General features: G+C 39.4%; 5 protein-coding genes and 1 non-coding gene across 7 annotated transcripts; 1 reads left to right on the top strand and 5 right to left on the bottom strand.

Moving 5' to 3' along the window:
• Window positions 1-2,649: 2,649 nt before the first annotated feature.
• Window positions 2,650-4,957, bottom strand: LOC135274622 (nucleolus and neural progenitor protein-like). Its single transcript, XM_064375520.1, has one exon. It carries the CDS (start codon window positions 4,936-4,938, stop codon window positions 3,262-3,264), a length of 1,677 nt encoding a protein of 558 aa, XP_064231590.1. The 5' UTR covers window positions 4,939-4,957; the 3' UTR covers window positions 2,650-3,261.
• Window positions 4,958-11,023: 6,066 nt separating this feature from the next.
• Window positions 11,024-31,262, bottom strand: SPA17 (sperm autoantigenic protein 17). Its single transcript, XM_012470216.3, has 5 exons — window positions 31,186-31,262; window positions 29,683-29,863; window positions 23,929-23,999; window positions 13,647-13,733; window positions 11,024-11,352 (listed from the first exon to the last, which is right to left on the bottom strand). The coding sequence occupies exons 2-5, from the start codon at window positions 29,834-29,836 to the stop codon at window positions 11,215-11,217; spliced, it is 450 nt and encodes a 149-aa protein (XP_012325639.2). The 5' UTR covers window positions 29,837-29,863; window positions 31,186-31,262; the 3' UTR covers window positions 11,024-11,214.
• A 206-nt stretch (window positions 31,263-31,468) lies between these two features.
• SIAE (sialic acid acetylesterase) lies at window positions 31,469-71,514 on the top strand. 2 transcript variants are annotated; one of them, XM_012470218.3, is made up of 10 exons: window positions 31,469-31,548; window positions 35,521-35,682; window positions 43,768-43,943; window positions 49,423-49,561; window positions 53,954-54,131; window positions 55,879-55,988; window positions 56,555-56,688; window positions 63,883-63,992; window positions 64,939-65,134; window positions 66,499-71,514. In XM_012470218.3, the coding sequence occupies exons 1-10, from the start codon at window positions 31,482-31,484 to the stop codon at window positions 66,715-66,717; spliced, it is 1,491 nt and encodes a 496-aa protein (XP_012325641.1). In that variant the 5' UTR covers window positions 31,469-31,481; the 3' UTR covers window positions 66,718-71,514. The 2 variants fall into 2 exon arrangements, with proteins under 2 accessions (XP_012325641.1, XP_012325640.1); XM_012470217.3 differs by having other exon boundaries at window positions 63,838-63,992.
• LOC135274643 (5S ribosomal RNA) lies at window positions 50,330-50,448 on the bottom strand. Its single transcript, XR_010342434.1, has one exon. It is a non-coding gene; the product is annotated as a 5S ribosomal RNA (ribosomal RNA).
• On the bottom strand, window positions 71,483-80,970 carry TBRG1 (transforming growth factor beta regulator 1). Its single transcript, XM_012470219.2, has 9 exons — window positions 80,602-80,970; window positions 78,886-78,956; window positions 78,002-78,234; window positions 77,313-77,449; window positions 76,874-77,020; window positions 73,401-73,498; window positions 73,031-73,141; window positions 72,475-72,617; window positions 71,483-71,824 (listed from the first exon to the last, which is right to left on the bottom strand). The coding sequence occupies exons 1-9, from the start codon at window positions 80,749-80,751 to the stop codon at window positions 71,679-71,681; spliced, it is 1,236 nt and encodes a 411-aa protein (XP_012325642.2). The 5' UTR covers window positions 80,752-80,970; the 3' UTR covers window positions 71,483-71,678.
• A 3,828-nt stretch (window positions 80,971-84,798) lies between these two features.
• PANX3 (pannexin 3) lies at window positions 84,799-92,735 on the bottom strand. The gene is made up of 4 exons (XM_012470649.2): window positions 92,555-92,735; window positions 91,197-91,339; window positions 87,229-87,443; window positions 84,799-85,438 (listed from the first exon to the last, which is right to left on the bottom strand). The coding sequence occupies exons 1-4, from the start codon at window positions 92,733-92,735 to the stop codon at window positions 84,799-84,801; spliced, it is 1,179 nt and encodes a 392-aa protein (XP_012326072.2).
• Window positions 92,736-119,936: the final 27,201 nt, after the last annotated feature.

The following is a 119,936-nucleotide window of genomic DNA, read 5'->3' as shown; positions in this document are numbered from 1 at the left end:
GGATGGCTCTGCAAAAGTATCTAAATTTGAGGTAAGGGATCAGCCCTGGTACCAGATCACTGACTAGGCATTCGATGGGGGCTGCCCCCAGGGAGGGCACAACTTTAATGCTGAGGGCAATTCTTAGAAAAGAGAGAGCTTTAAGTCCTGAAAGAGTGGGGAGGAGGGGGCAGATCTGGGTAGCACATTACAGCATTGACTACATTACCCAAGCAATCTAAAGGCAAGTGACTCTAATCTCATTATTGGGACAACAGCACTGCAGTAATCATGCTTTCCTACCAACTGTTTATTAAGGGTCCAGATGAGCATATGTTCCGTTATTTCAAGGAATTAAAAAACAAGTTTTTCTGATAGCTTCCAAAATTGGGTTTAGTACTTAGTTTATTAAACGACCCTACTTCTTAGTAATATAGTTTCAGTGGCGTAAGATACTATACTTTTTGTCATGAAGTCTTTGCCCATGCCTGTGTCCTGAATAATATTGCCCAGGTTTTCTTCTAGGGTTTTTATGGTTTGGAGTTTTACATTTAAGTCTTTAATCCATCTTAGTTATTTTTGTATAAAATACTATACTTTTTGGTCAGAAGCCTTCTGAGATAAGGTGTGTCTTCAGGGGTAGAATAGTGGCAGATTCTCATACCTTCCCCGTTATATCTCGCCCCCTTAAGGTAGTAGTTCATACAGTTTCTGTGGTGATCTGATGGTCTTGCAGTGTCGATAGTCCTTTGTCAAAGTGTGCGGTGATGAGTGTGGTGGCTCCTGAGATTTTAGTTATAATAACATTACCCCCAGCAGGCTTTAATTTTTTGGCTCTACACAACAGAGGCTGCTTACTTTGAAGCATATTTCATTCATGAAAATAATTTCACATTCTGAAGTATTGTATTCTGCATGTACACTCTCTTCTGAGAGCATCACAGGCATAAATAATTGTCAATTGGAGTAGCTATATTTGTAAAAAGCACTTCAGATTGGAAAAATGAGTTTATCAACATCATAAATTGATACAAAATGGATTATATATTCATTACAGATAGCAAGAAAGGGAAAATAGGAATAAAAGTAGAGTCCTAGTGCTGTTTATAATGCACTCTAGAAATATCCTCAAGCAAAGAAACTTACAGGTAGGAAATTAGTACCTGGTTTCTGGATTCTCAACCGCATCCCCCTGCTGCCCACCCAATAAAACAAGAACATTGGAATAATTTTACAGGGGAAAATCCAAATTTGAAGATAATATGTTATCTGCTGAAATAAATCCAAATGTTAGAAAGCTCAAGTGGAATACCTACGAATTCATCTAACTAAGGAGATCAGAGGTCTCTAGAACTACAAAACACTGGTGAAAGTAATCAGAGATGAGGCCAGGTGCAGTGGCTCATGGCTGTAATCCCAGCACTTTGGGAGGCTGAGGCAGGAGGATTGCTTGAGCCCAGTAGTTTGAGACCAGCCTAGGCAACATAGGAAGATCCTGTCTCTACAAAAATAAAAATAAAAAAAATTAGCCAGATGTGGTGGCATGAGCCTGTGGTCCCAGGTACTTGGGAGGCTGAGGTGGGAGTATGGCTGCAGTGAGCCATGATAGTGCCATTGTACTCTAACCAGGGCAACAGACCAAGATGCTGTCTCAAAAAAAAAAAAAAAAAAGAAAAAAGAAAGAAAAAGAAAAAGAAAAAGAAGACCCCAAACAAACCAAAAACAAATCAAGTAAATAAGCCATTTAAAAATGGGCAAAGGATATGAACAGACACTTCTCAAAAGATGATGTACAAGCAGTCAATAAACATATGAAAAAGATTTTCAACATCACTAATCATCAGAAAAATGCAAATCAAAACCACAGTGAGACAGATCTCACACCAGCTAGAATAGCAATGATTAAAAAGTAAAAAAAGAACAGATGCTGGTGAGGCTGAGAAGAAAAGAAAATGCTTATACACTCTTGGTGGGAATGCAAACTAGTTCATCACTGTGGAAAGCACTGGAGATTTCTCAAAGAACTTAAAACAGAACTACCATTCACCCAGCAATTCCACTACTGGATATGTACTAAAAGGAAAATTATTCATTCTATCAAAAAGACATGCACTCATATATTCATTGCAGTGCTGTTCCCAATAGCAAAGACATGAATCAACCTGGGTGCCCTTCAACAGTGGATTAGATAAAGAAAATGTGGTACATATATACCATGGAATACTACATAGCCACAAAAAGGAATGCAATAATGTCCTTTGTAGCAAAATGGATGAAGCTGGAGGCCATTTTCCTAAGCAAATTAACATAAGAACAGAAAACCAAATAGTGCGTGTTTTCACTTATAAGTGAGAGCTAACACATAGACATAAAAAGGAGCAACAATAGACACTGGGGGCTACTAGACCAGGAGGAAAAGAGTGGGGAGTGAGCTGAAAAATCAACTATTGGGTACTATGCTCACTACTTGGGTGACAGGATCAAACCTCAGTGTCACACAATATACCCATGTAACAAACCTGCACATGTACTCCCTAATCTATAATAAAAGTTGAAAGCATATAAAAAGGGAAAGCTCAAGTTGTTTTGAGATATAGAAACTGTTGAGTTAATTTTTTTTTTTTTTTTTTTTTTTTTTTTTTTTTTTTTTTTTTTTTTTTTTTTTTTTTTTTTTGGAGAACTCCAAACTCACTTTAATATAAGATGAACAAAAGAACAGAAATAATGGTTGTAACCAGACCCTGGTAATACAAGCAGTGGCAAAGCCTGATGATCAATTCCAATATATAAACAAGACAGCAAGTGTCAGGAGCTACAGACTTTATAGAGAGGCAGACCTATCTACGATGGAGCCAATAAGGCCAAAGTGACCTTTCAGGTGTTTCCTTGCTATTCCTCATCCTCCCTCCTCATCTACCTCAAGGCACAATGGTTTTTGCAAATGGTTATTAAGCTGCCTGGTAAATCATAAAATTACTCAATTTCTAGAGACTTACTAGCCTCACTCAAGGAATTACATCTGGTTCTCAAAGGCAGGCTGTGGCAGACTATTCATCTTAACACCTGGCATGTGGTTGAAGCAAAAAAGAAGTACTTGTTGATGAATGGCACAGTGCTACTTTAAATGTAAACCTAAATGAAATGGAATGAACTCCTTTGCAATGCTGCACTACGGCAGCTCCTCTATGAGTCCAGGTGGTATTTCCAGATCTCAGCAGTTCCACTTAAAACAGAAAACTGAACTAGCCTTGTTAATCACTTATAAGTCTCATGTATGAACATCTAAACTCCCATTAAAGCAAAAATATCATCAATGTCATCTGTCTCCTTAATGGTTCCTGATGTAATGTTTTTATTTATTTGCATCACTGTGTACGAATCAGTTTCATTTCCATGGATGCCTCTAGGATTTTTATGAATCATTTTCTCCTTAGTTTGCATGACAGTCATTGAAACTCCACTACTCAAGAATTGCTTACTGTTAGGGTAGAGATCAGTTCTATGCACAGTATAGTGTGCGAGTCTCCACTTAGCACCAGTATCTGCCGCAACATTGTGAGTCCCTTGAGAGAACTTCTGAATTTCCCTTAAATGAGTTGACTGCAGCTTTCTCTGTGGTTTCCTTTGTCTCCGCAAAAATTTATTCTGTGATCTTCTCTGTCTCAGATGATGCTTCGAAGTTTTAATACCTGAGCCACGAAGAAGGCAGTTGCAAATAGACGTTTTTATGCAGTCTAGTTTCTTCGGCAAACTAGTACCTTGAGCTTCCAGATGTTTAAGCCGGTTGCTTTTAAGAAGTTTGTTGCCCAGAAAAATGGCCTGAGCTTTGAGTTTTTTGCTCCTGCACCATACCACTGCCATTTGGATTTCTTCAGAAAGTTGTGTGAAAGACTCAGCCTCTCGGAATCTTTGTATGAAACTTCTGACTTGAGGAGTTGCTATCGCTTTCTGAGAAGAATGCTTGGTTGTCTTTAGTTTAAAATCAAAGCTGATCTTAGTAGCTTTGTGTTTCAGCTTGTTGCAGAAAGCCCTCACATCAAATTCTGATGACTTTTCTCTGAAGATTTTCTTTTTCTTTACTGGCTGTCCAAGATCCTCATTATTCTGTGTATTTATCTTCATTTGTTCAGCATTTTTGGAAATTCCAAGTAAGGTTTCTTCGATGGCCTTTGGTGACTGCTCACTTATTAAAAACAGTTTATTTAGCCATTTAGTTATTCCTCTAGCTGCAAAAGCTGTAGGTATTTCTTTCTCAAAGACTTCAAAAAATGGCTGTCCTAAAAATTCAATGATATCAGAAGGAAAGGTAAAATCTTTGAAGTAAGGCATTGGTTGAATCCTAGAGACCTCCTGAAGGAATCCAAACAAAGTCTCGTAGAACAAAATCAACCTTTTTAAAACACCTTTATAGAGAACCCATAACCTGCTCACCAACCCTACTATCACAAGGTTTAAAATAATGAACTCCTGCAAACCTAGATGTTTCACAGTCCAGAGAAATGTTTTGCAGCAGCAGTCCAACAAGCGAAGCAACAACTTGCAGGCTCCCAAAACCTTCATCAACACCAACTCCACCACTGGCTGACCAGGGACGACAGTGGTACTTATGGGCTGATTTTTACTGGGAAAAAACAACTCAAACAGGTCTTGAATTGAACCTGCCAAATTCATGTTTTTCAAACGTTTTAAACATTGCTCAACCTGTTTGAGGGCCAAATGGGATTTGTGGTGGCCCATTCTGTTGTGATTGCTGTAAAGGAGTGTACATAACACATCTGTTTCTGCATCTAAGGCTCGGCTCTTCAGTGATTCTGTGACGAGATGGCATTCTTTAATTAAACCTGCAATCCAAAGGTGAAGGTTCGCGCTGGGGTTCTCCACCATCACTGCGCTGCGGCTCCCCGCCTTAGGAATCCTCACGCGGTTCCACGACTCCGAGCCCAGCTGCATCGCAGCCATCTTGCGAGGCAGGAGACTTAGAAAAGCGAGTTAATTTTATTGAGGAATTGGGGAAATTACGGTTTAGTTTGCTTTAGAACAAAGAAAGTGAATGATGTAATAGCTTAGAGACAGAATGACAGTGACAATTCGAGACCTTATCCTGGGTTCATCTCGGATCACAGAGACATTGTTTGACTGAGCTTCATATCACCATGGAACAGAGAAAAATTCCCTCCAAATTATGCTGGGTTTGTGTCTATTAAAAAGAACTGCTTGATGATCTCGACAGAAGACTCCTTCTCCATAGGTACAGTGTTCATAAGAATGTTTTATGAAAAATTCATGTTGACAAACTCTCACACTTAGCTTCCCACAGAGAAAAATTTTGCATATATTTCTAAAACAGTTCAAGTTCTCCCTCTCTTTCTCTCATGATTTTTCATATTATCCTAGACCCAGAACTCTTTCTATATAGTCTATAGTCCTCTGCTCTACCAGTTGAGCTATTGAAGGGTACACCCAAAGCTCTTTCTTTTGCTCCTTTTTGCATTGCATAATTCCAGGAAGCACCATTAGCATTGCAATTTAAGTGGCAGGCTACCCAAATTTCTACATTCCCATGTCATGTTAACCTCTCACATGCTGTTTCATTTTTCTTCCTCTTAGTCTTGATACTTCTCTCATCTTTGGTTTTGATGAATAATTCACAAATGCAGTGTAGTGAGAAGCCATGTGGTGATTAAAGCATTGTGGTGGATATTTGTTGGTTGACAACATTCCTCTATTCCATTTCCTATAGGAGACTTCAAATTTCCTCTACTTTCAGCCAAATATTTTTGGGCATAACTGACCTACTCCAGGGACAGGTTCTGTTAGTCACATGCATAAACTTATGAGCACATTCCTTTCCCTTGGCCTCAATAATTGATTCAAGGAGAGATGTATTACCCAATCAAAGCTAATTAGATAGAAAGAGATTTGCTAGGGCTCCTTCAACTTCTGTATGAGCCACTAGAAGTGATTCACTCCTTCCCACTGCATGTAAAAAAGGCACTAGGCAGTGAACAGAATAACAAATCTCTATCTTCATGGCATAGATTTTACTGAGGGAAGCAGGCTGTGAACAAGATATATTAGATGGTGTCCAGAACTAAGGAGATAAATAAAAAGCAGAAAGAGGAGTGCTTTTTTAAAAAAGCTATTTTAGATAGGGGGAGTGGTTCATGGAAGGTCTCACTGACTTGCTCATTGACTAAAGATGTGAAGGAATGGGGCAATGCTTGGGGAAAAGCATTCCAGGCAGAGAGAACAACATATGCAAAATCCCTGAGACAGGAGCATGCCTGGAAAGACTTTCTCTGAGTGAAATGAGGAGCCATTGAGGGTTTTAAGCAGAGGAGTGACATGATGTGACTTAAATAATAATAGGATACTCTGGCTGATGTATTGAAAAGGGGAAAAAGCGTGTGAAGGTTCATTTGTTGTGACAACTTGACTGAATAAGGGATGCTCAGATAGCGAATAAAATGTTTCTGGAAGAGATTAGCATTTGAATTGGTGGACTAAGAAGGTCTGCCCTCATCAATGTGGGCACACTGACATTGAGGACCTGGGTAGAACAAAAAGGCAGAGGAAGGGTAACTTCTCTTGGGAAGGGTGCACCACACCTTTTGGCACATGGGGTTGACTATAGTCAAATTCATAGGATGTCCACAAAGTTTAAAAAAGAACTTTATTGGCAAAAGTACCAGTACCTACTAAAAGGCAGAGGAAGGGCAAATTCTCTTTTGGAGCTAGGACATCTATTTTTCTCTGCCCTTGGACACCAGAGGTGCTGGTTCTTGGGCCTTGAGACTTCAGGACTCACAGCAGCAGCCCCCTCTCCCTGGTTATTAGGGCTTTTGCCTTGGACTGAGAGCTACACCATTGGCTTCCACGGTTCTCAGGCCTTCAGACTCAGACTGAATCACACCACTGGCTTCTCTGGTTCTCTGCATGCACATAGCATATTGTTGGCCTTCTGAGCTTCCATAAGTGCATGAGCCAATTCCCATAATAAATTCCTAGTCATATATCTATATATATCCTATTGGCTCTGTTTCTCTGGAGATCCTGAGTAATATAAGGTAGAAGCTGGGAGAAGAAGGGATAGTGAATGCTCAGCAGTTATGATAGAAGTCTTTATATATTGAAATATTGGTTCCAGTTTTTCACTCTTAATAGTATTGGAGGGAGAGAGAGAGAGAGAGAGACAAAAGGAGATATATCTTGAAAGAAATTGTGAGTGCACCACATCTTTTGGCACACGGAGTTGACTACAGTCAAATTCATAGGAAATCCACAAAGTTTAAAAAAGAACTTTATTGGCAAAAGTACCAGTACCAGCTAAAAGAGATTGACACTCTAGAGGATATAAACAGATTATTGGGCTCTAATTTTCTACAGGCAAAAAGTAGGTTGAAGAACCCATTTATCCACCAAAAAGGGCATATTCTCTAATGTCCTTTGCAAGTGACTAAGGAAGATGAGGGAAAAAGAATGATTCCCTAGAGTGTAGAACCAAGAGCTATGAAGGATAGACTGGAAAATCATTCTTAGGGAGCAGAACCAGTGCCTAATCATGAAACGTAATTCCCTCCAATAGAGAAACCTGACAACCATTGTCCAGTGAGATTTCCTAATTGTTATGGACCAGTGGCTATGATCTGCCTCATTTTCTCCTTGTGAATAATAATTCCCTCCAATAGAGAAACCTGACAACCATTGTCCAGTGAGATTTCCTAATTGTTATGGACCAGTGGCTATGATCTGCCTCATTTTCTCCTTTGTGAATAAGGGTATTTTTTTGTGGTTATTATCATCACTAATCCATCATTTGTTGTATGTTTGGTATGTGAGAAAAAGATACTTGCTCTTTTAATTCATAGGTCTCTATGTCAAGAAGAGCTATATCTGAACCTGATGTAGATCATGAGATCCTGGACTTCAAAGATATGATGGAACTTTCAGGGGTTTTGGAATAGAAGTGGGTCTAGTTTGCATGTGGGAAAGATATAATTATAATCAAGAAAGCAGATTAAATTACTGGTCCCAATTCTTCACTACTCTGTAGTAGTATTATGCATACATGGTGAACAGTGTATTTCCTCAACCTCTCTGGGCTTCATTCAATGACTCTTTTTTTTTTTTTTAAGTATGGGATGTCAGTGGAAGTGATATTATTAGCAAAAGCTTGAAGTACTCTTGAATGCTGGGTTTTCCTGTTTGTCTTCTGTGACCAGCATGAGAAGAGCTTGTCTTGGATAACATCTTTCGGCATGGGCTCAGAATAGGACACATCAAGCAGAGGTGCTGTGCTGCAGTTGACCCATGGGCCCACAGCCTGAAGCAGACCTCCCTCTTGTCAGCCCACAAACCCAAAGAGAACCTTGAGGTTGTAGTCTAGCCTAGCTCAGCTACATTACCACTGACCTACAGACCCAGGAGAAAAGATAATTATCTTAAAGCACTGACTTTGGAATGGGTTGTGCAGCGGTAGTGAGACAATCACTGATGGTCAGTGATCGCAATAATTCACAAGGACATCATAGGAACTAGGACCAAGGTGGTAACAATGGAAGTGGTGAGAAGTAGGCAGATTTTGAATTTATTTTCTAGGTACAACCCACAGGTTTTGCTGATAGATTGTATATGGGGTGTGAAAGAAAGTGAAGCATTAAAGATGAATTCAAGGTTTTGGGCCCAAGGAAATGGAAGAATGGAGCAGCCATTTTTGAATGGAAAAACTTGGGTGTGGGGAAGTTTCAGATTTGGGGACAACATCAGGAGTTGTTTTTGATATGTTACTTTTGAGATGCCTATAGACATCCAAATGGGGATGTTATATAGGCAGTTGAATATAGATATAGAAGTTCTCAGGCAGAGGAGAGAAATGTCTGGGAGTAATCATTAAGAACAAGGATTTTAAAGCTATGAGACTGCAGGAAATCAAGTGAGTATAGAAATGGGGTCAAAAGACTGAGTCTAAGGGCACTTAATATTCAGTAGTTGGGGAGGTGAAGAGTTACTAGGAAAGGGAATTGAGAAGGAACAGCCAGAGAGATAAGAGGAAAACCAGATAAGTTCTAATAAAGTGTCATTCATATGTGTTGTTGTCATAATATCACATCCATTGCTCAAATTTTCCTTTTTCTCCTTCACTACAAATATCACCACCACTAGATGTATGCGTGTGTGCATGTGTATGTGTATGGAACACAGAGTGTTAGTTACTTTATGTGTATAACAAGAGAATTACTGAAAAAGCTAACTCATTTCTTTTTTTTTTCCTGCTATATATTCACTATGGAAAAAAAAATCTCTTTTTCTCTCTGGTCTCCTCTCCAGGTCAGGGAATCTAAATCTTTGCATAAATTCTGGGTCCCCCTTGATAATCCTCTAAGCAGGATGGCTTTGTTCGGGAGGGAAAGGTGTTGGAAGCTGGTGCTTTCAGTGGAATAGGAGGGATGAGCAGCTGGAATCCTGGAGGATTGATATCTTTTCCTCTCTAAGCCAGGAGGAGAGGGGTTAAGGAGGGGAGGAAGGGGGATATTAGAGACTTGTATTTAGCTAGCATGAAATTCTCCATAGTGGCAGCAAGACTTTAGAAGGAGAAAGACCACCTGTATGAGTGGACATTAGAGAATGAATGCCATAAGTTTAAAAGGGTTGGTGTGAATCAACTGCATTTGAGTGGAGATCACTTGGGTGAACCTCTGTTGCAGTGCCTGATAAAGGCACAGTGCCTGATAGAGGCTCAGTGCCAGGAATGGGCAGTGAGGCACCTGAAATAAAACTGCTTTGGAGAAAGAGTACGTCTAAGCCTATGACAATGATCAAAGGGTTTGTAGAAGATTATTTGTTATGACATAACATATACCTGGTTTTAGAAACTCCTCAGGAGTGGGCCATCCCGCCTTGTTTTTGAGCTTTGGGAACAATGGCTGTGTAACTATGAACGAAGAGAGATGTAATCCTGGAACTAAATCACGGACCATCCACTATGGTGCAGGCAGGAATTGGAACCAGCCAGAGAATCACCTCAGTCTGCTGGACTATTTACAACATTATGGTAGAAGGCAACAGCATTAACTAAATGGTAAGACTGTATTTTCTACCTTTTGTATTGGGAAGAGAACTGCACCCTTTGGTCTAAGACACGAACCCTCGGTTTCTTGGACAATCAAGGGTGGAGGGGCCTCCAAAAGGAGAGACTGAACTTTCGAAAAATAAGGCACTGGGGATTTGAGTGGTTCAGTGAACCATTCAAATAAGATATAAAGCCTCTGAGTTTGTAAAATAGGCATTACCATTTGTATATTTTTTAATATACCATTGTATATTAAAAAAAAACTTGGGAAGTTTTAACTGAAGAAGACAGCATGATATGATAGCTTTTGCTTTTTCCAATGTGATGTTCTGGAGAGCAAAACAATAAAAAATTGTAAGTTGCATGAGTGTAAGAACAGTATTCATTACTAATTCCCAGCACATGAATAGTGCTCAATACATTTTCAATAAATAATCGAATGCATGTATGATAAATGAAAACAAGTGGGTTAAATTTACAAGTGGGTAGATTTTTTTTTTCTTTTGAGACAGAGTCTTGCTCTGTCGTCCAGGCTGGAGTACAGTGGCACAATCTCAGCTCACTGCAACCTCTGCCTCCTGGATTCAAGCGATTCTTCTGCCTCAGCCTCCTGAGTAGCTGGGATTACAGGTGCATGTCACCACGTCTGGCTATTTTTTGTATTTTTAGTAGAGATGAAGTTTCATCATGTTGGCCAGGCTAAAGGAGGCAGAGTTTTGACCCAGCTTATCTTTCTAAAAATTCTAAATTTAAATAGACTATCCTTAAAAAGCAGTGAAATTTTTTATCACTAGGAGTGAAACAGGAGCTAAAGAACATCTTTGGGGGATGTGATAGAGAGGATTTATTTTTTTGATAATGGTTAGACCACATAACCTCTAAGATCTCTGTAATCTCAGACACTTTAGTTCTATAACTCTAAATCCAAGGGTCTCTATAGATAGGCTTGAGACAAGTGTAAACAAACTCATGATCTCAGAGAAATCTTCAAGTGGCATGTTTCAATGGTATTCTTATTAAACAAATGCTCATGACAGATTTTCACAACAGCAACAAATGTTATTTCACAACATAAATCTTCCTTACTCAGGAAAAAATGACAATTAACAAGAAGATTAATGGAGTTGAATTACTTTTCATGTTTCCTGGAGGTAAAAACAGTGTCCTCACTTGTTTTCCTCATTTTCCTCATTTCGAAGACTATCTGTTTTCATTTTCTTTACCTCCTCTCTGGCTACATGTCCCCGGAAGGCAGCTTGGATTTTGACAGCAGCAACCTCTTCTTTATCTTCCTCAGAAGAGTCCTTCATTGAAAGGAGAAAAAGTAACAGACTCTTTAAACATGCCGTGTTTTTGATGCCATAAAAATAAATTCATAAAATTTAATCAATTTAGGGATGCAACTATCTGAGATCTGTTGCTTCCTGAGGGAGTTTTATATATTGTCACATTGTATATGCACCGAATGGCAAATACCAAAATAGCAGGCATTTTGTTTTGTCACTCTTTAATATGTCTTAGCAACAAAAGATCATTGCCAACTTTCCTTCCCCCAAAATAGTGCCTATTTCAGTTTCCTTAAATAGGTATTATTTTGGGGGGTTGGGGGGGGACAAAAAAGAATCCTTGAGGCATGGTAAAAATGTTAAGAATAATAGTAAATGTTATGTCTAAAAGTAATCATAATTACACACAATAAATTAGAATAACTCCTCAATTTCTAAATGATTAGCTAATCAAAGTCATACATTTAAAGTGAAGTGCCAAAGAGAAATCCATTTAGTCCAATAAAGTCAGTTTTAACATGGTTCGTTGAACTTTGGCACATACCATCTTTTTTTAAAAAAAAATGGGTATAAATTTTTAGGTATAAATTTACAGACAGTAAAATGCATGAATCGTTAGTGTATAACTGAATAAATATATAGCTTTTAATATATCTTTAAATATTATAGAAATGCTATGTATACACTTTAAAAACTCAAATGTCATTGGCAGTGAAAGCTTTCTCCCCCTATTAAAATCCTGCTCCTGGGAGATACCCATTATTATGAGTTGAGTATTTATATCCTTCCAAAATTTCTCTATATGCAAATATATTCATATGGGTATATATATGCGTTTTTATTTTAAAAATGAGATCATACTAATCACAGAGTTCTGCAGCTACTTTTTCCATGTAACAATATATCTTGGTTCTCTTTTTCTGTGTTATTAGTCAGTGTATAACTCTGCCCATTCTTCTTTTTTATGACATCATTGTATTATACTGATGTACTTTTATTTAATATTTACTCAATCTCATATTAATGGGCCTTTGGGTTGCTCAAGCTCCCAGCCCCCCATTATAAACAATGAGACAAATCTAGCTCAAACTTTTAAATACAAACAGAATGGCACTAAATTCTTTCAGATGACATCCTAATATAGGCAAACGAAAACACTCAAGTTGGAAATCAATGAGATCCCTATTCAAACTCACGAAAACCTGTGTAAGAGGACCTATGAAAGATGTAAGGAAATAAAACTCCCTTCTTCCTTGACTTCCTGTTACATCTTAATGTTAGGCTTATTGGGTTGTATTGATATAATTCTGGAATAACCTGTACATCTTACAGGGAAAAGTCACGCATTACTAGGTAGGAAGTAGGGTATTCCTTGAGGGGATATCCATTCTAGGTGCCAGTTACTGGGCAACTACCTGGGACCTGAGACATAAAAAGGAACTCAGAAGTTTGAACTTTGACATTGTAGAGAGTGAGTTCTTCTTTCTTATGAGGCCTAGTCTACAAGAGTCTGGACTATAAAGAATATAAACAATCACGTACTGATAAGTGTTTTAACAACTGGCTCTACAGAAAAAAACAAAGCCCAGATTTGCAGTGTTTGCCATGGTCTCAAAATTCTCATTGTGGATGATTCAAGTTATTAAAAGTGACATTACTGAACATGAGCCTGGGTAGAAATGTGCACAATTGTCTCTTGAGAGCGGGCTCTAGCACACCACTGAATATAGGTGTCTTTGAGGGTGGACTTCTCTATGTCTTGACTGCTTGGATGTAGTACATCAGGCACAGAGGCGTTTTTGTAGAGGGTTATGCATGGAAGATGAATAAGCCACATTGTTGTAAAGCCATTATTTTGGCTGTATGTAATTCCCTGTGATTTTTCTTTTGTTATCTCTGAATGTTTGCTACTGTGTAGTGGTGACAGCATCAATTAGTGAAAAATTCCCAAAGTGGAAGATGAATCTGAAGGATCACAACTGGGGCTGTGAGTTCTGTCTGCCCTTCCCCATAGGGAGATATTCCATCCATTAACAATCTTGAAAAATAAGATTTTATTTTTAAGGGAAAAATGAGTTTTTGATCATAAGAGGCATGGCTGAAAATGATCTACCAGTTATTTTATCTGGATATTATCTTGATGTTAATCTTTATCTGGAGTTTATCTTGATGTTAATTATCTGGAAGGTAAAATCATAATTTTGACAATAAAGATAACAGACATTCATTGGAGTTCAATTTTAAATTGGGCAATATCATTCTTCGTACGTGAAAATATCATTCTTCAGTAGTATATGAAAAATATTACATACTAAGATGGTGACTGGTGTTTCTTCCTCCTTCCCAAATATCTGAGACTCTTCTTGTTTAGGATCACATTTCTCAGCTGGTTCTTGCTTCTGGACAGATAGAGAGAGCCAAATTAGCAATGTTTCCAAAATAGCAAAGTCTTATATAAAACTGTTAGAAGTAATTAAATATTACTTTATATTACTGAGAAATGGAATTAAATACTACATATTTATCTTTAATAAGGAAAATACATTAAAATAAGAATAAGTAATTAAAGCTCTTAAGGGAATATGTATAAACAAATATTAAAGACCAAATAATTGGCAAAACATTTGATCTGTGGCTTTTGGAATGTGTGTACCACTGTTTTATGTTAAAAGTAAACCACTGTCCTATACTAAAAGTTGATAAGATGCTATAATGAATCCTGAACAAAGTATAAAAGAGAGATTCCAATAGTTTCTAAAATAAGAATAAAATAAATGGTATTGTGTTCTATAGTGTGACGTCAAGTTGACTTTTGAGTGAGGTTTATGAATTAAAACTAGTAAAAGAAGCAAGTTTTGCTGTGGAGTTTTGCTTTATGATTTAAATATAAAAGGAGAAACCACCTCTGCCTAGTTTGACATGGTTATTTAAGTCTTCCTCCCCAAACTAAAGGCATTGCTAATTCACACCTATTGAAAGAGCTTATTTAACCCATGAAACTGAAATTTAAGAATATATAATCTAATCAAATAAAACCTTTAGGATTAAAAATAAGAAATACCCCAGAATTGCTATGTGATACAAGGATTTAAAATTTTCAACATTATTACTTTATTTCAATAAAACATGAATACAAATAAAACATGAACACAGAGAACATAGTAAAATAGAAATAAGCAGAACACACCTATACCTGCAGGCACAAATGGATGGAACTTCACTTTCAAACTCATGTAATAAGTGACAGCTACTTCTTCAGGAAATCCCTCGAATCTACTGGAGAACACCACCAAAACCTGAACTTTGTTAATTCTTTTCAATTCTAATATCCGCTGGTGCTTTGTGGCTAACAGTATTAACTCAGTTGTCTAGAGCAGTGTTCTCAAATTTTAATGTACCTACGAATTATTCCGGTGATCTTTTAAAAATGTAACTTCTGATTTGTAGACCTGGGGAAGACAATACTTTGAATTTCTTCTTTTTTTAAAATATTTATACAAATTTATAGAGTACATGTACAAATTTGTTATAGGCATGGATTGGTGATCAAGTCAGGGTTTTTAGGATGTCCATTACCTAAATAATGTACATTTTACCCATTAACCAATTTCTCATTATTCTCCCCTCTCCCACCTCTCCTCACTTTTTTGAGTCTCCATTATCTATCATTTCATTCTCTATGTCCATTTGAACACATTTTTTTTTAGCACCCACTTATGAGTGTAAACATCTACTACATGTCTTCCTGTGCCTGGCTTGTTTTACTTAAGATAATGGCATCCTGTTTTATCCATGTTGCTGGAAAAGACATAACTTCTTTCTTTATTATGGCTGAATTATATTTCATTGTGTATATATCCCATATTTTCTTCATTCATCTATTGGACTGATATGTAGGTTGATTCCATAATTTTGCTGTTGTGAACGGTGCTGCAAAACAACATAAAAATGAAGGTATCTTTTCATGTATTAATTTATTTTCCTTTGGGTAGATACCTAATAGTGAGATTGTTGGACTGAATGGTAGTTCTATTTTTAGTTATTTGTGAAATCTCCGTACTGTTTTCCTTAAAGGCTGTACTAATTTACGTTCCTGCCAACAGTGTATAAGAGTTCTCCTTTCTCTATATCCTTGCCAGTACGTTATTTTTTTTGTCTTTTTCATAATAGCCATTCTGAGTGGGGTAAGATGATACCTTATTGTAGTTTTGATTTGAACTTCTCTGATGATTAGTGATATTGAGCATTTAAAAATATACCTGTTGGACTTGTATGTCTTCTTCTAAAATATCTCTATTCATATCCTTTTCCAAGTTCTTTTTACTTTTTCCTTTCCTTTTCTTTTCTTTCTTTCTTTCTTTTTTTTTTTTTTTTGAGACAGGGTCTCACTCTGTTGCCCAGGCTGGAGTGCAATGGCATGATTATGGCTCACTACAGCCTTGACTTGTGGGCTCAAGTGGTCCTTTCACCTTAGCCTCCCAAGTAGCTGGGGACTACAGGTGCACACCACCACGTCTGGCTAATTTTTTGTAGGGATGGGTTTCACTATGTTGCCCATGCTAATGTCAAACTCCTGGGCTCAAACAATCTTCCTGCCTTGTCTCTCAAAGTGCTGGGATTACAGGCATGAGCCACCATGCCCAGCCATTTGCCTATTTTTAATGGGATTATTTATTTGTTGTTGTTGTTGAATTGTTTGACTCCCTTGTGTATTTTGGATATTAGTCCCCTGGTGGATGAATAGTTTACAAATACTTTCTCCCATTCAACAGCTTGTCTTTTCACTCTGTTGATTATTTCTTTCACTGTGCAGAAGTTTTTTAGCTTAATTAAGGCCCATTTGTCTATTTTTGGTTTTGTGGCCTGTGCTTTTGTTGTCTTAGTCATATGTTCTTTGCCTAGACCAATATCCAGAAAAGTTTCCCCTAGGTTTTCTTCTAGCATTTTTATACTTTTAGGTCTTATGTTTAAATCTTTAATTGATGATAAGTTGATTTTTGTATATGATGGGACATAGGGATCTAGTTTCAGTTTTCTATATATGGGTCTCCAATTTTGCCAGCGCTATTTATTGAAAAGGATGTTCTTTCCACAATGTATGTTCTTATCATCTTTGCTAAAGATCAGTTGGTTATATGTATATGGGTTTATTTCTGACTCCTCTGTATTCTGTTGATTTATGTGTCTGTTTTTATACCAGTTCTATGCTGTTTTGGTTACTATAGCCTTCTATTCATTTGGTGCAAAAGTAATTGCGGTATTTTTCTACTGAAATAGCGAAAACCACAATTACTTTTGCACCAACCTATAATATCATTTGAATATCGTTTAATAATGTGATATCTCCAGCTTTGTATTTCCTGCTCAGGATTGCTTTGGCTATTTGGACTCGTTTTTGGTTCCATATGAATTTTAGGATTGTTTTTCCCAATTCTGTGAAAAGTGAGCTGGTACTCTGATAGGGATAGCATTGACTCTGTAGATTGTTTTGAGAAAAAGTATGGTCATTTTAAAGATATTAATTCTTCTGATCCATGAGCCTGGGATGTTTTTCCATTTTTTTGTGTCATCTTCAATTGCTTTCATCAGTGTTTTATCGTTTTTCTTGTACAGATTTTTCACCACCTTGGTTGCATTTACTCCTTGTTTTTTGAAGCTATTATAAATGGGATTGCCTTCTTGATTCCTTTCTCAGTCACCTTGTTATTAGTGTATAGAAATGCTACTCATTTTTGTGCATTGATTTTGTATCCTGCAACTTTAATGAATTCATTTAACAAATCTAAGAGTTTTCTGGTGGAGTCTTTAGATTTTTCTAGATATAAGATTATATTGGGAGTCAGGCATGGTGGTTCATGCCTGAAATCCCAGCATTTTAGGAGGCCAAGGCAGGATGATCACTTGAGGCCAGGAGCTGGAGACCTGTCTGGACAACATGGCAAAAACCCATCTTTACAAAAGACAAAAACATTATTCAGTGTGGTGGCACATGTTTGTAGTTCTAGCAACTTGGGAGGCTAAGATGGGAAGATCCCTTGAGTCTAAGAGGCCAAGGCTACAATGAACTATAATCACACCATGGCACTCCAGCCTGGATGACAGAGTGAGACCTCATTTCTGAATATATATTCATCTATATATAATATAATACATCTATATCTATATATATCAGCAAACAGAGATAAGTGACTTACTCTTTTCCAATATGGATGCTTTTTATTTCTTTCCCTTGCCTCATTGCTCTGGCTAGGACTTCCAGTACTACATTGAATAGGAGTGGTGAAAATCCTTGTCTTGTTCCTGTTCTTTGGGGAACTGCTTTCATTTTTTTCCTATTCGGTATAGTATTAGCTGTGGGATTTTTGTATATGGCATTCATTGTTTTGAAGTATGTTCCTTCTATGCCTAATTTGTTGACGATTTTTATCATGAAGTGATGTTGAATTTTATCAAATGCTTTTTCTGCATATGGTTTTTGTCTTTCATTTTGTTGATGTATCACATTTATTGATTTACAGATGTTGAACCATCCTTGTATCCCTGGTTTAAAACTGATTTTATCATGGTGTATTACCTTTTGATGTGCTGTTGGATTCTCTTTGCTAGTATTCTGTTGAAGATTTTTGCATCTATTCATCAGGAATATTGGTCTGCAGTTTTCTGTTTTTGTTGGGTTCTCGTCTGGTTTTGGTATCAGGGTGATATTGGCCTCATAGAATGAGTTTAGGGAGAATCCATTCTTCTCAATTTTTTGGAATAGTTTCAGGATGTGTGGTATTAGTTCTTCTTTGTATGTAGAACTGGGTAGAATTTGGCTGTGAATCCATTAAGCCTGGCCTTTTATTTTGGTGGTGATGGTGGGGGCAGATTTTTATTACTGAATCAACCTTACTACTTGTTATTGGTCTGTTCAGGTTTTCTATTTCTTTCTGATTCAATCTTGGTAGGTTGTATGTTTCCAGGAATTTATCTATTTCCTCTATGTCTTCTAGTTTGTGAGTGTATAATTGTTCATCATAGTTTCTGATGACTGTTTATGTTTCTGTACCATCAGTTGTAATGTCTTCTTTTTCATTTCTAATTTTGTTTATTTGGGTCTTCTCCCTTCTTGGTTAGTCTAGCTAGCCATTTATCAATTTTATTTATCTTTTCAAAGAACCAATTTTTTTGTTTTGTTAATCTTTTGTGTTAATCTTTCGTATTGTTATTTTAGTCTCCATTTAGTTTTATTCTGATCTTTGTTCTCTCTTTTTTTCTGCTACGGTTTGGTTTGTTCTTGCTTTTCAAGTTGCTTGAGGTTCATCTTTCAATTGTTAATCTGTAATCTTTCTACATTTTTGATGTAGGCATTTATTGCTATCAACTTCTCTCTTAGCACTGCTTTTTCTGTATACCATAGGTATGTTGTTTCCAGTTTTAATTTGTTTCAAACTTTTTAAAAATTTCCTTCAAACTTTTTAAAAATTTCTGTCTTGATCCAGTAGACATTCAGAAATATGTTGTTTAATTTCCATGTATTTGTACCATTTCCAAAATTCCTCTCAGTATTGATTTTTAGTTTTATTCCACTGTGATCTGACAAGATACTTTACACTGACTTTTAAAAAATTAGTTGAGACTTGTTTTGTGCCCTAACATAATTTGGTCTATTTTTGAGAATGTTCCATGTGCTGATGAAAAGAATATATATTCTGCAGTTGCTGAATAGAATGTTCTGTCAATGTTGTTAGGTCCATTTGTTAAAAGTCAAATTTAAGTTCAATGTTATGGCATTAGTCCATTCTCAAACTGCTATGAAGAAATACCTGAGACTGGGTAATTTATAAAGAAAAGAGATTTAAATGACTCACAGCTCTGCATGGCTGGGGGAGGCCTCAGGAAATTTACAATCATGGTGGAAAGCACCTCTTCACAGGATGGCAGGAGAGAGAATGAGAGCAGGCAAAGGGGAAAAAGCCCCTCATAAAACCATCACACCCATGATTCAATTACCTCCACAAGGTCCCTCCCATGATATGTAGGAATTAGGAGAACAACAATTCAAGATGAGATTTGGGTGAGGACACAGCCAAAGCATATCATTTGGCCCCGGCCCCTCCAAAATCTCATGCTCTCACATTTCAAACACAATCATGCCTTTCCAACAGTCCCCCAAAGTCTTAACTCATTCCAGCATTAACCCAAAAGTCCAAGTTCAAAGTCTTATCTGAGACAAGGCAAGTTCCTTCTGCTTATAAGCCTGTAAAATCAAAAGCAAGCTAATTACTTCCTAGATACAATGTGGGTACAGGCATTGGGTAAATACATCTGGTCCAAGTGAGAGAAATTGGCCAAAACAAAGGGGGTACAGACCCTATGCAAGTCTGAAATCCAACAGAGCAGTCATTAAACCTTAAAGTTTCAAAATGATCTCCTTAATCTCCATGTCTCATATCCATGGTGTGCTGATGTAAGAGGTGGGCTCCCATGACCTTGTCAGCTCCACCCCCGTGACTTTGCAGGGTATAGCTCCCCTCCTGGCTGCTTTCATAGGCTGGCATTGAGTGTCTGCAGCTTTTCCATGTGCACAGTGCAAGCTGTTGGTGGATCCACCATTCTGAGGTCCGGAGGATAGTCACCCTCTTCTCACAGCTCCACCAGGCAGTTCCCCAGTGGGGACTCTGTGTGGCTGCTCCGACCTCACATTTCCCTTCTGCACTGCTCTAGCAGAGGTTCTCCATGGGGGCTCTGCACCTGCAGAAAACTTCTGCCTGGACATACAGGTGTTTCCATACATCCTCTGAAATCTAGGCGCGGGTTCCCAAACCTCAATTCTTGGCTTCTGTGGACCCACAGGCTCAACACCATGTGTAAGCTGCCAAGGTTTGGGGCTTGCACCCTCTGAAGCAATGGCCTGAACTGTACATTTGCCCCGTTTAACCACGGCTGGAGCTGAAGCAGCTGGGACACAGGATATCATGTCCCAAGGCTGCAAAGAGCAAAAGAGCCCTGGGTCTGGTCCAGGAAACCATTTTTTTCTCTCCTAGGCCTCCAGGCTTGTGATGGGAGGTTGCTGTGAAGGTCTCTCACATACCCTGGAGACATTTTCCCCATTGTCTTGATGATTAACATTTGGCTCCTCATTACTTACGCAAATTTCTGCAGCCAGCTTGAATTTTTCCCCAGAAAATGGGGTTTTCTTTTCTATTGTGTCATCAGGCTGCAAAATTTCTGAACTTTTATGTTCTGCTTCCTCTTGAATGCTTTGGTGCTTAGAAATTTCTTCCACCAGATACCATAAATTATCTCTCTCAAGTTCAAAGTTCCACAGATCTTTAGGGAAGGGGCAACATGCTGCCAGTCTCTTTGCATAGTAAGAGTGACCTTTACTCCAGTTCTCAATAAGTTCCCCATCTCCATCTTAGACCACCTCAGCCTGGACTTCATTGTCCATATCACTATTAGTATTTTGGTCAAACCCATTCAACAAGTCTCTAGGAAGTTCCAAACTTTCCAACATCTTCTTGTCTTCTGAGCCCTCCAAATGGTTCCAACCCCTGCCTGTTACACAGTTCCAAAGTTACTTCCACATTTTTGGGTATCTTTACAGTAGTGTCTCACTCTCTGCAGTACCAATTTTCTGTATTAGCTAGGCCATACTGGCTCATACCTGTAATCCCAGTAATTTGGGAAGCAGAGGTGGATGGATCACTTGAGGCCAGGAGTTTGCGACCAGTCTGGCCAGCATGGTGAAAATACAAAATACAAAAATTAGCTGGGTATGGTGGTATGTACCTATAATTCCAGCTACTTGGGAGCCTGAGGCAGGAGAATCGCTTGAACCTGGGAGGTGGAGGGTGCATTGAGCTGAGATTAAGCCACTGCACTCCAGCCTGGGTGAGAGAATGAGACTCTGCCTCAAAAAAAATTACACTGTTATGAAGAAATACCAAGACTGGGTAATTTATAAAGAAAAGAGATTTAATTGATTCACACTTCTGCATGGCTGAGGAAGCCTCAGAAAACTTACAATCATGGTGGAGGGCATCTCTTTACAGAGTGGCAGGAGACAGAATGAGAGTGAGCAAAGGAGGAAAAGCCCCTTATAAAACCATCACCCCCACAATTCAATTACCTCCCACTTCATCCCTCCCACAACATTTGGGGATTGTGAGAACTACAATTCAAGATGAGATTTGGGTAGGGACACAGCCAAACTATATCAGTTACTTTGTTGATTTTCTGTCTAGATAATCTGTCTAATATTATGAGTGGGGTGTTGAAGTCCCCCACTATTATTGTATTGCAGTCTACCTCTGTCTTTACACATAGTTATTTTTAAAAATGAACTGGTTGCTCCAGTGCTGAGTGTGTATATATTTATAATTGTTACATCCTCTTGCTGAACTGATCCCTTTTTCATTATAAAGTGAACTTGTTTGTTGTTGTTTTTTACTGTTTTTGACTTAAACTGTTTTACCGAATGTCACTATAGCTACTTCTGCTTGTTTTTGGTTTCTGTTGGCCTGGAATATCTTTTTCCACCTCTTTACTTGCAGTCTATATGTTTTTACAGGTAAGGTAAGTTTCTTATTAGAAGCATATAGTTGGATCATGTGTTTTTTTTTTTAAAGAAATCCATTCAGCCCATCTATAGTTTTTATGTTGAACATTTCATCCATATATGTTTAAAGTTATTATTGATATGTGAAGTTTTGTTCCTTTTGTCATATTGTTAATTGTTTTCTGGTTATTTTATATATTATTTATTTCTTTTTCTCTTACTGTTTGTCATTGTGGATTGGTGGAATTCTATTGTGGTGCCATTTGGTTCATTTATTTTCCTCCTTTGTGTGATTGCTTTAACAGTGAGTTTTATACTTTCATGTGTTTTCATGATGCTAAATGCCATCTTTTGGCTTCCAAGTTGAGGATTTTTTTGAACATTTCTTGCAGGACAAGGCTAGTTTGCTTGTTTGGGAAAGACTTTATTTTTCCTTCATTTATGAAGGTTAATTTTGCTGGATATAGAATTCTTGGCTGATAGTTGTTTTCTTCCAGCACTTTGAATCATCATCCCATTCTTCCTGGCCTGTCAGGTTTCTGCTGAGAAATACAGTTACTAGTCTGATGGGTTTTCCCTCAAAGTTGATGTTTTTCTCTTGCTGTTTTTAGAATTCACTCTTTGACTTTAGATAGTGCTGTGGTGAAAACTTTTATTTTTTTTGCGTTGTATTCGTTTGGGGAATCACTGTGCCTTTTATATCTGGATGTTTAAATCTCTTGATAGACTTGCAAAGTTTTCATCTATTATTGCATTAAATAGGTTTTCTAAACCTTCTGATCTTTATGTCCTTGGGGATACCAATAATTCAAATATTCAGTTGCTTTATGTTATCCCAAATGTCTTAAAGGCTTTGTTTATTCTTTTTTATTTTTGTCTGACTGGATTGTTTCAGACCTGTATTCAAGTTCTAAAATTTTTTTGTTCTACTTAGTCTAGTCTATTGTTAAAGCTTTTGAATATATTTTGCATTTCCTTCAATAAATTCTTCAATTCCAGAATTTATGTTAGGGTTTTTTAAAAATAAAAATCTATCTCCTTGAATAATTTTTCATTTATATCCTCAATTGTTTCACTGAGTTCTTTGTATTGGTTTTCAGATTTCTCTTGCACCTCACTGACCATATTTAAAAACCAATATTTTTAATTCCTCACCTGAGACCTCAAGAATTTCATTTTGGTTATGATCTATTGCTAAAGAATTGTTGTGTTCATTCTGGGGCGTCATATTTCCTTTTCATGTTTCCTGTGAGATTATGAATTTCTATCAAATTTCCAGTTGATGCCGATAATGCTGATACCACACAGCCTTTTTCAACCACAACTCATTATCTAAGTCATAGAGCACAGAGAATGTTTTGAGTGCCTCTTTTCTCAATTCTCCCAAGGATGGTACACAACCAGAACCATTCTAGATACAAAGCAGGACACTGATTCCTTATATTTAATTAGTGCCTTTGGTTTAGGGCTTAATTTTTTTTTTGAGGAGACTTGGTTGAGAAAGCTGTCTTTGTAAAGCTGCTAAAGAGAAATACAGGCTCAGATGCTGAAAAAACTAGCTTTATAGAGAAAACTATACCATTATCATCTTTAATTATAATTAGTCTTTTGTAATATATCAGCGATAATGAAATAATTGGACGAATAGTGTTTTACTCTATGAAATAGACTGTTAATATAGACTATTCATAATATAGACTATGAAATAGACTATTTACCTATTAATTCTGTAATTATTTGTTGAGTACCTGCTATTGTTAAGCACTGTGATGCTGAAAACATTTGAAGAATAAATAATGAAATAATTATTCATAACTTTCAAGCACCTTCTTCCTGTTGATTAATGTTAAACTTAAGTGAAATATCTGTATATGACTCAGATACTTTAGAAAAAAATTCTCATAAAAAATCCCAGACCAATTAAAAAGATTTAATAAGTTATTTGTGATGCCTCCTGACATAATTCTCACAATTCTGGGGATAGCCTAACAATTGCTAGCTGTTGACAGAGAGAAGAAATAGCCAAATCCAATAGCTTCAAAGGACCATACCTCAAATGCATGATTGTTATAGAAGCGGTCGTCTACCTTACTCCCCCATTCTGCTGGATCAAAGTTGGTTTCTAAATAATAAAAATATAGTAACTTCAGATTTATTTGAATGCATTAAGGTAAATGTAGAATAGTAACACAAATATAAGTTTCTTGTTTCAAATTACAAGTTCTTTACTGACTGTCCAAAATCTTGTTGATATTGTACATAGCCTAGCACTGCAGACATTACCAGTGATTACCATTCTGCTGGATCAAAGTTGGTTTCTAAATAATAAAAACATAATAACTTCAGATTTATTTGAATGCATTAAGGTAAATGTAGAATAGTAACACAAATATAAGTTTCTTGTTTCAAATTACAGGTTCTTTACTGACAGTCCAAAATTTTCTTGACATTGTACATAGCCTAGCACTGCAGACATTACCAGTGATTATTAAATATACAATTACCAATTGAACAATGGATGAGCCTTTGGGGATATTTAGAAAAGCACTAAAAACATAATTTCTGCCTTAATAGAATTTATAATAAAATGGGAGAAAGAACAAATGCCAGTACTTAAATATAAATGTTGACACTTAGAACATGCATTAGTAAACACAGAAAAATGTATAAAACTAAATGCTAAGTTGTCAGAAAGTTTGGAAAAGTGAAGGATGAAAGAAACTTCATAGACAAAGACAGGTATTTATTTTTAAACAATTTTTTCTTTAACTTTATAGTATGAAAAATTTCAAACTTAGAAAGTAAATAGGATAATAAACTCCTGTGTGCATATTGTCTAGATTCAATTATCAACCCGTGATTTACTTTGTTTTATCTATAACCCTTTCTTCTGATTATTTTTAAACCAACCCCTTGCATCCTGTTATTTTATCTACTATTACTTATTTCAGAATGCATCTCAATATATACTTTTAAAATATAACCACAACACCATTATCATACTTCAAAATACTAATAATATTAATAATTCCTCAATATTATCAATTATTCAGTCAACTATCCAAATTTCTTCCATTGTCTTATTTATTTGTTGGTTCAAATCAGGATCCCCAAAATGGGGATGCACAGCCCTTTGTTACATCTTTTAAATTTCTTTTAAAGATTCCCTCAGTCCCATTCTTTCCTTGCAATTTATTTGTTGATGAAATTTGGTCATTTTCCCTTTGGAGTTTTTCATAGTTCAGATGTTTCTGACTATCCCCATGGTGGCTTTTAACAAATTCTTCTGCCTTTCAATTTCCTGTAGACTGGTAGGTAGATGTATAGGTTTGATCTGATTTGGGTTTGATGGTTTGATTTTTTCAGCAAGTATACTTGATTGGTAGTGCTGTGTAATTCTGTCATATTTATAATATGTGGTTACTCTTTTATAATTTTTATGGGCTCCCTGATGATCCTCGCTTAGATCATTTTTTTAGGGGTTGTGAAATGGTAATGCTCTAATTTGATCAATACTTATTTATTTTCTGGAGTACTCATTAAGGAGAACTTTTCCTCATCAACTGTTTGGTTACTCTGAAGAACAGTTCTTACAGGAAAGAAAGGTTAAAGGTTTAGTTCTTTCCTTTTATTTACCAGTTTTTAGAATAATCAGTTGAATTCCTAGAATCCTTTCAAGATAACCAATGAATATTTTTTTTTAACAACCACAAATTCACAAATGTTTAAGAAAATGGATGCATTTCAATCCAATGCACGTATTATTCTTATTATTGATGCTCTAATTGTTAAACATTTGTCCAGTGGTAGCTTATTCAGGTGCTCAAATGTTCCTGAGTCCCTTGGAAACACCTCTAGTAATCTTTGATAGCATCCTTCTTTTCTGGTATGGCAAGATGTTCAGCCTAATCTTGTATATTTCCTGCCAAGTTCATGAAATTAGCTTGTTTTCCAAGAAGACTTCATTCCTGGGAATGGTATTTAGAGATGACAACCTAGAAGCTAGGTGCTCACTGGTACTGGGTTGGTCATTGTTTTGAGGCCTTTAAGTACAAAGCCAGAAAATACTTCTTTCATTTTTCAAAGAGAGAAAACATGAGGTCACACTGATGTTTTTCAACTCAAATTTAGGATTAGAGGATTTTATTAACCTCTTTCATTTTCTTACTTGAATGTCATTTTTCCTATACTAAAAATCTTATTCCTAATACCACTAGCTTAGTTGCTTACTTGCTTTGTTCTACAATATATAATTTCATTTTGTTTTTAGGATGTATGCACTAGGCATGCACAGTCAAATTATTGCATTTTAATATCACTTGAATATCGCTGTGTGTATGTCACTGAGTCAATACTAGTTAGGCTCATGTTTCACTTTGCTTTTACAGTTTAGAAATTGCTCAACAATTTTTAAATTAAAAATTATAACTATGCTAAACTTTTATGACTCCAAATTCAAGATATTTTATATCATGTTCCCTCTACCGTGTTCACTTTCTCCTAAAGGTAAATGTTAAGTTTTTAAAGATTTACTTTTCCATTTAAAAATATAATTGAAGCCGGGTGTGGTGGCTCACTCCTGTAATCCCAACACTTTAGGAGGCCAAGGCTGGCTGATTGCTTGAGTTCAGGAGTTCGAGACCAGCCTGGGCAACATGGTGAAACCCTATCTCTACAAACAAAACAAAACAAAAATTAGCCCAATGTGGCTGTGTATGCCTATAGCTGCAGCTACTTGGGAGGCTGAGGTGGGAGGATTGCTTGAGCCTGGGAGGTTGCAGTGGAGCCACAATTGTATCACTGCACTCCAGGAGTTTGAGAACAGTCTGGATAATATAGTGAGATCCCCGTCTCTATTAAAAAAAAAATAGTAGCACATTAAGCACACTTTTTCCCATCTTGCTGTTTTCACTGAATATATCCTGAAAGTTACTCCATAGTATCACCTATAGTATCATCAAGCGATCTTTCTCATTTTTGAAAACAGTAATATATATTATTCAGCTGTGTAGATGTACTATAGTTTGTTCACTCAACCTCCTATTATGGATATTTGGGTTGTTTCTACAAAGAGTAATGCACTGAAAAATGTAGAAGTGGAACTTCTGGGTCAAAGGTTAAATACATATATAATTTTGGTAGGTATTGCTAAGTTTCCCTCTTTGAAATTATGGCATTTTGCTTACCCACGAGCAACGTATATAAATGCTTATTATCCCACAGCACTGCCTACAGAGTATGTTGAGTTTTTGCTAATATAATGGAGGGATTGTTATTAGTAGCTCAGTGCAGTTTTGATTTGGACTTCTATTATTATGAATTATGAATTAGTTTGAATATATTTTTGTAAGTGCCATTTGCATTCATTTTTGTGTAAATTGTTTGCTCATATCTATTGCCAATTTTTTCTATTGGGTTCTATAAGCCTATAACACACTGTTTGTTTTTTTTTTTTCAAACTATTTATTAGGGCTATTAACCCACTGGGATATAAATTGCAAATATTTTTTCTGTTTGTCTTTTGTAGTTTTGTTTTCCTCACAGTGCTTTTTCTCATGTAAAAGTTTGCTTCTATGTTGTCAAATTATAACAATCTTTTCTCTAATTGCTTCCGAATTTTTGAAGCAATTAAAGCAATTTAGCTAGCAAAACTTTTTCTTCTCTTATAGAGAGATTCATCCATATTTATCTGTACAGTTTCTTTTAAAAAAAATTTATATACTCGACTAATTTGGAATTTGTCCTTGTATATAGTATAAGAAATTGATCCAATTTTATCTTTTTCCTTTTTTATCTCAAAATAATTTAATAAAAGAGTCCATCTTTTTTCTAGTGACCTGAAATACCACTTAAATCATATACTAATATGTTTCCTGTCACAAAAATAAAAATGAAGACTAGTAACCACCTATGATGAATGCTGGCAAGAGAATTCTTGCATTGTGTGGGAGACTGAGCTAGTGGTCTATAACGATTTTTTTTTTTTTCCTTTTTGAAGATACTGAATTCTGAAACTTATATCATCTAGATAATTTGCCCTTGGTTGACATGGGTGTAATTGGGTGTGGTGCTTACAATTTTTTCAAATGGTTTTACCCATTGTTTATTAGAGAGCTAGTGTCCTGAGACCATTAATCTGAATCATTTGCTATAATTACTGTGATCTGCTAACAATGATGCAAATGTTTTTATGATGGGATGTTTCTGAGTTCTAAAATTAAATAAATGATTAAAGACTTTTACTGCATGAATTTGTAGTTAATCTTATAATAAAACTAATGTTCATTACAATTCACCTCTTTTTCCAAAGAATTTTATTTTTTTCCCCTTCCAACTTTTATTTTAGGTTCAAGGGATGCACATGCAGATTTGTTACATGGGTAAACTCTATGTCGAGGGGCTTTGGTGTGAAGACAATTTTTGTCACCAGGGTAATCAGCATAATGATTGATAGGTAGTTTTTCAATCCTTACCCACCTCCTACCTTTACCCTCAAATAGGCCCCAGAGTCTATTGCCACATAATTTCTCTTAATAATGTTCCTCTTCTATATATAGTTTATCAAATGTTTTCAGTGGAAAATATTTAAAGTTTCAGATTGTGCAACAAATATTCACACTGACCGGATATGGAAAAGACCAGCAACATTCAGGAAATTGGCAGAGATTTTGAGCTCTGCGAGGGCAGGGCAAAAAAAGCAAGTGGGTGGAGCTATGAAGTGTGTATGGGAGTTGCTTTAATTCTTCCACTATAAAATGATTACAATAGAATGTTTGTTTGCTTGTGCCTATTTCTAGTCACCTTTACCACTCCACTGGAATACTGTAATAAAAAGTAATGATGACAAGAGTTTATACAAAATGGATGTTCTAATCAAGAATGGCTTTCTGGGGGTTGGGGCGGGGGTCATGGGAGTGGGGAAGGGGACTCACTTTGTTGCCCAGGATGGAGTGCAGTGGCTATTCGCAGGTGTAATCATAGCTTACTACTGTTCTGAACCCCTGGGCTCAAGTGATCCTCCTGCCTCAGCCCCTGAGTAGCTGGTACTAAAGGTGTGCACCACCATGCCTGGCTAAGGATAAGTTTTTAGTACAAAACTGGTCAAGTCCTGACAGTCGTAAACCTTCATGGTTGGGGATTTAGAAATTTTATTTATGGGAGTGAAGGGACTTTGCTTTGGCTTTCAACCAAAGAGTTATTGTTAGTGGGGATCTTGGCATCTGTGTAGGATGGGACTTAGCATAAAGAATAGAAATTACCTTTCCAGGCTGGCAGTCCAGCTTTCAAAGCAGTTTGTGCTTTTATTGCAGAACAGTTTCATATACCCCAGTGAATATCAGTTTATTTAAGGAGTGCCGAATTCTTTTTGCAGCACTTATAATACTTTCAAATGAAAGGAATCTAAATGGAAAGGAAACCACAGACAACCATCTCAGGAATAATAGTCAACTGCCAGGGAGACACAGGAACAGTGTGCTGAAATGTGGTGAGGGTAGACTGTATGATCCCCCCACTGATTTCTCCAAGAAATGTATGCTCTTTTGAAGTTACCTTCCACACTGTATGTCTGTGAGAAATACAATGAAGAAGGTCTGAATAATGAACTGGTAATCTTCCATAATGTGAAACTAATTTAAGAGAACATATCACAGAAGTACATATTGTTTCAAAGAGCAAGAACTGTTATCTGAAACTCCTTGCCTCATAAAGGCTTTCTGCAGAAAGGACATGGTCTTAAGCAAGTTTTACCATAAACAAAGGCTTAGTCTCCTATTTTAAAAAGTGACTACTTTTAGAAAGCTTACTCTCTCTTTTCTCTAGAAGGCTCTCAAAATATGCTGCTGCAAAAGCTGGTATATTGTCCGGTTGTTCTCTCAGAATCTCGCGTGTCAGCCCTTCAAGAAGATTCCCAAATCCTTGCGGAATTCGATAGTGGGTGTTGGAGAATGGAATCGACATCTTCTTGGTAAGAACTGCCTATGGAACCTAAAGATTCATTAAAGAGTACTGTCTTTAAATTTGTCTGATTTTACTTCTATAATCACAACTATGCCAATGGTCTCATTTCTGAGACCCACATTTTTTGGACTTGAATTCTTTTTTTCCCCAACACAATCCAAGTCCATTCATTTCTTCCAAAGAGTTTTGAATTCTCCATTATGAATTAGAATAATACAAACACAGACCCATTCACTAAAGCAAATTGTTTTTTTAAACACTACAAAAAAATCACAATTTCAATATGACTTTTTCTCTCTTTACTTTTGGTATTCTCAAAAGGTAAGGGTAAATTTTTACTATCACACAGGAATTTAGAGAGAATGATTGTTAAAAAGTTAAATTGAATTCATTATCAATTGCTGAGAATACCCTCTTGGAAGTATGTGTGTGTGTGTATATATATATATATATATATATATATATATATATACTTTTTTTTTTTTAAATTAAAGAGTAGAACTTAGTCCTGGTTCTAGAAATCAGTTTGTTGAATGAAGAAGTTGCACAATCTTTCCCTTTGTTGCCACTTCTGAAGCATGACCCCATAATGCTTTGAACACCTTTGTACTGTGGAATGGGGTTGTGGGTGCCTAGGTATGACGGAGGGATGGGATGGGATGGGGGTGTGTCATGATTTTGAAATCCCAGTCTCTAAAGTTTTGGGATTCTTATATTTTCCGGTTTCTTCTTGACCAGACTATCTCTTCCTGTCTTGGAATACAAGGGCTAAATTAAGGGTAGCTGCTAAGCAGAGGGCTGAGCTACTGAGTATGAAAAGAATCCTCAGGGACTTGGCCTGTTAATGTGAGTGTGTGTGTCAGTGAGGAATAGAGGCGGAGGCCATGGTAGGGGTCCAGACTGGGGGAACTAGACGGTTTAATGAGGCTCAGTCTATGGAGGGTTCTCGTTTCATCGTTTTTTTTTCTTTGAGACGGTGTCTCTGGCCTCGAACTCCTGGGCTCCAGCGGTGCTCCCGCCTCAGCCTGCCAAGCAACTGGGACTACAAACGCGCGCGACCACGCCGGGCTCCTCTCTTTTGCTTTTTCTGAGAGAGCAGGAGATGGGGGTACTGAATCATTCTAGGGCGGTGAAAAGGACTGGCGAAACCGTGAACCAATGTAGGCAGAGGAGGGAGGGCCGAGGGGGCAGACCCGTCTAGTCGAGGGCAAGACGTTGAGGACCCAGGATTTCAGACTCGCGCAGAATGGGCTGCCTCTAAGCTATGTCTGGGATGCTGAGAGAATACGAGAGACAAAGGGAAAAGACGAAATTTTGGTGTCAGAGAGGAAGTAGGGAAGCGGCCTCACCTCCTTTCTCTCCCAGCCGTTGCCGCTGGTTCCGGTTGTTTTTCTCGTTGCTAGGTAACCATTTTTTCTTTAAAAAAAAAAAAAAAAACACACACACAAAAACAAAAACTACGGCGGCCGGGAAGGGGCGAGCACGGCCCCACCTTGCGGTCGCTGGAGGCTAGGAGGACTGCAGGGCCTGAAAAGGGTGGAGCCGGCCTCGTCTCCGCCCAGGCCCCGCCCCCTCCCAGGCCCCGCCCCCGCCCCTCCAGGAGTACTCCTTCCCAGTCCCGGGAGGCGGGCAGATCCTCGCAAGTATGGTCACGCCGGGGCTTGTAGTCGGGCTGGTGCTGCCGTTAATCCTGTGGGCCGACAAAAGTGCAGGTGAGGCGGCCCGGCTCGGCCGGACCCCTGCCCCTCAGCCTGTGCGGGCTCTGAGACTCTGCGTCCCCTCCGGGATACGGACCAGTGCCCTTTTCTCAAAGGTCGACGAAGGAACCTAGCTTGGCTAGGAACTCTCATTTCCGACCTAGGCCTGGTCTGCAGGGATCCGCTGGGTTGGACCCCGGCCTCTCCGCTTTCTCCACTCCCACTCACCATCCCTAACATACGGCATGTGAGCAAGGAGAAAGTGCCGTTTATCTCAGTGGGGAGGCCCAAATGTGCCCAGAAAGAGACCTTCGGGGTCCTGGAGTAACTGCAGAGGAGCTCAGGGAAGGGGGCGAAGCTAGTTAGATAATATTTGGAAACAGGTGACTGAATCATCTAAAACATTTCAGTGCTGCCCCCTCAGTGGTGCCCTTGGGGAGAGTTTGCTTCAGGCGGGGTTCCGTGGGGGAATTAAATTTTACTAGTTTAAGTGGTTATTAGGGCTAAGAAATACAACCTCCTCACTAGCTCAGACTATTTAAGGCTCAGTTTTGATTTCTGGTGCAGCTTACAGATACTGGTGGTGGGATAATATGAGTGGCATAGAGGAGGAGGGTGGCTCGATTTGGCTATTGTGCAGGTTAGATCTTGCCATTTGAATACCCTAGGCTGGACACTGGGTCACGGTATGGAGGAAGCAGAAGATGGAATGTATCTGCTAATGCAAACTAAAGTGATAATGTTGATTTTCTTCCTTTCTTTTTCAAAACACTCAGAGTGGACCCTGGAGATGTTAAGAAATGAAAGTTGGGGCAGGAGAACAGCATGCAGAAAAATGTCTGCTGCTCTACCTGAGAGCCAGAAAAGTACCTAGATTCAGACAAACTGCAGCCCGTAAATGATTGTTCAGAGTTTAACAAAAGTGCAAACTTCTAGCACTCTGTATGCCATCTGCTGACTCTTATCTCCACTCAGTGACTTTTGAGATCCATCATATGAGGTGGGGAGGTTTTTAGTTAAAAGCTATTTATTTTAGTGTCAGTATTTTATCTCCTCCTTTGGGTCTTACTGTTATATCACCTTCATTAATTACATTTTTCATTCATTAGTACTCTACTTGGTTGCATATCCTGACATCTTTCCTTTAAGGCATTCCTCCTGTGCCCATGTTTACCATGTAATACTGGAGGTGCACAAAATTATATGTAACAATGACACAATAAAATAAACACCCATGAGAGCAGCACCCAACTTAAGAACTAGAACATTGTCAGTCTATTCAGCCTGCCATTGTGCCCCTTGCCAATGCATCCACAGTTCCTCACCAGAGGTAACCACTGTTCTAATTGTGTTATTCCACTTTTAATGATGGTCTCTTCCCCAAAATACTAATTCCTGTTTTTCTACTCCAGCCCTAAATAAAGGAAAAAACTGAAGACCTGAAAAATCCAAATGTTGGCTCATACCTGTAATCCCAGCACTTTGGGAGGCTGAGGTGGGTGGATCATCTGAGGTTAGGAGTTCAAGACCAGCCTGGCCAACATGGCGAAACCTTGTCTCTACTAAAAATTAAAAAAAAAAAAAAAAAATTAGTCAGGTGTGGTGGCGGGTGCCTTGTAATCCCAGCTACTCAGGAGGCTGAGGCAGGAGACTTGCTTGAACCCAGGAGGTGGAAGTTGCAGTGAGCTGAGATTGGGCCACTGCACTCCAGTCTGGGCAACAGAGCAAGACTGTCTCAAACAAACAAACAAAATCAAATGTTAAATGTATGTGTCTTGTGTTTGACACAAAGAACGATCAGCCTTGCTCTCTTTCTCATTCTCTCTCTTTTTGTTTTTTGTCCATTGCTCAATTCCTTGATGTTCCACTGTCTACTCTTATGAGCTTAAAATTTAAGCTTTACAAGGACAAGAAATACGACTTTTCTTTGATTTGCCACAAGTATCTAATTTTGGTAAAGTGGGAATTTCAAGTTTGGAATCAAGTGACTTATTTTCTAACCTTGTCATAAGCTATGTGATTTGAGACCAAAGGACATTAAGGTTTGTGGTGAGTTTAGCACCATGCCTGCCACAGGTAAAGTCTCCAGTAGAATGGAAGCTCCCTGTGGGCAAGGATTTTTGTCTGTTACTATTATTATTTTTTCACTGTTATATCCCCAATGCTTAAAATAGTAGGCATCAATAAATATTTGTTAAATTAACTGATGAACATGCAAGCTATTAAAAAAAATTTGCTTTGCTCTCAGTTTCTTGATCAGTAATATGATAATACTACTTGATCAGTAAGTAACATGTTTATACCACAACTATGAAGATCCTTTCCACCTCTAAAACTCTTTAGCCTCCACAGAGTCATCCACAAAGATGTTCACTAAGTGTATGTTGGTCAAAATAGACTGACTTGGAAAGGTATTTCCCCTAGCCTATGGGCTACTGACTGCATGCAATTGTGCAAGCTGCAACCGGTTTTCTTCACTCCATTCCCCTACCCCCACCCTCTCTCTGCTTAGCTCTTATTTATGTCTGTGGTTTTCCTTTTTTTGGTTCCATATGAAGCACCTACCCAAGACAAGGCCCTCCCACACATGTGCCTCCCCCTTCCCCCCAGCAGGCTGCCAACCTGCTTATGCAATTCTGGGGCGTTGTATTCTTTTCTTAGAGCATTTTGCTCATGGTAACTGTGCAACTCCAGCCCAGTAGGCCTTCTGGGTGATCTTTCATTGTCATATAGGTTTCATGATCACACTAGCTCATAAGAGAGAGCTGAGAATTTTTAGAGACTGGGCTGTTATTCCAAGAGCAGGATAAATAGGCCACAGAGCTGTGTAGGCGACTGCAGTAGCTGTGCTACCCTGTTAAGTGTAGCTGAAGGGGCCCTCATCATTTGTAGCTTCCAGGGAGGAAAATGTCAGCCTTGTTAATTCTGATTCTCTTTTCTGCCTATCATTTTTTTTTGTTTAAAATGGTTAAAAACATCTTAATTTTGTTAATTAATTTTCTTTTAGGTAGTTTGGGGTCTATTTAGACAAATTGGGATGTAACTTGTTTTTTTCCTTGTTAAGTTTTGATGAGGAATGTGCTGAGATAATTTGGATGGATGTTTGTTATTAATAAAATACTTCTATATAGGCTGGATGTTAAAAATAGGAATGATCTCGTTAAAGTGAGTTCTTATTCAGTCTTGTTAGTGACTCTCAAGAATAGAATCCAGTTTCTAGTGTGCTTTCTCTTGTCCTTTTTGTATAATTTAGGTTGTGGGATGGGTAAAATTGTGACAGAAGACCTTTGTTCAGACACATTGACCTTCTGTCTCTCACTGACCTTATTTTTGTGTCTTGATTTATCTGAATTTACCTGAGAAGGAAGCTGACATCATGAATATTTATAAAGGCTTATTTAGAATTTTCGGTGCAGTACAGTGGGTTGTCAGAAAACTGTGATAAGGGGCATTATTTGAAGGAAATTGGCATTAGTGGCATGGAAAGGGGGAGATAGAGAAGGGGAAAAAGATTAGGGAAGGCTGTTTAGAGAGAGGCATGCTGCTTTACTCCCAGCCATTAGGAGTGGGTATGGTAATGGAAAGTATGGAAAGGAAGTAGTTTATTTTTCTCATAAACACCATCTGTAGAGTGCATGAAAGGAGCATTTTAGTGGTTTAGAGGGAGAGAGCCCAACGTTAGGGCCAAGCCTGAGAGCAAAGAAAGATCAAGAGCTCTGAAAAGGAAAGAAGACTGTTGCCTTGGTTGCCTTGAGCTCTGGGAGTTTTCCTTAGTGGTCATTGTGTACTGTGATGCATACTGCTGGAGAGTGTTCTTGTTATGTTGCTTGCCTAATTAGGAGGAAGAAGATCTAGTTTTAGATGATCAAAAGGACTTAGCATGTTAAAATTCTCTTGCATAAAGACCGTATGTTCTTTGCTGTTTCACTCGATCTAGTTGGTGCTGAATCAGATGATGCTCCCCTCAGTGTTTGCTAAATTTTTTAGGTATTGGTTTTCGCTTTGCTTCATACATCAGTAATAACGTGGTGCTGCAGAAGGAGCCTGCTGGGGCAGTGATATGGGGCTTTGGTACTCCTGGAGCCACAGTGACTGTGACCCTGTGCCAAGGTCAGGAAACCATCATGAAGAAAGTGACCAGTGTGAAAGGTAAGGCAGCCTATTTCTCTTCAGCTATTGCCTTCTTCTGCCACCTGCTGGATTATCTGAAAATGAATGCTAATGCTTCAGCTCATGTTATCCATCCCTCCGTCTGTGCATCCATCCGTCTGTCCATTCATCAGTAAAAGTTATTTGAATATTTGCCATGTGCTAGGCACGGAGGATACAAAGAAAAATAAGACAGATTCAAAGTTCCCATTCTCAAGAAACTTATTGAATAATGGAAATAGATACCAAGTTATATAGGACAGTATGATGAATGCTATGATGAAGGTACATGTGGGATGTCCTGGGGTACAGAGGAGAAACATTGAACTCAGACTGAGTGGTAAGGGAAGGTTTCCACAGAAGGTGATATTTGAGCTGAATTGTATATAAAGGAGAGACAATGTGGAGGAAAGAGTAAGAATCTAGGCTCTGGAAGTGACTACATTCAGGTCCTGATTCTGTCATTTAAATGGCTATGTAATCTTGGACGTGTAATATAACATCTCCATGTCACAGTTTATATGTAAAGTGGAGGTCCTCATAATACCTACAGGATTGCTGTGAGAATTAAATGAACTAACAGGTATAAAGTACTTGTAACAGTGCCTGGCACTCAAGTGCAGAGTAAGTTTTAGCTGTCATGATTGTTACCACTACTATTATTAGTCAGTCATTCAAATATCTGTTGAGAGCCTACTATGTGCTCCATACTGTGCTAGGTACTGGTGATACAGTGATGAGTAAAACAGATATGGCCTCTCCCTTAATGAGGTGTGCAGGTTAGACGGGAAGACAATAAGCAGTTACAGTTAAGTGTGATAAGTGCCATAGTGAGGAAGAATAAGGTACGATGGGAGTACTTCATAGAGAGTAGGGATAATTACGTAGTCTGAGGCTCATCTCGAGAGGTGAGCAGGGCACACCGGTTAGTGAGAATAGCCTGGCAAAGCTGTGGAGGCCTGACTATACCTGGGCCATGAGAGAGATGCCAGGCAGGTTGGTTGGTCTGGAACACTGTGGGTGTGTGACTGGGCAGATGACAGGAGATAGGTTAGAAAGGCTCATTTGTCATTGTTAAGGAGTGTATGTTTTGTTCTAAACTGACAGATTTTTAAACGGCAAAATAATATGATTAGATATTTTAGAAAGCTTACTCTGGCAACCTGTGGAAGATGGATTGGAGATCAGTAAGATAGAGGTGGTGGGCCCTGTGGGCAGGCTGCTATGATATCCAAGCAGGAGATGATGAGGGCTTGACCTCATAGAGTGGCTGTGAGGATGTTCAGGAAGGTGAGAATTAGCAGTTTTCATGAGCAGGGAGATCTTACAAAGGAGTAAGTCTTTGTCTAGAAGAGATGAAGATGTAGAAGACAGTGTGGAGGAGGCGAAGCTAGAAGTTACGAGATGCAGGAAGGCATGCTCAGGGCTGGATGTTACAGAGAGCTCTACAGCTGTGTGAAGTGGAGGTGAGAATGAGACAGATGAGGAGGCTGCTCAGAGGTGGAGGTGGAGTTCAGGTACGAATTGGTGGTTTGAGCAATGGCTAGCATATATATGTGACAGGGCTGCCTGTGGGAATTGTACTGACCCCCGAAAGCAAGGATTGCCTGGTTAGTTTTATCAATATATAGAACTGATGATCCAATCCAGAGTGATTCATACCCTGATGCAATCTCTTCAAAATTCATTTCCATTCAGCAAACATTAAAAATACTATATGCCAGGCATAGATGTAAGGTAAGTGCTTCTAATTCTTGGGTTTTAAGACTTTTTAAGATAAGAATGTTGTTGGGTAAACTAAGAGACCTGAAAGTGAAGCTTCAGCTGATTGAGACGTGCTTCTCTGTTGAACTAAATGCTGTTGGTGACTTGCAGGATATCCTGAAAGTGAAAGATTCAAGGGACTCTCAGTGCTTTCTGTTTGTGCTGGGCCACTTTGGAAATGGAGCATTGTGTACAAATAATAGCACTCTCAGTAGATGATGCTGACTTAGAAATCCAAAGAACTGCTGTGATTTAAAAATAAGAAATGGGATTTACATGGTACTAACAATTAAGTTACCAATAAATATTTAGGCGACAGAGACAACATAGTGCTGTAGAGATACATACAGAAAGCACACAGTATCACATAGGGTTTCAGTTTAAAAAGTCCTCGTACATTATTTTTTGAGTTTTTCTCCCTTCATGCCTGTTTCAGACCTAATATTTGAGGTGGGCAGCGATGAAGCAGGAGGCTAGGTGGAATGAAAGGAGCCTCCCTTTTCCTTTACAGTGATTGTGAAGCTGGTCATTTGTCTTGAGCTCAATCTGATAAACACCGAGTGGGGGCTTACTATGCCTAAAACACTGAGCCAGAAACCCTAGGAAAGTATGAAGAAGAATACCTATCTTTCAAATGTGCCCATATTTCGAGAACTCACTCCTACATTCCATCCTTTCACATTTAGTAATTTAGGCTCAGGTAATGCTCCAGCAACTTCACTGCAAAGGGATGTATTATTTGTAGTTAAAATAACCAGCAGCAACTTAAGATAATTGAGTGATTCATGGATACTGATGATAATTTCACAGGAAAAGGGGTTGATGTTATTGGTGGTGGTGGGGGGGAACCTATTTATTAGACTTTCCTCATTTACTTGGTAGAAAAGGGCAAGGTATTTGAGTTTAGAGAGATCTGTAAACCTGCTTCAATGGGTATCCTACTTTGTTTTGCCCATGAAGCAAAACAGATGAAGTGTTAATTGGAATAAAGGAAGTAGACATGTAAGAAATTTCATAGGCAGAAAATATCTCTCAAAAGAGATACCACAGAGAATACTGGAGGGTGCATTTTTGGTTTAGATTTTAATGAGGACTCTGAGATTTTCAGCCACATTACCTCAATTTGCTGCTTTTTCTACCTCTGGTAATATTTAACTTATTACCCACAGTCCCCTAGGTACCCAGAACAAAGTAAGATATAACAGTATAAAGGTTTTTACTAGCAAAACTAGTAAGTGTTTTGACTGACACTTAGACATTGGGAAAATTAACACCTGGGGGATGATTGGGACCATGGTCAGGTACTGGGTTGGTTCACACGATGTTGTCAAATGATGCAAGATGATTCTTTCAGACACAAGGAATCCAATCAGGGAAAATAGGGCATATCCTCTCACTTTGACATAGTCAATAAAATGACAGTGTGTCTGTCTATATTTATGATCATGATTGAGGTAAATAGATATATTTTCTCTAACTTAAAATAATGCAAAAGCTTAAAGCCCTCCCTGCCCCTGGTTGTCATACATACCAATTTTCTTTTTTTTCCTTTTTTTTTTTTTTTTTAAGGATAGAGTCTTGCTCTGTCACCCAGGCTGGAGTGCAGAGGTGTGATCTCGGCTCACTGCAACCTCCACCTCCCAGGTTCAAGTGATCCTCGTGCCTCAGCCTCCTGAGTAGCTGGGGTTACAGGCACCTGCCACCATGCCTGGCTAATTTGCATACTAGGTTTCTATGCTACATAATAAATTGCCACACACTTAGGTGCTTAAAACAACATGCTTTTACACTCTCACAATTTCTGCAGGTCTGAATTCTGGTCATGGTTTAGCCGGATTCTCTATTCAGGGTCTCACAAGGCTGAAATCAAGGTGTAGGCCAGGCTGTGTTCCCATCTGGAGGAGTGAGTAGTGAGTTACCTGCTTCCAAGCTCCCTTGTGTTGCTGGCAGAATTCAGTTAGGTGTCAAGTTCATGGCAGCACCTCTGCTCTTTCAGATCTCTGACCTCTAGATCCTCTTGAAAGAGCTCACCTGATGAGATATGCCAACCTAGGAAAATCTCGATTTTTATTAAAGTCAAATGATTAGGGACTTTAATCACATCTGCAAAATCCCTTCACCTTTTCCATAGAACAGTATCTAATCACAAGAGTGACATCTCATTCCCTTTGCCATTTTCTGTTGATTAGAAGCCAGTCACAGATTCTGCCAGCCACACAACTGTGTGACTTTGGGGTGTCACCTTAGGATGTGTCTGCCACCACAGGCTATAGTGTAAGTAACTTGTATGAGCAGTTTTATTGATACAAAAGCATTTAAACCTTTTCCCTTTGCATTCATATTTTGTGGTGGAGATGAACTTCAGGTTACAACAGAATAAATGTAGATTGGTGAGGGGCAGTGTAGGTAGTAAGGCCTTCTTGACTTCCAAGCCAGTTCTACAAAACACTGAGCCGCTTTGCAGCTAGTGAAGAACTAGGGTTCTGTTGGGTGGTTTGGTTGGGGGTGGGGAATGAATAGGTCTGCTTTTTTCATTTCTACGTTATTCTTCTCAGGAAGGGAAAGGTCATGGATAATTTTCCTTTTTCTCTTCTTAGCATCTGAGATTTTGGCACAATAATAGAACAAAATAATTAACATCTGATATGAATGGCAAAAAGAAAAAGCAAGATAGCACTTTTTGACTATGTCTCTAGACAAATTATTTTTATTGTTTCTTTTGTTTGCTTGTTCTTCCCATTTGGAGGTGGGAGTTAATTGGGAGGTGGAGAGAAAGTGGAGACAGAGAGTTCTTCACTGCCCTTGGCTGGAATATGAGAAGAAGAGCAACAATAAGAAATAGGCCACCAGAGGCCGGGCATGTGGTTCACGCCTGTAATCCCAGCACTTTGGGAGGCCGAGGCGGGCAGATTGACTGAGCTCAGGAGTTTGCAACCAGCTTGGTCAACACGGTGAAACCCTGTCTCTACTAAAAATACAAAAATTTGTTGGACATGGTGGCGTGCGCCTGTAATCCCAGCTACTCGGGAGGCTGAGACAGGAGAATTGCTTGAACTTGGGAGGTGGAGGTTGCAGTGAGTCGAGATCATGCCACTGCACTCCAGCCTGGGAAACAGAGCAAGACTCTGTCTCAAAAGAAAGAAAGAAAGAAGGAAGGAGGGAGGAAGAGAGGGAGGGAGGAAGGAAGGAAGGAAGAAAGAAAGAAATAGGCTACCAGAAATGCTAACCTTTAGATATGAAAACATAAAGCCCTAGTCAATTTGCATGACTGTCTTTTCGGTGTAACCCAGGAATGGGGTTTACTTCCTACTATTTACTTGATGGAGTGCCTGGCACACTAAGCACTCTAAGTAGCTGTATAATGAAAAAAGGAAATTAATCTTCCTAGGTGGTACAAGAAAAAATGCAAGGAAGCAGAGATTTGAATGCACTGAAAATGAAAATTTACAGAAACCTGGGCCTGGCCTGGAATAGCTGATAGCAAGTGATTAGGGCCCAGAAGAAGGATGCAGAGTCACTTGTTCAGAAAGCTGATCTGGATCAGCAGAAAGCCAGCTGGATGGCAAACTCTTTGTGGTTAGTTGGTCATTTATTATTTGGACTCAAGCTTATGGACTTCATTGGTCAATACCGTTTCTAATACCTCTTAAATGGACTTCATTCGCCTGTGGTGAGCTCCATTTCAACCAACCAGTCCTGAACTGATAAGAAGCATAGTGGGTTTTCCCTTTTTAATTTCACCCTTGCTTTTGGTCTAAGAAACAGTCTTCACAGGTGCTGCTGTTCTTTGTATGTACCTACATAGGAGTAAATCCGTATTGTTTTAAATGAACTGTCTCTGAATGGGTTTAACCATTAGTAACCTCTCTGGAGTGCATCAAGTTTTCCCTGTTTTGTCTGGAAGTTAACTGTTCTTAATACTTATTATTGTCAGAGTTTATTTTCTTTTCTTTCTTTCTTTCTTTTTTTTTTTTGAGATGGAGTTTTGCTCTTGTTGCCCAGGCTGGACTGTAATGGTGTGATCTCAGCTCACTGCAACCTCTGCCTCCTGGGTTCAAGTGATTCTCCTGCCTCAGCCTCCCAAGTAGCTGGGATTACAGGCGCCCACCACCATGCCCAGCTAATTTCTGTATTTTTAGTAGAGATGGGGTTTCACCATGTTGTCCAGGCTAGTCTCAAACTCTTGACCTCAGGTGATACACCCACCTCGACCTCCCAAAGTGCTGGGATTACAGGCATGAGCCACAACGCCTGGCCTGAGGTTACTTTTCTTTTATCAAGTAGGAAAGGAAAACAAAGCTCGAAAGTAACATCTTGAGGACTAGCACAGAAGGAAGTTTTCCAAGGTCTTTGAGGAAGTTGGAAGGAGGTTTCCCTGGAAGGGCAATCTTGGGAATAAGGCTCAGGTCTTGATGCCTAGTTTTTTGACTCCTTAGGCCCTAGAGGGAGTGCATCCTATGGCTGTAGTAGGATGGTATTGCCATGTTTTGCCCAAATAGTTTGGGCATTGTCTTTTTATTACTGGGAAGCAAAATTTTTCAGAACCTCTGGTGAAGGTAGTTTTCTTCACCAGCTATGTCGCTGGATTGAGGCTAAGGGTAAATACCTAATTAATAGCAGTGAATAGGAATAAATAGTATAGCTATAGAATGCTAAGAAATAGTCCTTGGTTTTCTGGGGGTTGACCTCACCATCATAAGTGAGTAACGTTGGTGGCAGAAGGACAGAGCTCCAGTAAGATGTGTCAGTGCAGGAAGCCTGGAAAGACCTTGGCAAGCCTGGAGTTGGGACAGATTGGAGTGTCTGCCTGCTCAGAAGTGTGAGCCATATGGAACACATCACACCTGTGCGACACAATCTGTCCTAGCTGCCCACTGTTTCCAAAACAGTGATTTTTCTGGTTTAGGTGAATTATACATTTAATATGCTGACTTGTAGCTATTGATGGTATAAAAACAATACCGAACATTTGGTCCAGGATTTAATTAACCTCTTAGGCATGGGAGTAGCAAGCTCAATTGCTTATGCTTTTAAGAGGAGCAAACATGCACCCTTTCCCTGATGACTTGGGGCTTTTGGACATTTTCCCCAGAACTCTGAGCAATATTTTATGAATTGAGTTTTTGCTAGTCACCTGTTGTGCATTGGGACATCTCATGCTTCTGCTTAGCTCTTGCTGATTAGAGCTTTGCAGTGTCTAGCACATAGGAGGCACTTGGATGGTATATTTAGAATTATTGTTTCTCATATTGGATGTAATAATTTTAGGATGCTTCATTTCCAGTTCTTATCATTCTTTCCCTTTGAATTTACATTGATCTGATGGGTACAAATTATAAATCAGTTCATATTCTTTGGCATAATGCCAAGAATATTTATTTAAAAATGTTAATATCTCATTTTTTTTTTTCTATTTTCTAACTCTTGTTTCATCAACTTTGTTCATGTTGCTTGGTTCTCCTTGGCATAATTTTTGACATTTTGAAGATATTTTCCTGAAGCTTCTAAGTTTGTTGATGGCAGAGGTGGTCTGGTGAGTGATGAGAGGGAGCAGGGTGGTAGGGGTGGTTCTAGGGAATATGCTATGAATTTCTGAAATTGGGTCTTGGATAGCTTCTCATCTCCCTAATTGAGTCTCAAAGACTTAAGTCTTGTAGACAACTGTGTAAAAATAGTTAATTGGGCATATTGGAATATCTTTTTCACAGAGAGATTAATTTATATGCCTCCCACTACTTTTTGATATGTCAGTTTCTCCACTCAACAGTTTGCTGTTAGGAGAACCCAGACCGCTGGTAGTGTTAATCCTTGTTAGCAACACAGGAGGAGGTGGGGAGTGAAGACAAGGCTGATACTGTCAAGCCAGGGGAAGTTCCAGATTATCAGTGATTTTCTCTACCCTGTGGTCACATTTGATTGAGTAATTGCAAGTTAGTTTGGGACATTATGCTAATCTAAAAGATGAAATTATGTTAATTTTGACAGCTGGATAGTATAATAGAAATTTCTCTTTTATGTTTTCTATTAAACTCGAATTTTAATCTGTGCATATTTTTGTCTATCCTCATTTAGGATTGTAACTGGGTAACTTACTTTTTTTGTAAATGCTTCAGTTAAAAGTAAAGAGGGATTGGTACAGATTAAGGATAAAAATGTTGCTGCTCTTGTTAGTTTTATCCTCTTGTCTGCAATTTGGCCAGTCTTCATAGCTTTGAATTCAGTTTATTACAGAGGCTGGGAATAGCCACAAATGAGTATAATTGGGCTTTAATTTCATTTTAATTGATTGATTAATTCCTTGGAGTCCTGTTACTATTTCAGCTCACTCTAATACCTGGATGGTGGTACTGGATCCTATGAAGCCTGGAGGACCTTTCGAAGTGATGGCACAACAGACTTTGGAGAAAATAAACTTCACCATGAGAGTTCATGATGTCCTGTTTGGAGATGTCTGGCTCTGTAGTGGGCAGAGTAACATGCAGATGACTGTTTTACAGGTAATTTGCAGAGTCTCAGCAATAATACACAGTGTTGGTGATGAAGAAGGAAAAGAAGGAGGAATAAAGGGGCAATGAGGAGAAGCAGGACTGTTTCTATTTACTGAATACCATGAGCCAAGATCTGTTCTAAGTGTTTTGAATGAATTCACTAATTTGACTTAACAATCTTAAGAGATAAGTTATTGATTAAATTGGTAGTTATTGACTGGTGCTAATATATTCTACATAGGTTAAGAACTTAGAAGGTTAGGAACCTAGAAGGAGTATTGTTTTCTCTAGCACTTTTTTAAAAACTGAGAGTTTCTTCTCAAGTTGATTTTTATTGTCTTGCCTTTTTTGTTTTTTTTTGGAGATGGAGTTTCTCTCTTGTTGCCCAGGCTGGAGTTCAATGGCACAATCTCAGCTCACTGCAACCTCCGCCTCCTGGGTTCAAGTGATTCTCCTGTCTCAGCCTCCCGAGTAGCTGGGATTACAGACATGTGCCACCATGCCTGGCTAATTTTTGTATTTTTAGTAGAGACAAGGTTTTACTATGTTGGTCAGGCTGGTCTCGAGCTCTTGACCTCAGGTGATCCACCTGCCTCGGCCTCCCAAAGTGCTGGGATTACAGTTGTGAGCCACCATGCTGGGCCTATTTTCTTGCCTTTTAATCATTCCTTTAAGAAATATTAAATTTGAGATGTAAACCTCTGTACAACTAGACCATGATTTCAATTCATCTCTTTTTGAAAAATTTATGAAATTTGATACATTCATGTACTCTATGATTTGTTGTTTTGCTTCTATTTCTTAGTTTTTCTTTTTCTTGTAGCCTACTGCTAAATAATGATACCAAAATGATCTTACTCTGAACATATCTACTTCATTTCATCATTAGTTTTCTGATTTAGAGTTTAAATTCTTACATTGAAGTCTTCTTTATCAACATTTTATTTAAGCTTACTTTCTGTCTTATTTATATATATGGAAGCCCCCCCCAGTTTTTTTTTTTTTTTTAAAGAGATAAGGTCCTTCTCTGTCACCCAGGCTGGAGTGCAGTGGTGTGATCATAGCTCACTGCAGCCTAGAACTCCTGGGCTCCAGGGATCCTTCTGCCTCAGCCTCCTGAGTAGCTGGGATTACAGATGTGAGCCGCCATGCCCAGCTAATTTTTTATTTTTTATAGAGATAGGGTCTTGCTATGTTGCCCAAGCTGGGCTTTTTGAATTGAAATGTTTATTAAACTGAACTTTGACTGGACTATCTTTTGGCATAAGAGAGTGGAGGCAAAATTGAAGTTTTATTTCTTGATAGAAAAGATAGTTTTGTATAGAGTAGAATTGCCATTAACTCATTAAGGGAAACAGTACTTTTCTTAATGCTGTAATTGCAGTTCCCTGTTTGCACAGAAAGGCATGGACCAGATATGTTTGTATCTATATAGTCACTTTCTCAACAGCAGTCTATGCCAGGGGATCCCATCCCATTTTCTGTCAAGCTAAATCAGATTTTGATTGTTAAGAGTAAACATATTTTTCCTGCCTAGAATTTACCCCTAAGTATCTTCTGTGTAAAGCTAGGGCTCCAAACTCTGAGATATAGGGGAATAGGAAAAAAATTCCATCTGAAACATCAAAGTGTTAATTTTTATTTTTTATTTTTGTTTAAATCATACACTTTGTTTGCAAGATAACATTTTAGGTGCTGACAGTACCAAAAGCCAGGTTTTTCTAGTCTCTTAACAGCCTATGGAACCTTATATTTTGACTAAAAGGATGTTCTACATGGCTTCCCCTTTATTCCTTTTGCTCCTTTCCTCCTATAAACCCCCAACACACACACACACACACACACACACACACACACACACACATCTTTCTCCTTCCCTCCTTCCATGTGACTTTTCTGAGGAGGTAAGATTTCCACTATAACCTACCACTCTTCACATTCAAATCAAGGAAATGGCAGATTGCGTGCCCATCTTGTTGTTAGGGTAAAGTGGAATTTTAAAATTGAGTGTTATTTATAACACTGAGTGAGATGTTTATAAATGGAGAAAAGTCTAAATGTTCATCTGTCGCCTCCTAAGTCAGGGTAGGTCTTAAGACTTGGATATTTCTAGTTATGCTCAGAAAAAGATGGCCAATATCCATCAGGAAACCCATTTTCCATTATCTCCGAACTCCCTACATTCCTTCTTTACAAATAGAGAAATTAAGATCCAGAAGAGAAGGGCTGGTACCACATTCCAACAGAAGATTCACAGGACTTATGAGGGTGGCTTTTTTTATAGTTATCTCCTCAATTTTAGAACTGTGCCATAGTAGAAGGTAAAATAACATACAGAATTTCCAAATTCTTTTAAGTAAAGTTTCTGTCCTTCAGTGTGTGTGTATGCACACACAGACTCACACACATGCTTTACTCCCCTATGCAGACCCCATGCCAAGATCCTCTGAGGAAATAGATTCTTGACGTGTCTTCATTAATTCAAGAATGTGGTATAAAGGTTACAAAACGAACACCAGTGAGCAGCTGCTTTGATGGTGAACGGTCCAGTCCCTAGAGAGGCAGCGGTTCTCTCTCCCAGCCTCTGAGGCATTAATGACTTCAAATACCTTGGTATTCATTTACATCCTCATTTAAATACTTGGTAGAAAAATAATTACACTGAGGTGTTTGATGAGATGAAATCTGATCTCAGCAGATGGAGTAAGGCTTCCCCTTTCATCAGCAGGGAAACCAAGTGTCATTTAAATGAAAATCTTCCTGCAATCTCTTTATTCCTAAGTTTGCTGCCCATATCCCTGAGGAAATGCTTTCATCAAAAAGGCCTAGTTGTTGGGAAAGGATACCAATTTCTGAAGTAATTGTCATTACGTTGTCAGGTACAGAAGGAATGGTCCCCACCCCCATTTTTGCTGACACTCTCTGTGGCTTTCAAGTTTTGGCTTGAAATTACACGCAAATGTGTCTGAAAATGGAAGTTTTCCAGTTAATGTTTTGGATCCAGTTCCGTATGCTGGTATCAATATAGGAGAATGCCAACCACTCTGACTCTATTGGCCTCACAGCACTCTACAGTGTTAGCAACGGGTCTAAAAGACACATAGCATGTTCTCCCATACTGCCTCCCAAGCTGGCGTCTCACTGCGATGAGGCACTTGAGTTCCCAGTCAGTGCGGAAGCTAGTGTGGGTGGAGAGAATGAAAGCAGTTTCATCCACTGTTTCCATGGAAGCAACATACAATCCTGAGTGCTTAGTGCAGAACTGAATTCCAAAGGAGGCGGCTTTTTACAGGTGCTTGCTGCTGAAAAATAATTTCCCTGCCAGATACACTGTGAGTGCATTAGCCTGTTCTTACTCCTTCATGTTTACTTTACATTAAACCTGCCAGGTATGGATTTCCTGTGGAATTTTCCTGAGACCGCGTGTAATCTGTCTGGAAAATGGGAAGATCAGTAGCCCTGACACCCTAGAGCTGCCATTTCCAAGGGAGCATTTCAGGTTGTGGCTCCCACTGTGACGAAAAGAACCATTTCATTTCCATCTGGTCATCTTACTGGGTGCTGCAGGCTCATTGGCAAGTCCAAAGCGATTCAAGGGGCAGCATCTTTCAGTGAAATGCACCATGGGGGCACCTGGCTGCTTGAGAGTTTCTCTTACGCTGTGGCTGGAGGGCTAGCTGTGTTCTCTGTGGTGGGTAGGGGCAGAAAGCGAGCCAGCTGCACACTCTGTGACCAGCAGCCAATGGAACATGTCTGGCCTCCTGTGCTGGCCGCTGTGGCAGCCGTGACTCAGCTGGAGCGCCTGTTCCCTGAGGCAAGTGGTAACTGGGCTTCCTGATGCTCCTGTTAGTCCTTTGTTTTGGGAGAAGGTGGGCCAGTCCAGGGGGATAGAAAGGACTCGAGAAGAAACACACAAATTAAAAAGCAGAATAAAATATTTCTGATATATTTGTTTTAAAATAAAAAAATAACTAAAATGTCAGGATGAAAGGAAATAGCACTTATGCATAAGCTCACAGAGGAAGGATGCTTCACTGCACTAACAAAGAAGGTACTAGGTGTAGCACCCACATTTTTGTCCAGAAAAACTCTCAGTCACTCCTTTCATACTCCTGACAATTGATGAGGTGTAATAAAGTGATTTGGGAAAACATGATTTATCTCTGGATGGACCCTTTTCTTTGTTTAATTCCTTGGGACTGTTCCGAGCTGTTACCCTGAACACCATCTTTCTAATCTCCATGCCTCCCTTGCTTTTCTTTGGTGATTTACCAAGACCAAGATGAGGATACCGTCAGCCTTGAGTATCCACCAGTGCCACATGTGCAGACCTGACCTCAATATTTTCAGATGGAAAATATTTGAAGAATAAAAATTAAAAGTGACAATATAACAATAAATAATACACATTGAAAAAACAATACATACAGGTTGAGTATCCCTTATCTGAAGTTGCTTGAGATCAGAAGTGTTTCAGATTTCGGATTTTTTTGGATTTTGCAATATTTGCATAGACATAATGAGGTATCTTAGGGACAAGACCTGAGTCTAAACATGAAATTCATTTATGTTTCCTATATACCTTATGCACATAGCCTGAAGGTAATTTTATACCATATTTTAAAATAACTTTGTGCATGAAACAAAATTTGTGTTAAGTATTTATGTGTGGAATTTTCCACTTGTTGACATCATGTTGGCACACAAAAAATTTTGGATTTTGGGACATTTTGGATTTTGGATTTTCAGATTAGGGTTGCTCAACATGTAACTATTAAATAGCATTTACATTGCATTAGGTATAAGTAATCTAGAGATGATTGAAAGTATAGGAGGATGTTTGTAGGCTATAAACAAATATGGCATTTTACATAAGGGACATGAATCCTCAGATTTTGGCATGCTGGGGTTTGGTGGGTGGGCAGGGTGGGGGGTTCTTGGAACCAACACCCTGTAGATATGAAGGATGACTGAGACTTACTCCAGTATGTTTCAGTAGTTTAACGGTCATTTCTTAGGTGTTGAGCACGCTTCTCTTGTGTGGTATGGATTAGACAAATCTACCTTCCCATGGCCTTTTTGGTTCCACAGAGTATCCTAACCACTATTTTAAAAAGAAGTTAATTGGCATGGTTTTGTGTTATGAGTTACTTTTTCAGAGTAGAAATAGTTTCAAGGTATCAGAGTGTGCTGAGTGTGGGGCAATATTCTTTAGCCTAAGCTACTTCACGGCTCCTCATGTCTAACATAGACCTGCTCCTTAAGATCACTAATTTCATTATATTCCTATCCTTTTTGGGAATATGATTCATCATGGTCTCTTTTGGTAAAAGTGGATCAAGGTGATTCAGTCCACCCATTGCTTTTGGCTATTAATTTGATCTCAGTGTATTGAGGGCTCAGGAGCTCAGAGGATTGATGTTTACTAAGAGATGTCAGGCTAGTTCGCCATGCACTAGGTTAAATGATGTTTCAATTTCTTTTCCAGATATTAAATGCTACAAGGGAGTTGTCTAACACAGCTGCCTATCAGTCTGTCCGCATTTTCTCCGTCTCCCCTATTCAAGCAGAGCAGGAGCTGGAGGACCTTGTTGCCATTGACTTGCAGTGGTCTAAGCCCACTAAAGGTTTGTGACAGCTTGAACGTGCTGTCTCTTATATAATGGATTAGTGTCCTAAGTGGAATTTATAAGACTGAATTTGGTTCTTATCTGTCTGTTTATTATTATTCATGTCTTTTATTCCTTTTTTATTGATTCTTCATCCTTCCTGATGGTGATTATTTCAGATTTCATCCCAAGACTACCAACAAATCTTCCCTCTTGCTCTGGGAATGACTCTTCCATCGACACCTGCAGTGAAAATATCAAGGCCCCTCGGCATGGTCTCTGCCAGCATCTCTCACCAGTGCCTTCACTCCAAATCCTCTTCTCTTTCTTCCCTTGTTTCTGTGTCTCTAGACAACTGACTGATCTCTTTTCAGGGCTAACTCTGATTTGGGTTCTGCTTTCTCCAGAGCTTCTTTAATCCCGTAGGCGGTGTGGTTTCCCCCTCAGTCCAGTCAGCATTTCGTGACTGCTCTGTGTCAGGATCTGTGCCAGGCCCCAGGGACAAAGCAGTGACCAAACAGACACACAGTCCCTGCTTTCTGAGCTTAGCCTTTCTTTTATTCTCATGAAACAAAACAATAATAAACATCACAAACACCCTTCTCAGATGCTTCATCTTTCTCCTTTGCTTTGTTAAACCTTTCTAGAACATCTCCTGTTTTCATGCTTTTCACTGCCTTTCCCTGTGTTCACTCTTCAGCCCTTTGTCACCTGGCTTCCGCTTCCACCTCAACAATTTGTTCACCTGGAAGTTCCTACTGTTTTTCTTTTTTTTTATTTTTATTAAGCCTACAGCACCCGGTATTCCCAGGCAGTCTCCCATCCAAGTACTAACCAGGCCCAGCCCTGCTTAGCTTCCAAGATCAGATGAGATCGGGTGGGTTCAGGGTGGTATGGCCATAGACCCTACTGTTCTTCTACTGATAAACCTAGAGACCTCTGCCACATTCAGCACTGTGGACCACCCCCTTTAGAAACCGCATGTTCCTCCTCACTTGCCTGGTGCTTTCCTTTCCTAGTTCTCCTCCTCTGGCTTCTCTGTCCCTTTTTCTTTGCTTCTTCATTCCCTTCTTTCAGATGTGGTCCCTGTGTTCTCCCTGGACTTTTTCTTTTTTGCCTATGCATGCTTTCCTTGGTGCTCAGATGCTCCAACATTTTCAAGTATTAATTCACTTAACAAATATTTGAGTGCCTGCTGTGTGCTCGGCACTATTCCAAGTGCTTGGGATGTCGTAGTGAGTAAAACCGGTAAGAATGCCTGACCTCATGGAGCTTACAGTCTAGTGTGAGGAAATACTGAAAGTGAATCATAAAATTAGTAAATTATGGCAAAATATCTGATGCTATCCAGTCTCACACTATCTGAACTCTCCCCATAAAAGAGCTCAGGAACTGAATGGATTCAGGTAAATTTTTGGATGAATCCTTTGCTCTATGAACTCTTACTACATGATATCCAAAACTCAGGACTCAATCACATTTGGATAATGCATTATGCCTTGCTATCTGAATTTGTTTTCACTTTGTGAAATCAGAAATGGAATGAATAAATGTGGATGTCACAGGATAGGTTAATGGGTGATACGTACTAATGAGACAAAAATAAATAAATCAAATATATCAGGGAAGGGAGGCAATAGGGAGTGTTGATGCTGGAATGGGAGAGTGGTTTGCAATTTAGAGTAGCCAGGGAAGTCCCAACTGAGAAAGGCGACATTTCAGTAGCAGCCTGAAAGAGACGAGGCAAGGCAGATATCTAGGAAGGGCACAGAGGATCCATCTCTCCCACACTGAGATTCTCTCCTGCCTCTTCCTTTTTTTTTTTTTGAGACGGAATCTCACTTTGTCACCCAGGCTGGAGTGCAGTGGCATGATCTTGGTTCACTGCAACCTCCACCTTCCGGGTTCAAGTGATTCTTCTGCCTCAGCCTCCCAAGTAGCTGGGATTATAGGTGTGTGCCGTTGCACCTAGCTAATATTTGTATTTTTAGTAGTGACAGGGTTTCACCATGTTGGCCAGGATGGTCTTGAACTCCTGGCCTCAAGTGATCTGCCTGCCTAAGACTCCCAAAGTGCTGGGATTACAGGCATGAGCCGCCGTGCCAGGCCTCCCACCTCTTCTGTCATCACATCACTGCTGCTGGGAAAGGTTTTCTGATTTTAAGGGCTCTTGTAATTAGATTGGATCCACCTGGATAATCCAGGACATTCTCCACATCTCAGGTTTTTAACCTTTATCACATCTACAGAGTGCCTTTAGCCATGTGAGATAACACATCTATATGTTCCAGGGATGAGTGTGTGGATGTCTTTGGGGTCTGTTATTTTGCCTACCCCGACATTCTCATTCTCAAGCACTTCCAAGTGGCTTTCCATTTTCTTTACTCCAAGATGTGGCTCCAACCTCCCCTCCAGTCTTATCTTCCACTGTTCTCTTTTGTAATGTCTGCTCCAGCCAAATAGTTTCAGAATATTTCCTATTCTGTGTGCCTTTTTATGTATTTTTCCTTCTGCCTAAAGTGCCAGCTCTGTTTATTAAAATCCTGTTGGTGGTTTAAGGCCTCCCCACCTTTTCTCTTCCTTCCTGTTTACCAGTCCCCTCTATCTACTGCCAGTGAAACCACCTTTATACCAGATAGGCACAGCCACCCTCCACCAGTCAGCAAACACTGACTCTCCATTGTGTCCTGGACACTGGGGATACAGACGTGAATCAGGTGAAGTCCCTGCTAATAGTGTAGTGGGCTAAGGGAAACACTAAACAGAGGGTTATCGCAAAGTCTAGTGATGGAGCAATGCTCAGAAGCACAGTGTGGGGTGGGGAGGTCAGTCTTTAGCAGAACTTTTAGGATCTGCCTCTCATTTGATATTCTTTCTTGGTGTTAAAACTTTTTAATACTTGTTTGTACCTCTTGAGGCACTTACCATCTTTGGCCATATATTTTATTCAACTAAATACTTGTCTTATTCTATCAAGTATTAGAGTGCCAATGACTTAGCCATAGTCCGTCTTTAATAAACCTTGGGCTGAACTGATCCCATCCTTGTGTATATATGCATGTTCCCCTCTTCACCAGCTTTCCTCTAACATGAAATTGCTCACTCTTATCTCTGTTGGTTACTGGGCAGTGTAATTGGACGAATGAGTTAGACTGTGCTGAGAATTTAAACACTAGTTTTGGCTTCTGTTGCCTTTCTTTTTGGGCCAAATTTTCCATTACTTATCTGTTCATGTTTTCTTTACCATAGCTATTTATTTTTATTTTATTTATTATTTATTTATTTTTTGAGACCGACTTTTGCTCTTGTTGCCCAGGCTGGAGTACAGTGGCACAATCTTGGCTCACTGAAACCTCCACCTCCCGGGTTCAAGCAATTTTCCTGCCTCAGCCTCCCAAGTAGCTGGGATTACAGGTGCCTATCACCATGCCTAGCTAATTTTTGTATTTTTAGTAGAGACGGGGTTTCACCATGTTGGCCAGGCTGGTCTCAAACTCCTGACTTCAGATGATCCACCGCCTCATCCTCCCAAAGTGCTGGGATTACAGATGTGAGCCACCCTGCCACCCTCTTTACCATAGCTATAAAATTGGGTATAAAGCCACCCAGAAAAGCCACATTTCTTCTTAAGTTGCCCCCTGCTTGCTTTTTCCCTTCCACAGAGCTAAGTGGGAATGAGTGGCTGAGTAAGAGGGGAGACAGAAGAGAGTGAGTAGCATGGGGACGTGATGGCCTTCCCACCTCTCACCTATTTGAGGGAGATTATCCGAGAGTCTGCAGAGCCTGTAAGTGATGGGAAGCACGGGGAAGCCTATTGCCTAGCCAGAGAGCTTTAACTTTCATGTTATGTAAGTGAATTATTTATACTCAGGATGAGAGCAAAATCGCTATCATATCTGCCTCTCTTCCAGGCAGAGAGCGCTCTTTCCTTGTTATGAGAACAAGCATTTTGAGCAACTGAAAAAACATGAAGACATAAAAGGGAACTATCGCTAAGATTATGGTTTTATCCCTTGGAAAATATTCTCCTTAGGGAAGGTTTGGAAGAGATGATAGTGTCCAGACCGGCATATTGGTCTTGATGCTGTATCTTCTCTGTGCCTCTCAATCTTATCCTACTTTTAAAAGTCTTAGAAAAGAACAGAAGAATGACCTCGACTCACCCTTCTCACCTAGACCCACCTAGCAGCTGCAGTTTGTATCCATCCAACTTTTTTTTTTGAGATGGAGTCTTGCTCTTTTCCCCAGACTGGAGTGCAGTGGCACTATCTCGGCTCACTGCAACCTCCACCTCCTGGGTTCAAGTGATTCTCCTGCCTCAGCCTCCTGAGTAGCTTGGATTACAGGCACGCGCCACCACACCTGACTCTTTTTTTTTTTTTTTTTTTTTTTTACCGTTTCTCTGAACAGAAAACTTAGGCCATGGAAATTTCAAGTACATGTCAGCAGTGTGCTGGCTCTTTGGGCGTCACCTGTATGACACTCTGCAGTATCCCATCGGGCTGATCTCCTCCAGCTGGGGCGGTACACCCATTGAAGCCTGGTCATCTGGACGGTCACTGAAAGCCTGTGGGGTCCCTAAACAAGGGTAAGACAGCATTCTCCAGTCTGAGAAAGAGCCTACCAGGGAATTATGTAAGAGAAAGGTTCGTGTTTCTCTGTGGGGAGTTAAGTATATGTTGAATGTCCCAGTATGTGTTGAATGTATGTGATTTATTCAAGCACAGGGAAAGCATTATTTTCATGTCATGCCACCACAATCATTTGAGAACATGTAAAAAAAATTATCTTTTTCCCTAATAATAGTAATAGCTAATAGTTACTGAAAGCTTTTTATATGGCAGACACTGTGCTAAGCACTTTATATATATTAAGTATTAACATAATGAATATATATTATATATTGATATATTGAAGTATAGATACTATTAAAGACTATGGATGAAGACTCTAAGTTTCAGAGAGATTTAGTAACTCGTTCATGGGCATGACTAGTAAGTGGCAAGTCTGGCTTCAATGTCTGTGCACCTAACCATTGTGCTGTATTGCCTAGAAAAATAAACAGGCCAACAGGAAGAACAAATGCCATAAACATGTACTCAGAGAAATGTATCGGCATACTGACTATGAACACCCACTTAGGAAAGGCTGGATCAGGAAGAATACATGGGAGAGAAAGGGCTAGTTAATACAAATCCCGATACTAACATCAATGTAGAGATGAGCAGTATGTGACCTGCTTTCATGGACCATGTCTCATTCACACTGGGAAGGCCTGTGGGAAGAGGATGGGCTTGAGCTCTTGGTATAGTTTGGGTACAAGCTTGCCTGTGGGGGAGTGAAGATGTTCAACTTTGGAACAGGAAGAATGGCCTGCAGTAGAGTAGGAGGGAGCGTTAGACCAGATCTCTGGGGGTGGAAGGGATAATACTGAGGGTGTGGGGAAGTGGGCTTCTCAAACGCAGCAGCTACAGGATAAATTCATATAAATAATCTACAGAGAAATTTGAGAACATGTTCAGAGCCTTAAAAAAGTTACCCTTTGACACAGCAGTTTCATTTCTGGGAATTTACCTTATGGATATAGTTAAGCATGTATGCAATGACTTAGCTATGAGGAAGATAATCCTGGCATTGCTTATAAAAGCAAAAAGTTTAAAACAACCTAAATGTCCATTAAATAAAGGTTTATTTAATAAAAGTTAAATAAATATATTGCCTGTGTGAGATACTCAACAATAAAGCACTCCTTCCCTGTGACTTTAATTACTTTATCTGGAAACTGGGATGACCCATTCTGGACTCATGAAAAGCTGACTGATAACACTTATTTTGGGAATAACCTGGAGGTAAAATTCAGAGACTATTCACATGTTTTCAAGTGAAAGAGTTTCAATTCAATTTTTTTTTTTTTTTGAGACTGAGACTCGCTCTTTTCCCCAGGCCGGAGTGCAGTGGCATGATCTCGGCTCACTGCAACCCCCTCCTCCCTGGTTCAAGAGATTCTTCTGCCTCAGCCTCCTGAATAGCTTGGATTACAGGTGTGCACCACCACACCTGGCTAAATTTTTTGTATTTTTAATAGAGATGGGGTTTCACTATATTGGTCAGGCTGGTCTCGAACTCCTGACCTCATGATCCACCCCCTGCCTCAGCTTCCCAAAGTGCTGGGGTTACAGGCATGAGTCACCATGCCCCGCCTCGATTCAATTTTAATTCTGTGTTGCTTTTGTCAGAAGTTTGCCACAAGTGAAAGTGGATAGATGCCCAATTAGGGACCCTTATGTGATCAATTGCTGGCTCTCTGGTGACACTTGTGCATGATATGATTTCAGATCAGTTCCATCTGATACGGTAACTGGTCCCACAAAGCACTCTGTTCTCTGGAATGCCATGATCCATCCACTGTGCAATATGACTCTGAAAGGGGTGGTATGGTACCAGGGTAAGTGTTCAGTGTATTCTTTCTCCATTGTATCAGATAGTGTTTGCTGTATAACAGCACCCTAGAACTTAGTGGCTTAAAGCAACAATAATTTTGTAATTTTATTCAGCTCACTGTTCTGTGGGTTAGCAGGGTAGTTTTCCTGTCTGGGCAGCTTCAGCTAATTCTTGCTGGGACCTCTTATAAGTGTCTTTGGCCACCTGGCGGGTTGACTGGTGGCTGGATGACCTAGGATGGTCTCTTCCTCCCATGTGTTGTCTGGGGACTGTTGTAACACGGTTCTGAGGTGGCCTCTTATCCTTCAGCCAGCCAGTGTAGACTCATTTATTATTTATATAATAGTCTCAGGGTTCCAGGGTCATCAGGAGAGGGCAGAGCCCCAACCTGAAGTGCTCTTCAAGCCTCTGCTTGTACCACATTTGCCGATGCCCCATTGGTCAGAACAAGTCACAAGGTCAGTCTGGAGAGACCATGGGAAGACGACTAATTCAGGGCATGGATAGAGGGAGGAGTGTGGCCATTTGCAGTCTACTCCAAACTCCACTTACAATTTGGACTGTTTTTAGGGGAATCCAATATAAATTATAACATGGATCTGTACAATTGCACATTCCCTACACTCATTGAAGACTGGCGCCAGACCTTCCACCATGGTTCCCAGGGGCAGACGGAGCAGTTCTTCCCATTTGGATTTGTCCAGGTACGATGTGGGCAAAGGTTTCTCTGACCATGTCAGTACGTGTTGCTGTGTTGAGAGGAAGAGGTTTATGGGCATTGGTGTGGGGATGTGCTATTTAGATGTTTTTCCTGAGTTCATATTCTGTTTTTTTGTCCTCATAATGTACTGATCAGGAACTGAATGTAAGACTTACTTCATCTCAGTTCACTGATAGGACAATTAAATCTTCAAAAAGTGTTGATAAGTAACTAATATTATTAAAAAAGCATTACAGTTTCATTGAGGAAATATTAAAAAGATAAGCAAAAAAGAAGCTAAAAACATTGATAATTTTACAATCCAGAAATAAGCTCATTCATTTTTGAAATAGATCTTTACTATATCTTGCATTTTCTCTTAAAGTAGTATCTCAATTAGAGATAAGTAGTAAACATTTTTTATGTCAATAAATACTAATTTTCAATGCAGTTTCTAATGATTGCAGAGTCTGAAATATGGTTATATTGTAGTTTATTTGACTAGCTGTCTATAGATGGGCATTTATGTTGTTTTAAAAGTTTGCTTTAATAAGCTTTGGCATGTTTATTTTCCTTGTTGCTAAATCATTGCATATATGCTTGATTATTTCCCTAAGGTAAATTCCCAGAAATGAAATTGCTAGGTCAAAAGGTACACCTTTATAAGGCTTTGAACATGTCCCCCGATTTCTCTGTAGAAATTCATGAATTTGTATGAACTTGTACTCTTAGCAAGTGTCTGTAAGAATGTCCGCTTTCCCACCCCCTTGCCAACTTGGTGTTATCCCTTCCACTCCCTGGAATGCACCATGCTCTCTCACTCCCAGGCCGTTGCACATACTTTCCTAGTTAACTCTACTCATCTTCAAGTTTCAGCCTACATGTTATTTAGGAAGCCTTCTGTGACTATCCAGAGTCTGGGTTAGATGCCCCCTTTCTCTCTACTTCCCCTTTTTATTTGCATGAGGTTTCCTATGTGACTATATTTTCCTGGGTCACACTTATATCCCTGGTATGTATGTAGCTGGTTGGCACTCATTAAATAGTGGCTTAACACGTGAATGAAAGAAGATAGCAAGAGAAACCATACATTTATTTTATTTTATTTACTATTATTATTATACTTCTGGGGTACATGTGCAGAGTGTGCAGGTTTGTTACATAGGTATACACATGCCATGGTGGTTTGCTGCATCCATCACCCCATCATCTACATTAGGTATTTCTCCTAATGCTATCCCTCCCCTATCCCCCAACCCCCTGCTATCCCTCCCCTAGCCCCCCACCCTCCGACAGGCCCTGGTGTGTGATGTTCACTTCCCTGTGTCCATCTGAAACCATACATTTAATTAGAGATAACTAGTCAGAAACATTCCGCTTTCAGCCTTGCATAAAAAGAATAAACATTTGACCAAGTTCATAATTGCCTAGCCTCCATCTGTTCACATGACCTACACTTTTTAGCAGGGTGGTAGTTCTGGTTTTTCTAGAACATAGGAAATCAAACAAGTAAGGTGATATAAAAACAATGCCTATCTTACAACATGACAAGAGAGGCTTTACTGTGTAAACAGGACATACGTAGTTGCAGACACCTGCCTCCGCATGCCCCACAGATGCCTTCTTACCATCCTCCCATCTCCTCTACCTTGTCCTATTTCACTGCACCTTTTTTTTTAAATTTGTATAGACCTTCTTTTCACTTAAAATGTCTTTATGATTATTTTCTTCTTTCCTGCATTTGTTTTGACTTTGAAATAAGATTATTCTTCTCATTATTTTCAAAGTAGCACCTCCTGTCACCAGTTCTGCATCACTGTTGGTGGAAACTACACTTGGGCTTTGGAAGTACTTTTTTCCTCCTTGGCCTGTGCACGTGGTGATTTGAATATGACTTTAGTCAACTCAAATCAAAAGTATGTGTTGAATGCTTATTATATGCTGTGAATCTTGTGAGGTGCTAGAAATATAGCAACAGAGAGACCTAGTCCTTGTACTTACGCCTTACAGTTTAGTGAAAGTCCCTTAAGCTCCAGGCTTTAACTTTCTTATCACAGCACAAACATTCTGGTTACTTGTGGAAGACTGGAAATATAAACATATCCCTCCAAAGGGAAATACCCAACATGACAACATAATGGTTCAGACTGAGTTGGAGCTAGACTAACTGCATTCAAATGCTAGCTCGGACACTTCTTGAGCTATGTGATTTTGAACACGATATTGAACCTCTTTGTTATTTTAAATATTGAATGAGTTAATCCATCTAAAGCCCAGAAAATGCCAGATAATGTTAGTGTTGAATATTATTTATGAGAGAAATCAGAAAATCTGAAGGGATAGTTGGTCTGTAAGGAAAGAGGAACTGGCTTCGTAGAAGTGCTGAGTTTGAAATGATGGTTACAGTGACTAGAGTACAGCTAGAGATGGAGGACGTGAGCTCCGTGGAGAGACCAGGGCTAGACACGTGTATCTGAGTTATTATTAGAGAGGCCACCTGGAGCCTGGGAGAGAAAGAGCAGGAGGCTAGGGGCTGGAGTCCCAAGGAGTGTGCTTTTTAAAAAGGGATTTGGAAGAACAGTTGAACAGACCACAAACTGCAGCATGTTATTTGTGAAAACCTCTGAGCGTGGCCAGCTTTATATTCTTTGGCTGGTCTATGCCTTTATTAGCTGCAGTATTTCTACCAGCCACTGTGGGAGAGGGATTAGTGCCCCACTCTATCTCAGATTAGGAAAACAGGAATTTCATTGGGGTGTGGAGTACGCTGATGCCTCCATGTGGCGAGTATATAGTAGTGCAGTTAATGAAATAGAGTGAATTGCTGCAAGAATTCTCAGCAAACTGCCATTTTGAGAAAATTCGTTTGACTTGAGAGGCTGTTATTAGCTTGCTCCCTGTTGAGCTTCAGGCTGGTTTTTACCACAGGCTCTTTCCTGTGGCTTTGTTGCTGTGATCTTCATTATGACCCTGGCTGGTGCACATGGTTCTACTTTGTCTTCTGGGTGTTGTGTGGAAGAAGTAGGGTGATTTACTAGATCTTTTTATTTCCATCTTCTAGTCTTCATGAGATTCCACTGTGAAGCTCCAGAAGCATCTTTTTGCATTTCCTATGTTAAAGCTGATTTGCCTAAGAGAATTTTAATAAGAGAATTGGAAATGTCCTATTAGTTCCATATCATATCCAAGGCTCCTTTCTGTTACTATCGCAACCTCTCTGTGTTCTCCTGATGATTTTCTCATCTTTCTGGAGCAACTCAGAGAGCAGAAAATATCCTCGATTCAAAGTTGCATTTGGCCACATTTGTAGGGATGATGTCAGGTATTTTCTGGGCTGTGTGAGTAATAGGCTGGTGGAACAGTCTGTGTAAAATGCAGTCCTCTGATGGGGTCAGACATTTTGAAACAGAGTCAAAAACTGTTGTTGCTGGCCCAGACTACTTCCCAGTTTGTGGTTTTACTTACAGTAAGATCATCGCTTGTAAAAGAGAGATAACAGGTTGATGCCTCTCATTGGCTGGAACTGGGGCTAAGAATAAAATGCTATCTAAATCAAAGGACAGGGTGATGTAAACATCAGAAAAGGAAGGAAGGAAGAAATAGCTGGACTGCATGTATCATAGTAATAGTAAAGAATTTTTTCTGGGAGCCTCTGTGTTTTGCAGGAGTAGGAGTATATCAACTTTCCGTTTAGATGAAAACAAATCCTGTTAACTCACTCTGCATTCAGAATCTGACCACTTCTCACTACCTTTACTCCTCCTACGCTAGTCTCTGCCACCATCATCTCTCCCTTGAATTATTGCCTCCTAACTGGACTTCTTCCTGCTTCTATCTTTTCTTCTCCCTCTTTAGGATATTCTCAGTATATCGAAGTGATCCTTTGAAGTGTAAGTCACATTGGAAGACTCCAGTGGGTCCTCGTGTGCTGAGGTCAACAAGGCCATACCTGATGTGCCCCCTGCCTGCATTACCCGCCGACCTCACCTCCTAATTCTCTCTGCCTTGCATACGCCGCTCCAGCCACACTGGCTGCCTTACTTTTCATTAAGCATGCTAGGCATGCTCCCCTCCTAGGGCCTGCTATTTTTTCCATTCTGCTTGGGAAATTCTTTTTCTGCTGTTTTAGTTTTCTATTGCTGAGTAAGAAATGAATGCATAGTTAGCAACTTAAAACAATAGAACACACATTTATTATTTCAGTTTCTATGGGTGAGATGTCTGAGCCTTCTGCTTAGTGTGGAAGTGAAGGTGTCAGATAGAGCTGGGGTCTCATCTGAGGCTTGGAGTTCTTCTCCAAGCTCATGTGGTTGTTGGCAGAATTCACTTCCTTGAAGCTCTAGAACTCATGGCAGCTTACTTCTTGAAGGCCAGCAGGGGAGAGGGTTTGGCTTCTAGATTCTCTTTGAAAGGACTCACCTGACTAGGTCAGGCTCACCATGATACTCTCCCTTTTGATGAATGTGAAGTCAGCTGACTGAGGACTTTACTTGTAACATCTGCAAAAGCCCTTCACTTTTGCCATATACAGCATAATTACAGGATGATATCCCATTACCTTTGCCATAGCCAACTGGTTAGAATCAGGTATGAGTCCCCCCACCACCACAAAGAGGAGAGTATTGTATAAGAATGTGGGTCACTGTGGGTCATCTGTCTAACATACCCAGATATCCTCAGCTTCTTCATACATCTCCTTCTAGTTTTTATTCAACTCTGACACTCTCTCCTCTTCCCCCATCATATTTTCCTCCAGCACACTTATCACTTTCTCATAGGATATGTAGTTTACAGATCTATTGTGTTGTTGGTTATCTCTCCCCACTAGAATATAAGAATGGGAAGGGATTCTTGTGTTTTGTTCACTATCTCCTAGGCCAATATTAGTGCATGACACAGAGTCGGTGTTCGGTAAATATTTGTTAAAAGCATGAATAAATAAACGAGTTGACTGATATTACATGAGCTGTGGATCCTTCACAGGTCCTTTCCGGAACAATATTATTCCCCAAATATTCTGGTGCTGCTTGCACGCCTGAGACACCATACAGTTAATTCAGATGCCGTGGCTTCCGAATGATGGATTTTAGCCTTTCTCTTGTTGCCCCATATCCAGCTGGTTGCCCAGTTCTGTCGGTTTGTCTTATGTCTCATCATCTCATTCCACTACTATCTTTGTAGATTAGACCTTTGTTGTTTTGTGTCTAGAATATTGTAATAGCTACTTAACTAATCAGTCTCTGTGCGTTAAGTCCTTTATTTTGTTTTTTGCCACAGCCATTTGTATGTTTGTTAGAGCAATCTTTTGAAGTGGTCCTTTGATCATATCAATTATTTCAGTGGCTCTGTTAATTACTTAATTGAGATGAAATTCATGTCACGTACAATTGACCACTTCAAAGTGCTCAGTTCAGTTCAGTTGAGTTCAGTAGCATTTTAGCACATTCACAATGTTGTGCAGCTATCACCTCTACAGTTCTTTATTGCTTAATACAAAAGTATCAACTATGTAAACACTTGCCTTGCTGTCTTTCCAGGTTTGCCTTTCCTTCACAAATGCCCCAGTCCAGCTGGATTGCCCTTCTCTCAGAACGACCATTCTCTTCCCCACCTTTGCATCTTACATGGTCCTGATATGTGAAGTGTGAGCAGTACTGCTGGTAGTGATTTCTTATATTTTTGGTGCCCATTTAATTTTTTTTTTCTGAATTCTAAGGCCAGGTTTTCCTATAATAATATTTGCCTGTTCTAAATGTTTAGTACTTGCCATCTGTGCCACTGATTTAGCATTTAATCCATACTATTTTAGAGGTTTATGAACCATAAACCCATTAAACCCTTATGTTTATTTCTTGTGTGTAGGTCTGTCCACAACAAAGCTGTAAAGTACTTGTACCAGTTAGCTACTGCTATGTAACAAACTACCTCAAAACCCCCTGGCCTAAAATAGCCTTTCTTATATAGGTAGCTCTTGTCTAGGGAGCTGGGGTTTGGGGGATTTGGCTTAGCTGCAGATCTTTGGGCTCTTTCAGATCTCTGTGGGTCAGTGGGGAAGCTCTGCTCCGGTCTGGGCTGCTGGAGTGGATTAGATGCGGCAGCTCTATTCCATATCTCTTGTCCTTCTCCAGGGAGCATCAGGCTAGCCCAGGCTAGCTTCGTCCTTCTCGTGGCAATAGCAGCAGTGCAAATGAGCAAGTGAAGCCATGTGGGGTCTCTTGAGGCCTAGGCTAGGAAGTGACACATCATCATTTCTGCTTCTGTCTATTGGTCAAAGCAAACCACATGGCTGAGCTTAGAATCAAGGGGTTGGGAAACATACTTGTCTTGATAGCAGGAGGAACTGCAAAGCCACATGGCAAGAGGGTGTGGATATAGGAAGGAGTGAAGAATTGGGGTCTTCGATGCAATTTGGCACATGCTCAAGGGCAGATTCTTCTCTGCTTCCCCACAGTGCCTAGCGTATTGTATACAGATGTATCAGTTATCTATTGCTTTGTAACAAGCTACCCCAAAACTTAGTGGCTTAAACCATCAGCCATAGTTTTGCTCATGATTCCTTGGGTTGTGCATGTAGGGCTCACCTGGGATAGCTCATCTCTGCCTTACGTGATGCCAGCTGGGCTTGCTTATGTGGCTGCAATTTGAACTGGAGGATCTAGAAATCCACAGGACTGGTCTCTTATCTGGGATTCCTGGAACACTAGAGCCTCTCTTTCTATGGTCTTTCAACTTCCAAGGACCCTCTCTCTGCATAATCTCTCCAGCAGTAGCTGGGCAGCATGACCAGCTCAGGGTTTAAAGAGAATGAAATCAGAAGGCAAGGCCTCATAAGGCCAAGACTCAGTAGCTGTATAACATCATTTCTCCCGTCTTCTGTGGGTCAGAGCAAATCCCAGATTCAAAGAGAAGAGAAACAGACCCCGCTGCTTGATGAGAGGTGTGGCAAAGTTGCATTCCAAGAGGGCACAAGGGATTAGAGGGACTGCTGCAGCTGTCTTTGGAAAGACACTGCCACAGCGAGAAGAAGTTCAGTAAATACTTGTTGAATGAGCATTTGAATGCAATGAGAGAAGCAGAAGCAGAGTCCACCAGTGAAAAAAACTCCAGTGTGGGAATCAGATGCAATGAAATTAACAATGTCTCTGCTTTCTAGTTATCTTCATATTTGTCTAAGATACGCTCAGATGGTTTTCCCCAGATCCGTTGGCATCAAACAGCAGACTTCGGCTATGTCCCCAACCTAAAGATGCCCAATACTTTCATGGCCGTAGCTATGGATCTCTGTGATAGAGACTCGCCTTTTGGCAGGTATGATTGCTTCTTGGGCTTTGCATGAACAGTGTATGTTCTTTGTAGTCTTTCACTCTGATGTTCACCTGTGAGGGGCAAATTAGACTGAGGATTGGCACTTAGAATCACGTCTGCTGGGATGTGCTGCAGTAACAACAACAAACACCCTCAACATCTCAGTTCTTTGATGCAACGAAAATTTATTTCTTGCTCACACTCTATGTTAAAAGAAGGTCAACAGAGACTTTGCTCATTGTAATCATTCACAGACCCAGAGCAATAGAGGCGGCAAGTTGACCTGTGCTTCCACAGTCATCTTAAAGTCTCATCCTGGCAATTCAGTGCTTCCACACAAGTCATTTCTGCTCACATTGCACTGGCCAAACCAAGTCACAAGGCCGTGGTTAACTTCAGTGACAGCAGGAAATGGGATTCCAGCATTCCTCCAGCCTCAGAGGAGGAATACTGGAATATCTGTGATCAGCCCCAGTGAATACCACACACTAACTGTAGGATGTGAGAGGAGTCCAACACACATCTGGATTGTAGGAGGAACTTGACTGATTTATTGAATAAATGAATAAAAGCTCTAGGGGACCAAATAATTAACAGTTGATTCAGAAGAAACCTTTTAGTGGTTAGGAACAGTCTTATGAGTTAGCTCTCCTAGGTTAGTTCCAGTATCTTTCCTTCCTCCGTGTCTCCTTCCCTCCTCCTATCCCTCTTTTTATTCCTTCCTTCCAAGCCATCTATTGTTTCAAGGTTTCCAACCCATAGAAGACCCAGAGCCCCATCTATGGTTACCATTCACCATTTCTCTTAAGCTGACTAGCCACTGATCAGGGAGGTCAGTCAACTTCATTCTTACTTTCATAAAGGGTGCTTTGTATAATCCCCCTTTAAAAAATATGTGGTTATTGTTGAGCTTAAACCCAAAGTTCTCTACTTTTTCCTTATCCTGTAGCATCCACCCTCGAGATAAACAGACTGTGGCCTATCGGCTGCACTTGGGAGCCCGTGCTCTGGCTTATGGTGAGAAGAATTTGACCTTTCAAGGACCACTGCCTGAGAAGATAGAACTCTTGGCTCACAAGGGCCTGCTCAGTGTCACATATTACCAGGAAATCCAGGTGCAGAAAAGGGACAACAAGATATTTGAGGTGAGAACAACAGAAAAAACAGGGGTTCATCTTGTGGTGGAGTCAGGATTTCCTCCACGCTGAGGCCATCTCTTTCAGTATAACATTATGATGTGGCGGGTCTTGGTTGGTTGGGGGCTGAGCTCATCTCAGAGCCACACATAAACAGCTGTGAATTCATTAGATTAGAGGCAGTTTTGATAGAACAATCAAGGAAGGGAAGACAAGTCCATATTAAAATAGACTTTAAAAATTTGAAATTTCCTTTCAAATTTTCTCCCAGAGCAACTATTGTTGCTCAGGGCTGGACCTACAGCTTTATTTGTAGGTTACCTATTGAAAGATCCTTGCTCCAGAATATTTACCTCATCCTCAGGTGTATTTTTTTGTTACGCTATCATTCTCTGAGTTTAGGTTCTCCTTTGAGAGGCTTATTCTTAGTGATTTGTAACTTCATGTGATTTAATGTAATGAGACTCCTTTTGATACCTAGCAGGGGTCATTCTGCTGTGGAATTGGGGCCACTGATGAAGGAGGTTATTCAGGAGTCTTCTATAGTTGAGGGTGGGGGGTGGAGGCATTCCTACATGGAACATTTAAATGAGTGACTTTGGGAATCATGAGGTCTTAGGCTGGAAAGGGGTGTGTGAAAAGAATGCATTGGAGGAGAGAAAAGAATATTAAAGGCAAACTTTAACTACACAGGAGTTTAGGGCTGCTGTTTCTGGAATTCTAACTACAGTATCTACCTGCCTCAGATGCTTGGTTGGCACTTCTCCCACTTAGCATCTTTCCACACTGGGTTCTAGGTGAATTTAGAGAAGTCTGCATTCCAAGCTCTCCTCTTTAGTCAGTTGCTGGTGGTCTGCCCATCATCTGGTCCAGGACAGAATTTAACCTTTGGGTTCTAGATAATTTGTATTCCCTCTTCCAGATTGCCTTCTGGCTTGAGAAAGGCTTTGTATCTAGAGTTCCTTTGTGCCCCTTCTTCATTCTGCAGCTCCTTGGGAGTACCAGAGAGGAACAGCAGCAGCTGAGCCACTCTGTTCACTTAAATTCCCACCTGCCTTGCTGTTTAGCGGGAGGGATCACCCAAAGAATGTTCAGGGGAGCCCTTCCCTAAATGCCTCATGTGATCATGCTTCCTTGTGATCATGCCTCTCTCAGCAAATGTTTTATTTATTATTTATTTAACCACATGGAAATCTATTATCAACCTGTGACTGGTGACTAGATCGAAAGTGGGCTCAGGTTTGTTCTGGTTACTGTAGGAATAGGTCCTTGGTGAAGAGTGGCTCCTTTCTCCCATCCATTGTCTGAAAGAGCAGCGCCTAGTTTCTTAGAACACCCTTCTAATCATTCCTATTTTATGGCTCTCTTGTTAGATCTCCTGCTGCAGTGACCATCAATGCAAGTGGCTTCCAGCTTCCATGAACACCTTCTCTACCCAGACCTTGACCCTGACAATCAATTCTTGTCATGGCACTGTGGTTGCTCTCCGCTATGCCTGGACCACATGGCCTTGTGAATATAAGCAGTGTCCCCTGTATCACCCCAGCAGTGCCCTGCCAGCCCCTCCCTTCATCGCTTTCATTACAGACTAGGTTCCTGGTCATCAGAGCAATGTTGCCAAATGACCGTTTCAAGATGATCAGAACTTAGCTATAAGGATGGGCTTTTTAGATTTTAGCATTTAGGAGTTTCAGTAATAACCATTGCTTTTAAAGGAAATTAATAGAAAGCCTCATTGAATGGCTTCTAGCTAGCACATGGCTGTTTCTATATTCTGATGAGCCCAGGCTGGTAGGTAACTCGAAATGCTGGCTTTTTGTCCCTTTGTCTAAGGTCTATATTGGACAAATTCTGAACTACACACAAATTGGACCTCAATGTCATTCACTTCCCTCATATTAATGGGAGTGAAATGTCGATAATACTTTTGCCCCCTTTTATCCAGAGTTGTGGGATCTTAGGATTGGAAGAGATTTTAAAGGCCACATAGGCCAGCTAGTGTTCACATGTTCTTTACAAAATTTCTAACAGGTGGTTACTGAATCTCGGTATGAACTTTCCATTCAAAACTTTCCAAGTTTTTCCTTATGTGGAACTGAAGTCTTTCTCCTGTGAAACTTTATTACTATCAGAGTCTTTCAGATAATTTAAGACAGATCTATTTGTATTCTCTTCAAGCCAAAACCAGTTCTCTTCCTTCAATCTAAATAATGATAATGTGAATGTTTAAGAAATAAGAAACACATGCAGGCACTTTGGGAGGTGCTAAGGGACTGCCCTAAGGAATGAAAAGCAAGGGCCACGTGGTAGTAGCCCAGGGAAGGCACTTGGGCTGCCATAAACAGGAGAGCTGAGAAACTCTGGTTTATGAAAACATGAACATAGAGGAAACAGAGGCAAATGTGTCGTTCAAGTTAAATATATCTCAGACTCTTTAAAGATAAAAGGTTTAAGGATAATCCATTTGGAAGAAAAGAGTGAGGCTGAAAGTAAAGCCGCATAACAAGCATATAGAAAAATAATGCAGATGATACAAATGTGGAAGAGGCCTTTTGTGTTTATTATTAAGAATGTTAATGCAGTTTATTGACAGATTAAAAACAGCTAAGGATACTTGAAAATTATATTACCTATTAGAAATTAGAAATAAAAGAATAATCACTAGTGATGTGTATATATTTATATCCAGTCAAAACTTGCAAATTGTCCTTGAAGCATGTGAAAAGAAAGAAGAATGCTATCTATGGGTAGCTTTCCTCCCCTTAATGTGAAAAATGAGAACTAAAGCAAAAAGCATCACTCACTCTACATATATAATGTATTTTACACAGTGTAAAAAATATGGTTTAGGTAGTGAATGTATTAATGAAGTCATATGTAAATTTATTTTTAGTGGCTGAATAATTTAAAACCTTATGTAGGAATTCACTAAATTTCCCCCAATTTAGGAACTTTTATACTGTTTGAAAAGGAAATTTATAATCACTTTGTAGAGTGAGTGATGGTTTTTGCTTTAGTTCTACCCCTTTGTAGAGTTCCAAGGGGTTCTGGTGTAGCTCCAAACAGCAGGCATAGCTTTTGTCAGTGCCGAGATTTTATTTAGTTAAGAACCAAAAAATCTAGACTCTACAAGGAACTTTGGCTCCCCTGAGGACTTCCTAGCATTCAGTTCATTCAATTAACTCCTATTGCCCATGCTTTGACCTCTCATGCATCTGGTCCCATAGAAACCATGAACCTCGTAACAGATTGATGCCTATGAAAAAGTCAATATGCCTGTCCACTCCTCCACCCTCAATACACATACCCCCATGGGCTGTTCTAATTCGGAGGCAGCTAGAGGTAGCCAAGAACTCTAAGTTCAGGTTTCTTTCACCTCCAGGAACCTAGAATACATAGTGTGAAAAACTTGGTTTAGGTAGTGGATATGTTAATGAAGTCATGTACATTTATTTTTAGTGGCTGAATAATTTAAAACATTATGTGGTAATTCACTGTATTTAAGAAATATAAGAACTTTTTAGTTTTAAAATGGAATTTATAATCACTGTAGAAAATTTGGACATTAAAGTATAAGCAAGTAAAAATCACCCCCAAATTCATCATTCAGAGAAACACTATTTTGCTGAATCATTCATTTGTTATATAATTTTATATACTACATATTATTTTGTAATCTGTGTTTTTGACTTACTTTACCAAAATAATTTTCTTATGTAAACAGAATATAGATTTAGAGTGTTTCAGTTTGGGGAAGCCTCATACTTTAACCAATTTCCTATTAATGGACATAAAGATTTTTAACAATTTCTACTATTAAAATAATACTATAATGAATATCACATGCAAACATCATACCACACTTGTCCAATTATTTCTTAGGGTCCTTAATGTTGAATGGAATAAATATGTATTTAAAATTTTGATATCTACAGTTTGACCCTCCCAAAGGATTAAACAACTTACATTCTCACCAAGGTAGTCCTTTTTTCCTTCACCATCATTGACACTGGATATTGTCAAATTTAAAAAAATCATTGGCTGGGCACGGTGGCTCATGCCTGTATTCCTAGCACTTTGGGAGGCCAAGGTGGCTGGATCATGAAGTCAGGAGATGATTAAGACCATCCTGGCCAACATGGTGAAACCCCGTCTCTACTAAAAATACAAAAATTAGCCAGGCGTGGTAGAATGTGCCTGTAATCCCAGTTACTTGGGAGGCTGAGGCAGAGAATAGCTTGAACCAGGGAGTCAGAGTTTGCAGTGAGCCGAGATTGCGCCACTGCACTCCAGCCTGGTGACAGAATGAGAGAGACTCTGCCTCAAAATAAATAAATAAATAAATAAATATAAATAAATAAATAACATGAAATAATCTGATAGATGAAAAGGTAGTTTTAAGTATATTATGGCAGTGTTTTTCAGGTTTCGTAAATCAATCCATAGTAAAACATTTTACACATATATCCATACAGGTATATGTGGTATACATATACATTATAGTTGTATATGCACTGTAGTTGAAAAAACAGTTCCAACGTTTCTTTATGTGATACATTCCAAAAAATTTGAATGTCTTTCTAAAATGAGGCTCTTTTAATATGGGTATTGCTCAGGCTGTAATAGTGGGAAAATATTTGTTATATGAAAAAAGCATCTATCACTTCTGTGTAAGTGCCGGTATTCTCAATTTATGCAGAGAAAAAAAGAAAAACACATTAATATTTTAAGCAATCCCCTTCCTACCCGATTTGCCATTATACAAAATTTGTTTCTTTTACATTGTAAAATGTATACAACTTATAAAAAGACTATACTCAAAATCATAAAATACCAGTTAACTTAGCTTCTGAGTTTACAGTGGCCAGTGTGGTGTGCTCTAAATGGTGCTGTCTGATCCCTCCCCCGCTGGTCAGATTTATTACTATAAAATACCAGTCCCATTTGTGTTGTCCTCAATTGGCAATTATGAACGGTAGTGTATTAACCATTCAATTCTAACCATTCCTTCCCTATTCTTCTACCTCTGGGTCCTTTTGTTCCTCCCTTTCCAGACAGCCCTTGGTAACCTGGTGATGAGTAGCTAAGGCATCCCACAAGCAGTGATGAGTTGTTAGGTGACACAGGGAACCGCTACCTTAATGCTATTAACAGGGTCCAAAAATCCAGTTGCATGGAACACGGAGTTATATTATTACCTGGCTAATGAAAAGACAGGACTAAGTCTGTTATAGAGGATGGGACTAACCCCTAATTATGTTATATATGAATTTGTGTTATTATATGGTTTCAATGTATTGAGCTAAAAAGCACATTCTCTGAGGTATGAAACAAAGGCTTAAAGCTCCCCTTAAAGGATGTGCAAAATGTGAAGAAAAAGATGAACAGTGTACCTTGGACTAGACTTTCCATCCTGAGTTAATGCAGATTTGACTTTGATGATACATGAAAATAAAGCAGCGGCCTGGGTTGCAGGGGCTGAGACTTGATATTCCTTGAATTAGGATCAGAATCAAGAGTAGAAGTTTATCAGAATCTCCCCATCTCCCTCGTTAGTTAGCTGCTGCTATAGGCTTAGTGTTTTTATCTCCCCACAATTCATAAGTTAATTCTAACCCCCAGTGTGACGGTATTGGGAGTGGGGTCTTCTTTGGAAGGGCAAACCTCTCATCAACGGGTTTAGTGCTCTTATGAAAGGGACCCTGAGGCTGGGCGTGGTGGCTCATGCGTGTAATCCCAGCACTCTGGGAGGCCAAGGTGGGCAGATCACGAGGTCAGATCAAGACCATCCTGGCTAACATGGTGAAACCCTGTCTCTACTAAAAATACAAAAAATTAGCCAGGCGTGGTGGCACGTGCCTGTAATCCCAGCTACTTGGGAAGCTGAGGCAGGAGAATTGCTTGAACCTGGGAGGTAGAGGTTGCAGTGAGCCAAGATCACGCCATTGCACTCCAGCCTGGAAGACAGAGCAAGACCCTGTCTCAAAAAAAAAAAAAAAAAAAAAAAAGTGACCCCGGAGAGCTACCTTCCCCTTCTGCCATGTGAGGACACAGAGACTAAGAACTAGGAAGTTCTAAGACTAAGAACTAGTCTAAGAACTAGGAAGTGGGCTCTCACCAGACACTGAATTTGCCAGCACCTTGAACTTGGACTTCCCAGCATCCAGAACTGTGAGAAATAAATTCATGTTATTTATAAACCACCCAGTCTATAGTATTTGTTGTAGCAGTCTGAATAGACTAAGATAGCAGCTCTCTATCACTCTTGTTTATAAGGGGTTGAAGTTTACTCTACCTCAGGCAGAGCTAAGCAAAAAAGATTATATCCTGATTACAACAAGATGAAAATAAACAGAATTGACAAGAGAAATTTATTACTAAAAATAAAGCAGCTGAAGTTTTTCCCAGGGAAAACTATCACCACAGGATCCATGATGAAATATGTTAATATCTTCTTTGCTTCTGAATTGCTGCTTTCTTCCATATATCTGAAATCTTAGTTTAAGTTAAATTAATCATGATGAAAATGATGTGGCATCTGATCCCTTCCTGTTCAATCTGAAGACTGAATTGGGATACACTGTGATGGAGACTTCAAGTGCTGCAGGTGAGTATCTACCAAGGGTTCATGTGTCAGGAACACAGGCTGGTAAGAAGACACAAAGGCTGCAGGCTGAAGCTCTGGGAGGTCCAAGGATCCTGGAGAAAACAATTCCTTAAGTTCCACTGCTGCTTGGGAGTCTGAGGAGACTGTTTTGGTCAGACATATACATGTCCTTTCAATCAATTCCTCAACACCCTTGCATCTGTCAGCTCAATTTTGCCTTTGTTAGGATAGGAAAGATAACTTTTACAATGAAAACTGAAACACATTAAGTGGGTTATATAGCATATTAGGCAAAGAGTGAGGATTTCAATTCCATTTTTTTACCCAGAGTTTTCCCTATATGACCCCAAAGCCTGAACCCCTGATCATTCATTTGTAGGAGGAATTCATGGAACACAGGCAGGGCCAAGGCTTTGACTTTACTTGACTGTTATTCCCTGAACAGTAAACCTTCCCCTGGTGTTCTGCTCTGGTCTTGCTTAGGTTACAGAATGAGATACCTTAGTTTCTGGGGCACCCTGCCTTACTATGATTGCAGGTGCTCCCTGTGACATCTGTGAGTAACCTAGGAAGCTATGCAGGCCACAGTTTCCCCTCTGACTCAGCACTCTGCAAGGCTGATTCAGTGAAAGCTTTTATCACTCAATGCCTAGATATTTAGGGTAACTCAGCTATGTGTGAAGATGGGAAGGTAGCCTAAAGACAGTCAATTCTCAAACCAGAAGGGTAAAGTTAAAGATACCTGGCAGAAGGGGATCATTCTGATCTTCATTAAAGGTGTGTCTCTGAAAGGCTTCAAAGCTCATAGCTGCATCATTCTCTGGCAGCCCCTCGGGTAGCTGCCCATCTCCAGGTTTGCACACATCAAATTTCACCCACTGGTAACTGTGGAGTCAAAGGAAATCACTCTTGAAAGTTATCTGCTAGCCATAAATACCCATTTCTACCTCCAAAGGGATCAGGTGTTTTTTCTTTATATTCCTCCCATATATATCTAAAACAAATATTAGCTAACAAAAATCTAAAAGCAGGCCTCTTTAGTGACAAATTATTCAGCTAGATTTCCCACCTCTTTTGCTGTCATGGTATACACAGAAAATAGTAATAATCAAGAGAACAGTGGGATCCTGGCTCTTGGTCACCTGACCAGAGGGCTAAGAGGGCCAATACTGAGCCATACTGGTCAAGAAGCAAGCAGGCTCTGGACAAAGAAGCTCAGTGAACAAAGTAGTAACTGCCAGTCCCTGCCTGGCTGATCACTGAGCTTTCCTCAAGGGAATGAATTTGACCACACTTACTTCATGCATTTTCGAGCTCCTGGGCAACTCTGGATCAGGTTGTGGATGGCTGGATGAGAAAACCCAAAAAAGTCAGCTCCAGCTGGAAGCAGGTTAGGCATTAGTTTCCCCCTAAACAGGAGAGGGATAATTTTAGTTTGAGAGCTTAGAGGGAGATGAAGATGGGTTTAAGAACAGAATAGTGGTGTGAACACATAGGATAAGCTTTCTTGATTTTGATAATGTGGAGGCACTAGTTGGTATGATGTCAGGAGAATCCAGGATAGGTTTCTATAAAATAAGAGATCGCCACTCATTAAAAGCAAGAGTAAGGGTTTCACTGTACCAGCAGTGATCTTTTAGCCTGTTTTCAAGCTTTTGGTCAACTTACATAGTAGCGCTTATAGTCTTGAGCAGTTCTGCATGGCAAGCATCTGCAGAAGAGCTGACGATGGGATTCTGGGGGTCATCTTCCGGAACAATTTCAAACTGAGAAAGATAAACGAACAATGAGATCAATCCTCAAGAAGGAAGGAGAGAGAAGCATACTACTCCTGTAAATATTTCTTTACTCTGGAGCTTGAAGCTGATGTATACCATCCTCAAAAGGGACACAAATACTTTCCCTATAGGGCTGCTAAAAATTTAAAAAAAGCCAAGTCCATAGAGAAAGTCCTTTGACTGTTTCAGTTCTACCCTTCTTGGCTGACAGCTTTCCACAGATGAGCATTTAATTTGTTATATACCTTTCCAATCCACTTATATCCTTAAGTACAAATACAAATGGTATTTTAAAAACAAATGAGATTACTTTCCATGTAGTCTTGTCAGTTCTACGAGATCTAGAAAAACAGGCTGACTGCAAACTGGCAATTCATTTTATTTGCTTTGAGTGTTAAAAGATCTTGATTGTGTTTATAAAAAGAAACTGTTGCACTGAAATTATACTAATCCTGAGGAATTTCTGCCAAGAAAATATTTTTGTAACAACTGTAAAAGCTAACTAGCTGATTTAATTATGTGGCCAGTTTTCTATAAAGTTCAATGATATTTTTGCCAGGAAAATATTTCTGTAACAAGTTCTACCTAGCCAATTAAATTCCTTGACTAGTAATAAAGTTCAGTTAAACAGTTTCTAGTTCTTCAATGTATACTTCATTCAAATCATCCTGAGCGGTATTATTTTCTGTATAATTTTTTAGAATATTGAACATTACTGATTTCTAAAAAAGTCAAAGCAAATTTTACTGAATATAGATTCTATTACTGTTAGTTTTCTTCTGTGGTTATTATTTCACTGGATTAAATTTACTGTGTCAAATTTTAGAGATCTGTTAATTGTGTAAGTAACAAATTCTCCTGTAAGTAGTTTTAGTCAATGGTAGTTTTCTTATTTCAACCAATGGCATATCTTGCCAGGTTAAGATTCTAATTTTTTTTTTTTTTTGAGACAGAGTTTCGCTCTTGTTACCCAGGCTGGAGTGCAATGGCGCAATCTCGGCTCACCGCAACCTCCGCCTCCTGGGTTCAGGCAATTCTCCTGCCTCAGCCTCCTGAGTAGCTGGGATTACAGGCACGCGCCACCATGCCCAGCTAATTTTTTGTATTAGTAGAGACGGGGTTTCACCATGTTGACCAGGATGGTCTCGATCCCTTGACCTCGTGATCCACCCGCCTCGGCCTCCCAAAGTGCTGGGATTACAGGCTTGAGCCACTGCACCCGGCCAAGATTCTAATGTTTTATATTTATTTCTCAGCTAATTAATGAAAACACTGTAAGCAATTAATTTCAAGTAGTCCAGGACTGCTCTACTATTTAGTATCCATCATGTCCATTTCAATTACTTTTTTGTATTGAAATTTTTACCTTACTTGAGTAAGGAGCATTAAGGGTAGAAATGTTACACTTTAGTCTTAAAGATACTTCCTTGTTAGTACTTACGTGTAAATCTAGCTCATCCTTTCAACTGCTGTACATACAAGGATGGATATATTTTACTTAACCATTTTCTGGTTGATGGGTATTTAGGCTATTTCTGATTTCCTGCAACTGGAAATACTGCTACAATGCACATTGTTACATGTTACTTTGTTCACATTTGCACATTTCTCTAGGTGCAAATGTGTACCTAGTGCAGTCTAGATACCAGACTATCTAGACATATTCTGGGTCAAATGATATACATATTAAAATTGTTGATACTGCCAACCTGCCCTCCCAAAATTTTCACTCCTACTAACATATACTTGTTTTCCTCCACCCCAGCCAGCACTGGATATTATTAATCCCTCTGATAGGTGATTATTTGCCTATGAGCAAAATAAGATCAAATAAGATATCATTTTTGTTTTATTTGCATTTCCTCACTTACTGATGAGGCAGGCCCACTCTTTACCATCTGTACTACTTCCGTGAAATGCCTGTGGTTTTTTTTTTTTTTTTTTTTTTAAATATTGCTTTTTCTTACTCTACGGGAGCACTTTAGTAGTAATCCTTTGGCATATTTTTTTTTCTGTTTATTGCTTGTGTTTTAACTCTGATCATGGTGCCTTTTGCCATTCAGAAGTGTTTACATTTTTAATAGTTAAGTATGTTATTATTTTCCATTATGGCTTCTAAATTTCATGGCTTGCTAAAGAAAGCCTTTCATCTCACCCTAAGAGTATAAGAAATTCTTTTACATTTTCCTTTAACATATTTGTAGAATAAAATATTCAACAAAGCTAAAGTAATAAAAAGTCATATTGCCACTTATAGACAAATATATCAATAAAATGGAATCATCTGGAAACAGATACAAGTATTACATATATTTACTGTGTGTGTGTGTATACACACACACACACACACACACACCAGCCACTTGACGTTAGTTGGAACAAAATTTGAAGCTAGATTCCTAGCTCACAAACCTAAAAATAATGTCCAGTTAGGTTAATGAGCGAAAAAACTAAAAACACAACAGATTCTTCTTTTTCAAAAATGTTTTAGCATTTTGTTTTTCAGAGGAAATTAAGAATTGACTCATCAATTTCTATTAGGATTTTGATTAAATTTGCATTACATTTATAGATGTATTATAAATATGGTATACCATTGAAATAATGAGTCTTTCTAAAGAAACTGTTGCATAATTAAGGTCATATGAGCTCTCAACTATGCCTAACAGTGCTCTGATAGGCGTGATGCAGTATTATCTACAAGAGTCGAGCAGTCTCAGGTTTCTCCCAGCTTCTGCTGAAAGATTCCTTGCCTTGCCTCTACTTCCTTCCACCTTACTCTCTAGTGATCTGTAACTTCCTCGTGAAGTTTAGAACTCCGAAAATGGTCTATTTCCCCCCACCCCCCCAAATCAGGAGGTGATGGTTGGGGAAAATGAACTGTCTCAAATCTTAGTACTGAGAATGATGAAAAAGGTACTTAGTAAGAGTAGGATTTAAGACTTTCGGGTCTTTAAGAGTATGTACAGTCAGAAACTAATACGCAGTTTCTTTGCCAACTCCATTTTGGTCCAACTTGAATTGGCAGTATATCAAACCATACCTTCCCTGTATTTTGGCCTGTACTTCACATAAGTTGGCTTGATCAAGGCTTACATAGTCACAAAGTCAGCAGTTGAAGTAGCATGGTTCAAAAGAAAAGAGCCTCAGTTTGAGAATTAAGACAGATAACAGACTGACATCCAAGCTCAACCACTTACTAGCAGAGGTGTGACTTAGGGTCACTTACTTTTCTGCATCTTGGGATTACCCAAATGGTGATTATACGTATCTACCTTGTAAGGTATCAGAACAGGTAATACATATTAAGTGCCTAGCACAGAGAAGGTTCTAAAGACACACAGTGGTTATTAGAGGGAGTACCTGAGGCTGCACACCACCATCCTTTATCTGACAGGTATATAGACACTTCTGGTCTGGGCACTTCATGCTGGCATATATTCGAGTACTGCAGTAGCCCACAGGGTAGATGGCACTCTCATCATGAAAGCCAGGTCGGTCGGTGATGATCTATAAAAAACATTCCCCCAACCTAGGATTGAAGTCACTGAAGAATTTAGAAGTCCAGTTTCCTGTGGTAGCCTTTAGAACCACTTTGGGGCTGCAAAGAGTGACAAATCACAGAGACAGAGAGTAGGCTATGTAGCAGACAACACTGACCTGGTTTTGCAGGGACTGGAGATATTCTGGGGTTGGTATAAATCAGCAAGGGGCTGCTGCTAATGGGAACAAGGAGGGAAGGCTCAACCCCATTCCCACATTTCTCTGATTCTCCTCTCTGTATATCGCTGGTCTCACTCACCTCCCCCAGGCTATATACTGTTAGACCCCCTAGTCCGATGGGGAACACAGGCCGTCCTGAGGGATCCAGGGCAATGGGCTGAACCAGCTTGCGAGCACCTCCCTCCATTTTCTTTTTCTTGCATGTTTTCTTCAGAACTGAAACGCAAATCTGGGGTCACCCACTTTAGGCCCATCCCAAAGTTGAAGGGAAGGGAAAAATTTGCATGTGAATGGTAAGGGCAATAAGCCAATCCTGGTTTTACATACTTACTGAATGGGCATGTGGGGCATTCCCCGAAAGCCCTGAGTAGCTTTCTAACCTGCCCATATTAGAGTTTAGGAGCTAAAAGCCTTATACATTTTAAGGCCTCTTATTTCATTTGTAAGATCAGAGATTTCCCAAACCAGCAGTGTGCTCAAAAGGCCACCTAGCCCATTTCCCTGCCTCTAGGAAAGACTAAATGGAATGCAACCCAGAGAGCTGGGGGAAACAGGAAGTCCGTCTGCTCCCCTTGCATTTAAGGAAGTCTAGTCAGAATTTCTCCACCCAAAGTGGCTCTAATACATTTGGTTCTCAAGGGCTACTAGGGTTCCTTAACCGGATGAGACTCTAAGTATATCTGTAGCCATATGTGTCTGTCAGTTAGTACCAGGTCTGTCATTAGTAGGTGAGTCACTGGGGCAATTGATATCATCTCCCCAAAGTACCTTCCAGTTTGTTGTTCTCTTTGCCTTTTTCTTTTTTCTCCTTCTTGGATTTCTTCCCAAATGGTTCCTCAGCCCCAGGGCTGGGCCCAGAAATAGGCCCAGCTCCTTGTATAGTTCCCACAGAGCTGGCCACACTGTAAGTCAGGGGCAAACTGGAGCTGTGGGAGGGAGCTGCAGTCTGCACTTCCCCTTCAGTTAGAGCCTGAAGCTGGAGGAGCTTCTTTAGCAAGTACCTGAGGTCAGAAAGGAAAAGGAGCAGAGGAATGAACTTCTGTATCGTCTAAATTCAGTATTTTACTCAACTACTGGGAAAAGCCAGAATTGTATATAAGATTACTACAGTCATAAAAATAAGGTTCTTAATTGGACCCTGTGAATCAACCATAAAGCCCTAGAGGATAATGAATACTTCAAGAAGCCACAGATAGGGTAAGAACTGTAGCTTATCTCTTGCATCTGGACAGTTTCTCTAACTTGATGTTGGACGGTATTAGGCTTCTAAAAGGCACATGATTTACAGATGTATATATACACATTTTGCTTTGCACAGAATAGTATGTACAGAATAAATATTTGTAGAATGAGAGGCAGTTGCTTTTATCATTTAGCTTTTATAATTGGGGGGTTTAAATAAGATTATTTACTAGATGTCGCAAGATGGCTTTTTCAGAAAGATGAGTAGAGGTGTTGCATCACCATGGCCCAACATAACTTGGGTGTGCAGGAACCAATGCCACAGGTTGTGAGTTTCTCTGTATTTGATCAAGTGGCCAAGGGGCTATGCGGTGCATATAAATCCCAGTGGGAAGAAAAATCTCCAGAGCAGTAACACCATTATCAAGCTCCAAAAATGTGATGCTGAATACAAAATGAAGCCAGCTCACCTTCTTTCTTCTTTTGCTTTAAGAAATTTTTCCTCAAGACGAGCAATTTCATCACAAATAGCAGCATTTTCCTTTAAGTAAAATTTTGAAAACAATCATATAAAATGAATAAACAATCACATTAATATGCTGGGAAGAGAATCTATATTTCAAATCAAAAACCTTGTATTGCTGAGTGAGGAGGAAGAGCTATTCTACCTTGTGACAAGCTATAAATAGATCCATAGGTAAAGGTAGTCAGGTTCTACTATGGGCAGGGTAACTATGTAATTTATTATCCAATCTGGGACACCTTTGAGTGAAAAGGGGGTGCTATTAATGCTTATGCCAGAACAATATGGTAAACCAAGACTGTCCTGGGCAAGCCAAGATTAATGGTCACCCTAATTAGTATAGCGTTTGGTAGAGAAAAAGGCATACTGCTTAAATCCATAGATGCTTAAATTCAATACTATAAAAATGAAGACTGTCTATTCCCAAGTGCCTCGACTCTTGAGAAACTTAGAAAGCCTATCTAACCCAAATAGAAAAATACTTATATGTATTCAAGTATCATCTTTTTTTTTTTTTTTTTTTTTTTTTTTTACTGATGACTCAATCTACCTCCCAAGCACCAATCCTGAAGGGAATGCTGAATCTGAATGCTCCATAGGTGGAACCTCAAACTCTCAATGTTCAAAACAACATCCCTTTTCTTCACATAATCTTCTTCATGTATTTGATGGAACCAACATCCTGGAAATAACATAAATTCCAAGCTTTAGGTACCTTTGACGTATAGGGGATAAAAGAAAGGGAACAGTCTATCAGATGCCAAGTCCTCTTAGTTCTACGTTTCTTGTTCCTCTCCACTGCAAATAGCAAGCAATGCACATAGCAAGTGCTGAATAAGTGTTTTTGGAACGTGTATTCTAATTTCTGAACCCTTCCTTATACTTCCAAAAATGCTGAGAGACGTTTGAGCTTTTGGTAAAGAGAAGAGATAAACTGTTGACTTGGATGTGGGAGGACATTTGAGGACTTCACCTCTATTTCCAAGCACTGAGGCAAACCAAAATATTCTAATATAAAGTTATGGCTGGCAAGCTATATTAAGTTTATTCATTCAATAAACCCAGTGCTTCTACAATAAAAGGAAAAAACACTTGGAACATTCAAAGCTTAGAGGGGGGAAATTATTGAAAGTTTCATGTACGTGTTTGGGCAAAGGGTCAGTTATGGGGAAGTGAGGTGCTCAGAAAATATCAGAAAATAGGCTGTGTAGTGGAAGTTATAAAATAGAATCACGGCATCTAAGTTGGAGTCAGGGCTCTGACACACTACCCTTGGGCAAATCATCTCTCTGGGCTTCAGTGTTCTCATTTTAAAAATAATGCCTAATTCTCAGGGCTGTATCTCGAGAATCAAACACATTTCCTAGAGTTTTGCAATAATAACGATAACTAAAATTTATTGGCGTATCTTTTAAGCACCAAGCACTTTTCTTTGCTCATTTAATCTTCATTATTCTGCAAGGTAATTATTACCTCATTTACAGATTAGGACACAGAGAAATTAGGTAATTTGTCCAAGGACACAAGGCGAACAAGTAGTAATGTATACGGAAAAGCCAACACTATATTAATACTGTTACCCTGGGAAGAGGGGGAACGCTTGGGGAAAGACTTTGTGAGGGAGTCTCCAGTCGGAGACCGGCTGGACGCGGGTCAGACTCACAAACACCGTGGCCTTGGCCGCTTTGCGCAGCCGCAGGTACTTCAGCCGGTACTTCTCGTTCTGGCTTTTCTTCGGAAGCTTTTTCATCCTGGCCTTGGTGGACTGCAGCTGGGCCCGCGGCGAAGAGGCGAGGCCGTCCAGCAGGCTCATGGTCCAGCCCCGCTACGGGGGCCCCAGGACGTGGCCGGCATCGGATCCTAGGTCAGGGAGCAGGCAGGAGCGCTGGCTTCGTTTGTTCGGAGCTAGTGGAATCGGGCCTCTAGGAATCCAGCTCTCCGAGACGTTCCCAGGGCTGACCGCAGAGCCAGAGACCCTAGCAACCCACCCGGCTCCCGGATCCTCTCAGCACTTCCGTGTCTGTCTCGGAAGTAAGCCATTACCGGAACTTACGTCACGGTGCCGGCCGCGTGTAACTTCCGGGGCAGGGAGAGTAAGTGGTCTGGGCGGTGCAATCCCTGGCCAGCTTGGAGGAAAGAGAGGGCTGAGGGTGAGTTCGGGATGAGGAGAGAAGGGCTGGCCGACGGCCGGAATCGGAATCCGGGCGTCGGGCGTCTTTGTGCTTAGCTAAGGGGAATTTTGTTGAACTAACTCACGAACAAACAAAAAGCTTACCAATGCGAGCTCTCGTTCACGCTCCCCCGCAGGGCCAGTGCATTTCAACGCGTTTTTCATGCGTCTTGCAGACAGGCTTTCCCAGACTATAGAACAAACGGAACGCAAGTGCTGGGACTGCTTCCTTCCCTGCCTCGTTCCTTTATGCAGGTCACAGAAATGTGTTTGCAGGGCCATCTAATGCTATGATCTTCCTAAGAGCTGGGAACGCAGTAGTGAATAGGAAGAAAGGCCCTGGATCTTTCTAGTAGGGAAGATGAAAGATTTAACACGCAGTTTTAATACTAGCACTAAGTAGGCACTCAGTAGATGTTTGCCTACTGAAGCCAGAAGTATATTTCTGTATATAATATGTACATTTCTGTACATAACATGTACATTTATGTGGTTCTAACTTTATAACCAAGGTCTATTTAAAATTAAGGAGGATAGACAAATCTTTATGGTGCGGTATTGGTAAATGACCCAGGCCGGATGGCAGAAGGCTTGCATCTTCTTCCAGCGATGGCAATACCTAGTTTAGTAACTCTCGTTTTTTCTCTCTAAACTGAATATAGTCTTTGGATTCTGAAGTTTGTAATAGTGGAGGTGAATGGGATTTCTACATTGTAAAGTACTCTATTGATACATAATGACTGTTACATTTTCAAAACGTAGACTTCTTGTTTTTTTCTTTTTTTGAGACGGAGTCTGGCTCTGCTGCCCAGGCTGGAGTGCAGTGGTGCGATCTCGGCTCACTTCAGCCTCTGCCTTGTGGATTCAAGCGATTCTCCTGCCTCAGTCTCCCGAGTAGCTGGGATTACAGACGCCCGCCACCACGCCTCGCTACTTTTTGTATCTTTAGTAGAAATGTGGTTTTACCATGTTGGCCAGGCTGGTCTCAAACTCCTGACCTCAGATAATCTGCCTGCCTTGTATTACAGGGTGAGCCACCATAACCGGCTCAAAATGTAGACTTTTAGAAGTGTAGAAATTCAGGAAATATGTTACATAGTTAAAACAATAAGTTCACTACTGGAGAAAAATGTAACACTATAATACGTAGTGTATAGTCAGAATAAAAAACAGGTTTAGAACTGATGACCCAGGTATTTACTTAATTTCTGAAAATAGTAAAAGCAGTGACAGGGTCTTGGCAAAATCGGTTTAATACAGAGGAAAGCTTATGGAATTCTTTTTATGATCATCCATATTGTAAACTGCTCTTGTTGGACCTGAGTGAGTTTTTAATAGAGCAACTCTTCAAGGTGCCAGTGTTTCACAAACATACTTAAGGCAGCCATATCTATTCAGTTTTGGAAAATACCAGGATTATTTTTAGCTCATAAAATACCCACATTAATGCCTTTGATAATATGGACTGGTGCTTTACCTTGGAACCTAAAAATAATCCCAGTAATAGGAAGAGACTTTTCTTTCTTTTCCTTTTTTTTTTTTTTTTTTTTAAAAATCTTGTTTGTTAATTGCCTGATTTATTTGCTGTCATGCTGTATTTTGTCCTTGCATGCTTTGGGGTCTGACTTTATTTGTATTATTTGTGTTCATATACGTGTATCACATCTAGTGGGAAGAAAAATGCTATCCTTTGTCCTAGTTTGCAGGCTGTTCTGGCCAATGGACTTCAGTGGAATTTGCATGAAAATATTTTTTGTTTCTTCTTCATTGGAAGCATTTCCTAACACTTACAAAGCATTTCATTCGAACTTTAGAAATTTAGAAAATACAGTACAAGAAAGGTTTAAAAAATCCATAATGTTACCACTTGGAATGAACTACTTTTAACATGTTAGTATATGTGTCTAATATTTTGTGCATTTTTATATAGATTAGAGAATACTAAAAATAAAGTTTCCTTTTTGTTCATTTACCATTATGTCATTTCAATTTTCCAAGTGTTACTATAGCTTCTTTTTAAGCATAATTTAAAGTAGCTGGTTAATAGCCCAGCTATTATGGCTGTATTATATTTTGCATAATTACTTCCACGTTCTTTGGCTTTTTGATCAATTCCATTCAAAACATGTCTTTACGTACAAAGCTTTTTCCATGTAGGACTGTTTAGAGGCTGGATCTGTGTGCTCCAAAAAGGTGATGCCACTGAGAAACTCATTCCTTATATGTTTAGAAGAATATTTACTTAGTGCCGATTATGATACCACCTTTAAGAAACTTAGTTTAAGAAGGAAAGACAGAGAAGTAAATTGGCACTGTTAATATGGTGTAATAAGTTTATTTCATAGGTTTTATTTTATTTGGCAGCACCCAATCAGGGAAGAAGGGAGGAGATAGGAAAGGTTTCTTAAAGGAGATATATCTGGGCAGACTCTGAAGGAATGGTAGTAGTTGGCTGGCCCAGTGAAGAACAAAGGAGGGCATGCTGGGTGGTAGAGACAGCATATTCAAAGGCTCAGCATCGTGAGAAGCATGGGAACTGCAAGTAGTTGATCAGTGTGAAAGATGTGTGTAGAGAGAAGCAAGAGGGGAGACTGAAGCAGTAAGTAGGGTTTGGGTCATGGAAAGTCTTGTGTACCAACTGAAGAGTTGGACTTGAACCCAGTGACAATAGGAAACCATCGATGAATGTCTTTCAACTCTTTGCTTGTTTTAGGTAAACTTACCTGAATTTGTCAGAAGCAACATAACTTTTCTACTTAACTTTATGAAGAAGGGTGTAAATGGCCTACACAAAAATTCTCTAATGAAATGCATAATATGCAGCCCTAAAAAGAAATGTAAAATGACGGACAGCATGATATTGTGTCTGAGTGTATCTTTGAAGTCAGATCAAAGTTCCATTAACTACAGGTATAGGAATAGGAGTTAGAAGCTAAAAGGGGGTGATAAATCAGGAGAGAAAGAAGTTCAATAGCACTTTACTGTCTACCCATTTCTAAGTGCTTGCTATGCAGTGACTGGCTATAAGGGAAGGCATAGTATCCTCCAGAGTATTAAAAGCATACCTGGCCCCATTAACAGCTGAGAAGGAGTCCGTAGCCCATAATCACAGCCCCTTGTGAAATGAGTTCCTGGTTTAGATGGTGAAAGTGTATCTGGGTATCTGAAGGCTCCACTCATGGCTAAGACATGGCCCTGGCCTTTTTCTACTATGTCCTTACATCCCAAGAGCAGATTACAAATTGAAGCCATCATCTCCCAGTGCACTTTGGAGGCTACAGAGGACTTGGGCAAGGTTGATAACTTCCACGGAGTAAGCTGGGTAAATTCCTAGGACTTCAGGCCACACCAAAGGGTTTCCAGGGGTTTACATCTTTATTAATCTCTTGACAGCTTGCCTCACTTGCTCTCTGGGGTAAAGCGGAATGTACATCCTAGAAGGATTATGGAATTGCCTCCATAAATGGCCTTTAGAATCTTCTTTCCTTGCAGCATGTCTAGACCTTATTTCTTTTTATTTATACTATCGTCATAGAATGTTCTAGATTTAATTTTTTATCTCTTTGACTCTTCAGCTCCAGCTTTCACATTTATTTCCATGTCTTGATTATGTCTTCTTACTTTTAGGATAACATGATAAAAGATATTCAGTTAAATTTCCACAAAATTTCTTGCTCCATGGCTTTTTAACTATGGGTGTTCATCACATGCCGGGTGGGTGAGCTGTTTGGGTTTTGAGGGTTCTAAGCCAGCCAATAAAGTCATAAAATCAACTACTGTGTCAATATTGTGCTTCTGGGTGGTTGTTTCCTTTAACACACATAAGACACTCAGCCAGCTAAAAGAGATGAGCTCAGAGACGTTAGCTCGGAGGAAAAGAAGGATCACATTGAGGTCATTGATGGGACATCCTAGCATCTTTCTGCTGAGGAGATCAAAAGCTGGGAGCATCTCATAGACAGATAAGAGTCGTTTGTCCCACCGACATAGTCGTGTGAGGTTGTATATTATCACTGGAACCAATATGGTGTATATTGCTATACTGGAGAGGCTAACAATCTGGAAAACGGACAGCAATGTCAGCCTGCACGTGATTAAATTGGGGACATGGGTCTCATCACTTAGCAGCCCTGTCTTGATGGAGCAGCTGAATTCTTCCTGGAAGAAGATATCCAGATGGAAATGACCAAGGTATAGGTAAGTGGCGGAGGTGAAGAGGAGCAATAGGGAGTTCCTCAGAAGGTAGGTAGCCACTAGTGAATGTGAACGCTGCTTACATGCCAGGTACCGCTCTAGCAAAGGGAATTCAAAGTATCGTTCTTTCCGAGCCCTGGGCAGTGGAAGAAAGGAGGCAAGGTTAGTAGTGACCATTTAGAACCATACTCCAAGAGAGCCATGTGACAAAGCAACAGATCTGTGTTTTCAACATGGCATTCTTGGCTCCCATGAAAATCTGCCTTCCCCAAGCATAACCATACTTCTCCTCAAAACAGAGGCATGTGAGTATATCCTGATTCCCCAAGTACTAACTGCAATGTGATAAACTCAGTGAATGATCAGTGAGTAATGATTTGTTACACTGGATTTCTGCCTAGCAAGGCAGACTGAAATTCTAAGCTGAAGTAGGAGCTTTAGAATAGGCTTATGAAATTGGCAGTGGACTGGGAGTCTAGCTAAGTGTATTCTGGACCAGGCATGGTAGCTCATGCCTATAATCCCAGCATTTTGGGAGGCTGAGGTAGAAGGGTCCCTTAAACCCAAGAGTTTGAGACCACCCTGGGAAACATAGTGAGACCCCATCTCCATGAAAAAATACAAAAATTAACTGGGTGTGGTAGTGCACACCTATCATCCCAGCTACTTGGGAGACTGAGGAGGGAGGATTGCTTGTGCCCAGGAGACTGAGGCTGTAACGAGCCAACGTGCCACTGCATTCCAGCCTAGGCAACAGAGTAAGACCTTGTCTCAAAAAAAAAAAAAAAGTTCATTCTGGTTCTTGGCTTGTGTACTATGTGTATGATTTTTGGGCCAATTCATTCATTTTACATGAATAATTTGGCTCACAAATGTTTGTTGAGAGCTGTGGTGTTCAGGTACAAGTAAGCCAGTCTGTGCTCTGAAGAAGCTTAGAGCCTGGCTTGTGGGGAAGGGGCAGATAAAACGTGCAAATATGGAATAAAAATGACACTTGGTTTGTTGCTAAAATCATGGACACAAACCATAGTAGCTGCAAAATTTAGGAAATGGAGGTAGCAGTGTGGCCTTCAGTGTTCACAAACCCTTATGAAAAATATTGACTGAAATCTGGGCTTCAAAAGATAGAGACAAATATTTTTCAGAGGATAGAGTATGTGCATAAATACGGGACAACATGATTCAAATGTTAACGCAACTGTCCCCTTGCGTGGTCTAGCCTGGCCACTCTGTATAAAACTACGGCACTCTCTATCCCTCCAGCTTCCTCCTGCCCCTACTTTACTTTTTCTTTTCTTCATTCCACTTATTATCTCAGAACATATTTCACTCCTGCATTCTGTTTATTTGTCTGTTTTTCCTTAATAGAATGCAAGCCCCACATGGGTAGGTACAGCTTTGTCTCTCCTGCCCTCATCCCCAACACATACACACGAATGTATCAGAAGTACCCAGGACTGCCTGTATACAGGTGGAGGAATGATTAAACAGATAAATGATTTGTTCAGGGGAAAAGGAGGAGGCTGCCTAGGTGCAGTGGAAGGTTTTTGTCACCTGGTAGTTAGAATTTTGAAAAGGTAGTTGGTGACAGTGTGCTGAGGGCCTTGAACATATATTTGGGAAAGTTTGGGTATTTTTGGTGGGCATGAAGGGAGCTATTTAAGGTTTCTGAAGTGAGTAGTGTATGAAAGTGGAATTCCAGAGAGATGAATTTCTTTGTGGGCTCAGTGTGGTCACCTGTACACTAGAGAAAGAGTCCTTTCTCTCTTCCTTTACAGAAACACTAGAAAGCTAATGAGATGATGTGTTAAGGACTTTGTTTTCTTAAGAAGCATGGCATGGAAGATCATTTAAAGATGACTGTGCAAAGATACCATTTTAACGCTTGAGTGAATTTTTCAGATAAAGACAGAAGAGACAACTCACTTCTCCAGCTCATCCCAGAACACATAGGGGTCGGAGCTCTTCTGCCGGATCTTCAGCATGTGCTGCACCAGGCGGATGGAGCGATTATAGGATTTGTCCAGTTCGCTGATGATGAACAGCAGATCGGAGCTGAGGGCTGGCACAGCTGCATACTGCCACAGCAGCACTGGCAGGTACATGAGCAAGGCCAGGGCCAGCAGGGAGTAGGGGAGGGCCTGCAGGGTGAGAGCAGCTGAAGGGAGGCTGGAGCTGCTGAGACCCCCCGAGTGACAGCATTGAGTGAAGGGCTCTCCTTTTCTCAGTTCCTGCCTCAGCAGAGGAAGGCTGTGTGGGGAATGGGTTCGCCCAGGCCGAGGCCCTGAGGCTCCCTACTGACCTGACTGAGTATAGGGAAGGCTGCTTGAGAAGGGATGTACACATTCATGCTCCCCGGGTTCACTTTTCTGATCCAGCGTCTGTGCGGGGTGCCAGGAAGAAGAGAGAGAGAGGAGGGGAGGGGAAGGGGAAGAGAAAAGAGAAGGGGAAGAAGAAGGAGAACGGGGAGATACATATAGAGAGATAGGGAGGGAGAGAGAGAGCTATCTCCCTACCTCCCTCAAAGTAGTCTGGGCAGCTAGCTAGCTAGGGATCCTGGCCAGCAGAGGCCATGTTGTCTTAAGGGAGAGAAAATCCCATTTCTTCCCTGTCACCTTCCTGGACTTGTCTGATGCACAGTGGTCTTTTCTGATTTTTGGACTCTTGGTAATGCCAAACTACACCATCAGACACTGTCTTGGGACTCTTTGGGGGCTCTTTCAGGTATGTAAATCTATAAGCGTACTTTTAGGAATTGTCTCCTCAATGACTGTATCATTATCTACCTGCAATAAGGGACTGATATGGGTTGAATGGTGTCCATGTCCACCTCCCTCCATTCATACACTGAAGTCCTAATTCTTAGTACATCAGAAAGAAACCTTATTTGGAAATGGGTTTGTTGTGGATGCAGTTAGTTAATTTAAAATGAGATAATACTGGAATAGGGTGGGCCCCTAATTCATTATGACTGATGTGCTTTTTAAAAGAAAAAGCCAGGTAAAGAAGCAGACATGCACGCAGGGAGACTGCCCAGGGCACTGCATCCACAAGCTGAGGAGTGGGACCTAGCAGAGCCTTCCCTCACAGCCCTCAGAGGAGCCCATACTGATGACACTTCGATCTTGGACTTCAGTCTCCAGAACCGTGAGACAATAATTTTCTTTTTTTTTTTTTTTTTTTTTTGAGACGGAGTTTCGCTCTTGTTACCCAGGCTGGAGTGCAATGGCGCGATCTCGGCTCACCGCAACCTCCGCCTCCTGGGTTCAGGCAATTCTCCTGCCTCAGCTTCCTGAGTAGCTGGGATTACAGGCACGCGCCACCATGCCCAGCTAATTTTTTTGTATTAGTAGAGACGGGGTTTCACAATGTTGACCAGGATGGTCTCGATCTCTTGACCTCGTGATCCACCCGCCTCGGCCTCCCAAAGTGCTGGGATTACAGGCTTGAGCCACTGCGCCCGGCCGAGACAATAATTTTCATCGTTGAAGCCACCCAGCTGGTGGCGCTTTGTTTCGGCAGCCCTAGCAAATTAACATAGGGACTTTTCCTTAGGTTTCCTCATCATACTTACCACACCTAGCAGGGTTGGCCAACTGTTTTGGCTACAGTAAAAAAAAAGATTTTTTTTCTTTTTCTTTTTTTTTTTTTTTTGAGATGGAGTCTCATTTCTGTCACCCAGGCTGGAGTGCAGTGGCACGATTTTGGTTCACTGCAACCTCCACCTCTTGGGTTCAAGCAATTCTCCTGCCTCAGCCTCCTGAGTAGCTGGGATTACAGGCGCTTGCTACCACACCTGGCTAATTTTTGTGTTTTTAGTAGAGACGGGGTTTCACCATGTTGGCCAGGCTGGTCTTCATTTCTCAAGTAATCCACCTGCCTTAGCCTCCTAAAGTGTTGGATTACAGGCGTGAGCTACCGCGTCCAGCCTGTAAAGATTTTTTAAAGCTACATTTTTGCTAGGTGCTAAACATGGATTATTTTATTTGATTTTCGCATGGATGTCATCAGGTAGATATAGTTAGCATCTCTATTTTACAGATAAATAAACCGAAGCATGAAAAGATTAAGTAACCCATGCAGAGTTGTACATCAAGTAGGGAGGAGAGCCAGGATTTGGAACTATACGCTGTCTGATTTTGGAGCTTATTCCCTGAATGACTACCTCACTTATAGCTTCTCCTGAACCAGGGATGGTTTTCAGAGAGAGTTTGAAGAAAAAGGGAGAATACATAATTGATTGCATCTGGGTAGAAAAGAAAGGTGTGTGTTTGTGTTTTCTGAATTAAACGATAAAGACATGTTAAGAAAGGCACACCAGGCTCTAGAGAAAATTAGAACCTTTTTGCTCCTAAAAAAGGACATTTCTTGAAAATAAACCCTTCACGCCTAGGGATTTTGTTGTAGTAGGCTGAAGTGGGGCCTGAGAATTTGGGTTTAAAGAGCTTCCTGGTGGCCGGGCGTGGTGGCTTACGCCTGTAATCCCAGCACTTTGGGAGGCTGAGGCAAGTAGATCACCTGAGGTCAGGAGCTCAAGCCCAGCCTGGTCAACATAGTAAAACCCTATCTCTACTAAAAATACAAAAATTAGCCAGGCATGGTGGCATGCGCCTGTAATCCCAGGTACTCGGCAGGCTGAGACAGGAGAATTGCTTGAACCTGGGAGGTAAAGGTTGCAGTGAGCCAAGATTGTGCCACTGACCTCCAGCCTGGGCAACAAGAGGGAATGAACTCCGTCTCAAAAAAAAAAAAAAAAGAGCTTCTGGTGATCTTGATTATCAGGCAATTTGACCCTTTTCTGATATGCGAATTCCTCTACCATAGAACTTTTTTTTTTTTTTAACTATCTAGATCCTTCCTGAACTTCTAGTGACAGAAATCTCATGAACTCTTTCCATTAAGTATCTGGTTTTGTCTCAGTCCTAGAACTGTGGCAATTTGAGCCCCTGTAAACTGCCATGCCTAGAAAATGCTATGTGTGTCTTCTGACTAAACATCGTGAATCAAACATACATGTTACCACTGCTGCCTCCTAAAACCCCACTAGGATGTCAATGAGGCATAAAAGAAGACATATTTTTATAAGATCAAAGAGAACAGGAGAAAAGACAAGGGAACCCAATATTGAAAACTGGAAAGTTGCAGGATAGATGACACCAGCCATGGGGAGGATGGGGAGAGTAGCAGGGATAGGCAGCTGTTTTCACCACAGAACCAGGAATTGGACACACCAGGTACTTCTGAAAACAAGCGTGCAGGAGGGGCTTAAAACAGGGAACTTTTTGGAAAAATTTGTGTAAGAAATAGCCTGCGTATCTTTTCTATAATGTGAGGCAGACAAGCAGCTGCTCTTTCCCTCCCCTAACAGAGGCTTGATGGTTACTCCCTGGAGAGATTAAACCAGATTAAACTCTGCTCTTGGGTCCATTGAGGCAGGGGAACCATGCCGAGGACAGGGTGAGCAGCTGAGTGAACTCTGAATGGTGAGACCCACAGCCGAGTTCCCAGAGGGTTGGCAGCCGGACTTAATTCCAATTGCACCCTGCCTCTCCCCACAAATTAAGGATTGAATGACTCTTCTAGAAGGAAACTGATAAGCTCAGGAGAGAGGACTACAGAGTCAATATTTCAGATACTAATGAAATAGACCAAAGGGATCACCTTAAACCAAAGTCTGCTTGTTTATATGCCTCACCCTTAGACACAAAGCTTCCAATTAGATAAAAGTTGGCAACCAAAGATCACCAGATTCAGAGGATGCCTGAAATGTCAAAGTAAGTGATGAAAATAAATGGGTTGGGGATGGGGGAGATAGAGGCAAGAAGGAGTAGAATGAAGCGGTTCTGCCCCACTCCACTCAGCTGTGAAGCCGGCCTTACAAGGGTTTGCTTTACCTTGTGGGGCCAGAGAGATTTCATCTTGTTCTGGCCAGGTCCGTCCTGCTCATGGTGAACCAGTGAGTCCCAACAGGAGCTGTCCACGTAGGCCGCCTGCTGGACGCTGAAGTTACTGGGAGAGAAGCAGCTGATTGGAGACCCTGCAACAGAAATACAGCTTTGAGGCCGTTGGGAGTGGAGGAGTGGGGATTTAGGGGCAATCATGTAACTCTTCCCCAGTTTCTGCTTCTCGCAGGGACTGCCTTCTTCCCACACCTTAGTTTTCTGGGTTGAGCACTGCCATGTCACCATAGGACAGGGCACTCCTGGACACATCTCACTATATGGCCTGGGCCTGCCAGTGCTGACTCATCCTTTTGGGTCTGACAGTTCTTTGTTCTCAGTGCACCCCCTGGGCTCCTTGTGCTCCTGTAGTCTGGTACTAGAAGGCTTGCAGTTTGATGATGATGTCTCTTTCCTTAAATAACTGACATCCTTTAGGCTCTAAAATGTTGAGGATTGATTGCCTGGGCTTCTGAGCCCAAATGAAGAGAAAGAGTGGGCAAATTATCCTGGAAGGAAAGTGGGCTCAGAGGACAGTTCCTGCCTTTTGTTTTCACATCATTCTCCAGAAAGAGGCAGAGGTGGGAGCCATTTCTTCTCCCCTGGTGTGGATGAATGAAGAGGCAGTGGGAGGCTGGCATACCTGTTTGGGAACTGTAGTAAGCATTGCCAGAAAGGAAAGCCAGAAGTCTCAGTTCTCGGGAAGTCCACATTCTCTTTAAAAAAATGTAGTGGATTTGCTGAGTGACTCCAGCACCTGAAACCCTAGATGTATGTGTATGCTCTTGTCTATGTGTGCGGCTGGGGTTTGTAGACAGGAAGCAGTGGGTTCATCCAGCATCTCCAATGTGTCTGGGTCTCAGGCACTTAACACATGTTCTAAAATCAGTAACTTTGGAGCTGTGGGGCTAGGGGTGGGAAGGGGGCCCAGAGCAAATAAGAGACTTGGCGACAGCCCAGGTAAGATGAAGAGGTCTAAGGTCTTAAAAACATTGCCAAGGGCATCAACTTCTTTAATCCATATTGAAAACCAAAATAAACATTTAATTACTTGAAATGAAGTAACATATATGAATACTAAAATTACAACTAATTTTTTTTTACTGTAATATTTTGGAGATGACTTTCAGACTTTTTGGTGCCTCTCCTTTGCTGGTGCCCTGAACTCATGCGTCATCTGCCTTTTGGGTAATCCAGCCCAGCCCGAAATCATGGAATCCAGTCACTGTGCACACCATCTCACTTCAGAGCCCATGCAGAGAGTGACGTGAAGAGGTGTCTCTCTTGTGCACTGGGTCTTGGAAGCGACTTACCGGAGGAGAACTCCTGGGCGAATGCCAGGGACATCAGCAACAAGGGGGAGCCCACAGCTACGAACTTGACTATCCGGTCCAGGGGCAGTTCTAGGCGCAGTCCTTTGAGGCGGGGGCCCCTGCGGTCAGGCAGCAGGGCATCCGAGAGCATGTACTCTGCAGCTGTGTGTGCAAGTGACATGATGCTGCTGAGCTTGGGAGTGCAGAGGTGGCAGGAGGGGTCCTGGGATGGTGGAATGAGGAGGTGGCAGCTTCAGGCAGCTGGCTTTGAGCAGAAAGTGCCTGCTGCCCCAACCTTATGCATATCTATGCTGGGAGCAGGCGATGATTCCCTAAATAACTGCCCAGGCCCTGAGCCAGGCCATGCTAATTAGAGGGAGGCATAGCCTTAGCGGGTCCTTGCTGGAGGAGGGTCGGGCCTCACCTGGGGCTGGTGCCACGCTGCTGTCGGGATCGTCCTAGAGCAGATGGAGTTCTGTGGCTTTATGCTGCCTTGTCATTAATAAAGTATTTTCAGTGGGGTGGTAGAGAGAAGGAGGGCTGTGGAGCCAGGCCCCCCCAATATAATTGGTGTGGAATTTGGGTTGGGATTGCTTAAATGTGTTGAAGGCACTCATTTTGTGGTTTGGGGTGGGAATGGAGCCCCCACGACCCAGCTGGGATTGCTACCCTACATAGTAGTCTTTGTCCCAGTGATGATTTTTGCTCTGGGCCCAGACTCTTTCCCAGAAACTGCTCTGAATTTGGTGTTAGGTTTCCTTCCCTGACTCTGGTCTTTTTTCCAAAATGTTTCAACTGCATATTTACATTTTCCAGTTCCTTTTTAGCCCATCAATTTTTTAGAAAGCTGGGGGATGCAAGGCAGTGTTGAGTTGTGGAAAGAGCACAACCTTTGAAATTTGGAGGGAAAACTCCTTCGCTGGAGACCTAGGAGTACTCAGGTTTTAACTGTGTGACTTCAGGCAAATCACTTTTAGCTCGGTTTCACCGTCTCTCAAATAGTAGTATGTAATAGGCTTACAAGATTGTGGGGATTGATTAAGAGTATTGTTTGTGAAGGCGCTTTGTAAACTGTAAAGTGTAGTGCAAGTGTCAGCTCTTACTTCAATTTGGTGGGGTCGGGTGTGTAGAGAATAGGGCACTCTTGTCTCTAGTGCTGCCCTTAAACTTGGCAACAGAGGCCTTAACCTTATCCTCTTTGGTTGTGTTCTCTCTTGAGGCAAGGAGTACGTGGGCCCAGGGGGATATGTCCATTCAGAGTCTGTGTACCCAGCTAGAAACAACTCTGTAAGGCCCTGTCCAAATGGCCCCAGCCTGCTTCCCAGAACTGTGTGGGCCTTTTGTTCAGGAGTAACCTCCCAAGGAAAGATTGTGCTGCTGGTATGCACTTCTAGGCCCAAGGAATGGCTGGTTGTCGGGGTTTGGATGCAATTTATAAGACTTGGGGTGTTCACATGTGCAATTGTGAGGTTTTTTGCAATGTGGGCATTAGCTGGGTTGGGAAGAGAAGATTGGGCCAGGGGCCTGGGAGAGTCTGAGGATTCTAAATTCGAACCTGACATTCCTGATCATTATGAAGCTGGGTGTGTGTGTTTATGTATGTCAAAGTGAGCAAGGATAACATTTTATTCAACAGTTTGTTAACTGGCTTTATAACTTTTAATATTTTAGATATCTGGTGTTTGGACCTCTATTTGAACTTTTTTTCCCTAGGCCATAGACGTTTGGGTTGGGCTTACCTCTATCCCCATCCCACAGGCTAGAGGCCAACTTGGATTCAGAGCTGCCCTGTGTGTGCTAACTGGAGTGTATTAGGCATGGGGCAGCAGAAGGATCCTTTATTTCTATTCCCCGTTACCCTCCCCACACCACGTCTCTGTATCTTTTAATTAGGTATGTTTTTGCCAAATGTTTATTGTTGGTTTGTATGTATGTATATCCTTTTGCTTTTTAAAAATACATTTTTATTGAAGAATAATATACACACCTTAATATTGTGTATAGTGTACACTACGTGGGTGACTAAAATCTCAGACTTCTCCACTATACGCTTTTTCCATGTAACCAAAAACTATTTGTACCCCAAAAGTGATTTAAATAAAAAATTTAAAAAACAAAAGCTAGAGAAACATTCACATACCACAAGGATAAAGTTTAATAAATATTCATCTGATCAATAAACAGAACATTACGAACACACTGGAAACCAGCTCTATGCTCCTTTCTTCTAACTTTTCCAAATGGTAATCATTATATAAACTTCGAATAGATTAGTTTTGCCTTTTTATACATTATGAAAATGGAATCATCTGTATATACTCTTTTGTGTCTGGCTTCTTTTGCTCCATGTTGTGTTTATGAGAATCTTCCATTTTACTGCCTGTTTTTGTACTTTATGTAAATGGAATCATATGCATGTGTTTTTGTGTCTGGATTCTCTGCTCAACGTATTTTTGAGATTCACCCATGTTGTTGTATGTACGAGAAATTAATTTCCTCCGTTTATATTTGTTTATATTTAAACAAATATAACAATTTGTTTAGCCATTCATAAGCTGACACATATTTGGGTTTTCAGGTCTGGATGTTATAAGATACTGTTGCTGTGAACATTCTAATATGTGTCTCCTGGTGAATAGATGTATGCATTTATGTGGGTACATACTGAGGGGGGGAATTGCTAGGTCATAATGTTATGCATATGTTTATCTCTGTTGTTTTTCAAGAGGTTTACACTTTCTCCAACAGCTTATGGAAATCCTAGTTGTTCCACATCCTTGCCATTACACTTTCGGAATTACAATTTTTTTTTTTTTGAAACGGAGGCTCACTCTGTCGCCACACTGGAGTGGCTTGATCTGAGCTCACTGCAATCTTTGCCTCCTGGTTGGTTCAAGGGATTCCCCTGTCTCAGCCTCTTGAGTAGCTGGGACTACAGGCACACACCACCATGCCCAGCTAATTTTTTTTTTTTTTTGTATTTTAGTAGAGATGGGGTTTCCCCGTGTTGGCCAGGATGGTCTCGATCTCCTGACCTCATGATCTGCCTGCCTTGGCCTCCCAAAGTGCTGGGATTACAGGCGTGAGCCACTACGCCTGGCTCTGGAATTAGAAACTTTTTAAAGCCATTTTGGAAGATGTGTGGTAGTAATGCATTGTGGTTTTAACTTGAATATCTCTGTTGACTAATGAAGTTGGCTACTTTGGCCATTTGGATATCTTCTTTTGTGAACATATGAGTCTTTTGCCTGTTTTTCTGTTGGGTTGTCTACCTTTTGCTTATTGATTTGTAGGACTCTTTCAAATATTCTGGATCTGAGACCATTGCCAGCAATATGTTTTATTTATATCTTCTCTCACTCCACTGGTTGCCTTTTCATTCTCTTAATGGTGTCTTTTGATGACCGGAAATTCTAATTTTAATATAATCAATGTGCTATGTGTATTCTGTTTAAGAAACCATTGGTTATTAATTACAACGCCATGACAAATTTCTCCTACGTGTTCTCCAAAATATTTTTGTTTTTGTTTTATCTTTCTCACTTGGGTCTGCAGTTCGTTTATAATTTTTTTTTAATATATGGTATGAGATAGGGGTCAAGAAATAATATTTTCCATATGGCTATCCAACTGACTCAGCACAATTTATTGTTAGACCATTCATTCCTCATTGCAGTGCAGTGCTGCCATGGTCATAAATCAGGTGACTCTGTTCAAGCTGACAATTTGTCTGTTTTTTTTTTTTTTTTTTTTTTGGCCAACACTACACTATCTTAACTAGTATAGCTTTATAATAGGTCTTGGCACCTGTAGTGTAAGTCTTCCAGTTTTATTGTTCTTTAGGATTGCTCTGGCTATTTTTTATTGTTGCTATTTTTGATCTACGTGAATTTTACAATCAGTTTGTAAATTTCAGCAGGAAAAAACCTGCTACAATTTTTGTTTGTGACTTTAAATTTACAGCTTAATTTGGAAAAAATTGCCATCTTTACAGCATTCAGTTTTCAAATCTACAAACATGGCCCTCCATTTGTTTAAGACTTCTTTCCGTCTATAGCAACTTTTGGTTTTAAGTGTGGATGTCTTACACCTCTATTGTTGGATTTATTCCTAGGTATTTGATGTTTCTTGATGCTATTGTTAACTATATTTTTTAAAAATTGTTGCTTATATATGAAAATACAACTGATTTTTGTACATTGATCTTGTATACATCAATCTTATTAAATTCATTTATTGATTCTAATAATCTGTAGATTCATTTAGATTTTTTCAATCTATACAACTATATTATTTATGAAAAAATTACAGTTTTGTTTTTTTCTTTTGTTCTATCTTTATGGCTTTTATTATTTTTTTTCTTGCCCTATTACACTGGTTAGGCCATCCAGTATAACACTGAATATACATAGTGGTAATGGGTATCCCTGTCTTGTTCCTTCTCTCAGGGGGAAAGTTTTCAGTGTTATTATTGAGCAGGATGTTCATGGTAGTTTTTTCTTTTCTTTTCTTGATTGGTAGGCATTCTTTTTCACATTAAAGAAGTTCTCCTTTATTCCTAGCTTGCTAAGTGTGCTGGGTATGAATAAATATTTAATTTTTAAAAATATATTTTCTGCATACTTTGCGATGCTTATAAAATTTTCATCTTTATATGCATTATTGTGATGAAATATATTGATCAATTTTTGAACATTAAATTACTCTTGCATCTGTGAAATAAATCTCACTTGGTTCAGATATATTACCTTTTAAATGTTTTATTGGTTTCAGTTTGCTAATATTTTGTTAAGGATTTTTACATTTCTATTTAAAAAGGAGAGAGAATTTGATTTAATTTTCCTTTTTTATAAGGTCATTGACAGGTTATGCATGGCCAACAGAGTCAGGAAGTAGTTCTTCTTGATCTGCCTTCTCTTGTAAAAGTTTGTGCAATATTGGTATTATTTCTTGACTAAATATTTGGAAGAATTTACGGGTAAAACCCGTAAATTGGGATTTTCTTAATGTGGAATTTTAGTAATGGATTCAATTTCCTTAGTCAATATTTGACTATTCATATTTTCTCTTTTTTCTTTCTGTTTTTTTTTTTTTTTTTTTCTTTTTGGATATGGAGTCTCACTCTGTTGCCCAGGCTGGAGTGCAGTGGCACTATCTTGGCTCACTGCAACCTCTGCCTCCCAAGTTCGAGCGATTCTCCCACCTCAGCTTCCTGAGTAGCTGGGATTACAAGTATGCACCACCATGCCTAGCTAATTTTTGTATTTTTAGTAGAAACAGGGTTTCACCATGTTGGCCAGGCTGGTCTTGAACTCCCGACCTCAGGTGATCCACTCGCCTCAGCCTCCCAAAGTGCTGGGATTATGGGCATTAGCCACCATGCCCGGCCTGACTAATCGGATTTTCTAGTTTCTCTTATCATAGCTTAAATGCACTAGTTTTCTCTTGTTGCATTAAAAATTACCCTCAAATGTATGCCTTAAAACAAAAAAAAATTTATTATCTCAAATATTCTATAGATCAGAATTTGGGAGGGGCTTAGCTAGGTTGCTGTGGCTCAGGGTCTAGTGAAGGTGTTGATCGGGATTGCAGACATCTAAGGGCTTGACTAACTGCAGGATCCACTTCCATACTCACTAAGCAGTTACTGGCTGGGAGTCTCAGTTTCTTGTTGAGTGTTGGCGGTAGGCCTCAATTCCTTACTGCATAGGCTTCTCCTTAGGGTGACATGGGTGCTGGTTTTCCCAGAGCAGATGATCCAATTCAGAAAGCAAACGGGAAGCGACAGTCCCTTGCATGACCTAATCTCTGAAGTTGCAACTGCTGTTTCTGCTTTTTGCTGTTCACTAGGAGGAAGTCATCAAGTCCCCATATGCACGGGGAAGGGAGTTAGGCTACACAGTTTGAAGGAGTGTCAAAGAATTTGCAAACTATTTTAAACTGTTATATTAATAAGTTAAAAATTTGAGAATATTGTCCATTTTCCATTCAAACTGTCAAATTTGTTGGCATGCTATTAATCACATCCTCTTATTGAATCAAATTGTGTTATGTAATTTTAAATATATAGCTAAGTTGAAATAATTTTATAGTGATGCATGCAATCCTTAATTCTATCATTAGCACTTCACATGGTTTGATTTGTTATTCATCTATCCAGCCCTCTGTGCATCCATTAACTCATCTTTTTTTGGATGCATTTCAAAGTAACTTGCAGACATTGATATTCTCTTCTCTAAACATTTCAGCATGCACATCAACTATACCTCAATGTTAATTTAGTTTTTTTTTTCTTTTTTTGAGATGGAATTTCACTCTTGTTGCCTAGGCTGGAGTGCAATGGTGCGATCTTGGCTCACTGCAACCTCCACTTCCTGGGTTCAAGCCATTCTTCTGCCTCAGCCTCCTGAGTAGCTGGGACTATAGGCATGCGCCACCACACCCAGCTAATTTTTGTGTTTTAGTAGAGATGGGTTTCACCACATCGGTCAGGGTGGTCTTGAACTCCTAACCTCAGGTAACTCACTTGCCTTGGCCTCCCAAAATGCTGGGATTACAGGTGTGAGCCACTGTGTCTGGCCTTTTTTTTTTTTTTTTTTTTTTTGAGATGGAATCTCTCACTGTAGCTCGTGCTGGAGTGCAGTAATGTGATCTCGGCTCACTAAAACCTCTGCTTCTTGGGTCAAGCGATTCTACTGCCTCAGCTTCCCCAGTAGCTGAGATTACAGGTGCCTGCCACCACACTCAGCTAATTCTTTGTATTTTTAGTAGAGACGGGGTTTCACTATGTTGGCCAGGCCGATCTCAAACTCCTGACCTCATGATCTGCCGGCTTTGGCCTCCCAAAGTGTTGGGATTATAGGTGTGAGCCACTGTGCCTGGCCTATTTACAGTTTTTTTAGAGGTAAAATTTACATACAATTAAATGAACAAAGTTGAGGTGCGCATACATGGAGTTTGACAAATGAATAAGCCTGTGTAATCCACACCCCATTACAATTAGAATATTATCATCACTCCGGAAAATTCTGCTTGATTATTTTTTAAAGATCCTAGTTTTCTGGCAGAAATATCCACAGCTTCCATCTAATTCACCCATCTTATATTTTCTCGATCTTGCTAATCAGCGTTATTTAAAAATTCTTATTGCTAATTTTAGAATCTAAGTCTATGGATCTGCTTTTACTGTCTACTTTTTAATCTTTTTTATTGGTCATATGGTCTTATCTCATTGTAGAGCTAGTAGTTTCACCTTGTATGCTGAAGATTGTGTATACAAAACCATAAGAACCACAGACATTCTAGATGATGTTATCATTCTCCAAAGATGGCTCGTCCTTCTATTAGGTAAATAGGATGAGAAGCTGATTACAATTCTACCAGGAACTGAGCATGATTAGGCCTGTGTTGGAATTTTAGTCAGCTCTGTCTACATTTAGTTTTCCCCATTCCTAAGCTTGACCTTTCCAGGTTTTTGATTGAGAAACTGTTGGGTCTTTTCTCTTAAGCTATGAAAGATTGAGAGATTCTATTATCCTCTTTAGAGGATTTAGACTTGACACTTTAGACTCCTACTGCTTCAAAATCTGGCAAATGTTTTTAAGAAGACACTGGCTCAGTGAGTTTGGATCAGTGAGTTCAATGCAGACCCCATCCTTCTGGAGGGTCTTTGTTTACTAAGCATCGCAGAGTGTAGGAGTTTTCACTTTGTATTTAAGAAACTTCTATTCTAGTCTTCAGTCCACGTGACTCCAGTGCACAGTCCATGTCCTCTGGGGAAAACTGGCCATGTGTGTGAAGTCTTTCAAGTTTTTAATTGTCACTCCATCTGGTAACAATCATTAAAAGCTTTGAAGTTTCATTTTTTTCTCAGCTGAGGCCCTTTGCTTGGACCAAGTCTCCTAGAAACAGAAAAAACTTGTTATCTTACTGCAAAATGGTTCTGTCTCCTCTGGAATTTTAATTCATCTCATTCTCATTTATTTCATAGCTTCCAGATATCCATAAAACATACTTTTTATTATTGATATAGCTTTTTCTATTTGTTGCTGCAGGAGCATTCACCTGCCATGACATATTGTACCTTGCCTGAAAGTCTGTGCTTCATAATTTTAATATACGTAATATTCCATATTATGTTTCATTCTGTTTTTTATTTTTAAAAACACTCAGCACTGTGCCTCTAAAGTCAATCCATATTGTTATGTCCACAGTGAATCTGTTTCTACTGCTGCAAAACACTTTACCTATTCACGTGCGTTGCTGGAGACTCATTTTGCTTCCACAAATAACATACATTTCCCCTTTTGGTCCTAAAAGAAAATTCAGCTGGGATACATGTCCAGGACTAGAATTTCTAGGTCCTCTAGGGCTACTGGTGTAAAATGATGTCTTATTACTTTAATTGGCTTTTCTCGTGATTACTAATGACTTTGAGCTTTTCATATGTGCATTATTTTTGAGTAATAAATTACCTTAAAAATTAACATCTTAAAGCAACAAGTGTTTATTATTTCTCAGGTTCTGCAGGTCAGGCATTTGGTAGCATCTTAGCTGGGTTGTTTTTGGTAGCATCTTAGCTAGGTTGTTTTTGGTAGCATCTTAGCTGGGTTGCTGTGGCTCAGAGTTGCTCAAAGGTTACAGTCAAGAGATTGGCTTTGGTTATCTTATGTCTCGATTGGGGTTGGAAGATTCATATCCTGGATGGCTGTCTCATGTGGCTTTTGGCAGAAGGCCTCAGTGCCTCACCATATGGCCCTTTCCATAGGGCTGATTGAATGTTCTCACTACACGGCACCCACCTTTCTCTGGAGCACGCAATCCAAGAGAGGACAAGGCAACAGTATGAATACATCAGACCCATGAAAAAAATCCCAGAATTTGCCCTTTGTAAAGCTGATGTGAAGAATGCTGGAGAGAAATGGATTAAAAAACAAAAACTGTTAATCTAGTGACTACAATGTTGAATCAAGTAAAAAAATTATCCTATCAATATACATGCTAACGCATGAGAGCAGTATGACTGACAATAACTCACACTACTACTGTTTTAATACAAGGCACAGTATCTGTTGTTGTACTAGTCAACTCCATGTAAATACTACAACTACCAGCAGCGAGCTGACTTGATGAAATGTGATGACTGTAGTTGCTGGGCCACATGTTACATTTGGCCATGACAATATAAGCAAGAAGTATTACAAAGCTGTGACATGCTGTCCTCATAGGAGATGATGGTCTATGAAACACAAACTTCATCAGTATTTTAAGGGTACTAGTAGAGCAATTGCAGTGATCCACAATGATACATTTCTGATGAAGTTGTACATGGGAGGGTGAAGTTGAAAATTAAGGAAAACTAGAGTGATCAAGATGAGGGCCTCCGTTATGGAGCTAAAACAGATCCCTAGGACAAGGGAAGCTGGAGCCCTCGCTGGCTTTTTCCTGAGAATTAACTCTGTCACTGTAGAGTGACTTCCTGCTGCCATTCTCCTGATGGAGCTAGGAATGAGCATCTCCACCGGCTGAGCTGTTTCCTGCATTTCACTCATGCCGTTACTACTAATGTTCTCTAGGAGTCAGACCAGCCACAGAATGTTCCAGAGATTAAATTGGTTAGAATAAATGGGTTAGACCTGGTGTTTTCACTGCCTATAAACTTTTCACATATTTAAAGATAAAAATTTTTATGTTTTACTTCTTGGGTTTGGACGCTTACTTTGCTTCTGCGATTTAATCTCCCTTTTTGTATAGGCAATCCCAAAATATTCACTAGACTTTGACAATATAAAACTGACATTATTCCAAATCTAGAGAGTACAGTGTAGTGTGGTTGACTACTTACTGAGTGACAAGTCATTGCCTTATCTGTAAAATGAAGAGTAGCAATGCCAACTCCCAAGGCATGTTGTTAGCATAAAGGGGGACGATGTGTATGAAAATATTTTTCAAATGCTCAGTTGCTATAGAAACATAAGTTGCCCTCAAGCATCTGTAAATCATCCTTAGTATTTCCCTGGACTTGAAGCTCTATGATCTAACATAGTGGGTGTCCTTTCACTTTGGGGAGGTTAGTTAGCAGCGAAATTAGAGGGAAGTTGATGGCGTGAAAATGTCATATGGTGTGGTTCCTGAGAAATCATTTCAAAAAGAAGTACAATCTGCACGCTGACAGGCCATGCATATCAGTATTAATGGAGCTCAATGAATTGAATTTTAATGCACACAGATGTGAAAGTTAGAAGACCATGAAGAAACATTGCTATAGGTGTCTGCACGTGCCACGTCTGTGGTATTGGCACAATGTCACCAAAGAAGAAAGAAAAGAATAAAGAATTGTACACACCCACAAAAGCATACATGTTATCACAGTTATGTATTTGTGAAAAATTATATATATGTTTGTGGGATACGTATTGAAAATGAAAGAAAATATGAAAAGAAATAGGATATGCCACTTTGTGTATTTATGGCAATAAGTAGGTTTGCTTCGCATGTGAAATTGAATCCAATAAACTTGTAGTTGGGCTTAAGCCATGTGGTTGTGGAAAAGCCAGCATCTATGACTCTAGACAGGAGGTTGTGTTCTGCCACAGAAGGATTAATTAATGGCAACTGAGAATTTTGTTGTTTAGTTGGGCAAACTAGACTTGGAATGTAGTTTATCCTGAGTAAAATAAAGGAACTAAGAAAAATAGTTAAGGTCTATTGCCTCCTATGCTCAGAGGAGCTCAGGAAAATTCAGGTTAGGTCAAGGTTAGAAGTAGGTGGAACTAGAAATAGAATATAACATGCTCACAAATCAAAAGCAAAGTAATTTGAACTGGATTATCTTCCTCTGTGTGCCCTTTACATTGAAGTCCCCAAAAGTCTTCATGTCCTTGACTTCCTCTTCCCATTTCACATTTTACCCCTGCAAAATCTCAACTGCTCTCATTGCTTCACCATTTTTCTAGTTTTTAGCTTTGATTCCCAAATCACTGTTTATTGGTTTTCCATTTTTAGGGTCAACCCATGGTTAGGGCAGAAAGGCTTGTAGCTGATGATAATTGTATGTTGCTGGCCAAGAGGACTGCTAGAGGAATCTTGGGTTATGTAAGACAAAAATGCAGGTTAAAGTTTGGTCTTTAAAAAGTAATTGCTTTTAAAACTATACAACTCTTAGAAGAAAACACAGGAATAAGTTTTTCTGACCTTGGATTTGGCAGTGGATTCTTAGATACAACACCAAAAGCAGGAGCAACAAAACTCAAAATAGATAAATTAGACTTTATCAAAATTGAGTACTTTTTTGTGCATTCAAAGGACACTATCAAGAAAGTGAAAAAGCAATCTATAAAATGGGAGAATATATTTGGAAGTTATATATCTTCTAAGAGTCTAGGATCCAGAATATATAAATAATTCTTAAAATTCAACAACGAAAGACAATTTAATTAAATGGGGAAAGGGCTTGACCAAATATTTCTCCAAAGTAAATATATAAATGGCTAACAAGCACATGGAAAGGTGCTCATCATTAGCCATCAAGGAACACAAATTAAACCTGCAATGAGATGTCACTTTACATCCAGTAGGATAACTATAATAAAAATGTGGACAATTGTTGCTGAGGATGTGGATAAATTGGAATGCATTATACAATGGTACAGCTACTGTGGAAAATTTTGACTGTCACTCAAAAAGTTAAACATGTGACCCAGTGAGTCCATTCCTAAGTATATACCCAAGAGTATTAAAATATAAGCTTACACAAGAACATAAATATTCCTGGTAGCATTATTCATAATAGCCACAGAGTGCAAACAGCCCAACTGTCCATTAACTGATGAATGGATTAACAAAATGTGGTATTTCCATGCAATGGAATGTTATTCAGCCATAAAAAGTAATGAAGTACTGATACATATTACAACACAGAAAACGTTATGTTAAATGAAAGAAGCCAGTTGCAAAAGGCTGTATATCTATATCTATATCTATCTATCTACCTACCTATCTATGATTCCACTTACATGAACTGATCCAAATAGGAAAATCTATAGAGATAGAAAGTAGATGAGTGTTTGCCAGAAGCTGGGGGAAGAGAGGAAGTGGGAGTGATTGCTAATGTGTGCAGGGTTTCTTTTTGGGATGGTGAAAATATTCTGAGTTAGATGGTGGTAAAAGTCACAAAACCTTATGAATATACTAAAAAGTACTGAATTGTACATGTTAAAATGATGAGTTTCACAGTATGTGAATTATGTCTCAGTTTTTAAAAAAGCAATTGCTATCTATCACTGTATCACTGGATTTTACACCCTCTTCTGACACACACATACAAACACATACACGTTTATTATTTATTTATTTATTTTATTCAGAAAAAAAGCTGTAGAAGAAATGCATAACTTGTAAGAGCAAATAGGACCTTTCTTTTGAGAAAAGTGTTTGCTGTGATTGGATTATTCCTACAGAGAAGTGATTCTCAAAAGGGGGTGATTTTGCCCCAAGGGAACTCTTGGCACTGTCTGGAGACATTTTTTACCTGAGGTTGCAGCATATTACTGGCATCTAGGGGCCAGACATGCTGCTAAGTATCTTACAATGCACAAGACAGCCCTTCAAAACAAAGAATTCTTGGCTCTCAAATGTTAATAGTGCCAAGGTTGAGATTTTAAGGTAGTCCCCATGATCCCTGCCTTCTGATAGTCATACCTTAGTGTCATCCGTTCATCTTGAGTGTGGGTGGGCTTGTGACTTGAGGTTCATGACAATAGAATGCAAAGGCGATGGTATGGATGTGATTCTGTGTGTATGATTGTGTAAGAGTGTTAGTTCCCAATTTTCTGGAGTCTGTTGCTGGCTGAAGAAGCAAGCTTCTGTGATTCTTACAGCCACAAGAAACAGAATGCTGCCAACATGAGTGGGCTTGGAAGCAGATATTTCCCTAGTCAATCCTCTACATGAGAACCCAGCCCCGGCAATCCCTTGATTGCAGCCTGGTGAAACCTTAAACAGAAGACCCAGCTAAGCTGGGCTTGAATCCCTGACCCATAGGAGCTGTGAGATAATGAATGTCTGTTGTTTCAAGCTCCTAAATTTGTGTAATTGTTACCCCAATTCAGATAACTCATAAAGAGTCCTAGACAAGATGGGTGGTTGGGTGATTGGACAAAATGACTCTATATCTTGCCAATCCTCTGATTTTGTGATTTTAAGATATGGATGAGGAAAGAAAGGTTCAATGCAGGTGAAAAAGCTATTTTCTCTCAAGTCTGAAGGATTATATAATACAACAATTCAGAGTAGTTAAAGATAGTGAGTGAAGTAACCTAGTTACAAGGTATTAGTATTTCTGGGAATCTTTATTTAATATTTATTGTTGAAAAGTGTCCTTTGTTATATGCACATAATAGAACAGAATGATATGAAAAATAAACAGTCTATATAAAGAGGAATTTTTTTGAAAATAAAAATATGACAGGAAAAGTTCTAATTCCAATAGAAAGCCTACAAAGTGAAGTTGATAAAAGTCTCCTAGGGAAATGAACAAAAATTTAACAAAATTTAACAAAAATGGAAACTAGGAGGGGAGGTTCAATCTGTCAATAACATGAATTCCAGAAAGAAAAAGAAACAGAAATAGTGAATGGGAAGAAAATAATAATTAAAATTTCCTAGCGCTGAAAGTTTTTTCCCCCAGATTAAGAACTCACTGAATATACTGTATTCATAAGCATTCAATAAGTAAGAAAAAGAGATCATACATCATTGAGAAATTTTAGAACACTCTGGAGAAGAGAATATATTGAAAACTTCCAGGGAAAGAGAAAAATATTACATACAAATAGAGCTTCCAGATAAAATACAGGGTACCCAATTAAACTTGTTTTTTAAATAAACATGAATAAATTTTTAGTATATCCCAAATATTGCCTGGGACATATTTATATTAATAATATTTTGTTACCTGAAAGCCAAATTTAGCTGAGTATCATGTATTTTTATTTGTTAGATTTGACAGTTCTGCACATAAGAGAAATGAGAATGGAATTCAAAATCTGAATAGCAATAGTGATTACTATAATAAAAGACAACAGAGGAATCCTTCCAATATTCCATGGCAAAAATTATTCTTAATGTTTTTAAGTATAAGGGTTAGAACTAAACATATGTTCAAAAATAAGAACTCAAAAAATTATCTCCCACCTTCCTTCTCCGCATTCTCCTCCTCCTCCTCCTTTTTTTTCTTTGAGGGAGCTTTTGAATAAAGTGTTCTAGCAAAACAAAGGTCTGATTCTAAACCAAGACATGGAATCCAGAAAAGAGCAGATCCAACCCAAGAGTGCAGCAAAAGGAAGTTGCAGGATGACAGCTATGCTTCAAGTCTGGAGAGCAATCCAGGTGGGAATAGGAAAAGGGAGTCCTCCAGGAGGAAACGAAATTGACATATTGTCGCATGTGTTTGTGCTTTTGGGAAATAATATTGATGGGTACTTGACAGTTATAATGGAGTGTGTGGAAATATTAAGAAGCAGCACATAGAAAGCTATGAGGACAATATTTACTCTGGGAAAAAGAAAATAGAACAAGTTAAAAAAATCCCCACATACAGTAGACATTTAGTGTTGAGAAATGAATATTGTGATTTATCTATATTGGGAAGATAGGAGAGAAAGTTTAGGGATAGGGGACATAAGAGAACTAAATTCCAGTCAAATCTAATTGGTAGCAATTCTTTTAGCAAAAAATTATTGACGGCCAGGTGCGGTGGCTCATGCCTGTAATCCCAGCACCTTGGGAGGCTGAGGCCAATAGATCACTTGAGGTCAGGAGTTAGAGACCAGCCTGGGCAACATGGCGAAGCCCCATGTCTACTAAAAATACAAAATTAGCTGAGCATGGTGGCAGAAGACTATAATCCCAGTTACTTGGGAGGCTGAGGCAGGAGGATTGCTGGAACCTGGGAGGTAAAGGTTGCAGTGAGCCAAGATTGCACAACTACACTCCAGTCTAGGTGACAGAGTGAGACTCCATCTTTAAAATAAAATAAAATAAAATAACATACAATAAATAATTGAATAATTATTATGAGTTAGCTACTATTCTGGACCAAAAATCAATCATGTCTAAATTAGATGAATCAGCAAATAGCACTGTAAGCATACTATTTAGAAACCTTGTTTCTGATGTTTTCTGTGTGAGCCTGAGAAAGGTACTTGACCATTTGAAGCCTAAGCTTTCTTAAGCTACAAATTTAAAATTATTACAAGTGGCTTCCTCATAGGATTGTGAGGTTTAAATTAGTGCAGTGCCTAGTAAATAGGAAACATTCAATATATTTTAACTATTGTGATTATTATTATCATTCACGTGTTCACATCATGTGTCTAACCAAGGCACTATTATCTTCCTAGTAACAAAGTATTCACATTTCAGACATGCATTCTGGAAGCATGGATCTTCACTGTTCAGTTCCTAATATGGAAATAATGTAAATTCTAGCTATGATAGCTGCTTAACTTATATAATTAATGACACTTCATAATTCAGTCGAGTTTGGGCATTCCTTTCACACATTTAAATCATTTAATTCTCATGTATCTTGGGGACAGGTGATATTTATTAGGTAGAATTATGCTTTTTGTTGGTGAAGAAGTCGAATTGCAGATTAAGAGATTTGCCCAAGTTCACAGAGGTAATGGAGATGACTTGGAACATGAGCCTGAAGAGCCTGAGCTTGTTGTCTTGCCTCGCCTCTAGTTCAGTGGTTCTCAGTTGTGGTCTTCAGACTAGCATCATCAGCACTGCCTGGGAACTTGTCACATACATTCTTGGGCTCCACCCACAGACCTACTGAATCAAAAACTCTGCAGATGGGGCCAAGAAATCTGAGTTTTAACAACGTTTCTAGGCAACTCTAATGCATATTAACATTTGAGAACTAATCCTCTAGTTTGCAGCCTCATATCTGTGCACCTGTGTCTCTTAGGCATTGGATTGCACCAGCTTTACTCTTTTAAAAATATTATTATTATTTTCTTCTTTTTAGTACATTTGTAAGAGGGCCCACCTGGTGACCTGAAAGACAAGTGCTTCTGCTCTTGATACTCTTGATTGTCTAGCATAGGGAAAAAGAAGAATCCTATATTTCTTTCTTTCTTTCTTTTTCTTTTTTTTTTTTTTTGCATTTTCTAGGGGCTGAGGTGGGAGAATCCCTTGAACCCAGGAGGTTGAGGCTACAGTGAGCCAAGATCGCACCACTATACCTCTCCAGTGTGGATGGCAGATTGAGACCTTGTGTTAAAAAAAAAAAAAAAAGAAAGAAAAACAAGAAAAGAAAAGAAATAAAACACATAGTTTTATTTTATTTCACTTATCTTCCTTACCCCCACACCGGATAATAATACCTATCCTATGTTCCTTCTTAGGTGTGGGAAAAGGTCTTTAAGCTTTATGTTGCGGTAGTAAAGACAGAGAAAGCACATTACATCATAATGGTGCCAGAAATAGCACCATTAATTTATAACTATAATTCTTTGAGTTTAGGCATTATTATCTTTATTTTAAGTTAAGGGATTTGAAGTCCAGAGAGAAGTTAAACAAATTTATCACTGCATTCAGCTAGACAGAGCCAACATTTTTACTGAGATCGGTCTGATTCCAGTTTATTGTCTGAATACTTAGTAGTACTATATAATTTGTCATCCAAGTGGGATACAAAGGGGGTTGATTTTAGAGTGATGTCAGCAAAAATGGCAGAGTAGGGAACTCCAAAACTCTTTTTTGCACCCACAAAAGCAACAAATAAACTGCTAAAAACTTTCAGAATCAACTTGCTTAGAATTATGAATACTAGTAAAAGAAAACTTGAATCAACCAAGGGAACACTTAAGGAAAAAAAGCTGAAGTTCATAAGAGAGCTTGGTGGCATTTTAACTTATCCTGGGGGCTTCTCCAGCTTTTACCTAGTTGGCAACAGTCTTGAAGACAGGAGTCCACATTCCTGGCACAAGTACCCAGTACCCGAGGTAGTATAACAGACCATATTCTCAAAAAAATTGAGATTAAAAAAAAACCGTAGAAACTTACGGTGTGCAACATGATTTTTGACATACACATCATACTGAAATAATTACTATCATAACCAGTTTAACATATCCATGATCTCACATAGTTACCTTTGTGTGTGTGTGGGTGTGTGGTAAGAGCACCAAAAATGCTCTTTTGGAAAATTTTCCGGTATACAATATTATTAACTGTATTTCTCATGCTACAGAGAATTAGATTTATTAGATCTCTAGATTATTCATGGTACATAACTGCAACTTTGTACCTTTTGACACAAATTTTTCCACTGTTCCCCACCTGCTGCTGGTAACCAGTGTTCTTTTTTGCTTCTATATGTTTGACATTTTTTTAGATTCTACATATAAGAGAGATTGGGTGCAATATTTTTCCTTCTGCATCTAGCTTATTTCACTTAGCATAACATCCTCTAGATTCGTGTTCATTCATGTTTCCTCAAAGGGCAGAACCTCCTTTTTTAAAGCTAAATAATACTCATTCTTGTGCGTGCGTGTGTGTGTGTGTGTGTGTGTGTATTACAGCTTCTTTATCCACTCATCCATCCATGGATGATTTAAAAAAAACTTGATGTTTGTTTTGGCTTCCCAGTGGCTCTTTGAAAGACCAGCTCAAGGGATTTGCCTATATCCTGCCTAACCTGGGACTCTCCCAGGGCTAAGGTGGCTTTGTAGGGTGCCAAATGGGAGTCGGAAGTGGGGCTTCTTATAAGTATTCAAAGGCAAATGTAGTAGACACAGTCAAAAGCAAGAGATAACAATTGGGACAAAAAAATAGACGAACCAAAAGCCTGGCATAGTAGACTGAATGAGATGCTTTAGGAAATACGAACTCTGAAAAGCCTCCATGTATTCCTGGGAATCTAGAAGGTCACATGCATGCTTAGGGCTGAACACTACTCAGAAAAGATCTGAGAAAGTGCTAGCTCTAAGCTCTCACCTTTGGCTGACCTTTAGGTAGTATTATTTACCATTGTCAAAAAGTGGAAATAATCCAAATGACCATAAACTGATGAAAAGATAAATAAAATGTATATACACAGAATATAATATTATTCAACCATAAAAATGGAGTGACATACCGATATATGCTACAACCTGGGTGAACCTTGGAAACATTATGCTAAGTGAAAGAAGCCAGACACAAAAGGATGCATATTGTATAAATTTATTTATATGAAATGTCCTGAATAGCCACATCAGTACAGATGGAAAGCCAATTAGTGGTTTCCAGGGGCTGGAAGTAGGAAGGAATAGGGGTGTTTTCTAGGTATGAGGTTTCTGTTTGGGGGTTATAAAATATTCTGGTACGAAAATGTGTTGATGGTTGCAGAGCATTGTGAATGTACTAAACGCCATGGTATGTATACTTTAAAAGGCTTAAAATGGTGAATTTTATCTCAACAAAAATAAAAATAAACAAAGAGGCAATACGCTAATTTTTGAGATGCATTTGAAATAAAGCCTCCATGGCAACAGTCTCTGAAGTGACATCAACTCAGAGGAACTTGCACTAGTGTTGCATCATCCAGACAAGAATCCTCAAAGGTTCTTAGAGAAAAGTCAACTCTTAATGAGTCCCTGAGGTTTTATTTGCTTTTGAATCTCAAGGAGATTCTGCCTTATGGGGCTTATTTGATGTTCATAATGAATTGTTTTCTCTAGTTGTAAATTTTGTGTAGTGGGATTGAGAACAAGGAATGGGATTTATTAATAACACTGAAGGATGTGGCAACATTCTCACTGAAAATCTACACATGAGGCATTGTTACTGCCGAGTCTTGGTTGAATATGGGCTGTGGAGGAAGATAAGCAATCATAAGTTTGTGCATATATTCATAACCATAATTAGGCCTTGCTAGAAAGAGCATGGGCTTTGGCCTTTGTGTTATAATTTTATAACTTCTCCATGAGGGCTTTATCCGTTAACTCTGACTGGAAACATCTACAACCCATCTGCTAACTGAGATTTCATTCTCCAAATAGAAATTTATTGCTTTGGGTAAAATGCCTGTCCTCATTAAAATATAAATTATTTAAAATACAAATATAATATTAATAAACTATACATTCCTAACAAAAAAAATAAGAAATGTGGACTACAGGTGGTCATATACCAAGTTTATTAGTCCCTGAAAGACTGAGTGTTATGAGATCCCTTTCTGAAGCTGAGTACCCTTGGATGGAATTGAGAGCAGCCATAGCTGCGTGTCTGCAGAATAGAATTGGGTGTTCACAGTTACCTTCATTATATTACTTGTAATTTCTTAAAATGCTCGGATATTTTGCTCATCTAAACTCTCAGAATGTCCAAATTTTTCTCCCTTTAGATCCGGTGGTTTGGATTTAGACATAGTTACTAAGATGTCTGATAAAATTTATTGCCCAAGACAGATGTTTCATTTAGCCATGATTACTCAATAGTACATTAGGGTAGCTAATATTATTGCAAAAAACTCTGATCATCTTTTTCAAGGCTTTGAACAAATATCACCTTCACAATGAGGTCTAACCTCACTACTTGATTGAAAATTGCAACCTATATCCCTGCTCTATCATTTTTCCTTGATTTAATTTTAAGGATATTAAAAATTGGGAAAAATTATTTTTTATATTTACCTATACACTTATGATTTCAAGTACTCTTTGAGTTTACATTTAGTTCATATCTCTAAGGTTACTTTTTGCAATTTCAGGAACTCTCCCTGCTTCCAACTAGTACTGCTTCCAACTAATATCTGTTTTCTTTTGCCTAGATGACTTGTAACATCTCTTGTAGTGCAGTTGTTACTGAGCAAAAGGAGCTCATTGCCCGATATGCTAGAAGCCAATACTATGACACCAAGATTTTTGAGAAAAGAAAAGTTTTGTATTGCAAGTTGACTCACAAGGAGACAGGAGTGTCAAGCTCAAATCTGTCTCCCCACGCTGACTTAAAGGTAGCATTTTTATTAGAAAAGGTACAGGGGGTGGATTTCGTGATTAGTAGGTGATGGGTGGAAGTAAAGGGGAGGTCTGGAAAGCCCATGGGTATGTGCGATTGTTTCTTCTTGCTATCTCATGGGTCACATGTGCAAATTTGTGAGGCGTTAGTATGAAACATGTGGTAGAAATCCAGGCTGTGATGTCAGCAAACTCATTCTGCAAAAACTCCAGTCGGCCATATTGGTTCCAATCAATTTCAGCCAGTTTTTTCATCCCAGAGGTAGATTAAAGAGGGTTTTCAGTGTTTTCAGTAGAGGGAGTTAAGTGTTTGAGCAAGTGTTTTCTTTTCTTAACTGCTGTCTGCCAAACTCTAGAATTTCTGTTAGAGGTGTCTTTAACTCTTTGGGGCATGGTTTCACTTTCACTTATATTAAGAAGTCTTTATTTCCCCTTTAATTTTGAAAGATATTCCACTGAATATAGAATTATAGATTGACAGTTTTTTTCTTTTTGCCCTTTAAAAGTTTCAAAAGAATGAAATCCTGTCATTTGCAACAACATGGATGGAACTGGAGGACATTATGTTATGTGAAATAAACCAGGTACAAGAAGACAAATAGCACATGTTCTCACTCATATGTGGGAGCTAAAAAAATTTAATCATGGAAATAAAGAATAAATTGATGGTTATCAGAGTCTAGAAAGGGGAGTGGGGATAAAGAGGGGTTGCTTAATAGGTAGAAAATTACAGTTAGATGGAAGGAATAAGATCTAGTGTTTGGTAGCACCACAGGGAGACTATAATTTGCAATAATTTTATGCATATTTCAAAATAACTAGAAGAGTGGAATTGAATGTCCCAAACACAAAGAAATATTAAATATTTGAGATGGTGGGTACTCCAGTTACCTTGATCATTTCACATTGTATGCTTGTATCAAAATATCATGTGTACTCCATAAATATGTACAACTATTATGTGTTTATACAAATAAAAAATAATATTAAAAAATATTTTTCATTATCTTCTTATCTTTATCACTTCTGGTGAGAAATCTGTAGTAATTCTTACCTTTTTTGCCCTTGGGATATAATGTGCTCTCCTCCTCCATCTCACTTCCCAGGTTGCTTTTAAAATTCTTTCTAATTGATATTCAGAAATTTAATTATGATGCACCTTTGCATTCTTTTATTTGTGCTTATTTTGCTGACAGATTCATTGACCTTCTTGGATCTGTGGGCATATAGTTTTCAGCTAACTTGAGAAATTTCAACCACTATTTATTTATATATTTTTTCTTTCCCCTTTTCTCCTACAGGAACTCCAATTACAACTATGTTAAACTGCTTGATATTTATGTTGTTCCATAGGTCACTGAGGCTCTATTCAATTTTTGTGTCAGCCTTTTTTTTCTTTTTTTTTTTACACTTTATTTTTTTGAAGAAAAAAAAGGAAGAAAGAGAGAAAGAACAAAAAAGAATGAAGAAGAGAAAGAAAAAAGAAGAGAAAGAGGGAGAGAGAATGGGAGTATTGCTTTATTGCCCAGGCTAGAATGCAGTCTAAAAATGGGAATTGGAAACCTCTTTTATGCCAATAATTGTGCTTAAGAATGGAGACAGGAAGGAATAAGGGAAGAAAATAACAAACAGGCAGCCAACCAATATTTCATTTAAACCTATGAAATGCTATGCAATTATTGAGGAGTGATTTACTTCCAATTATGTAGTCACTTTTGGAATAGGTGTGATATGGTACTGATAAGAATGTGTGTTTTGTGTATTTGAAGTGGAGAGTTCTATAAATGTTTATTAAGTTTACTTGTTCCGGGTCTGAGTTCAAGTCCTGGATGTCCTTGTTAATTTTCTATCTCATTGATCAGTCTAATATTGACAATGTGTGTATATTTAGGATTGTTATTTCTTCTTGTTGCATTGATCCTTTTAATATCCTTCTTTGCCTCTTGTGATTTTGTTGCTTTAAAGTCTATTTTATCAGAGGTGAGAATTGCAACTCCTGCTTTTTATTTATTTATTTATTTTTGCTCTCCATTTGGTTGGTAAATCTTCCTCCGTCCTTTTGTTTTGAGTCTTTGTGTATCTTTGCATGTGAGATGGGTCTGGATACAGCATACCGATGGGTTTTGGCTTTTTATCCAGTTAATAATATATATGAGTTTAATACTGCCATTTGATGCTAGCTGGCTGTTTTGCCCATTAGTTGATGTAAGTTCTTCATTATGTTAATGCTGTTTACTTTTTGATATATTTTTGGAAAGGCTGATACTGGTTGTTCCTTTATATGTGTAGTGCTTCTTTTAGAAGCTCTTGTAAAGCAGGCCTGGTGATGGTGAAATCTCTAAGTACTTGCTTGTTTGCAAAAGATTTTATTTTTCCTTCACTTGTGAAGCTTAGTTTGGCTGGATATGAAATTCTGGGTTGAAAGTTCTTTTCTTTAAGGATGTTGAATATTGGCCCCCACTCTTTTCTGGCTTGTAGGGTTTCTGCTGAGAGATCTGCTTTAAGTCTGATAGGCTTCCCTTTGTGGGTAACCTGACCTTTCTCTTTGGCTGCTCTTAGTATTTTCTCCTTCATTTCAACCCTAATGAATCTGACGATTATGTGCCTTGGGGTTGGTCTTCTTGAGGAATATCTTTGTGGTGTTCTCTGTATTACCTGGAGTTGAATATTGTCCTGCCTTACTAGGTTGGGAAAGTTTTCCTGAATAATATCCTGAAGAGTATCTTCCAACTTGGATTCATTCTCTTTGTCACATTCAGGTACACCTATCAAACGTAGATTAGGTCTTTTCACATAGTCCCATATTTCTTGGAGACTTTGCTCATTCCTTTTTATCCTTTTGTTCTAATCTTGACTTCTCGTTTTATTTCATTAAGTTGGTCTTCGACCTCTGATTTCCTTTCTTCTGCTTGATCAATTGGACTATTAAAACTTGTGCATACTTTGCAAAGTTCTCGTGTTATGTTTTTCAGCTCCATTAATTCACTTATATTCCTCTCTAAATTGTCTATTCTCGTTAGGATTTCATCAAACCTTTTTTCAAAGTTCTTAGTTTCTTTGCATTGGGTTAGAACAAGTTCTTTTAATTCACAGAAGTTTCTTATTATCCACCTTCTGAAGCCTACTTCCGTTAATGGAACACACTCGTTCTCCATCAGGCCTTGTTCCGTTGCTGATGAGGAACTGTGATCCCCTGTAGAGGGAGAGGCATTCTGATTTGGGGTATTCTCATCCTTTTTACGCTGGTTTCTTCCCATCATTGTAAATTTATCCACCTGTTGTCTTTGTGATTACTCACTTTCAAATTAGGTCTCTGAGTGGACGTCCAACTTGTTGATTCCCAGTGCCAAAATCTGAGCAATCCACTGCGCCGGCCAAAACAGCGGTGTTAAGATTGATGGTGCTTTTCTGCCCAGGAATCTCCGGTCTAGCTTCCCGGAGCTCCAAACAACACCAGCCAAAAGGGAACCCAGTCCCACTCACTCTGCACCAAGAACTGCCGGGGTGCTAAGGCGCCAGCAAAACCACTGTGCTGGCCGAAAGAGTCACGCTGGCGACCTGTGGCGCTCCTCCGCTGGGAATCTTCTGGTCTGTGAGTAACAAAAATTCGTCTGAAAGTGTGGCATCCTCTTGTTCTCTGCACTTTCACTGAGAGCTACAATCCCGAGCTGCTAGTGATCAGCCATCTTGGATCTCTCCTTTTTTTCTCTATGTTTCAATTTGGATAATTTCTATCACTGTATATTCAAGTGCATTGATATTTTCTTCTGCAGCATCTGATGTTAATACAACCAAGTCATTATTTTTCTTTACATATATTATATATGTTTTAATCTCTAGATATTCCATTTGGTTATTTTTTGGTATCTTCTGTTTCTTTCAGCATCATGTTTACTTTTTAAAAATTATTGATCACATTGAACGTAAAATAGCTAGTTATAAAGCTCTAATTTGCCATTTCCATCATCTCTGTCACTTCTGGGATGTTTTGTTGAGAAATTTCTTCTGGTTACAGGACACATTTTTATGTTTCTTCCATATCTAGTAATGTTCAATCAGACATGGACATAATAGATTTTATGTTGTTGAGTGCTGAATTTTGTTATATTCCTTTAAAGTGTGTTGGGAATTCTTTGGGAAGGCTTTCAAGCATCTTGAGGGTCAGTTTGATCTTTTTGAAGTTTATTTTTAAGCTTAACTTAGGTATCAAGCCAAAGTCTCAAGTAGACCTCTATGCAGATTTGTGGGGTTCTTTTTTGCATCGCTCCCTCTTCTCATTTTCTGCTCCACAGATTCTCGCTACTCTGATCTCCCTAAACACATCTATATCTTCAGTTCAGTGAGACTACCAAGCCCTTTTTGCTTCCTGATCTCTGCATTTCTGTTTGGAAATTGTCTCTAAGCAGAAATTCTCATTTGTTTTCCCTTTTCTCCCCCTGGAATAACAATCTTCTGCTACCTTTTGTCAATGTTTGAAGGCAGTTGTTCTGCGTATTTTCTTTTCTGGTTTTCTAATGATTTAGGGTAGGGGACAAGTCTGGACTCTGTTACTCCATAATGATTAGAAGAGAAAGTCTCAACCCTCCTTTTCCTTGAAGTATCTTTCCTATGGTTTTAACCTCCATTTCTCATATGAGAAAAGTTGAATATATTTTTATATATTCAAGAGCCATTAATATATCTATTTTCTCTGAAATCTCCTATGTCTTTTGCTCATTTGGGGTTGTAGGTCTTTTTATTTTCAAATACTAGAAGCTCATTGTATTAAATATATTAGCTTTTTGTCAGAGATATAAATTCCATATAGATTTTTCTCATTTTTTTTTTTTTTTGAGACGGAGTTTCGCTCTTGTTACCCAGGCTGGAGTGCAATGGCGTTATCTCGGCTCACCGCAACCTCTGCCTCCTGGGTTCAGGCAATTCTCCTGCTTCAGCCTCCTGAGTAGCTGGGGTTACAGGCAAGCACCACCATGCTTAGCTATTTTTTTGTATTTTTAGTAGAGACGGGATTTCACCATGTTGACCAGGATGGTCTCGATCTCTTGACCTCATGATCCACCTGCCTCGGCCTCCCAAAGTGCTGGGATTACAGGTGTGAGCCACTGTGCCCGACCTTCATTTTTTATCTTTTGACTTTTCTTACATTTTTTTTCCAGGCAAAAAATGTTTTCTAGAATGTAGTCACATTTATTAAAATTTTATAGGCTCTGGGTTTTGAATAATTGTCTGCCAAGTATTCTCTACTTTCAGGTTATAAATAACTTCATCTATGTTTCATTTTCCTTTCCAGAACTTGTATGAATTTAATTTTTACATTTGGATATATTTGGAATTTATGCTGTTTATGGTGTGAAAAATAGATCTAATTTTATTATTTTTCATACGGCTATCCAGTTATACCCTCACCATTAAAAAAATGATAACCTATCCTTTCCCTATTGATTCTAGTTGCTACCTTCATCAAATATTAAACTAAATTTCTATTTGTTTTATATTCTGTTCCAGTGAGTTACCATCCTATTCATGTGCTAACATTTTGTTTTAATTATAGAAGCTTTATATTGTTTTCATATCTGTCAGAGTCAGCATCTACAAGTCATGATCCCTCATGCTCCCAGGATTTTCCATGGTATTCTTGCCTGTTTATTTCTTCAGATAAACTTCATTATCAGTTGTCTTCCTTCAGACCAAAAAAAAAAAAAAAAAAAAAAAAGAAAAAAACTCTCCTGCTATGTTTATTGAGATCATGTTACATTTACAAACAAACTTAGAACTAACTGATACATTTTGGTTTTGAGTCTGACAATGGGAGACCATGCTATACAGTTCTGTTTGTTAGCTCTGCTTTTGTGTCCTTTAGATGTGCGTATACTTTTAGTCATACAGGTTTTGTACATTTTTTGTTAGATTTTTGCTTAGAAATTTTATTTTCTATTGTAATGAGATCTACTGTGACATGTTCTACCAGGTTATTGTTTGTATATGAAGTACATTGATTTCTAATTTTATTCCTGCAATTTAACTAGCATTGCTTTTAGTATTTTTCATGGATTCTTTGAAATTTCCAAATCAATAATAATAGAATCTGCCTATACAGATAGTTTTCCCTGTTCCTTTCTGATTCTTTTGCCTTTAATTTCGTTCTCTTGTCTAATTGCATTGGTTCCCTACTTTACAATATTAAGTAATAGAAGAGAGAGTATTCATATTGGTCTAGTTCAGGTTTTAATGAGAGTGTATCTAATATTTTCACCATAAGAATGTTTTCCTATTTATCTTTAGAGTATATCTATTAATTTCTATTTCACTGATATTTAAAAATAATGAATGAACTTATTGAAGGTGTTGGTCAAATGCCCTTTCATGTGCTCTTAGTCCCACCCCCTACCATCCTAAGTATTTCAAATCCTTAAATTTCTTTCTTTTTTAAAAAACTTTTTATTTCCATTGGTTTTTGGGGAACAAGTGGTATTTGGTTATAAAAGTAAGTTCTTTAATAATGATTTGTGAAGTTTTGGTGCACCCATCACCCAAGCAGTACACAATAAACCCAATTTGTAGTCTCTTATCCCTCACCCTCCTCCTCCCCTTTCCCTCTAGTCCCAAAGGTCCATTCTTATGTCTTTGCATCCTCATAGCTTAACTCCCACTTATTAGTGAGAACATACAATGTTTGGTTTTCCATTCCTGAGTTAATTCACTTCAAGTAATGGTCTCCAATTGCATCCAGGCCATTGCAAATGTCATTATTTAATTTCCTTTTATGGCTGAGTCATATTCCATGGCATATATATATATGTGTCACAATTTCTTTATCTACACGTTGATTGATGGGCATTTGGGATAGTTTCATATTTTTGCAATTGCAAATTGTGCTCCTTTAACCATGCATGTGCAAGTATCTTTTTTCATATGACTTATTTTCCTCTGTAGATACCCAATAGCGGGATTGCTGGATCAAATGGTTGTTCTTTATTGCTTTAAGGAATCTCTGCATTATTTTCCATAATGGTTTACTAGTTTACATTCCCATCAGCACTACAGAAGTGTTCCCTTTTCACTGCATCCATACCAACATCTTTTTAAAAAATTGTTTTTGATTATGACCATTCTTTCAGGAGTAAGGTGTTATCACATTGTGGTTTTGTTTTGCATTTCCCTGATCATTAGTGATGTTGAACACTTTTTCATATGTTTGTGGGCCATTTGTGTGTTTTCTTTTGAGAATTGTCTATGCGTGTCCTTAGCTCACTTTTTGATGGGATTGTTTGTTTTTTTCTTGCTAATTTGCGTTCCTTGTAGATTCTGGATATTTGTCTTTGTTGAATGTATAGATTGTGAAGATTTTCTCCCACTCTGTGAGTGGTCTG

This window comes from Aotus nancymaae, unplaced genomic scaffold, assembly GCF_030222135.1.
Source record: "Aotus nancymaae isolate 86718 unplaced genomic scaffold, 86718_ANA_hifiasm-v0.15.2.pri h1tg000012l, whole genome shotgun sequence".
NCBI lineage: Eukaryota > Metazoa > Chordata > Mammalia > Primates > Aotidae > Aotus > Aotus nancymaae.
The sequence above is the reverse complement of the archived record's forward strand: the minus strand, read 5'-3'. Positions and strand labels throughout refer to the sequence as shown.

Bases quoted from the DNA above. Each gene is read 5' to 3' on its own strand.
- LOC135274622 (XM_064375520.1), bottom strand. From the start codon at position 4,938: ATGGCTGCGATGCAGCTGGGCTCGGAGTCGTGGAACCGCGTGAGGATT.
- SIAE (XM_012470217.3), top strand. From the start codon at position 31,482: ATGGTCACGCCGGGGCTTGTAGTCGGGCTGGTGCTGCCGTTAATCCTG. The intron at 35,683-43,767 runs GTAAGGCAGCCT...TTACTATTTCAG, and splicing joins GAAAGTGACCAGTGTGAAAG to CTCACTCTAATACCTGGATG. The intron at 54,132-55,878 runs GTAAGACAGCAT...ATATGATTTCAG, and splicing joins TGTGGGGTCCCTAAACAAGG to ATCAGTTCCATCTGATACGG.
- TBRG1 (XM_012470219.2), bottom strand. From the start codon at position 80,751: ATGAGCCTGCTGGACGGCCTCGCCTCTTCGCCGCGGGCCCAGCTGCAG. The intron at 78,235-78,885 runs GTGAGCTGGCTT...TTCTGACCTCAG, and splicing joins AAAGCAAAAGAAGAAAGAAG to GTACTTGCTAAAGAAGCTCC. The intron at 73,142-73,400 runs GTAAGTTGACCA...TCTCCTGTTTAG, and splicing joins AAGACTATAAGCGCTACTAT to GGGGAAACTAATGCCTAACC.
- PANX3 (XM_012470649.2), bottom strand. From the start codon at position 92,735: ATGTCACTTGCACACACAGCTGCAGAGTACATGCTCTCGGATGCCCTG. The intron at 91,340-92,554 runs GTAAGTCGCTTC...TTTCTGTTGCAG, and splicing joins CGCCCAGGAGTTCTCCTCCG to GGTCTCCAATCAGCTGCTTC. The intron at 85,439-87,228 runs GTGAGTTGTCTC...TCCACTGCCCAG, and splicing joins TTCTGGGATGAGCTGGAGAA to GGCTCGGAAAGAACGATACT.
- SPA17 (XM_012470216.3), bottom strand. From the start codon at position 29,836: ATGTCGATTCCATTCTCCAACACCCACTATCGAATTCCGCAAGGATTT. The intron at 13,734-23,928 runs GTATGGTCCTTT...CTATCTGTCCAG, and splicing joins ATAACAATCATGCATTTGAG to AAGCAAGAACCAGCTGAGAA. The intron at 11,353-13,646 runs GTATGTAATATT...CTTTCAATGAAG, and splicing joins AAACACCAGTCACCATCTTA to GACTCTTCTGAGGAAGATAA.